The sequence below is a fragment of the Blennius ocellaris genome (assembly GCF_963422515.1).
Source record: "Blennius ocellaris genome assembly, chromosome: 8".
NCBI lineage: Eukaryota > Metazoa > Chordata > Actinopteri > Blenniiformes > Blenniidae > Blennius > Blennius ocellaris.
This window is the reverse complement of record NC_137657.1, coordinates 25,282,700-25,426,878: the sequence shown is the minus strand read 5'-3', so window position 1 is coordinate 25,426,878 and position 144,179 is coordinate 25,282,700. Positions and strand designations below refer to the sequence as shown.

Genomic DNA, 144,179 nt, shown 5'->3' with positions numbered 1-144,179 from the left:
CCTCAAAATAGTGTTGTCCATTTTCAGTGGATGAGTGGAAGTGATTTAAACTGAAGAGTAATCACTTCCTATAAATAAAGAAAATAGTAAAACAAGATTTGTCATTTGATTTGATATAAATCTATTTAATACAAGAATAAAACACGATAGCCAGTGAAATCCTAACCACTTTCACAGCAGTTTGGCTTGTACTCTCTGAACTTTAAACTCTGTTCTTATACTCAAACACCTTAATGTTTGTGTGTATAACAACGGGAGCAAATGTGACATTTCTGCCACTGAGCTCAAATACTAACAAGACGTACTGGAAGACGTGCAAAATAAAACACACTATTGACTTAGTCGAATACGGTGCTTCAGATCATGCAAAATATTGGGAGTACAGGCAAATTTCAATGTAAGACACACAATGTCAGTAGAACTGTAGCAAATCGTTGAACATGTGGTGCAAAGTGGCGAACGACATGATGCTGTTATTATAGTAAGAGACATTTTCTCAGCTGGCTCAACACAATTTCTCTTTGTGGACTTTTTTATGACATAGTTTCTGTGTCGAACCTCAAATTTAGACTGAGACCGATCACTTCACAAATTGTATATTTCTTTTTCTTTTCATGCTTTAGGCTTGTTTGCTGCAACACTCAATGTGGCTGATGCTCTCCAGCTTAATACGGGATCTCAGTGAATCCAATATATTGTCTTTGGTCGTAGGTTGGCAGTAATCATTTTGTAACATTATATTTATCAACATTACTATTAATATGGTGATTAATCTCCAGTATATTTGAAAATGTATTACTCCTTGCTTCACCCTGGCCATAGTTGGAATGTAACTCCCACTTGTGGACTCCTTTCTTAAAATAAACTCTATCATTATCCACTTTCATTGTCATCGTTGCAATGGAAAGTTTCTACCCATTCTTCTCGTCCCCGCTTTCCCAATGCAAAAGATGAGGCGTGCAATCTTAGCAATTACCCTCATTGTCGAACGCGGCATAAAGACCACTTTGTTGTGATGTTGTGGGGTTTAGGGAGGGTGTTGGTGGTGACAGAGGACCGCCTGATGCTTCCCCAGGAGCACCAGTTCCACCTCTGTAAAGCAGGCCCCAACATTTGTCACTGTAGTTTCTGAATCAGACCCCCCTGGGAGCTAAATTGCGAGAGGTAGAGGTTGTCTAAGCGGCACTCGTGCATTTCAGTTGTCATTTCAGAAACAATGGCGCGACTCGCACACCTCCTCAGCCTTGGAGGTAACGGCGCGATTCAAGTACCGCTCGCTAAAATGTGTCCTTTTTGAAAATAAATAATCCAAAAAACAAAAAGAAGAATCAATTCTCATTAAGAATTTGGAAACAAACAGCGAGGCCTCTGATGGCCCCTTTTCAGATTTTCCCTTCCTGAAAGATACTCATAGCGGTGTTGACATTGTAAAGCTCTTCAAGCACAAGTCTGACAAATTTTCACTCCATTTTATTCTCCTCCGGAGCCAAACACACACACACACACACACACACACACACACACACACACACACACACACACACACACACCGCTGAGTGTACTTCCTGAACTGTACCGGATAATTAGAAGCCTCGACATGTTTGTCCGAGGCTCGCAGGGTTGCAATCATCCCCACAAAAATCCCGTGTTCTCATAAACATTTCAATTTTAGAATATATTTGGGTGATTAAAGATGATTAAAGTCAACCCAATTATATGAAATACTTAATTATGTCAAACTAGTAACGTTTTTATTTGGGGAGTGCGGTATGGTTGGTGGATGCCGCTCGGAGCGTGCGAGTCTTGATGCCACATGTTTTGATATTGAACGCGACACGGTACACAAGTCTGGAACATCTGACGCCGTCATTTGGAGCTCATTTGCGTGACGCATGAAGTGAAAATATGACATGAAAAGGGCCTGGGTAAAAACCCTTTTCCATTGTGAATAATCCAAACCTCTGTAACGGTTTGAAGTGTCGACAAATAAGCAAAGGAAATGCATCTAAAGCCGTTGAAGTTCCACCAGGAGAGGCAGTGAGAGAGAAAGCGTGGTGATCTATATTAGGATTGTTTAAAAAAAAAAAAAAAAAAAAAAAAAAAGGCCCTGCACCGACCTACTCCTTGCTGTCCGCAGCAGTCAGACCCCAGTGTATGGTCAGAGGACGCTTGATGCTGGGTTTGATGGAGTATGTCAGTCCAATCAGCCCAGCTTCCAGAGTCTGATTGGGTCTGCCAGCCGGAGAGGCAGCACCGATATTAGCTCTACAGCCAGCTGACAGCAGGCATAGAGGGCAACTTATACGACACACAACAACAAAGCCGGCGCACTGAAGGGCCACACTTTGTCTGGGCCAGTGTGGAGGAAGGCGGGAGAAATGTAAAATACCAGAAAATGGTTTTCAAGAGACCGGAAAGAAACACTCAACTCCCTTTTTTTGCTTGTCTTTCCTCCACTGTGACGTATTGTAATGTATGGGTTTAGCGTGTGCATAATGTGATTTCCCCCACTGACGTATGTTTCCTAAAACACATCAGCGTTGAAGCTTTAATAAATGTGTATAACCAAAATAGTGTTATCCTGTCATTGCCTCTCATTTTGGAGAATTTTCATTCTCTAAACCAAAAAATGTACACATCATGAATTTTTGATACATCACTGATATATCTGAATCCAAACCTTTAAAGTGATCAATTCATCTAAAAAGTACAAACAGTAAGTCCAGTAATGCAAAGTCCAAACAGTGACCCTTATAAGTGACAACTTATAATGTGACAAACATCAGATTAACTTGGCGTGAGAAACGCATAAATGGAATGCTAATATTCTACATTCCTACATCAGTAATGTTCAGTTTTTCCTGAACCTCTTATGAACAAAACCCTTTATTACAAACAACAAAACCCAGTAAACCCAAGTTGTAGTGGATTTATTTGGGAATCTTAAGAGAAAGTGATGCAGGCATTTGTTGCGCGACCGTGAGACCCCGGAGCACAATAACAAAATCCAGTGTACCGGGGCGAGGGAGCGGGATCTGGCATGGCCCGACTGGGTGATGGACTGAAACAAGAAGCTGAGTTTGGTTTGTGCAAAGCATCTCTCACAGGCATGTGGGAGACTTAAAGGCTTTGGAAAAAAAAAAAAAAAAAAAAGTTCTGGGGGAAATTTTCTCTAAGGTTTATGAGCCATAGCAGATGAGTAGATGACCCAAGTTAATTATTATTGAATTTGTTTTCCCTGCTCCACTGATACTTACCTCGAGCCCGATGCAACAATGACAGTGGGTCCTCCCATTAAGGCGAGGAATGTGGCTTCTCGGAGAGGATTGGATCGTTTCTCTGCCGTCTGAACCTGTTAATGCTTCATCTTTTGGTGTGGTTCGCACTCACTTTTTTTTATTTATTTTTTTTAATATGAATTGTCAGTTTACACCAACTGTATTATCATAAATGTTCAGCATGCAAATCGTGCAAAGTGGAGAAAGACATGAAATATTGCTCATGATGCCTCCACGTCTGCTTCAGTCAGATTGTTTTAGAGCTTGTAAATAAACAAGATGATTGTTCTGACATGACAGTGGAACTAAATATGATGAATGGGTGAAAGCCAAGACAATTTACCCCAATCAAAAGCATAATCTTCAAATTAGATGCAAAGACATGCAATATAACATAACATAATTGCTGAAAGCTGCGGAGGCAGACGTGCCCGTCGGCTCTGTCGCACAGAGACCTGGCATAAAACATCTTGTTGTAGAGCTTCTCTCCTCTCCTGTCATGATTTAAACACAAAACCAACTTTAAAACAAACAACTTGTTGCGTGCTCGGATTTATGTTTTATGAATTAACGCAGCAGAAATATCATTTTAACCTTCGTCTGCAAGGAAGAACTGAAGCACAGGTTGATCTCAAACAAACAGTGACAACTATTACGAATCAAAACTGTATAAATAACATCATATCTACATAAACTTAGCTGAAAATAAAACACACAATGTCAATATTATATGAATGTGATTGGCAAAAATAATTTTTTAATTATACAACTAATGTATTGGCGTTTTATAAAGTCAGAGACAGTAATGAGTCACTCTATCATCCAGTCTGCGTCACAGTTGGTTTCAGTTTACTGTCGGGTTTCAGGTTTTATTTAAAAGAAAAAGAACAACACTGCTACCATAACAATTTAACTGTAGCATTAAACATGTCGCGAGGTATCAATATGACTTAATGTCTGTTTCGGTCGAGAAGTCTACTAAATATTCAACATAAAATAACGCTATTACTTCATTAACATTATTTTGGACCGTGTTTGGCTACAGCTTCTGTCCATTATCACGCTTTGAATTGTCAGTTAATCAGGTTTCTATTCCAGTTGGGGAGACGAGGATTTACTGTGTTGTACAACTTGTGCTGCAATGTGTTTTACTATGGAAAATGACATTTTTAAGTCACCATATAACACTTCTGACTTTGGATTGATCACAAAATGTATACACAGTAGCACAACCTTTTGTGTTTTTATCAGGTGCCAGACGAGTTAAATGGGTCCAATGTCATAAAATGAGTTTTAACCCTGTTGGTGGGAGAGGCCACCGACAGAAACAGCCACTGTGTAAGATGATCTTCCTGCTGAGCATGGTAGCGAACACACAGACAGAAAAAAAACAGGTGAGTTATAGTGATATATTATATGAGGGCTTAAAAATCAAAGCATTTTTTTTTCTTCTTCTTCTTTTCCTGTGACAGGAGATCATGCTCCATGTCTAAATGAAAGAAAATGATGCGCCAGACCACCGTGCCAGGAAAGGATGACGGAGCATCATATTCACTGGGCAGCATTAAATCACTGTCACCCTCGGCAGGGTTTAATGTGTAAGAGCACCAACGGGTGCGACTCAGGAGTGACTCCTCTTCAGCCTCGCTGTCATCACTGTGAAGCTGCAGTGAAAAGAGACTTGGACTGAATGTCTTGAAGTTGCACGCTTGCTGTCTGTTGTTGAGGCCCCAAAACCATGGTGATTTGACATGTGAGTGTGTGTTCAGTAGAAACAATGGAAATAAAGTCATTGTGTAAGAAGGAGTTGGACTTTTTAATCTGGCATGGGTTCTTCATTCACCTGTGTGTTAGGATTTCACTTAAATTCATCAAAGACAATATCTTCATACCAGCATCAAAATTTCAAAAAGGGTCATATTATACAACTTTTCAACATTTCCACATGGGTCTCATTGGTCCGAAAACCTCGTATTCAATGTTTATTGCTCCAAATCCAGTTTTTCCTTGATTTTCATCCATTTGAATATTGGATCATAGGAGCTGCTTTCAGAATCTGCTGTGCCTGTGTGAACATTCTTCACTTCTGGGGCTTCATTCCCAGGTATGGGGACGCATATCACTGTTGGAAAACCGCTAGAAAGTGAATCTTGCATAATATGACCCCTTTAAGTTGATCAGCAACAGATATTTTCGTATCCTCAACAGCTCACATCCAAACACCGTTTTTCCTGTACTCTGTCTTTTCTCTGAGACAATACGTAGGAGCGTTTGTCATTGGTTATCAGGGGATGATATATAGTCTCGCCTGCAGAGAAACATGTGTTGTGCTTTAATCTAGAGTGCATAGGCCAGTATTCATGGCCAGCAGCTGGAGAAAATCACAGGAGACGAAGCGTCCGCCGTGGAGAGGGGAGACATACTGCCTGCCTGCCTGGCAGATGCTGGTTCTTGTTATCAGCCCTCTCCGCACCTTATTTATGTGGTGACTTACAACACGACACCCTCTTCCCCTCCTTCACATGCTGCTATTTTTTTCTTTTTTTGCCCACACAGATGTATTCATTTGAATGACTGGAATTCTTTTTTGTGTGTATGTCTTGTAAATGAAGAACTTTGAGGTAGTTCTATAGTCGGGACAATCTCAAGCAGAGATTTCCAGGACCTTTTGAGTAGTCTTTGTAAACTCTTCAAAATGAGGAACTTTGGACTTAAAAACTCAAGAGCTTTGTGGGCTGGTCGATGTAAAAGGCCGTCATTAGTTCTGTTTTCTTATAGCGATAGCATCGATCATCCCCATTCAGGAGACACTCATTACCGACATCATCTCGCTCAAGACCTTCATGGTCATACAACCAATAAACATGTAGACATACATTACTTTCCTTTCATAACAATGCTGTGAAAACCAATGACTCGAATCCATTCATTGTATAGTACAAAGCTGTACTTACAGACTAACACAGTACATTAGCTTTTTGACGCTGCAGTATATCTTTGATGCAAATAAACTTTCGGCACATTCACAATGAAGCAATCGTGAGGTTGACCTTGGAAGACTTCAGCTCAACTTCGCGCGAGGAGAAAGAAGAAGAATGGCCGAAATTGAAAGTGTTGGGACGATGGATGGGATGATGAGTAGATGCTATTTGTTATTTGAGTAAACACAAGACATTTTGTGAATACATTTCAAATTTGACTGATATGCCACTGATATATATATATATTTCTGTTAAATGCTGAAACGACTTGCACCTCATCATCAAATATATTAAAATCAGACAGAAAGAAACATTTCAAGCATTTTTAGCTCACAATAAACATTGCACAATAATTTACTAGATTATACTCATTCAAGTATTTTGTGTGATCTGGTACACATACCCTAACGCTTGTAAAGGATAACATTAAAGATGTTTTTTTGTTTTTTGAGATTTAGACCCTGTTTATATCAAGTTTCAAGGAAAATCACATCGTTTTTGTGCTTTCGCTTCAGTAAAGTTTTGTGTTCACACGGCAATGTTTTGTCAACCATTTATACGAAAATGGCTGAACTGCTAAAGATGATGTCGTGCACATACACAGTGAGAGCATTTCCACAGAGATGCATCATGATGAGTGCAGACAAAAGGCTTTAGGCAGAAAGTACATCCATGATGGGAGCTGAAAGCTAACATGCTCAACTTTTTACCTGCCGATGAGTTAGCAGTTTAGTTACGGTAAGTTAGCACTGAATACACATTGTAGTGTGCCAGTTACACAATCATGCAAACAGATGTCACGTGTCCTCTGGCTGCTTCTGCTTTTATAAGTGCATGGTCGCTTCTAATACCTTTAACAGCTCCGGGTATTGGACATCCGCACGAGCTCCTCATCTCCTTTCTGCCTCATATCCATATATTAGTTTCTTTTTTACGCCCCGGTTTCACACCGCTGCTCCCGTATTGACAAGCCGCTACTGTGATATTTATGTCACATATTTAATATGGACATGGGAATGATTATCAAATCCATAGTTGCCAAGAGAGTCCGATCGAGCCTTAAATAATGGATGAGCAAGGATGCGACTCAATTTGTGAGGGCGCACAGAAAGACAGGGCAAGTGCAGCCATCGACCCCCTCCGCCCACCCCCATCGCCCTCTCCTTCCCCGGAACGTCATTATTCTGGTCGATCTTTTCGCCCCTCGCTTGACATCATTCAATGTAATCATCCTTCAATAAAAAACCTGCTTGTAATAAAAGGAACAACCCGGGTCAATACACAGAATATGGAGAAGGATGACCCAGTGCTGGGAGACGGCGTATAAATGGGCCTCTTTATCAAAGCGGAGAGGCGCCCTGGTGCCTTAACAGGAATTCGACCGTGGCTGGACTTATCATTACTGTTACCTTTTGTATCATCGGTGTTTGTGCTCTGTGAATATGAGGAAGACTGATGGCTACATTAATGAATCAATGAGCTAATGAAGCAGCCATTGTGTTGGCTTATTGAAATACACTGAGGAGAATTGAAGACTTCTGCTGCATCTCTTTGTGGAACGTCTCTGCCGTCATATCACCTGATCGCCACAGTCACCCAGAAAGAAAGTCTATTTTTGTCATGCAAAAAAAAAATTAAAAAAAACACCAAAAAACTGAGGGATAGGCCTTTTTAACGAGCGAAAACCGCCAGAATAAATGTAGGAAAAGAGCAAAAAAGGAAACAAGGGTCACACCACTGTCACGCGCTGTTCTTCAGGAACACATCAGCCGGGCTAACGGACCAGAGAGCCCTGTCTGGACTGACGACGGTTCGAGGGTCAAATTAGCTGACGGGGTAATTTTGTAGTGGCGACATGCAGCGCCGCTGATTATCCCTGAGCTAGCATCATTTTTGTTTATCAAAAAATGTTAATTGCCTGTTTTTACGAGTGGGAAAAGATTAAAAGTTAATAGGAGAGACTAAATAAACACAATGCAATTGCATGAGGCTGTAGAAGATGGTAATTAATTTGTGGCCACCCCTGAGCTAATTAGCTGATATAAAGCAGGAAAAAAGAAGTTAATGAGGCTTAATGTAACTGATACACTGAAAAGTTTAGACTAATGAATTTATGAATGCGTGAGGGGAGCGCTCGCTGCAACTTTCACGTGGCGCGGCGCCTCCCGGTGAGGCGGGAACTTCAGTCGCTGCTCCCCCGACTCGATCACCTTCGGCGTGCAGAGTGAGAGTTTAGCGCGGGAATAAAATTTCATAGCGCCGCCTCGACTCTGAAGTACCCTTCAGCCTCCATGCCGAGAGAGAGATGGTGGACTGTGGGAGGGCTCATACCGGCCCAGCAGTCAGTTTGTTTTGTGACTCCTCGGGGTGCCGCTGGTCTGAGGATACAGAAGCGTCTATATTGGAAGGTCTGAGGAGGTCAGTTAGCCTGGAGAAAGTAAATAATAATGGAGCTTCTTCCTATGGAGCCCACGGTGAGGATGGACCAAGTGGGGGGGTGGGGGGGGGGGGGGGGTGGGCGATGTCACAATATCAGCCACTGAATACCGATCCGGGTGTACGCTGGAATCAACTCTTCCCCGATGTCACTTCAGAGTCCATACCTCTAATATCGGTCTCATCTCCTGACGCTCATTTCCAGAAACAGCTTATTATTATCGCCGACGACTGCGCTGACCGCCGAGGACATTACTTACACTCAGGAGGGTCACAATGGCATTTGCTGTTGACTAAGGTTCATGGGTAATTTGAATGAAATTATAGGGGCCGGGATGAATCCTGCTAGCGAGTGGGAGCCAGAGTGGCGAGGTAATCAGGTAATTGCAGCTTTCATAAATGTAATTTATCGGGATGGCAAAGGCCAGCAGTGGTAGCCGACTAGCTAAGCGCCGTCGCCGTCTCTCCATCGCTGACCCGCCAAGCCCTCACGTGGTGACATATGTCTTTATGAGCTGTGGGGAAGCATAATGGGCGATAAGGCAGAAATACCCCCATCGAAGCCACTCTGTCATATTACATAAATCAGCGCTTCAAATGGACATCTTCCCACACAGTGTGCCTTCTTCTTCTTCTTCTTCTTCTTCTTCTTCTTCACGCTTTACTGCTGGTAATTTGTCAATCACAGGTTGATGGGGCAGCACAGATGCTGTTAATGACATTCATATAACAGATTTACAAGTGTCCAAGACCAAACGCGGTGTCACCGATGGGAATCTGATGGATGAGCCGGTGAGCCTTTATCTGTACAGTACATAACCAGGACTGACAGGAGAGGTTGTACTTTGTTACTCACACAGAAATGTGACAACAGCCCCTAACGTGAGCATGAGCACGAATGGACTAGACAGCATTTATATTGATTTTGATAAACATTGTGACACCAACACCAATAGAATTGCACTTTAAACGAAATGTTGATATTTTGGTCAAACTGATGTAAATACAGTTGTTTTAGAGAAACTAATGGGGATAAAAGAGGTAAAGTTTGTCATTTAAATAAACAAAAACCACATGAGCAGCTTAAAAGGAACAAGTAATCAGGAAAAATGAGTCGTCTAATGTGTGAAGCTGTGGCATATTTTATGAGACACTCAGAGATTTTAAGGTAATTCCTGGTGTGAAAAGTGAGTACAGCTCTCATATAAATGTTGTGGAGTAAACTGCAACAACTCAACACGAACGACTTCTTCGGGAAGTCGACGAACTGAAGGGGGAGAAAAAGGACTGCACTAATTTTTGACATTTATTTTAGTGGCAGGGTTACAATAACATGTGTTTCCGTAAGAGATCTGCCTCTACAAGGAAGTGTCATGACCTATCCTCAAACTTTAACAATGTTGGATTGCTACTACGAGTGATTTTCTGTAAATAAATATGTCTTTAATATTATGAAACTGTTTTAGCGAGCCTACTTTGTTCACGCTTGTGTTACTGATATCTATTTTCTATTTCTAAACATGCCTTTCACAAATAACAATATAAGTAACATTCACAACATAAAGCATGCTAATGCCAATTAAGGCTAATGCATTTTATACACTCATCAACGATAAAAAAAAGACCGCTGACAGGTGACGTGAATAACACCAATAATGTCTTTATTACGACCATGTCAGTTATAAAGGCTTCTGACAGATGAATTGTTTCTACATGGTGCGATAGTCCAGCTAGTGAAATACCCTCACAGTAACAGTAAGAGACTTTTTAAAAATGAGGCCTCTGCAATCATCTCATCTGTCCAAGTATAAGTGTAAACCTGTTTTCCAATAACAGTGTCGTCAAACTTTATGTTTCACACATGAGTTAGGCTCTTAAAAGCATTTGTAAAAACCAAGTGGCTGTTTAAGTGTAATTGTATAAAACAGAAAAACTAAAACAGTATGTAAATACTGAATTTATGGTTCATGATGTACCTAGTCTGTGACTCGACATTAGAAGCAAGAAAAATGGTTTCACCCTACGTGGTCCGATCCAACAGAGTCTACTTGAACTTGAATAATTGAAGCAATAAGGTGCAAACAAAAAAGAACAGGGACAATAATGCAAAGGAAAGCACGTATAGGATGAACAGTAAGGGCTCTAGTTCAGATCCTTGAGGTACACCACAGGTCAGAGTACTCTGACTTTTAATTTAAAAAAAGTAACAGATTTTCCATATTTGATTTTTCTTAAGGATTTACAGTCATAATTATGGGTTTTCACAGTACAAACCATGCATTTGAGTAAGTTATTTCTCTTGACTGTAGCTACCTTGACTTTCTCAGGCAGAATGTTCCGAGAAGAAGAAAGAAAAAAATCTATGAAACACTGATTTCAAACGGTTGAGCAGCAGGTCAAAAAATCACGAAAGGCAGAGTCACGTCATATCTATTGTGACATGCACGCGCACGTCATGGACTGAAGACGGAGGAGAAAATGAACGAGGGTGAATAGCAGCAGGTCGCGTTGGCGTAACGACCCTTGTATCCTGGGTAATAGTGCTTGGTGGACAGTCAGGGCATGGAAAACACAAGAGGGGGAGGGATGGCAAAGGCTTTGTTCGTGGGTCAGATACTCATTTCATAAACACCTCCTGCAGAAAACTGAAACATGATAGGTCAAATACAGGTCTAAATGCCTTTTCCAGTTTCTCTATTTTCCCATTTCAACATATCCGTCTGGTGTCGGCGCTCTCTCGCCTCTGTAAATGGAAAACTATTGCAGAAGCATTTCTCCGTCAGCCGGGGGTCAAGGGGTCATCGCTGATGTCACTCTCAAAGTAACCAGTGGCAAATAGGTCCTGACATGTGCTCTCCAGTGAGAGAATGAGACCGGACAGCTCCTCTGGCTCCTCGACTGATAAGCCATAGAAAAGAATATGTGAGGGCTCGGAGCATCCCGGCTGCTCCCCTCTGCCTTTAGAGAGACTAATACCAGCTGCTAAATTAAGGCACAAATAACAACTGGGCCATCTGAAGGCCGCTTGTGATGTTTCTCTCTTTTTCTCTCTCGCTCTCTTCTTTCTTAACCCTTCATAGTGTGACGATGATCAAAGGCGTATCAGATTGGACTTTGTTGGATTTTCAATAAAAACAGCAAGTATATCTTCAGTTTTAGTTAAGCAAAAGACCAAATGTGATGGTTTTACCCACAGATAAAATCTCTCTAATTACATTCAAAACAAAGATAAAAAAAAAAAAGAGTTCAGTTTCATTATGTATCATATTGGTGGTGTATATTGTCATTATGAAATTTAATAAGTAATAAGTATAAGTAAAATTAATGTTTATCAATTTTTTTATTTTTTTTATTTGAGTAATTAGAAGGTGTTTTACCTATTTCACCTGTCTTGGCCATTTTATTCAATTTGCAATTTTAGCTGTTTTTGTTGTTGTTGTTTTTGTAATAACTTTATAACTATTTTGGCTATTTTAGCCAGTTTGATAAAAAAAAATAGTGTTAGTCTTTTTTGACATCTAATTAGTCTTAATTTTTTAATCTTAACTATAAAGCTTTAAATTATTTGATCTTCTTTGTTGTATTGCTTTTGACTGTTATAGCCATTACTACATCAACTTGATCCAACTTGATTGTTTAAGCAGTGCTTCAAAATAGCCTTTTTGTTGTTCGCTATTTTCCCTTCAATTATCAAACATTCAGATAAATCAGCATTGTTGAAAGTGAAAAACATAGTCTGTGTATTTTGACATAAACTCTTCCTCTTATCTTAGAGGGTAGAAACATAAACATGTATCTACTGGTCAGGTATTATACTTAATTTCCATAGCATTGTTTTATTTAAGCGTCACATTCCGTCACAAGTCCATTTACCAGGATAACCTGCTGTACAACTAAAACAATAACATTTTGGTGGAAGCTCCAGGGAGGCACTCCAGAGGTGCTGAAAGGCCGCGGGACGCAGACCACCACACCGGAGGAATGTCATTTTACCCCTTCAGATGTGTGTAGTACCTCATGTAAGTGACACTCCTCTGTTCTGCTCCTCCTCCCATCTCCTGCCCGTCTGTGTCTCCAGTGCGAGAGCGAGACAAATTCCTCTTGTTCACTGTCAGATGCACGTCGTGCCGCGTGCGATTCGCTCCGCACGTCGCCGACGAGCACAGATTTCTACGCCTGTTTGTCATGAGCAGGCGTGACCGCTCGCTCGCCGCCACTCTCGGAAGCAGACAAATATGCGGATTTCTCATATTTTCCCGCTGTTTTAATCTGAGATGTAAGATTTTTTTTTTTTTTTCCTTTATTACCCACTTTACTCCTTTCCATTTTCTATCTTCTCTCTCTGTCTCTCCCCTCCACTAGCCAGAGAGAAAAGAGGATGAGTGAATGAGCAGGAGAGTGGCGCTTTCTGATAGAGTTACACCCCACAAATGGAGTCAATCAAGGGGCCGGCTGTAAGAAGAAAAAAAAAAAAATTCATTTTCTGACAGAGGTGTCAGCAAGATTGTCAAGCCTCCCACGGTAACAAATCCACAGCACTAAGAAGAGAGAAAGAAAAGAGTGGGGGGGGGGGACTGGGATGAGTATAAAGGGTCGAGTAGAGAGTTGGGGGAGAAAAAGACTTTCGGCACAAGACAGGAAACCTCGGAGTGGATTCCCAGTCAATCAGAGCACTCACGTTTTCCACCGTCTATAATGCTATTTCATCGCAATTATTACCACCACTGAGCAGGTGACAGGCTTGTATCCCCCCCCCCCCCCCCCCCCCCCCCCCCTGCCCCCTCCAAGACGGTAATCCCGAAATGACGGATTGGGAGGGAAGCCTTGCGGTAATTTGTGACAAAGTAAGTGAACATAGACTCCTGTACTTAGAAACGTGAGAGCGGCTTGTCTTCGTGCTTATGGTTAACACTCCAGCACTTCTGGGGTTTTAGTCGCTAATATACCCGCTCGGCTTAAGGGGGTCGAGGCATTGGGGGTGGAGGGGGGGGGGGGGCACTCAAGGTCTAAATTGAAAAAATTACTGTAGGGTGTCCATTTAGTATTCACTGTGTACAAATCGATGAAAGTGATGGGAATGATCCTTCTTTACGAGTTGAATTAAACAAACTGGGGTAAGTTTTTGTTTTCTTTTATTCCCGTGCATCAAACTTCCCCAACGATGCTTTTCCAAGCAGGCATATGCCCCAGACAGGCCATAAAGATGGTCGCTTTGTTTGACTGTTACCCATAAACCCCCCCCCCCCCCCCCCAAACTCCTCTTGCTTGTAATTTTTTTTCCTCCCTCTCCCACCGCCACGTCCTAAAACTCTTAAAGCTTTCCCGCCTGTTATATTTCCCCCTCATCAATATGTCACCTAGTTCCTCCGCGGCAGGATGTCAACTTAATGCAACTCCAGGGTTAAGAAAACACCATCCTCGCCCGCTGACTGATAGCCTGTCACCCGACTCGCACAAAAAAAAGTTTGGAAATTTGAGCCACCTGTCATCTCACCCCGAGATTATGAATCTCTTCCCCCCTCGCAGCTTCCAGCCTCATTCAGGCTCATTCTAGCTTGGCCTCGCTTGGCATTAGTTACACGGATGAGGGAGCGAACTCGGAGCGAGCGAGGGGAGAAAAGAGTCATCTTAATGTAAACAGTTGGGCTCAGTGGTGAGCCCCACCAAAATAGACACCACCGCGGAGAGAAAAGGTATTTCTTCTAATCTGATTTTACTTATAGAAGTCATACGGGGCTAATTAAATCATCCGGATGTTCCTGGAAGGAAATAAAAAAAGAAGAAGAAGAAGACACACCTCGTTTCTTAAAATACATTTAAAAAAAAAGCAGAGATCACAAGCAGAGATTCTGACACCTATTTTTCTTTTAAAGCACCTCCCCACCTTTGTTTTCTGCCCTTTTCATCCGGCGAAGACGAGTCGACAAACACAAAAATGGAACAGGCGTTTCTTTATCTCTAACCTCACGCTGAACTACAGATGACCCTCTGAGTCAACTGCATTAGCTTTGGGGTGGTCAGACTCAAGTGTGTGTGTGTGTGTGTGTGTGTGTGTTTGGAGGGTACTAGTAGAGAGAGAGAGGGAGAGAGAGAGAGAGAGAGGTGGGGTTTTAAGGAGGGGGGAGATTTTTCATGCTCTCCATTACGGTTGTTTGGGTTAGAGGGGTTAACTCAATGAGGCTAAGTGAGTCTGAACTGTAACTCACATCACCACACTGGTGCGTTCACTTACGTGCACTTGCAAATGTACAAACAGCCCCGAGATAATCACACTGAGATCCTCAATACATCACACCTTCATTATCAAGGTCTTCTAAAGAAAGACACTCTTACAGATTTGAACCAGCAACCTTAAGAATTCTCAATCAGACCATTTATAAAGAAAACTCAAATATTTCTTCAACTGTGAGCCCTCCCACCACGCTTTTTTTTTTTTTTTTTTCCCAGATAGAGAGCCTGAGACTGATTTATTATAGATTTTCTGTGTTTTGATTGTTTCACTGAGAAGCAGGATGGGAAGATGGGACTTCCAGCTGCTCGGGATGCTTGGGAGTCCTGGGAGTACTGGCCCTGCTGCCCTCCCGGCTGGCCCGGCCAAGTGGGCATGCGCTGTGGCGGGCCACGGCAGGGGGCTGATGGGGCTGCGGGTGGGGAGGAAGAAGTGGGGGTGTGGAGGGGGGGGGGTGGATTCTGGGCCAGAGAGGCCACAGATGCCTTAAATGACTTGGCATGATGGGCTAGTGAAGGGTTGGGAGCACGACTAGCGAGTAAATCAAAACAGGATTTTTCCTTGACGTGTGAGCTGGTGTATGGGATGTTACCGGGATTTCTGGGAAGAAGAGGGGGAAAAAAAGGAGGAAAAACAAACGCGGAAACATAGATATGTGCAGTATCTACGTTTTAGAGAATGGCACCTGAGAGTCCGGAGTCTGTGTCTGCTTAGAAAAAAAGATATCTTGTCTCTTGAACGCGATACTCTTGGCTCCCTGAACCCGGTTTATCTTGGCTCACCTACCGGCATGACAGCAGACTGACAGAAGGACCTTCATTAGCTGGCAATTCATGTGGAAGCTGAGGGACCCCGATATCATTATCAAGTGAGAGATCTGCCAGTTTGTGCTGCGCAACCGCAATCTGCCATTAAAAGCACTTTCATTGACCCCAAGCTTTTATTTTTAAGCTTTTTCTTTAATTCTGTATGAAGGAAATTTGTGGCCCATCACGTTTTGTCATTTTTAAACCACAATCAATCGCACATGTGGGAATAACGGATTTTCTGCTTTTGACTCAACACTAATAAGATGATTTCCTGCAGTTTTATGCTTTAACATTGAAAGTTAAAAAACAAAAAAAACATATTTGTTTAGTTTCGTATTAAAAAATCGTCAAAATCAGGTGCAGAATGAGGCACGTGCAAAGACCGCTCGTCACTTTTTGCATGCACCTCCAATTACAAACAGTCTCCTGCGACGGCGCTCAAGCACAGAAGCTCACACTGTGAAATGCACACACACAAAAAAAAAAAAAAACTGTAGGTGATCAGGTGGGACCCGGGAGGGTGAGGAGAGGGAGCGGGAGAGGGAGGGAGAGAAAGCTAAACTAGTCCCTTTAACTTTCTAAAGACTTTTCAGCATTTGTTCTGCACACTTACCTACGCAAACTCCAAGGGGCCACAGTGACTGGGGTCCCATTTCAGGCCCAGCGTGGAGCCGGAGAGCTCCTCAGCTGTAAAATGAGAGCGCCGGAGCGCAGTGTGAAAATGGATTAGCCTCGCTGAGATAAGGGGAGCCCTCAGCGAGCCATGCACGCCTTCAATGGGGAAAAAGAACTGCTGTACAAATTGTTTTTGGTACATTAAGTACCTGTTACTTTATTTCACAGATGGAAAACAATAACACAGGCTCTGGGGTTGGAACGTGAGGGGCTCAGCACACCTAGCGCCCTCCGAGGTTTTCTTTTTTTTCCCTTCTTTCTTTCTTTCTTTCTTTCTTTCTTTCCCCTCCCCTTGTATGCAAAGTGATCTTCATAAGGACGAAAGTATTCAGCAGATTGACAAACATGACATATGATGATAAATGACAAAGTGCGCGGCCAGTAGCCAACAGGCTACTGAGGGAAATCATACAGAATATCCATGTTAATAAAAAATAAAATAAAATGGGCTGAACGTTCCCACTCAGCAAACAGGGCAGGGATTTTTCATTAATAGGCCCGCTGCTGCACCAGGGCCCCCCCCAAATTAAATGAGTGTGTCAGATCCTGGATGATTTATACATTTGGACTGATCTAACAGCTCTGTGGAACAGCTATGACACCCTGACAAGCCAACAATGGATATGAAAAATGAGGCAATACCGCGGCACTAAATCTGAGACTTTCAAAGCCAAATGCACACACAGAATCGAAACCTCGAACATACTCGCAAGTATAATGAAAATAAAGTGGGGTGCGTGTGGGTAAAAAAAAAAAAAAAAAAAAATCCCCATAAGATTCCCCCCGTTGCGCAATTTTAGCCAAATCCTTCAGTGTTTATATGAACGGAGTGATGGAGACAAATTGGTCCGAGCGGAGTGGTGGCACTACTTTGCTTTTCTGATGTCTTTCTGCGGCGAGCACATCACTTCACGGCTAAATGACACATCAGGCCGACAGCGCGGCTTTGACTCGGTGGAAACGTGTCAGCTCAGGTTAGCGCCGGGCCGCGTTTGAAAACATTTAAATTCTACGATCCGGTCCGATCACATTTAGAATAATCATCTTTTCGGCGGCTCCACGCAAGAAACGGTGTCGTCTCGGTGGGGAAGCAAAGCCAACTTTTCTACTGCAGGGGGGGCGGGGCCGGGGCTTGTGTTTATAATTACGCCGTGTGGAGAGCTGGTGGCCTTTACTAACTTGTTAGATGAAGTGATAAAAACCAACATGATGGACTAAAGCATTTTTGCTTTTCTCCGTATTGTCCTTTTACCCTCTCATTCTCTGTCTGATGAAAAACTGCACTTGGTGTTCCTCAGAGCTCAGCAGATTTAGAGGAAACAATTACCAGTCCGGTGATCTCTGCTTCTCCAGTCCCGCCGATAAACACCCAGCGCCCTGAGGTATGCTCGGAAAATGATACAGTTTTAAACGGGTTAAATTTCATCGTTGCCCACAACCCTCCTGACCCCCCCACCACCCGCCACCCGCCCACCACCACCACCTCCCCTCCACCTCTTCTCCCTCTGAGCTTTTATTTCACAAAAGTGTGAGCACATTTTTTTGTTGATGGGGGTAGAAAAAAAAAAAAAGAAGAAGAGAGAAACAATAAAGAATATGAAAAGCCCATCTTCACAGAACATTAGACATGGCAAAACAACCCTAAGCTATGATTGGATATATCAAAACTGACAAGTAAAAGTTGATTGCTGAGTGTCTATTGATTGAGCTATATTTCACCGGGGGAGCTCAGCCTCACCAAACCCCGCTGCACACACACACACACACACACACACGGTTATTGGAGGCAGCCAGCATGATGGGAGCTGTGCTACCATTGGCAACTTTGATTATTACGCGCTCCTGGAATATTTTAACATGAATATCCTATCAAATATCAAAGTTCTGGCATATTAGAATGCAGTTATATGTAAACACTTGTCGGTCAGATGGTGGTGTATTGTGTCATTTTACATAAAGCACACAGGTTTAATGATTGTACAATTTTAATATTTAATTTTTTATTTGTCACTATTGTTGTGGTTTTAATTACTAAGGCAGGAAAATATCAGTGAATCAAAGACTTAGATCAGTTGAATTGTTGGGTTTTAACCTGTAGTATTTAAAAAATGTCAATGTTAGTATCACATTCAAAAATCTATGAAATTCACATTGAAAATTTTCACTTTTTTTGTTTTGTTGTATTGAGTATTATGGGATTTGCTACAAGAAAAAGAGGTTGGGTAAAGATTGTGATGAAGTCTATGTAATGCATTTCATAATCTTAATCGCTTCGGATTAAGATTCTTAATCACATTGTTTTAATGTTTTTCCTTCATTTCCTTGTAAAGCACTGGGAATTGCCTTGTTTCTGAATGGCGCTTTCAAAATACACTCACCTTGCCTGAACTAATAGCTTGACAACTTTAGACACAGCATTCATAATTCATAAGTCCTTGAAAAAGTATAAACCAGTCAGTTGCATTTAAACAGCTGACCTGTACTCTGAACCTGCTCGTCCGGATGGTTTCCCACACTTATGACATGTTGAACCTGATCTACGAAAGGTTTGCATGTATAAAAACCAGTATAATGCTGAAAAATAACACGCTATCCATTGAGGATGTTTTTCTTCATAAATATGTGGTTTATGCTGATAGAATGTCTGAAAAAGCTTGATTGTGATTGCATCTGTTTTTAAAGTTGGAAAATTCGATGCAAGTCCATTTTTTCATTCTTCTGTTTGTGTGGCGAGAGGCATTTCCTCAGCTTTTATTGGTGGACTTTGTTATTTGATGTTTTCTGTGTCATACCCCTTCTTAGGTCTTGTCATTGTAGTTTATTTTCTTTCGACTTTTACTACATATCATCTTCCATATCGACATTTTTTCAACTTGCGCCAATGTCAGATTTATTTGCTATTGATGATGTTTGAATATGTTTGCTAACTTCATCCACCAAGACTTGCAGGTCCAAGGGATGGGATTTTATTTTGGGGTTGTGGGAGCCCAGCAATCCATCCAATACCATTTCCATCAGATCACTATTGTGTGAACGGTCTCATACTCACAAAGTCCTGATTCCAGTACTCCTGTTCACAACAAACACACGCAAACACACGCTATTTGCATGAGAATGCAATTCACCCAGGATCTTAGTAATTCAGGCTCGTGTAAGCGAATGAACTCTTCAAGTCAGGCTAGAAATCTCAGTCAAAGTCTACATTTGTATTTTTGAAGGCAGAATGACAGTTTAGGCTGAAGCCATGTCCCATTGTTTTTTTTCCATCCATCGCCTTCACTGAATGAGACACGTCCACCATGAACATATATTCTGTGCTTTCACTACTAAAGATTGAAAGTACCGTAGAAGCTGGTCAAACAGTGATGATTCATGGTCACTGGAGGCCAAGGGAAGTTGCTGGTTCCTGACTTGGAAGGATGAGGAGAGGCGGCGGCGCCTCCTCGGGCGGCTGACGTTTAGTTATGACAAGCACGCAGCGATATGATCGTCTGTAATTTGAGTCTTTATCCCGCACAAGTGTAAGAGGGAAGAGAAGCGGGATGAAAAATTGGACAGATGCTGACAGCGAGTGAAACACTCCAGAAGGCCGAGAGTGCGGAGCGCGGCGCAGCCCACGAGTGATTGAATGATCCCATTCTGGGCTCTTTGTTAGACACCAGGCAGCGATGTATGAAGATTGATACACAAGTGCTCCACTCGGTTTGCTGGATCATCAAACGGATTGATATTACACTCCAGCTGAGGATGAAGACAAAGTAAGTGTTATCATACTCAATACCGGGGCTTGTCAGAGGCGGGAAATCATCCCGTGTCACTGGTTATGGGAGCGTTTCGCCGACTGTCTGGAGAATTTATCTGGAAGATGTGGCGCTCCGTGGCAGACTGCGGCTGACGGCGGGCCCGGCTGTATCATAAAGATCTTAGCTAAAGATTGAATTACAGCGTCGCGCTTTGGAATACATTCATTGTGCCGCTATCATCTTCGTCCCCACAGACACTGTAAATCCCTTATCGAGCAGCCATTTATCGTCACTCAAATAACATTATTCATGCTGATATCATTGCTTAGATACCGTGCGCATTACAGCAAGTGATTTGTTTATCTGTTGTCCAACAATAGATGTCTACATTACTCCTGAGGTTTCCCCCCCTGAGTCACTTCTCATTCCTCAGTCCTGTAAACATCAGGGCACAGTGAGGTGGAATACCACTTCAGTTAGTTTAATCAAGAATGGTATGAGTTGATTTTTTTGATTTTGATTCATGAATTCAAGTGTCCTGCACCAGTCCAACTATAGCTTAATATCAAACGGTTCACCTTGTTTCATTGCAGAGGGTTACGAATTATGTAGTTAGCATGTTGCGGCTCTAGTGGGTGCTGTGGTTTGTTTTCTTGTAATGAAACCACAGACACAAACGCAGAGAACAATACACTATAAACATTAACAATATTGAGTGTACGGTCATTCGTAGGGACTGACTAGCAAGTTGGATTATTATTACGGTGACTCTCAGCTATAAAACTACCATTTTCACTTGAAAACATTGGTTGGTAAACAGAGCCTAAGTCTAAGTTTGTACAAAGACTGGAAAAGTTTCAATATTTTGTATCTTTTTATGCAAAATACTGTGAAATGTAAAAAAAAAACCTCCCCATTCGCTGCTTGTATGTTCTCTTTCTTTGTTGTTCAGGCTATTAATACCATGAGTCAAATATATGATTTCGAAATGAATACAACATGGTTTTGATACAAAACTGGCTGGATTATATGCACCAAGAATGTTATCTGTGTGATTGGAGCAGTGGATCAATCCCATAATGCTTTTCACTTTAGCAGTTTGTGTCATCTAATCCTGCATTCAATTTTACCTGGAAGTATTGAAGTTTTTTTTTTTAGCTCAACTTATTAAGCTGGTTGTGTTTCTGTGTTTCTAAAAACAACAAAGAACTTCATCCCTCTTGTTTAAAATGAAACTTCTTTTCCAGCAGCCGGTATCAGATGTGAATGTTTTCATTGTCATCAGGCTTTAGTTTTTTTTTTTATTCATGTAAGCCCATCGAATGATTCCTCAGGTTCTGTGTGGCGTGTTCACCAGCCTTACTAAAACCTGCATAAATCCTCCTGAATACAATAAAAACAATGTTTTTTTTTAATCAAAAAAAATCTTGTCTTAACATTGTATGAAATCACCCTGAGGGCCAGTATTGGTCCACCGGTATGTTTGACACCATTGGATTTATCATAATTGATATTTTGTGCAGCATCAGTGTTTTGCGGTGCAGCTTCAGTCAAATCTGGGGAATCAATGGCACAGACACTGTGTGTTGGAAGTGAAAGAACTTACTTAAATCAAAGTGAAAGCTTTTATTAAAAAAAAAAAGGCTTTGGGAAGAAAATGTGAGAGAAACAAGGTCACTGGTGTGACAGAGCTGTGAGCGCTTCCATTCGGTGCGGTGCTTTGAATAATAACTATGTACGCAGCATCTTTTAAATGGTGACACCTGTGTTGTGACTAGATAATGGGCTGTGAAATCACCCATTTACAATATTTCTAAATTCATAGTCTACTATTTCTTTTTTTTGTGCAAGTGTAGTGTTTTCATGGCCATTCATAGCAGTATACATTTCAACTGCATATTCCCATGGTCTTTGATGCAATACTTATTAGATTTTGTTTTTTTTAAACATATGACATATTAAAGTATGAGTGGCGACATGGCAATTTGTTGGCAATTACGTAAAAGTACACAGAACTTCGAGATTGAATCTGGTCGAAAGGAAGAAAACATTTTAATCAGAAAATCAATAAATGAATACACTGATATTTGTTATACAGCCATACATTTATTTCTAAATCAATAAATAAAACAATACATAATAAAACGATAGATAGATAGATAGATAGATAGATAGATAGATAGATGTATCAATCTTTATATATAGGCCACAACTGTGATAACTTGTTTCATCCTAAAGGTTTTGATCATGTTAATTCATCTTCACTGGATGTACAATGAATTCAGTTTCCTGAAATTTGCTTTTAATTTGAGAAACCACAATGTTTTTTTAGCTTATTATTATGACTTCCTGTTCGAAGAAGAAGAAGAAGAAGAAGAAGAAGAAACATATGGTTGTAGAATAAAATAATACAACTGAATAACTTAATTGATGTGCATGATATGTTGCATATTATGAAATTGCAGGTGCTACATGCTTTGTGCATCTATATAAATAATAAAAAAGTGTATAAATTGTACACACAAGACAAATTATAGGGTAAAATGTAAGAGGAATGCATGTGATGATGAGAACAGGCACTTGGTAGAGCACATACCTTTGCTAATACCACCTTTTTTAACATGGAAACCAAAGGATTTCCAGGATATTTGATCCACCACACCACTCGTCGTTTGTCACGGTCCTTTGAATTGCTTCATGTTATCACTATTTGACACAGATGTACACACATTTTAAAACTTCTGTCGGCCCCCTCCTGACCTTTGACCCCCAACAGCTAATGAGGGTAATGACATCACTGCATCATATCGGAGAATATAGAAAATTGAAAGCTGAACATTCTGGCTTTGGTTTGACATCAATTGGATAAAAACTGACAAAAAACGTTTTTTGACCTTTTCGTGACCTTGACCTTGACCTTTGACTGGATCACTCTCCAAATGTAATCCTCCCTGAAAATTTCATGCAATTTGGGTGAATATTTTATGTGAAAAGTTGGTCAAATACATAAATACATACATACATATATACATACAAACCGATAAATAAATAAATAAATAAAAATACATACAGACCCAACGTTTGTTGGCGAAGGTACCAAAACACTCATGTCCAGGTCAATAGTTATTGTTTGTTAAGGATGACATTGGTGAAAGATGTGTACATGCTGATGTTATTATTTTGCTGCTGAATGCAAATGTGGTTGTTTTATATGAGAGCCGCTGAATTTCCCTGAATATACGGCTTTTTCTCCTCATCAATTTGAAACACAATGATGTCTGTTTTGTGTGTGTGCTCACATGCATGCAAACCTCTTGACATACGAAATGAATATTGATGGGCAAGTTTACTCAGTTAGCGTTGTATGTATGTTTTTGTACTGTGGGAGGAAAACTGGAGAAAATCTATCACATCAAGAAAAGGCTTGAACCAGGTATGTTCCCTCAGTGAGGTGAGAATGCTAACCACTACACCACCCTGCATCCCCACACATTAACCTTCCCTATAAATTAGCTGCAATGGACCTTCATGTAACTTTATAGACTGTAGTCAAAGGGAAATATGTCAAATTAAAGATCGCACGACTTGAATTCCTCTGGATGTCCTCATTCCGGTGGCTCAAACCTTCAGTCCAGACACTAAGTAATTTGTAATCCAATTAAAAGAAGTACTGGACAATGACCTGGCTTAATGTGATGTGTGAGCTGCCGGCAGACGACACTGATCCCCGTCTGAAGTTACTATCTGCAGTCTGCGGAGTCGCTGCTATTACCAGCAGAAGCTTCCCGGCGCAATGTTTCCTTAAGAGTCACGGAGCAGTGTAAGTGCGCGCCTCCCTCCCTCCGCGGTGAGGTTTTATGCACACTGTAAAGCTGTCATTTATCGCCGTGCAGTCAGTGCCCTCGTCGTGTAAAAATCCATGTATGGGAAACACAGCGGGCCGTTGCACTTATGGATATTTCTCTTTACATTCATCATTTTTCACATGGAGCTGCTGGTAGCCGCGGGCTGTCAAGAGAGACTTACTGCTTTTCATCTTCATATTGAAATTCCAGAGGTGGCGACGACAGTCCCGCTCCTGTATATCACTTCTGTTGTTATGAAGTTGTACCACAGTTCGCTCGCCTGTGCGCTCACGCTGCCGGCTGGAGTGGGAGGCTTGAGCCAAGAGGCGCTTGCTATGATTTGGCCTTGTTAAGCTGTTGACCCTGAAGAGAGAGAATTACCTCTGCTGGAAAGGCGCGTGTGTGTGTGTGTGCATGTGTGTGTGTGTGCGCGATATAGGGATGTCTGGTGGCGATGGCAGGCAGGAGGTGTGGGGCGCACTAGCTTTGAGTTAAAGGCTCTATCAAGGGACAAACTTCTCCAGCAACCACAAAGCCACATGATCCATCTCCCTTTTTAGCTGGTGTCAGGGCCACTTTATGTGATGATGATTTGATGCTCGGGGTACCGGGCCTCCTTCTCACTCGCTCAGATTGAGCTATGATAGTCCGGGCCGGGATCGCAGGGATCGCCCAGCCGCTGCACGCCGGCCATCAGGAAACTGCTCCGGACGTTTCCCCGAGGATTCACACTGACATATATCCTCCCGATTGCACCCACATATTCTTTCACGGCTTTTCTTATCTTTAAAAGCATCGCGAGTCGACGTGGGCATAGAAACACATACTGTGATGTAGTGCTTTTACCAAGTACAGCCAAGAAATTACTATGAGCTGGGAGAGATGGATTAGTGTATTTTGTCTTTTTTTTTTATTGGAGAATATGATTTATGGGAAAGACATTTTTCCACAATCCATGCCATATCCATATATATTTAACATTATGCCCCAAAAATGTCAGAGGAGTTAAAATGAGATATATTCATAAAACTATGCACTCAATGTTAAATTTGTATCTTGAAATTAAAAAATCGATTTCATGCACTACATTCTTAACTTTCCTTGGAAATGAAATGCAAAAAAGAAAATGCAAATGTGCAATTTCAAGGTTTCTCCAAAGATAAACTCTAACTTTCAGTCAAAATGTAGGAAGTAGCCTGGATATAGGCAAGTAGAGTTAGTCAGAAATACCTGATTGTAGTACTGTATGGTAAATACCCAGCATGCATCAGACTCATGTGCACGTGCGAACTAATACCAAAAGTTGATTTCTGAATGACATCCCCTATTGGAGGAACGACTTCTTCAACTTCTTAATAAAAGCAATACTGGGAAAACAAACACAAATGAAACAAAATGCTTGTGATTGATGTAAAGTTTTAAATGACATGAATTCTCTGTGGTCTGCAGTATTCAGTGTTTGTGATGCTTGTTCCCCTGAATAAAGACCTACCAGTCTGCTAACTGCCAAATATCACCATCATGCAACTATTATAATGTATTTATGGTTCATGAGTAAATGGGAGTTCGGGACTTTCCCTCTTCCCACTGGGGAAAGAAATCTGAACTAGACGTGTGCAAATGGCAGCTTAAAAAAAAGGGACAAGTAAAGTTATTTCACCCATATTTGAACTTTGTAACTTTTCAACAAAAGTAACTAACATTTTTATTTGTTGCACTGTTTGAGTATGGCCCCATTTACACCACATGTTGTGAAAACACATAGGTTTTTTTTCCTCTTTAAACTTCTCTGTTTAAATGAAAATGTTTTGAAATTGATTTCTGTTGAAATGGAAATGGCAGAAACACACACAAAAAAAAACCCAATGTAGTTTTCCTTTTTGGCCACTAGTGGCTGCTGTTTGTTTTGTTATGAAACCACACACAACGTTAACAGTGTTGAGTACACGGACATTCATGTAGACAGACAATCTAGTTGGATTGTTATTTCTGGGTGACTCTCAACTATAGAACTATTAGGTTTTATTCATAATTCAAAGAGTTTTGCTGAGCTTGCCAAACCTGCGTCGTCACTGACTCAGCTTGTACATCCCGAGCCGCTGCGCTCACCCCGAAGTGCTGGAGATAAACACAACGCCTTAACACAATGCTATTATGATCATAAAAGCCGTAAATCTACAGTATTGTCCAATTACACGCGGCTTTTAAACAGTGTCACAGTGTTGTGTTTGCGATAGGCTGCGTAATAGCGTAATAACTCTGTCCTCCGTAAGCCGGCCGGGGAGGCTGCGTGTAAATGAGACGGTTCTGCTACATTAGCTTCATAACACCATAATCCCTTCTCCATAAACCATTACATGCGCCGCAACATTTCTGATTTATGGGGGTTAGGGAATCAATGGGAAAAAATTAATGCTGGTGAAACGTCCCAGGGACAATATTGAGCAGATTTTAATTGTGATTTCATTCAAGTGGCTGTTAGCCAGATGATGAATGGGGGCTAACCTTCCACTCTGCCAAGAACTGGGGAGAGTCTTTAATATGACAATTAAGTGTCTGTCTTCCACATTTTATTGTATCGTTCTCTCTCTATCTTCTGGCTCAGCCGACCCTCGCTCCTCCTTTTACTTTTACCCCCCCTTCCTTTTCCTCACTTTCTACCTCTCTCCTCCCCTGACATCGCTCCATCCGTACAGTGCAGCTTTTGCGCAGATTAAATTGAGACTCCAGTTTTCTCCATCTCGGAGCACTTACTTATGTTTTATGACACGCACTAAATCAATTTTATGTTGTTATTGATTCCCCCCCCCCCCCCCCCCCGCTCCTCCTATTACCCTCTTGCTTAAATCGACACAAACCATTTTGCCTTTTGCTCCCGATTCTTCGCACTCTTCTCTCGTGGCGACCCGAACTGTACCGCCAAGAAAACTGAAGAAGTGGAGGAGAGAGAAAAAAAAAACTGAACGCACTGACGGACCCAAAACAAAGACCCTTTCCCTGTCGTCATTAAAAAATTAGCAATAAAACTCGCCAAGATGTTCGACTATAGTGCTACACCTGGCTGGATAATTGTTTATAGAAATTTTTGCTGAAGGTAAATTGCATCACATGGGTTGTTTGTCGACGAGTCGCATCAAGTAAAATAAAGCCGGGTTTGGATGGATTTTTAATTTCACCTTCACCATTATGAATGACAATGCGTCTGGTACAATGCAGCCAGTCTCTTCTCACACGAGTGTCTCTGAAAACCGGGGCAACAATAGCCAAGGCCGACATTTTCAATGACTGTGTACCACACATGTAAGATGTAACTAAAAAGAAATTACCCAAATACGGCCAAAACCAGATGCGAGCGTGATCAAGCAAACAAAAATAATATGAGAGACACTTGAATGGTGAACAAAGAAAGCAAGCGAAAAGCAAACGTTTAACAAAGAGCTTGTTTTACACTCCACTTATTCTATTGAAGCAGACTTAACATTGTCTGAAAATCTCGAAGCTCGATGGGGGCATCGCAACAATGGAGCTGAAGGGAGAAACTCATGCAAAACACTTTAGTCATGCTTAAAAATGAGTTTTAAGCAAATAAAGAGTAGTTATCTCATTGAGTGCAGTGACTGAGCTTCAAGGGGAATTGTGTGAAGCTGCCAAACAAGTAAGAAAGTGGGAAGAAGTAATAACGTTCAGGTGATTTAGGCCCCGTTTACGCAGGTGAAAACGGAAACCGTTTACATGAGAGCGATGGCTGAAGCCACTGAAAATGCAACTTTTTGAAAAATTCTCCGACTCATCTCCGTGAAAATGGAACAAAACACAACTTATCCGAAACGGTGCTACTGCTCATGAACACCACAGCCGTAGGAAATAGTTTCTCTGCTCATGACTCCCAAAAACAACCAACAGGACCAACGCTGCTTCTGTGTAAACGGGCACAGTTTTCAAAATGTCGCAGTGTAAATGCAAAGCCTTTCTGAAACGAAGATGCCAAAACAATGCTTTTTCACACGAATCACTGTGCAAATGGGGCCTTAACACCCTTTCTACCTGACATATGCACAGAAGATGAATTGGATGCCAGTTGGCGTGACTCTCAACTAGAAAACTATGGATATAAACTATAAAACTAGAAAATGGCCTGAGTCCTACCTTCCGAGAGGCCGCCATGTTTGTTGTGGTACATCTACTCGTGCATGTACAGAAGAACTATTTACCATGGCGGATGTGCACATGCGCAGTCGCTGCACTTGAGCATTTTCAGGAAGTTCCACCTTGGGAGCCCTTATCAAAAAGATACGTTTTCATTGGCAACAACCACAGTTGTCGTTTCAATGCAACGGCCATAACGCATCGCAAGTTTTGCATTGTTACTTGTTTTTGCTGTCGTGTAAACGAGGCCTCAGAGCTGCAACAGAGACAGAATAAAGATGTAAACAGACAAACTGGAAAAGTTGAAAAAAAACAAAACAAAAACAAAAACACAGACAACTGGTTATAATAAAGCTCAAACGCATACATACTGTGAAACATGCCTCAAAACTTTGTTGTAAGTAGTTTGCATGTAATTCCTAATTTAATACCTGACAATTTTAATCAGACATGACAGAAACATATGGAGAAAAAAAAAAAAAAGATGTCTGATAGATTACGGTAAACAAATGGATAATCTTGCATGTGATTGCTTTAAGTGATGAAACCATGCTTTGAACATTTTGTCTTACAATCAACTCATTCAGATTGGACGAGTGAGCAGACGGGTTGTTGTGCCAAATGTTCATAATTGTACAAACCTGTAATAAAACACGTGCGTTTTGCAGGAATCGGAGAGAAATTCCATCGTGCCGGACGCTGCCAGAGCCAATGAGAGAAGAGCGTGCCGGCAGATTCTGATTAGGCTTCCCTTCCAGTTGACTTGAGGAGAGCTAACTGGTATGTGCAGAGGGTTAAGTGCAATAAGAACGGGCCTGATCTCGATCAATTAGCCCCTGTCTTTTGGCAGGTGCCCAGGCTTTGCCTGTATCCCCGTCCCCCAGTGTTGGCTCCATCGGCGGCTCCCAGCAAAGAGCTAAGCAGCCGCATCAATGTGACCATTTAGAGTGCGATCCGTGCAGATGCGGTGGGAAGGTCAGGCCGTTGTGCCGCCCTCCTCCCCTCGTGCTTTTCACTCCGCCCTCCACGCCGCCGTCCACATCAAAAGCTGTTATTGAGGCCCCTCAAGCGGAAATGCCGGTTTGGCAGGGAAGCAAGGTCTTTACAGAAAACGAATGGCGGCCTTCACCGAAGATGAGCGAGACAGGAGAGAGATTAATACGCCTGCCTTTAACAAGCATTTCGTATGGGGACTGGCAATAAAGTGAAGAAACACTTCTGAAGGTTCTTTACACATTCGTGAGATTCGTAAATCATTTGTATGATTAAATAAATATTGATACTTGTTGATCTCCTCTTTTCAAAACCAACAATGTGTTTCTAGAAACTGTTAAACACGGACATAAATAAATAGAACCTCATCAAAAAATAATTAATATTACTGGCAGTGCTTCCTCTATTCATGGTTTTTTTATCACAGGGTTATGGATTACAGTTAAAAAGAATCACATCTTATAAATAATGTAATATTATAAAGTATGATGTTTCAATGTTCATGGCTTATGAATCAAAACTGAAGAAGAAATAATAAATAATAAAACAAATATTGCAGTTTTTCTTGTATATATATATATATAGTACATATTGCATTGCTTGTGATATAAAACTAACAAAGAGCTGAGTCAAACTGTGCAAAGAAATTGAAAGTTAATTGTGTGAGTTACACCCCTCCCACCACACCTCTTCTTCCTCCTCCTCCTCCTCTTCCTCCTGCTGGTGAATAATTCAACAGGAGGTGGGATGTCGACCATAGGAAAGGGTTAGGGTTAGCCCCGCCCAGAAAAATGCATCCTGGATATTTGTTTAGAAATAGCTCTTCTTGTTTCCCAGTGTTCAGATCAACATTGATAGCTTATAGTGTAAAATACACACACATTTACTGAAACAATGCTTCCGGGGCTCTTCTGTACTCAGCAGCAATTTTCCCATGGAATTTATGAACCAAGCAAAATGATGGCGTGAGACTGAATGTTACTCTTCCAAAAATAGTGCAGTGCTAATCAAATGTTTGTGTCGCCACCACATATATGCAGGTTTTGTCTCAGCATCAGTTTAGCTAAGTTTTTATTCAGACTTTGGGGAAATTGAGGAACATTGACACTTAACATGTAATTTTACTGTTACACACTTATATTTATGTGGTTGCTTCTATATTAACAGTTTTGTATATTTGTACTTTCTTTAACTTATTTCTATTCTGTGGACCTTAATTGCATCTTTGATAAAGTCATAAGACTATTGTATGACACTACATTACAGTACACCACACTATATTACCATGCAGTACATACTACTATATTAAATTACACCACACAATGATGTTATATATTATGCAAGGCTACACTATAATAAACCACACAATACTTTACTATGCAGTACCATATCATATTACACCATAATATACTATATTATTCTGTACTCCACCGTACCATGCAATATAATTTGATACTATATTACCCCATAATACACAATAATTACCACAATACATTTTACTATATCATGTGATACCACACTATGTTATACTACACTATGTTCCACCATACAATACCATGCCATACCATACCATACCATACCATACCATAGCATACCATACTACGTGATACTATAGTGATTGGCAACAATGCTGAATGCAAATGTAAATATGTGATGGCAAATTGGCAGTGAAAAACTAAATTAGGTTATGAAAATTAAAGTATCGTATCTTTCGTAAGCTTTTTTCGACTGACATTATTCATGATATATATATATATATATATATATATATATATATATATATATATATGGAAGCTATATGGAAGGTTGTTTGCTTGATTAAAATAAGCTTTTTATATTTCTTTGATTTTACATTGATGCCGGCTGAATGATAACTGACATCTAGAAATACCAATTATATATGGTTGATTAAGAGTCTACATGTTCTCCTCCTGTTTTTATGGGTTTTGTGCGAGTACTCTAGTGTGAAAGTGTGTTTCAGAGTATTGAACTGGTGACCTCTCGTCACTCCTCGTCAGCGACGATCACCCCCACTCGACCCTCCGGCAGACAACTTGGTCTGAAGAAAGATTAACGCCTTTGATATATGACTTTTTTTCTCTGTAAGCAAACACACACAGATGCCGACACAAATGACTATTCCAATCTGAACATCTCTCCACGGACTTGAGGAATAAGCCGGATGGGAGAAGGAGCAAGAGGAGGGAGATGGAGGGAAGAGATTTAAGGAGAAAGCACCGGAAAGTGGGTTCCTTCCTCATTCCTCGCCTCTCTTCTGTTTCAGCTCATGTGGAAAAGCTTTTCAAATTATGATGTGGATTGACGCGCAGCAGCTGTCCCCTCTCCTGGGTCCTGTCCGTCACCCCACCGGTCACAGCTGACAGCACTATGATGGATTAGGAATTGTCATCCAGGACGCTTGTCACTTGTTTACAAGTCAGCCATCCCTCATCTCTCACCACAGGCCTTATAATCTGGTCCACACTCCTCCAGCTAACCCCCCCCCCCCCCCACCTCGTCCTCCTCCCCTGCTGCCAGACACGCTATACAAGACAACACCATACATTACAACAGCTTTTTTTTTTTTCTCTCTTCCCCCTAACCTTTCTCTCTCTCACACACACACTCCTACATCCCTGGGCTGAACACAGTCAACACATTTAATGCATTAATATATGTGTTGTGTTCGCCAATCTCCCGGGGACTGGGGCGATGTCTTCTCCTGTCAACCTCTACCCCTGAGAACTGACTGGGTTTTATACAAACATCCCAGTGGGAGAGGGAGGGAGGCTCAGATCTTACCTGCATTCGGCTTTTTCAACAATGGAGCTTTAAAATCTGTGGCCCAAATCTATAGAAGACATATTTACGACCATTAAAAACACTACTCTTGTGGCGAGACGCCGAAGAAGCATTAACCTCGAGATCGGAGTCTTCACACAGGTGCATATCCAGACAAAAACTCTGCTCGTGTAAAGCATGATTTAGATGTGCAATGCAGTATATGAAATATAAAACTCCACTTGCTCTAGAAGTACTGAAAAGTTAGCATTTTTAGCTGCATGGATTTTACAGCTAAAAATAAAGATAATTCTCTGATTTCAGCCCACAGACCAAAAACATGAAAGTGAGGATAATTGTTGACTCTAATAGCTGGCTATCTGGATGGACGGCCAGGAGACCGGACAGACATATCGATAAAGAAATGTATAAAGTTACAATCGATATCTTCTGAATTCATGTTGTTTGTTGGACAAATTAAGTAAATATAATTCATTTAAAACTTGCAGAAATAGTGGCAGTTTCTATCCATCCATCTATTTTCAATAGCAATTTTTCCAATTGAGTGTCGCAGTAGCTCTGGAGGCCATCACAGCGATTTCAAAAAGTCCAAAACCTTTAAGGATAAGGAATTAATCTAAATTGCCCATAGGTATTAATGTGACCACATATGCTTCTTTTACACATGTACATTGCATCCATTTCAAAATGGTGTCACGCGTCCCTTACATTGTTGTGGTAATTAATCAATGCATCCACTAGAGGGCAGTGGACATGTAGGAACTCATTTATAATCCAAACATTCACGTCTCTTGCTGTATTTAAAAATTTGGTCTGGAAGGATTTGTTGCCTTGTGTTTTCGACTTTGCCTGTCAAGTTCTGTTATTTCTGCTTGTATCCCACAACAGCTTCACTGTACAGCACTGCCCCCACAGGTCACCAATGGTATTACTCCATTTGACACAATCTGCAAGCTGCCTGGAGACTTATCAAATTATGCACATGATGAATGCAGAAGACAGATGTAAGGTTAAACAATTTGTGTCTTTAATATTTAGAATAGTTGGTCCTTTAAAGCTGCAAGACCATCTTTAATTTTTCTTTTGATTTATCAAGTGAACTGGGATCTTGTCTGCTTGTGCTTTCAGTGCTTACCACTCTTTTCTTAAAGGCAGTTGTTTTGACCTCACTGATCACAACTTTCCGGTAAGCATTTTAAGATAATAAAATCAAATGAATTGCTTTATAAGTTGTAAATTTGCCATCTTATCATCTGTGGGTGGTGACAACCTAATGCCTCCTCCAACTATGAATTGGATTGCTTTCATTTCAAAAATTATCTCATTATTTTACAACTACAACTACAACTACGACTATTTTAGAGTAGCAGGCCGGATTATGATTGCTTACAATATATCAACTGAAAAAAAAGAACCACTCGTGTCATTTATACTGACCTGATTTGTGAATTCGTTCTGATTTGAACTGGTTTTCAAATAGAATAGAGAGAGAGAAAAAAAAACAAACAGGATAAACAAACTGGGGAATGTTTTCCAAAAGCTTCCAGACTCAATGATGTCATGCCTGTGTTTGAGGGAGGAAGCCCCGCAGCCTCTCAGCCTGCGGTCCGCCATGCGAGTGTGTGTGTGTGTGTGTGAGTTTCTGCTCCCTCTACAGTCCAAACGGGAAGAGGAGTGAACCAGCCTGCCTCTGCTGTCGGGGCTCAGCCCTGCCAGCTGGGATCCTGCAGAGACGATGAGAGGATGCCATCCACCCTGCACTGCCGCCGCCCTCCCCACGCTCCCAGTGTGGCCCTTGAGAGAGGCCATAATCTTCTCCTATCTGCCTTAATGGTTCCCCGTGTGGATCCTGGGATGGCAGGCCTGGGAGTTGAGGGGGGGGGGCGGCGCGGCGGCGGCGGCGGTGGAGCGGCGCGCCCGATCCCACCATGAGCATATTGTCATTAAATTAAAAATTTCCGAACACTCCCTTGCTTGTGGCATAACCGCCGCCGTGAGAGCGATCATAATTGGCTCTGAAAACATGCGTAATTGCCTTCAGCTGGCGTTCTTTTACAGTTGACATTGTTGAAGGCGGCGGCGGGGCGATTGGCGAATTGAATATGCAGCTTGTTTCACAATGGCAGTCGTAATTGAAATATGGTACGTGTGAGTGGAAGATTACATTAAAGCTTCTAGATAATCACCTGACAGGGGAGTCGTTGAATCGACAATCTGCCGCCGTGTTTCGGGGAGAGGGGCCAGACCGAGCAGGCCGAGGGAGGGAGGGAGGGAGGGAGGGAAGGAGGGAGGGAGGAGGAGGAGGGGGTAAAGACATCAGGCAGAAGAAGAACAAGAAGGAAGAAAAAAAAAAAGTCTCTTGGCCTGCTCACTTATTCAGAGCAGTCCTGCATTGCCAGCCTGGCATTCCTGGGCTCTTTCTATCACCACATTTCTTCTGCTCCCTCCCCTCCCTATTCTCTCTCAGACACACACACACACACACACACACACACACACACACACACACACACACACACACACACACACACACACACACACACACACACACACACACACACACCCCTGCACTGCTTTCAGCAGACCACTTCCCCTTTAAGAGCTAACAGATGGCTATCCATTGCAGATGCTTTAAAAAAAAAAAAAATTAAATCAGCATTTTTATTCATATTTTTATTTCTTTTTTATAACATACTGGCAAAACGTTTGTAAGCAGAGAGATTTCACGAACAAAAATGGTCACTATCCGTATACTTTTTAATCTAAAAAAAACTCTGAACTGACTAATTTGAAGAATTAAGATGATTAAAAAAACAAAAAAAGTTTTGAATAACCTACAGTGTAATTTAATAAGTCTCACAGGAAGCAATATGTAGTATTAAAATCTTGTACTTGAGTAAAGAAAGATTTCTACTTGTGTTATTTGTTTGAAATACATTGACATAATTCAAGAAAATCTATGGATTCCTACTTGTGACGTGTTCCCATGGAGCCTCCGTGAGACTCCTGATGTTGACAGAAAGATCTGTTTCTCCATTCAAATTGTATAACCTAATCAGTTTTTTGTTGTCTTCCGGGCATTTAGTTATTTTCAGACCCATATTACTAATATTTCCACTGCCTTGAGCATTTTCAGGAATGATTTTTCAAATGTGTGTTTCAAAGGTGTCCTCTTTCTCTTCCTCTTCACCTGCTTTATGTGCATCCAGTGTGTTTGCAAATGGGTCAATAAATACATTTTAGTCTGGGACTGCCCATGTCAAGTCCTCAAATGTCTAAATTATTTGATGTGGCCAGGAACAATCTAGAACCAATAATTCCGATCCACTGGCATCACAAACAGCAAATCTGTCCTGATCTGCAGCATACTTTAGGTTCACCAACACCCACATGCATGTGTTTGAGCTGTGGGAACACACCAATTCACACAAATGTGGAGAACATGCAAATTCTACACAGAAGGGCTCAGTGGGTATTTGAACCAACAGCATTCTTGCTGTGAAGCAAGATCACTAACCACTGCACCACCATGCAGCTGTATAGTAGTTCAATGGAAACAAGTAAACAAAATAAAACAACAGGGCCAACAATGAATTCAAACTAATATTTAAACTGTCAGCTCTTCCAAAAAAAAAAAACACATTACGGTTATAAAATAAAAAATATAAATAAAAAAAACCCCATCTCTGGGATGATTGGTTGATGATGATGTAAAAAGGGAAATGACAGATGATTAAAACTGCTTTGTTTTGTTGCAGTAATACTTTAAGGCCATATGTTTCCTTATTGAGTGTAACTTTGGAAGGTAAATAAACCCCAAATATGTCAGACTTATAAACACTCTATCGCTCATGATGTCTGCGTGGATGTTGAGCAGAATTTTAGAGCATCAGACTATTATTTCTTTGTTTGTTTTTCTGCAGTCCTTTCACTTCCTCCTCCTAATAGACAGCAGGAAGGGAAGTGTACTTTCACAAATGTTTCAAAACCCTTTGGACTGCCATTGTATGCACATTACTGGTAGAGTGAGGCACAAAGGAAAGGACACATTCATCCTCCTCTGCTCTGCAGACTATCTGTGATGTTGCAAAAGCAGAAGAAAGGGAAAAAAATCTTGCAGGTGCCTCCTCTCTTTAATCTACTTCTCCCTTCACCATTATCTTATATTTGGGTATAAACACACAGACTGTGCAGCCCGATAATATGCAATTAAAAACAAAGATCATTAAAAAGTTATTGGTGTCTGCCTAATTACTATAACTTTACCCCCCTTATAATGAGCGTGCATGGGTATTGATTTGAAGCAAATCTCCCTTTCCTCCTGGAAAAAAGCAGGTAGTTACTTTGTGTTAAATCATTAATATAGTAATGATTTTTCCAGAACACTCTCAATTAAGACTAGAGCAGAAAATGACCCAGGGGAGTTGAAGCTCACGCTCTTAAAAGTCTGATGTTCCAAATATATCCTCGCCTCTCCCTCACCGGAGAATATGGATAAGGCCAAGCCGTGTTTCTGAATAATTTAGCGCGTAGCTCGTTGATTAGAATGTGTGTAAATGTGTTTCTGGTGTTAAAGGTGTGCACCTTTTAATGCGATACAGTATGTGCTAATACACTGCACGGAGTGAGCTTTGTGTGAGGAGAGGGGCTGATGGAGTCGCGGAGCTCGACCTCCAGCAGGTGACAAAGAAAACAGCCTGTTGGGATGGAAATTAAATGAAAACATAGCGGAAAGAGAGACTGGTGAAAACCGCCAATGTGGTGAAAAGAAAGAAGATTGTGTGACTCCGTGCAAAGTTTAAACAAGGTCAATTGTATCTGTACATGCAAGGAAGGACAATAAGCTGAACTCCTACGTTGGACCTTGCTTTAATATGATTTCTGTTGGTTTACATTAACGGTAATCCACACCTGTGGTTCCATAGCGTCTACACACTGGAGCTCCTCGGGATTACTGCTGAGAAAGGCTGCAGGTCACCATACCGAGCTTTGATTTGCCAGTACATAACATTGAAGCCAAATGGCCACAGACACACCCTCTTTCACAAGCATTTCAAAGATGGAAAATAAAACAAACGGGCATCACAATTCATGCTCAAAATTCTTAAGCCCTAGCAGAAAAGTGATCTTCCCATCCTGCAGGTTTTTGGTCAGCAATGTCTCAAGTGCTCTGAAACTACATCATTACATGCATGGTGGACATATTGGATGAGGCCTACTCTTGAACAGCACGTCCATATTTGGCAACTATGGTGAAATTAAAACAACTGTTCCTGGATTTATTACCTTCACCAAGAAAAGTTGGGGGCGAAGATTATGTTTCTGTCTGTGTGCATATATTCATTGGCTTGTATGTGTGTATTTCACTAACTTTTCACCAAAAAAGTATGAACTCAAATTGCATAAAATCTTCAGGGAGGATTTGTCGTCATCCAACGAGCAATGGATTAGATTTTGGGATGTTAACAACTGCTATCTCCGCTCCCCGCCTTCTCCACTCTCAGCCAATCACATGGCAACTTGCTCTAGCAATACGATCAAGTATGACAAAAGAATTGGAACCAACAGAACATCATCATTTAGCATTGCAAGGTGGTGAAGGCATGCACTCTACCAAGTGTGAACGCTGCCATGCTAACATTGATTATCAAGACCCCTTGAAGCAATAGTTAAAACTCCCACATTTACAAATGGCCACCTGACTTAAGCAGTTTCATAGTTGAACAGAAATTCTTCATCGATATTGAGACAAATCATGTAAAGAACCCCATGTGAGAAATGCTCATTTGTTTATGTGTTATGTTTTGCTGTTTCATTTCCGACAGACACATTCACTTCTTCTGCAGCACAGAGAAAGCCACGAACATGATGTGACACATTGCTCAGTCACTAACACGTGATGTACCCTTTCCTGATTTGACTTTGTAGGTCTAGTTTATAGTTTAGTCAAAAAGTAAGAATGTTTAATTCTAACCCACCCTTCAAATATAGAACCAAGTTGGCAAAAACATTTTGGGTACATTTTTGTGCCGTTATGCGACTCAACCCACTCAGCTGTAAGCTTCAAGACATGCCGTCCTCGATTTAGTAATATCTAAAGGTATTGTCCCATCAAATCTGCACGTAATTTCACAAAATACAACAATTTTATATCAGTTAAATGCTAGCATGCTAATAAGCCCAATGAATTATTATTATTAGTATTTTTTTTTTTAAAGATCACATGAATGTTGACTTTTGAAGGCAACGTGTTCAGATCACCCTGCTCCTTAGATCTGCTCTGAACTGTCAGCGAACACATGTTCTGCCAATAAATAATCTGGGATGAAAGAAACTTTGACCTGCTGATTCTGAATTTCATGGCGACCCATTGAAGACACCTCTCGCTAAACATTGCTTAAATGAAAGACTTTCAGCAGTCTGTCATGGTTTTCAGGTTTGCATTTGTCATGTAGTTTGTCTTTGTGATTCAAATCCCATTTCCCTGTGATCTCTGAACCTCCACCCTGAACCATCGGTGGGGGCCCCCCACTCACTTTTCCCTGAAATGCTCCAACAATTAGATCATTTGTTCGCCTATTATCTCAACACCTGCAAGAAAATCTGTCTCAATTTTCCCCTCTGCTTCTGATCTTGTCTCCCTCCCTTCTTCCTTCGTGGCCCCGCCGAGATGCCGGCTCAGCCTCAAGCGGCTTCTGTCTCCCGTCAGGAGGCTCTTGGACACTGCCATCCCACCATGCATTGTGCCCATGCCAACAGCCTGTGCCAGTTCAAGCCCCTATAGGACCGAATACTTGTCGTGACCCTGCCTTTTCTTTTCTTTGCGCTCTTTGGAGGCCCCTGTGCCAAACACACACAGAGCTCAAGTAGGGATAGACAAAAACCATCTCGCTCTCCCTCCCTCCGTCTTGTTCAGACCCATAATATTCACTTAGCGAGGACCGGGAGGGGCCGGAACAAAGAGACCTTTGGGTCTGGGCAATGATTCGTTATAGTCACCATAACCACAGTTTACGGTAGCTTGCTTTTGAAATGCTTGACATTTTACTTTCTATTCCTCCGGTAGAGCCAAGCTGGTACAGTGCGTCATCTTTGTTTGACTTTATCACACGTAAAGAGCCGTTTTGCACTCGGTTTAATGTCATTGCCGTGGTAACCGTCGGCTTTTCGGCAACAACGCAGAAAGGACCAATTTGTCAATGGAATGTGTGAAGTGTCAATATAAATCTATCTGACCCCTCCGGGCTCCATTCAGGAGATAATTTTTCATATGCATATGAGAATTTTTGGTGTATTGCTTTCTCACACTGTTTTTTTTTTGTTTTCTTCAGCCAGTGACAGATGGGAAAGAGGCTCCAGTTCAGAGGTCCAGAGAGGGGATGAGAGTGAGGGCAGCGAGCTGGTATTGTACTAATGAATGGATGAAAAAAAATCCCACTGAGCTCCAGTACTAAAGTAATTATTTGCAGCCATTTGGCATTCAATAAGATATTACTTTACCCACTGCATATCACATGTCATATTATCTTTAAGGGTTTTAAGTGGATGATTTCACAGCAGCTATGACAGCTGGTTACAGTGCAGGCAAACAGACCAGCAGCAGATTGAATGATTCCTCACTAAATTAAACATTCATTCTATCCTCATTCACATAAATCAGTTCATGGAGGACTTTTTTTTTTTTTTTTTTACATATTACTGTGGACAAGAATGTTTTGACCTATTAAGCAATTTTCATTCAAAAAAATGTGCTTTTTTTTTTTTACTTTATACAGTTTTTTCAAGAAGTTTAATTTATAATAAATTATTTTTTTTTAATTGCTTGTTCGTTGCTTGTCAGGTATCAAGAGAAAATCTTTATACCTGCAGATGGCTTGAGGAGCTTAAAAGCACTTTTCCCCCCTCACATTTAATAGAAAAACCTGAATATGAATGAACGGAACTTTTTCTTTCCCATCAGATTGAACTAAACCGTCACTAGGCTGACATTATAGTGACGAAAGACCCTTCGGATGATGTGAAACGGACGTTCGTGACCTCTAATGATTTTTCATTGAGGTGAGAATGTTTGAATCCTCCTGCTTGTACTCCTGACGGCTGAGCAACAGTCTGTCACAGCATGGCATTTAAGCTCATGTGACATTATCAGAATGCTCATATGACAGCACAGCAATTATGAATCCTGAGGAGGCGACACCCGGAAACATGGTGCACTTTCACTCTCGCCGACATGACCTTTAACTGGGATCCTATGTCCTCCCCCCCCCCCCCCCCACACACACACACACACACACACACACACACACACACACTTCTACATTCATCTCCAGGTAAAACCCGTCGGGGTGGATGTTTTCGTTGCGGAAGCTTGTGAATATTTCCCCCACGCTGTTGTTATTTATTAGCCGCTGACAGGCCCATGAATTCAGGGCCAAAGTAAAACTCATATTGTTATCAAAAGCATAAAATTCCTATCACTTTAGATGTCAGAGCAGAGACAAGAAAATGAAACAGGTACTCATAAAGACAGCGGGCGCAGTAAATCAACTGGAGGGCCGCCGTGCAAGGAGACGCTTGATTAAATAAGGGGAATTAGGTATTTTTGCAAAAGCGGGAAATAACATTGATCTATGCCCCTGTCAGTGACGACGCTTGACACCATTGTGCATTGTTTATTCTGTTCTGCGCATTTATAGTGTATCAATCTCAGAGAGAAAACCCTGCCTCCTTTGGCTGCCATGTTTCCCCGCTGAAATCTGAGGAAATCCAGGATATCTCGAGTTTGCCTTCCTTTGCTTTCCTCAGCAATTGGATCACTGATCATATCCTGTAGCTTTGTTTACCAGGACATATGTGAAATGAGCCAATAGGACGCAGTGTTTTTTTTTTTCTTTTTTTCCTGCAGCGCCATAGGCGTCGAGAGGCAATTTAAGGTCAGTCAGGGGTGAGACTCTTCACTAGTTTATACCGGGGTGCAATCACATTTCATTGCATTTTATGGGAAATAACATTGGGCAAATCATTGCGATTTTTTTTTTTTTTTAGTAGTGGTGCTTGGATATCCATTTAATGAGAAGAAGAGCCTCGGTTTAGGGAGAATGCAATAAATTTTCACACTTTAGCAAACATAAACAATCTGTAAGTTGTGAAAGCTGTTTAATTTCCTCTTTATATACTCTAGTGTTGCACACAGTGGAAGCAGGATGCAGGAATATGAGGGTGTCAAGGCCTGATTTCCCAATATCCTGTATAATGAGTGTTAAAATACACTGTTAATGTTCATGAGTAAACAGGAGTATTCAAGTGAGGATGTGGCATGCATTAGGCCTTGTATACATGAGAAAGATCTGCTGGAAATGCTACTGTATCTGTGTATGTTGGCCCACGTTCACCATGGAGAGTATTTGGTTGTCTTCGACATGTGTCTGGAGTCTTTATAGAGGCAAACCTCTGAAGAGCAGGTCCTTAGTCTCAAATTAGCAAGACGTGTAAGAGCACTGAAGTGGTCCTCCAGCAGTAAACAGGAGTTTAGTGAGTCAGTAACAGCTTTACCTAATCCTGAAGTGTTTCCATGTACAACAAAAGTAACAAGCAACTTTGGAAATTATAATAATGTCACTTAGGCTCCGATTACATGACAACTTCAAGTGGAAATGGAACATTTTGGTCAGTTTACACAATGATGCTCAGAACCAATGAAAATGCAACTTTATCAAAATGGCACTTTTTGGAACTTTTGGACTCCATAGGAACGGGGGAAAACTCAACTTTTAGAAAATGCTATGACTCCGTCTCTCTGTAACTACAACTTTTTTTGAAATGCTGCTTCTCTGCACTATTGCCATAGAAAACAGTTCTTCTGCACACAGAAGTGAGTACAAAGTTTTCCTCCAGAGTGTCTTGTCTCCCAGTTCATATTGACAGTAACCCTGAGTAGCAATGCAACTTCATCGTCTGTCCATACAAATATCTGTGTACTTGTGATTGTTAGTATTTATAGTGTATTCTTCTCTGCAGCCATGTGTGCGTTCCTTCGAAAAAACAACCAACAGCACTCATGGGAATGGTAACTACACAGTCTTTCGAGTTTTCACTTGACACATTGTTAAATAAACGTGGCCTTATTTGACAGTAAACCTAGTGGCGATTAGTGGCATTACATTAGCCACATCATATGGAATTGAATAATCGTGTTTGGGCTTGGAAATGCTAAGTTATGTAACATCTAGGCTTACTTATATATAGTTAATATGAAACCAAAAAACAGAAATGTGATAGTTTTCAAACCTGATGCATAGTAGTTAAAAAATTATTTCATTGAGAACTTTAATACATCTATTATGGAAGTACTGTATATGTTATCGTGTATAATTTTCTGTACCTGAATTGATGATACATGTGCCCTATATAATAATAATCATTATAATCACGAGCTTGTTATCTTCACATACTCTTGTTTATCTGATAAAATCCTTGTAAACCTCATGAACAGGCTGTGATGATCTCAATATTGTCTAAAATGATTTACTTTTGAGTGCAGGCTTCTTTGAAGACGTCGGATTAGCTCGTCCTTTAGAATCTTCTCAAAGCGTGCGTGACAACCGTTGAACATACGGAGTGCGATCGTCTCGGCGTTGACGCGTCTCCGTCTGAAGCGCTCGCTGCAGGTCGCCTCCTCTGGAAGTATGATTTCTTGCGAAGTCCCCCCGCCACTATGATTTGGAGGTGTCTGCATGGCTGATGGGATCAGTGAACTCTGCAGAGTGGGGTGACGACCTTCCACCGCATCCATCACCCGCTGATGGACATGGGAAGCCGGTCTCTGACAGGTTGGGGAAGGACAGGCGGGGGTTGGAGGCTACAAATAGGGTTAAGCACGGGGCCGTGGCGGGAGCGCGGTTCCCCCCCCAGCATGGCGGCTGGAGGAACAAGCTGGGAGGCGGTAGTGGTGGGGTGCAGGAGAAGTGACCGGGATCGAGGTCAGGGATGTATGACTGGAGTATCAGATGAGCCTGGTTAAATGTTTGTGCTGGACGATGAATTAAGAATACCCAAACTTGTGGATATTGGTTTCATTCTCGTAGCAGAGGATGGGAGTTGCAGAGCTGCTTCTGGTACAGTTGTGGAGAATGGCGTGAGCGAGAGAGCGACCCAGCCCCGATACAAATGATGAATCGCGTAATCAGGAGCAGTGTCACTCCATTTTCCAAATCTCGCCGAGGTGTAATGAGTCTCCGAGGTGCTACTTGCTCCTTATACCTACTGGAACCAGGAGCGACGTCATCAATCTTCAAAGCTGAAGAAGTGAAGTCGACTTCTGTCTGAAGGTGCCTCGCCTCTGTTGGTTTCTTTAGTGAGTGTGGTGGAGAGTTCCCCGTCACATATATAAGGGGGGGGGGGGGGAGTGCGGGGTGCGGCCTCACGCCGGGCTGACAAACCAGGGGAAAACCTCCAACGTACTCGCACAGAATTGAGTGACACCACGGCGGCACACAGAGAAACGTTAGCGTGGAATGAGTTCAGTGACCTTCGACCCTCCGAGTGCCATATATTTGTGCATGACTCTGCGATCATATGCTTTCCTCCGTCTGACCTCGATGTCTAGACGCCTCGTATATTGTGCATCTCATGTCAAAAGTTGGCTGCTGTGTATTTTGGGGAAGTTGAAGGAGAACTCCTTCCCGTTTGCCGGTCAGACGGCCGATCGGAGCGTGGCATAGTGAAACGAGGAACATGCTCCACCGGTTCACTCTCACTCTCAAATCCTCCAGTTTCACTGTGCGCTGCTGCATTTTAATAAACACATGTGTTGTTGTTTTTCCCCCCCCCCCAGGGCTGATCTCTTTGTGTTCGAAGCAAAACAAGGAACCTATCGTGTCTTAAAGCCCAGATTAGATTAGATCTTATGATGTAAATAACATGAAAAACAGCAGGGATTGACACAGATACTATATAAAATAATCTCGTGAAAGATTTACTCTCATTCTTCTTGTAGTTCATCAACATATTTTTTTCCCCTCACATATGCCTCTGGATTAACGTCACACACGTGTAAGTGTTGTCAAATGTGTGAGTGTGTGTGTGTGTGTGTGTGTGAAACAACACGCTGCCCTTGCTTGTCTTCAGGCCAGCCTCAGTGGGACGGACAGTTTGTGAAAATGACAGGACATGCCAACAAATTGCATCACTTCTGCCTCTGTGGCCGAGGACAATGGGCCACCATATGCCGAAGTGGGGGAAATGAATGGAGCTCATTTGTGCTGGCACCCCGCTCCCCAAGCCCCCCCCCACCCCGACCCTGCTGGGGCCTCCGTGGCACAGAGGCCGACACAGACAGACGAGCCCGCCCTACGCCACGCCGCTACTGCTACTGCTGCTGATCACATGATGCAAGGCCAGGAGAGAGGCTGGGTGTGTTTTCTCTTTAGATGAAGAATCAGTTCAATATGAATCCAGCTAATAGACGTCAGAGTGTTTTAGATTGAATTGCTGTCAGCGGTTAGAAAAGTGAATCTATTGCAAAAAAAAACCCCCATCAGACTATAACCAGAAAGTACATTTTATCCATAACTCAAGCAATTCAATTTCCATTTATTTTTTCTTGTAGTTCATCAACATTCAAAGTGTGATATTTAACAATTATCATTTATAATATATTAAAAATCAATAAAGAACAATATATTAGACTGTCTCACAAAACAAACAAAACTAACAAAAACAATTTACAAAATGTATCAAATCTTACGTTATGAATTTGGAAATAAGTGACAAAAATGTTATATTTTTCAATGATATTTGAATTATTTGAGAGGCACCCATAACTTGGTAAGTTTATATTTATCTGCGTCTTCTTGTGTGTGTGTGTGTGTGTGTGTGTGTGTGTGTGTGTGTGTGTGTGTGTGTGTGTGTGTGTGTGTGTGTGTGTGTGCGTGTGTGTGTGCATAGTCCTGGGATGATACCAGATGATTAAGGAGTGTCTGCTCTGTTGACATGAGATACTAATGAGGATGAAATGAGAAGGTCAGGACTCGTCTCCAGAAGAGGGGGGCACACACACACACACACACACACACACACACACACACACACACACCCTCCTCCCCCGGCAGCCACCAACAACAACAACCCCTCCCTTCCCTCTTCTTTTCTCCCCGTACCCCCAGTTGCCTCCCTCCTCAGGACGGACGAAAATCCTCATCTTAATCGCCACGCACGCACGCACGCACGCACGCACGCACGCACGCACGCACGCACGCACGCACACACACACACACACACACACACACACACACACACACACACACACACACACACACACACACACACACACACACACACACACACACACACACACACACACACGCACAGAAGCCTCTGATCAGGCCCCTGCATCTTCATAATGGAGGTAATTAGCAGCTCAACAAGGCCAGCTCAGCATTATGATTAGCACCTCTTTCTTTTTGAAGGCACTCAAAATGTGACCGTCTGTCAGTCCCACTGTTCTCCACCACACACATCAACAACATCAGGACACAACAGTTTACCGCTGGAGGTACTGCAACATGAGGACACTGAATATTCAAAGCAGGGTTAAATTTTATATATATATATTTTATATATATAGACATTATTATTATTAAATATAATTTTTTTGATAATTGCAATTTGATTTGGGCTCATCTATTCGGAGTTTTAAATGGATGGAAACAATAATCACTTTTTTTCTAAATACATCATAATATTAGTTTTCTCCTCTAAAGTGAAATACAAGCTGTGTAATCTGAAGTGGCCTTTCACAAACAGAAACATTCCTATTCATTATTTTGACAAATTATTATTCAGACATTTTGAAAATATCTAACACTTTTTTTTTTTTGGTTTAAATTTTGCTGAGTGCATACAGGATTGTGTGTATTTCTCAGCTGAATGACGGTTAATTCAGGATGTTTCATTACTGTGTAAAAATGACCGTTGCAAACTTGATTTTCCTTCTATATTCAAACGACACATTAATAAACACTTCAACTTACAGTGCAACGAGCTTAAAGGTTAAATAGTTTACAGAGTTTAATATTTAACAATTTATTCCAAAACTTAGTTTAACCTCAAAGAGGTTACATTGTAAAAGTATAATAATAAGAAGCCATTTGTGATAGTTTCAGGCAAATAGAGGAAAGTAAACTAAATTTTTTCCCCCAAACATTTATGATTAATCTGGTTTTGCAACATGTTTTTTTTTGGGTGTGGCACATTTGAAAGATTCATCTTAAAAGGATGTTTGGATCATCAGAGAAAGACGTTGACGGAAGCACGGACGGAGCGACGGGACATCAGTAAATGCAGGTGAAGTGACGGCTGCAACCTGTGTGAGTGCGGGGACAGTGTGGGGGTCTCTATCAGCACGGCGAACTGTTGACCCCGGCAAGAGGAAGGAAGTGCTCGGCCAGCTGCACGCCATTTTTCATCTCTCCGATAGGCCTCAAAAAAGAGGTAGCGGTGGGGAGGGGGTAGAGGGAAAACAGGGTGAGGGTCCGATAATAAAAGACAACAAAAAAAATAGTTGATCCTGTGAAGTGTGGCGAAGTGTTGGATGGAGGCCTCTTAAGCCGTGACCCCGGTGATTTTTAAAGAGCTTTCAGCGCAACTCGTTAATCAAAGGCTGATGTGTATCACGGTGACCCTTTCCACACACCACTGGTCCAACACTGGCCCACCACTGGCCCACCACCGACCAGGTGTCATTTGTCAATTTTCACAGTGGGCTCCAGATAAGAATCCTCAGGTTGTCTCAGCTTCTGTCACGAATGTGCTTTATCTTTTAAGGCAATTCAGGGAGGACAGAAGGAAGGATTACACTGTATTTAAATATATATATATATATAGTTCTTTTACAGTATCTGTCAACTTAATGGACACTGATGATCCACGTTCAAATCTGAGTGTTACTGAATCATTTCCATCCAGACAAAGTTCGATTTCGTACAGCCACCATTATATGAGGCTTAAAACTAGGTATTATGGTGCAGGAATATGTATAAGTCTGCACCACAAAAATCACACATAAACCTAAAAAAAACACATTGTTGGCTTGGCAGGTGCATTGTGAGTAATGGGTTTTTATGACAAATGAACAAAGAAACAAAACATTGCCTGGTTCCATTGGAGTGATTTCAAACATTCCTTTTTAATGGCAGGGCCCACAAAACAGCATTAATGATACAGATGACTGATTTATATTCATCTGCAGGCCTGATCGACGCAAAGTATGAGCTTATGAAAATGGGAGAGAAGCTGATGTTCAAATGATTAAGTGTGTTTGCCTTCATGAATGTTGTGTGTGTTTCAGAAAATGCAAAATACTGAGAAAAAGCCCAAATATCGAACCTGTTCAAAATTTAAGGTTAAAGTTTTTGTATTTTCGTTGTGGAAGACTCTCGTGTTTACATGGCAACATTTTGAAAATGATGTGCGTTTGCACGGAAATGGGAGACATGCTGAAAACGTCATAGTTTTCATGTGGGGCCACTAGTGGGTGCTGTTGTTTGTTTTTGTGATGAACTCACACGCACACACAGAGAACAATACGCTATAAACATTAACAACGTTAATGGTCTCGTGTAAACGGGGCACGATGTAATTCACCACATTTGAAAATTCTTGATGATTAGTTTTGTTTTTAACACATTTCCGCAGGAGGAGCCTTACTGGTTTCTCACCATGGCTTTTAATTGTGGACTTTATTTACAGGTATTTGCGGTTTTAGCTCTTGCAATCTTTTCTGAATATCTTCTCTTGCTCTTCATTTTCTCGCAGATTATCTCCCAAAGCATTTTATTATTTTGGTTGTCACATTCATATTTATTTGCTGTATCGCTCTCACACATTTGATAATTTTCTCCTGTGAATTTTTTCCAATCACTAACTCCAATGCATGCAAAACTCAATTGAATACTCTTATCATGCAATGCTAGTTATAACGCTATTCTGAGCTGATCTCTGATACAGTGCATGTAAACAAACGGTCTATTTCTTATCTTAGTAAATGAGACTGTCTAGAATAGTCCATGACTATGTAACTAAGATGGCTTTGTGGGGTTTTGGTTGAATATTGGACTGTGTGACTCAGTCCAAATGTAAACTTTCATTTATGGGTAGAACTCACATCAATATTGGACTTCAGAAGTTAAAGATTCAAGCTTTTCGTCTCCGGTTGGGGCCTCCGAATTCTTTTCCCCCTGCAAGAAGAAAAATAAATGGTTGAGAAGAGGGCTTTTTTTTCAGTCTTTAAACATTGTTTGATTTAATCTTGCGATGATAAATTATTTCAGCGACATTCAGAAAAAAACAAACAAAAAAAAAAAAACTTTTTGGGATCCAGCTGCTACACAAAAGGTGTTCAGACCCTATAAACATTAAGTCTTCATTCAGTCCAGTGTGATGTGCTCAGAGAGAGAGAGAGAGAGAGAGAGAGAGAGAGAGAGAGAGAGAGAGAGAGAGAGAGAGAGAGAGAGAGAGAGAGAGAGAGAGGAAAAATGAGCCTGCCAGTGGTTAATTGAGCATACAGATTCCTAATGTGTCAGGCGTTGGCCTCGCAGATGAGGGATGGCACTTTTTCACGATGCATCTTCCTTTGTTTCCTCTTTAAGGCTAATGAAGTCGGCCTCCTCGTCGCCACCTGGGCCGGACGCTCAGCCACCAGAGACACTCTCACATCCCCATTCACAAAGTCGAACAGGCAAGTCATCATCTCCATCCAGCTCCAAGACACACACACACACACACACGACACACTGACACACAAACCATCATACAGTGTACGCCAGCGCGTGCAGATAATAACCGGTGGGGTTATTAGCCGGACGTTTGGGTTCAACTCGCACTCCGGCGTCGACGTTCACAGCAAATTCATTATGGAAGCCACAGACCTGTTTATTTTTACTGTCTCAAAACAGCAAGCATCCATTACCCAATGATTTTGTCCTTTTTTTTGTTTTTGTTTTTTTTTTCCCTACATGCCTTTAGGTCACCCACTAATGAGCTTAACAGTGAGGAAAACGTGGAAGCGATTAGCCGAGGCTTGGCTGTTTGAACAACGCGGCGATGATATTCTACCTTATGATTACGGGCATTTATATCAACAGAAACAGGAGAAATAAAAAGGCTACGTCTTCACACGGATCTCAACGTGTGCGAGCAACTAGTCATCGCTGGCCGCCGCCTTCAACTCCCTCCTTATCCACCCGTTCACCAGGTTGGGCCCGGACCTCCTTTTAGCACAATTTTACTCTTTTGTAACTCGGGCCAAGTAGTTCTGGTCACCCCAACATGTTCAAGGTGCTCTGCCACCATATGTTTGCTCGCTGGGGAGCGGAGCAGGGGAAGGTCTGGACTCTATGACCTTCACCCAGGTCGAGCAATGAATACTCCAGGCTCGCCTGACTTGGGTTCATGCCAGGTGAACACGTCCCAGACAAGCAACCGGCGAGCATCTGACTGCACGAGACGGGGGGTGGGGGTGTCTAAAGAGGGACACTCTTGTTTTTGTTTTTGTGAACCAGGAAGTTGCTTTCTGATCTCTGGAGGACCAAGTAGAACCCATAAAGCAGGTATGACAGAGCGACAGCAGTATTTTGCTGATGACACCTTCTAATTTATTGAAATGTATTAATGTTTTTTGTCAGAGAAAACTCACATTTGACTGTAAATTCAAGAAAAATGACTCAATATGTGCCACAATAGAGCTTTGAATTGGAAACCAGTGTCATTCCTTATTCAAATCAGCTGCTATACTTACAGGGAGGCGCAATCATCACAGAAAGTACCAAACAGATATCAGTAAAATTAGATACACAGTAAACTGGTATGCACCATACATATATTTAATTGTACTGGTTATAAATATGAAACACGGTCAGTAGTGAGAGCATGCTGGCATTTAAAAAAAAAAAAATATTTAGAGAGTAGATCTGCCTTGCTACTCACTACTCTCATTGTTAGATATCGTGGCACACTTTTTATTGGCTGTGTATTTAAAATATTAATTTGACTTTAGCACTCCAAAAAGGCACTTTATACTTGTTCCCCATGTTTCTTTTTCTATAAATGTGACATGGACGAAGTCCTACTGGGACTCTTTTATATCGACTCCCAATAATCTCTCTCACTAATATAACTCACACATTTTAAATTAATATTTTACCAACAGTAGGTGACTTTTGCAAGAGAAGAAATTTGCATTAAATACACAAAACTGGTTGTGATTAGTAACATAATAAACACATTCGATATGCATGTGCTCACCGCTGCACTATAAACAGATGAAAAGCACCCCAGTAGTTTTTAAGTATACCTTTAAACAAAGGTTTGGTTGTTTTAGGCACATTTTCAATCTTTTAGGGTGATAAAGTGTCTTCAACTTAAAAGTTTTTCATGTCAATAACAAGTGAATCACATGCTTCTATATGTGTCGATCCAGAGTTTGAGTATTTTAGAGAATCATGTCGTGCAAAGTACACACTGTCTGCTCTGTTTCCTTTCAATCTGAATCCAACTTCCATTTTTCAGTTGTTACATTATATGACACCAATTCCTTATTTTAAGAAATAATCAACAGAGGCAATTTCCAAAAGCATTGCAGCAGAAATAACAGTTCCCTTTTTGGTTCTGCTGCTTGGAGGCAAAAGTGTTGTGGGTTAATACGCATCACTATAAAATATGAAAAAAAAAAAAGAAAGAGATTTATTTTTAGATTTAGAAGAAAACACAATGGAAAACAAAGTAGATTCACTTGTAGAATGACCAATATTTGGTTCTTTGTGGCTACATTCAATATTTATGTGACAGAATCATATTTAATATAATTGAAATTCAAATTTTGATTCAATTTTTGTCTTTTTATTGAAATGTTGCAGTTGAGTGTTCAGTCAAAGATTCATGAATGAATGACAATTCAGTGAACTTATTTTAGCCACAAGTTCACAAATCAGACACACACACACACACACACACACACACACACACACACACACACACACACACACACACACACACACACACACACACACACACACACACACACACTCCTTAATTTCTGACTTCAAAAATCAAACTATGTGATCATAACTTCAACATGTTTTTTTTTTTTTCTTTCATCACTTGAAACATTTGTGCGTGTGTGTGCGTGTGTGAGAGTGATTTGTACCTCACTATCAGCGTATGATCTCAGTTATGTTACAGAAATATTTAAAGGCACATGATGTAAACGTCCCACCTCCACCTCCGTGTTTACCTCTGTCAACACCTCCGTCCCTCTGAATTACTCCACCTGCCCGCGTGCAGAACAAGCAACAGATCAAACTAAAGATGTCGGCGTGTCCAAGTCAATGCGGGATCTTTACCGGGGGAAGACGAAAAGGCGCTGCGGGTAGAAAAAAATGCCATTACTCTCCAGATATTTCAAACATGTGTTGGCATTTATCTTGGTGGTCCATGTCCGAACGCTATAATGACAAACTCTTGTTATTAGTGGACTGAACCGCAGCCAAAGGCATGCCCACCCAAAACTTTAATCCCTTAATGTTCCCAACTCTTTAATTTAGTGTTATGGGGGGGTGGTGGTGGTCTTTTCATAGGTGCAGTAGTTGATGGAAGACGTGTAAGTAGAGTTAACAAACCAAACACATAGTTCACGCATATATTTTTCTAACTTTCATGTACTCTTTTGTCTTCTTCTCACTTTACTTTCATGGGAAAAATCAAAGAAAACAACCGACGGAGCGACTACTGTCACACCCACATGAAAAGAGATATCTATGTACACACATGCACACACGCACACACACACACACACACACACACACACACACACACACACACACACACACACACACACACACACACACACACACACACACACACACACACACACACACACATCATGGTCCCCTGATTTTGGATGGATAGATGGCTGGAGCGCACGGGGAGGGGGGGGGGGGGGGGGGTGTTGTGGTGCTGGTGGGGAATGAAATATATAATCTCCTCAAAAGAATGAGGCCCTCTGGGATTTTGTCAAAGTGGCCCCTCTGTGCACCGGGGGGGCTCGGGGAGAGTGCTGGAAGGAGGCAGACCCAAAAAAACATGGCCACTCCACTCACTGTAACCTGAGCCAGAAGGAGGAGGGGAGTGTGGGGGGGGGGGAAGCAATCTGTCAAATAATTAGCTGTTGCCCGGCACAAAGGTTTTATTTGCAGGAATTTCATCGAGGCAGGATTGAATAATATGTCGGCGCATTGTGTGGGGGTCATGGGAACATCATCTCTTGCTGGTGGGCCGTAAAAGACGGCTAAATGATAATGAGAAAAGGCTCCGGTAATTCAATTCCTCGAGCGTTGGTTTCCATCTTTCTCCTCCTCCTCCTCCTCCTCCTCCTCCTCCTCCTCCTCCCTCTGTCCTTTCTCTGTGCTCAGCTAATTGCGGAACTTCATGTTGATGTTGAAGTGGCCTCATTCAGCGTGCATGAAAACACACACTGTAGTATTAGCTTCAAACTGCCCAAAAAGAACACATTTATGGACCATTACTTGTTGTTGTTTTTTTTTTAAAACCTATTATTTACCCCAAGAAGCAAGAGAAAACAGATCCTATGACAAATTGGATGTGAACGTGCTTGATATTTCTGCCCGTGTTTAGATTGCCAGAATACAGATGAACAGACAATCAGCAGTTTGAATTTCCGACTCTCAAACCAGCCCTCTTTTTTTTTTTGCACGTTGACCTTTGGCCTTTGAGAGGAGCCAAGCAGGAAGTGGATAGTGTTAAAAGGCATTGATTGGTTTGTGGTCTATAGATGATTGTTTATATCATTCCATACCGGAGGTTTGACCCCCCCCCCCCCCCACCTTTCGCGGACCAATCCGCTGAGAGCCGCGACCTGCGTCCATTTGCGGCGGCGCTAATTAGCTCTGACGGGTCTGGGTTTGCTGTAAAACGAAGCCCCCGCGGTTCCCTGATTGAAGAAAGACGCGGAGCGGCCACTCCGCTCCTCGCCCTGCACCGTGGCCTCCCCCCCTCCACCCCCCTTCCCCCCCGCCGAATGTCAAACACATTAAACTTAATGTACCAGCAAATCTTACTCAATTATTTGTATGTTGTTGAGGTGTGCGCACGTGTGTGTTTATGGCGGGCCTAAATGGCGTTCATATGTCAGTGTATGTTCAGCTGTCTGGGCACACTCAAGCATGCTGGTGTTTACATGTAGTCAAAGGAAGGTGGGAGAGGCGGGCGGCGAGGCTCGCCTCGCTCTTTTTTTTCCGACGAGGCCCGCACTTCCCGCCGCACGGCGTTGCGGAGGGACGGGGGAACTTGCTTTTAAGTAAAATAATTGGATTATTGCATCCTGTGATCTCGCTAATTATAATGAAAGCAAGCTTACAATTTTCCAATTATTATTCTATGCCGATTCTGTTCCTCTCTAATAAAGAGGAGCACTGATGCAAAACAAAATGCCAGGACTCCATTTCCTGCTCGTGCCTTAGAGCTATTCAGAGATGAGGGACGTACACACCCTCCAAATATCAAGCCCCAATATCCCACATAAAGCATCTGACTGCAGCGCTCCAGAGCTCTCACTTCTGTGTCGACATCATTACCATGTACAGATAGCATGTGCGGGAGCAGGAACGAAAGATAAATATGTTTTAACGGAGTTTTAAATAGTACAATAGTGCACATTTGATCAGTTTGTGGCAACGATAGATGGAAACTAATGTCTGGTAAGGGTTGAAAACCTTGTGCATGTGTCCCACAACGGTCCCTGAACCTGAGCTGTCTGTTAGCAGTTAGCATATCTGTTAGCACTGCCCTCACCCTGAAGGCCGAATGTGTTTGAATCTCTTTTTGATAGTGGATTTAATTAAGTCAAATATTGGCACAATCTGTGGAGGTTCCTCAGAGATTTAATAACTGTAAATACCAATATGAGTGACGTGTCTTTGAATTCGCATGAGATGAGCCCGCCTTTGCAAGGAGAAACAGTAAATGCCTTCTTAAAAATGCAAAAACATAGATATGAAAGTATCAGAATATGAACAATTGTACTGTTTTTTAAATGCATGCACTGCATTGATAAAGACACATAATCCAGTTTACCTTAAATATGCCCCAATCTGCTTTTTTAACCTTTTGTTTATGTCTGCACTTTTGCGTCATACTTTTTCTAACTTTTATTCACCATTTATTAGTATTTTACTGCTCAGGCAAAAATGATAGATGTTATATGTTATATGAGAGGATGTTAGCAGTTAGTCTATGTATGCAACCTTCAAATATTTAACAACTTTTGTTAGTTACACTTGTGAAACAAGAAAGTATTATTCACTTTTGTTTGTTCATCACATATGTTGATCTATGGAGTAATGCATATTCTGGTGTTGTGATCGAAATGGAATCATTATAGATATTGGAAAGTTAAACAGGGTTTTGATCACTTTAGAAATGGCCAATGTGATAACGTCCTCACTGCAGCTTTCCATCAGATCTCAGTAGTGTCTGGAAAGTAGCTGCTTTCCATGCTATGCATCAGATAACATATCAGTTATAATATAAGACCATACCAATTTTGGGGAAATTAGTCAGATCATCTAATACAGCACATTTTATTTCAGGGGCCACATCCAGCCCAATTTCTTCTTGAGTGGACCAGATACGTAAAATAGTTTAATAACAATAATCAAATTTAAACTTTTTTTTTCTTTTTTGTTGTGGCGCAAAGTATAACTTCAAAACAAAAAAGTATACAAAATAGTCCACGCCAAAATAGTCGATAGGTAGATGGAAAGTTTTAGTTCCTGTAAGATGAATAAAAGCACAGCAGTGTACTTCATGTGTTTGGAATCACCTCAATGTTAAAAATCTAGCTTTTATTCCTACTGTGTTATTTACATAACAGCCTGAAGAGCAGAGGGCAGCACAGTCTGGCACTTACATAGGATCCAATAGAAAACACCCCCTGTTTCCCTGTTTTGAGCCACCAGGCTTTAAACTGATTTGTATTTATTAATTTATTCTCTCTATTAACCTCTTTTCCATATATCATATACCTAGTCATCTGACTTCCTCTTAGTACTTTTTCCAGTTTTTGCATAGTTACTGTTTTTTTGTCATTATTCTTTCATGCATGTTAAACCTTCAATTTAGATTTTTAACTGTAGGATTTTCCTTGTGTGTGTGTGTGTGTGTGTGTGTGTGTGAGTGTGCAGAAGGGACTGTGTTTGTTTTCAGTGTAAAGCTGCATTATTTATGTATGTACAGTGTCATAGAAATAAAGAAGGATAGAACACACAATAAAAAACATCTGAATGAAAAAGAAAAACAGGATTTTTTTCCCCAGGTGTAACTCTAATTAAGTCTATATACTGAATTGATTTCTCCATAAACAAAAATCAGCTTAAAGTGAAAAATTTTGCTAATTAATAATCCCTGGACTACAACTATATAAATGCTACTGGAAACAAAACATTCCTTCAAACTGTAAGAAAAATAAGTTACAAAAACAGAGGAAAGATCACTATTATCGTAACCATGATTAGAATAATTTAAAACACCTCACTATGGATAAACCGCTCAGCGTTTGATTGTCTGGTACTATGGATTTATTAATATTAGCGATTGATTCAACAAATATTCACTTCAACTTTGTTTTTAACTGTTTGTGCAAAATGACTAATCATTTAAAAAAAATGGGGATGTATTTATATTCAAAATGCTTTGCTAAATGAAAAAGACAGTTGAGTCCAGTTCGCCGCTGTTGTTTCCTCTGTGTCCTTGGCTGCAGGGCATCAAACTGACATCTGAGTCACTCACTCTTCCTCTGACAAATCATTGTATAAAACCTCTTCCTCCTCCTCCTCCCCTCACAGTCTCCTCCTCCTCTTCCTCCTCCTCCTCACACACTTATCCGCACACGCTTGTGCCTCTCACCATCAGTCACTCATACGTCTCTCCGCTCGGCCCGTCACTCTCTCACCAGATTCCCCGGATCACACTACATCTGACAGTATTTCATCTTGGATTTGAGGATAAGTGAGAGGATTTCAGTTCAAGCTCGGAGCTTAGCATGAAAATGTCGCCCCGGTGTGAGAAAAAGCCCCCCCCTATCCCCTCCTCTCCTCTTCCTCTCCTCCTCCCTTCTTTACAGGGTGGTTGTTGATTTAGCTGTGAGCTGCTGCCTGACACAACATTGGCTAACTCCTCAAGGAGCTAAATACAGCTAACCCCGTTGCATAGTTATTCTATCACTGGACTCCGAGGGGAACACAAAAAGGATGTATTTTAATTAAGCGAAACCCACGGGCTTCAGTATTACTGCGGCCACATGGAGGGGAGGGGGGTGGGGGGGTGCAGTGAGATGAGGAAAAGAAAGGCCGGGGATTAGTGTGAAAAGAGAGAAAGTGCTGCGTGTGTGCTCGGTAATCACGGAAGGAAAATGTATGCGGTAATAATATCAGCTCTGATTTGACACATTCGGGACTCCTCGTTGTCGTTGGATAGTTTTTAGTATGCCTAAACCTTTTCTTTTCATTCCTTATCCACCATTATGTCCATATCACTCCTGTCAAACATGTATTAACTCAAAATGTGTTGTTTAATTGTGTTTTCTTTCCATTAAAAAGAAGCACAATTCTGACAAAACTAAACATTGCCACCTTGCAATGGAAAATTTTGTTTATGTGGGACAACAGCTTTAACTCTGTGGTTTTTCTGCTTTTAAGGCTGTGAATCAGACTTTCTTTAACCAAACCCTCAGTTCAGTTTAGATTTTACTGGCTGCGGAATGTCAGTTTTCCATTGTACAATTTGGCTTGTTAAGCGTCCCCCTGCACACTTTCAGCAGCGTATTAGCATTTAGGCTTGTATTCCTGGTCGACGTACAACCTGTAATGTAAAACATCCCCGCCAAAATACACCAGACAACTCTCAATTAAATAAAAAAAAAACAACAAAAACAAAAAAAACCAACAGTTTCAAAGCTTATGTACACTGCCAGTCGTCTTGGTTATAATCTCATTTACATATAATTACGGTAATTATACTAATGCCTTCAAATTTCTCTGGAATGATTTAGTTAGTATGTTAGGACTGATGGTGAATTGACGTGTGTGTGTGTGTGTGTGTGTGTGTGGGGGGGGGGGGGGGGGGGGTGCACTTTGCAGCAGCATACATGTCTAAAGGACTCTAATAACAGGTGAAGGAACAGCACGGAGGCCCCCACCCCACACACACACACACACACACACACACACACACACACACACACACACACACACACACACACACACACACACACACACACACACACACACACACACACACACACACACACACACACACACACACACTCACACACACACACACACACACACACCTGCAGCCTAGGTTAACTCTGAAAATAAAGAAATAAAGGCAATACATGGAGAACCTGAGGAGAATCTCGAATGCCAGTTGCTGGTAGGGAAAGATGGATTGCCTGAATTCTCCACCAATCACCAAACAACACATTGGCTGCAGCATTGATTGATGAAGTATTTAAGTCGTCAATCTCACATCACCTGCTTTTCTTTGCTCTCTTTTGCCCAAACGCCGGCAGAAAAGCTATGCTGCGTCTGCAGATCGGACAAACCCTGACCAGTGGGGAAACTTTGCAGATTTTCAGGTTCAGAATTTAGAAAAAGACCATTCATGAAGCTGAAGTTCAGGCCCGATTTACTGAAATCCTGAGATTTTGGTTTGCATGTGTTTTGTAGGGGGTGAGTGGTATCAAACAGAAATAACTAAATGGAGGTTTTGTGTGCGTTAGACTGCTTACACAAGAACAATAGAAGAAAAACAAGAAAAGAAGTGATTCCCGGAGAGACTCGCGAAGAGATATGACTTATAAAATAGATAATAAGTCTGCAGATAAAAAAGAAAAAATCATGGTGGGCCAGCTGAGGAAACTTTGATGAACAATACATCTTTGTTCAAGAGCATTTTTCAATGTACAATGTACAAAACTGGACATTAGTCCATTAGCTAGCATTGTAGTACTCAAGCCCACACTTTGGCCTTGACTTGGTCTTGCTCCCATAAGGTCTTGGTCATGTCTTGATCTTGGGATGCTCTGGTTAGATTAGGTGGTCTTGACTAAAACATTACCATAAGCATGAACTCTTCCTTGTATTTTGCACTGCCTCCAAAGCTCTCACCTCAAAATCTAATCTACTTGACATCCCATACCAATGGATGCAATTCGGACGCAATCATGAGTTTTACCCTGTCGGTACATCAGCTTTAGTGTGTGCAACATCGTGATTCTCCCCACAAATATAAGCACAAGACCTTTTATAAGGTTCTTCGCAACCTATGAGATCTTGCGCACTCCACCGCGCTCTCGTCATTGGGTAATAGGCGGCCGTGTGCATAACTCAGTCCAATATTATTGATTACAAATCATGATTAACAATAATAATATTGATAAAAATGGAACATTAGTCCTCACCTCTGACCCTATTTGCAGACCTCTTTGTACTCTATGATGTATTCAATATCATAATCATGCTTGAGTACACTTGGTTTTAAGAGGAGAGCAGAGCGGGGGGGGGGGGGGGATCGATAGGACTGCGTTTGAAAGCCGAGGGGAAACATCGCACCTGCAGATATTGTGTTGACAGTGCGCCGCAGTGAGCAAACATTGTGCCCGCGATTTCTTTGAGTTCTCCTGAAGGGGACATTGATCCGCCGGTTAACCTATTCTCCTGCATCGGCTCAGCTGCAAACCCTCGGAGGACAGCGACCCCACCACCACCACCACCAACACCCCCCCACCTCCAAACACCCGCCAGCCCCACCACCCTCACCCCCCACCCAGGCCATTGTTTCCCTCCACTAATATGATACCCCCTGAAGGTTCTCCACAGACCTCATTTCTAATCAATGCCTGTGGTTGGTGGGATCATCCTGTCTCTGCAAATTAATGACTTCACTTTTTTCTGTGGTTTCATTCTATCGATTTGTTTTATTAGCCCATTGATCTCCAGCCCCCCCCCCCCACCCCCCACTGCCACCTCACCTAGGCCCCCACCACCACCACCACCACCGCTTTCTCTTTCCTTATCAATATGAGAGCTGATGGCATCAATTCTGAAATGGAAGAAAAAAAAAAAAACATCTGCTATCTTCATCAACTGATGGCCTTGCAGAAAAAGAGTATGACAAAGATTTATATAGTTCCCCGACTGTAAAATATGCCAGATTTACTATGTTTTTATAAGCCCGGAAGAAGGTGCAAAAAAAAAAAAAAAAAAATGAATATCCAGGTTAAAGCAAGGCATTTTCATTAGTTTAATACAACTGTCATGGTCTAAATCACTTCGACGTTCATCAGGTCAGGGCTCGCTGCTCTTATTAACAGCCATATCTGACTCTCTCCTCTATAATTCCCTTTGAGATCTGAACAAAAGGATAGGAAGTGCTTTACTCCGACAAGTCAGACTTCACTTCACAGGAGGAATTACAGCTTTTCATTTTCTGTCACTGGAGCGTTTTAGTGAGGTGCCCCACCAGCATAACGATGTTCTTTCTCTTCTGTTTTATGACTTGAGCCATGCACAAAGAGTTGATTCACAGTAATCACATATGAGGGCGCGGATGCCGACGTGTACACGTGAAATTTAAGGCGCCCTCGCTGCGAGACAGAAGCAGAATATTGCAGTGCTGAAAGAATTAGAAAACTGGGGTGTGTTTGAAGCGCCCCCCCCAAGGAATCTACATTCCAATGTGTGGTCAGTCCATCAGTTCTTGTGTCTGAGTCCATTAGGATGAACAGAGTTTGCATTTTCTGGTCAACCGCAGACTGGTAATATTTCTGTCATTCTTGAGCAATCACAGTGACACATGCCATCTAAGAAAACAAGCTGAGGTAACGCTGAAGGCAGTGAAATGTCCCGGCTCCACCCATCCTTGCATATCACTCATCAGCCTTTACTGGGAAATATACATGGAGATCAAAATATACAGTTGAAACCCCAACAGTCAGCCTGAGGAACGAGTTGGATAATCCTTTCTCCCACCGGCCGGGTTGGACGATTGTGCAAGATATAAGAAAATCTGGAGAATGTCCACGATCAAAGACGAGAGAGAGAAACTCGTCAGACACCCCACTCCCCTCCTACCAGACTGCATGTTTATCCAGCTTGTGGGAATTCCTGTTCCTCAGGATGGATCTGAAGTCGTCACCATTGGTGATGTTCCCGCCCCGCCCTGTTCAGGGACATCACATCCCACGCAGATAGACACTTTTCCTCTACTTAGACACTGACCAGACAGAAGCAGAGATGGCGAGTGCATCTACACTTCTAAAATTCTCAATGCAAAGATGCACACATGCAGTCTTTTAAAGGATCCAAGAAGGCAACCTTCATGGATCTTTTCAGCTCACATGCATGATTAGATTAACTCTGTTTTTGCTTTCTCCTTGCATCAACTTCCCAAATGCAACGTACCAACAAACTTGATATTTCAAATTCTTTGGTCTGTTAAAACAAAGGCTTGGTGGTGTAAGTTGTTGACTCCGATCAGTGGCTAAGATAGACAACACAGCTGCAATAAAATCAAGAAAATGTGTCCCAGCTAACTAACTCAGATTAGAATTAAAACTGTCACAACAAGCTAATTGAGAACAATTGAGCCATTTAAGCTTGTTTCCATGAGCTTTAGCATCGGCTAGGTAATCATCAAGTTAATGTTTAGCTAGCATCACTTCGCTTACCACTTTTTCGTAGCTTTAACTCAATGATGTCGCGCGTTCTGGCAGTTTTTTGTATTTGAGAGCATAAAAACAGACTGGGTTGAACTCATTAGACAACCCCATTGGTTGGTCTCTTTCAGATCAGCAGGAGCTTACTAAGGTTGTGTTTACATGAAACATTAGTAGATGGGTTTCACGGATGTAGAGCTTTTCCATCACAAAGCGATTTGCATTGTTAATCACAGTTAGCCATTCACACACCAATGGAAGCAGCTGCCATGCAAAGCACTCAATACATCTATTGGGAGCGATTTGGGGTTAATTGTCTTGCTCAAGGACCTTTCGACATGTGAACAGCTCGAGAGTCGAACCTGCAACGTTTTGATTGAGAGACACGCGCTCTACCAACTGAACCACAGCATTTTCAAGTGGAAACGGAAAACTTTTGTCGTCTGTTTCCATGACACAGGTGCTTTGAGTGTCTGAAAACGTAGCTTTTGAAAAGCGACTCCCAAGGTTCAAAGATGCCCAGAATCCATCCCCATGGAAACAGGGAAAGTGCAACTTTTCTGAAATATTTCTTCTGCACAAAAGGGGCAAAAACAATGATGGCGGCCTCCCTAATGTCACGACTCCCAGTCCATTTTCTCCTTGGACTTGGTAGTTTTATAGTTGATAGTCACCTGTTATAGTAATCCAACTTCATAATATATCCATACGTATGTCCGTGTAGGAACGTCACCACAGTTAATCTTTATACCAAATAGTTCTCTGTGTATGTGGTATCACTACAAAAACAACCAAAAGCACAATTCCATGGCTTGACACATAAACTACATTATTTTGAAGGGGACATATCGTTTCCACACGTTCACATGGTCTCCTTGGTCCAAAAACCTTGTAATCAAAATGTATTGACCAAAATACAGCTTTTTTTTTGATTTTCCTCCATTAGAATATTGGATCATAGGAGCTGCATTCAGAATCTGCTGTGTCTCTTTGAACTGGACTGGCTCCGCCCACACATGCCCATCTTGGGAAGAGGAGGACATACTTCCACTCATGGTGCCATGTGCCAGAGCAGAGCTGTCTAACAGTGGCAAAGTCAAAGAGAGGGCTGACCTTGATTGTGATTGGATAAACCCACGATGACACTATATAGGGTTTGAGTTCTGATTCTCTCGTTTGATCAACACACTTTTTAAAAAAAGCAACAAGCCAGGGGGAGAGAGGACAGAGTTTCTTAATTTGTAAGGCATCATTCCCATGTATGGGGACACGTTATTGTTGGAAAACCACGAGAAAGTGAATTCTGCATAATATGACCGATTCAAATGTTTATGCCATTTCCATGTGAATGGACATTCGTTTTCAAAATGTTGCTGTGTAAATGCAAAACAATGTCTTTTCACTCGAAAAGTGTAACGGGGGCCTCAATTAGCTTATTTGATTTAATTCCAACCAAGTAATTTTACTTGTCTAGTAAAACACATAGACAGAGAGCTTCCATGGTTGTATGCTTATTTCATTTCTAGCCCTATAGATGTCCCACCCACCTCCATACAATTTTTTAAAGTTTTTACATGAACATTTTACTGTCAGAAATGTTTTACTAATTACTCCAGCATCATTGTTTTGCACATACTGCATTCATTATTAACTATGTAGACAGGTGATAGTTTAGTTTCTAACTACATGATAGTATCTACCAAGTGGGGCTGCATGATATTAATTCACCATGTGATATGACTTGTGATAAAAATGTAAGTCTTATAGTGTTGTCTTTGTGGTTTAGGGTTTATACTTGTAAATAACAGTCTTTTTTCTCCACCTGGACTCAATTTTAACAAAGGTTCTACTTCCTTTTCCCTTGATTTTTATGCTTTTGTGCGCCAGACATGCTGTACTGTTGAAGTTATGGACATGGAATTATATTACTTATCAGCACAATCCAGTGCAGTGGGGCTTTTGTCCAAACATGATAGAATCAACACCAATTGCAATATTTATATTGCGAATGTTGATATTGCGATTTGCAATACATTGTGCAGCCCGACCAACCAACGTACACAAAGTACAGCAGTGGGAATAAGTTAGATTATGAGGCGTTTATATTTCACACTGGCCCGGTTGGAATGTTCTTGTATGAGAACAGGTAGATAAGTTGAGGCGGGGTTAGCCTCTCTCACATGACCGGATCTCTCTTCTGTCTTTACATAAATCCTTTCAGGGCTTCTGGCAGCAGTTTCCTGCTCTTTCATCTGGCTCCCTTGTGGTAGGACTATTAGGCCGGCCTGTATACCTGCAAGTGTTTGGGAGGCAGCTGGCTCTGGACGCTCAGTGCCTGCACTGGCCCAGGGGCTGCTGGGACCTGGGAACGCTGGCACCAAATACCGATGCGTAATTAGACCTTCATTCAAGAGCGAATGTGGCAAGCATTAGACACAAGGCTCTTTCCGGTTCAATTCATATCTCCATCCTGCCTTCCTTCCCCTTTCTAACAACTGCGCTCCATCCTCACTGCTTTTTGCTTTCTTTTTCCCCAATACCCTCTTTTCCTCTGATTTTGTTTGTGCAACCTTGGAAAAACATTAATGTCTGGTCATAGTTACCTCAGTTTTTTTTTTTTTTTTTTCCATTTATCAAAGAAACGTACATAGAACATGTATGTTATTTACATTTTGAAATAAAAAGGACATTTTGGACTCATGGCAGCAGTTTTAATACACTTGCTTTCTGAGTTTTTAATTTGTTAACTATCCAATTAATATAGATAATGAGAGCCTCTCCACAAAAATGCTCATTATAACGTGCTTGAAAATGAGCCACTGTGTCATTCAATGTGTGTATTTAATATAAGCTGAAGTACAGCTGAAGTGCAGCTGAAGCCCCGACCAACTTAAAACATTCATGATAATGTGATAAAATGCAATTTTCACCACAGACGCCACTCACGACGATATCAGCGTCATATATCTGCTGCGTGGCGGTCGGTCCCTCGCCTGTGAGAAAAGCGGCAGCAGCCGTTTCTCATGTACGAGGAAAACTGTGGAGAGGCCCCGTCTCGTTTTGTGGTGAAAGGTGACATAACCCATAATTCCACTCAGACCACAATGTTCTTTTATCAGATGTTCGTCTCTGATTCTGCGAGGGCCGTTCACATGACACAGTGCATCAGAGAGGAATCAGAGCGAGCACAGCCAATCAGAGAGCAGCATCGAATCGTTAAAAATAACTTACTCTAACTTGTTTTCAACTTGTTGTTGATGACTTTCAATTTAATAATTGTGCCTGGTATAAATGTATTTGTAAGAAAATACATTTGGAAAAATGAGAATAATGTCAACCAGTCAAGAAGATGCTGCACTATACCTATTCACTTAAAGCAAACTGTATGTAAGATGTAAAAACATATTTATTTTCCAAATAAATGCATTTATGTATTTTTTACAATATGGGCTGCAGTTATTACATTTTAATACACTACTTTTAATTATGTACTGACCAGTCAGCCAGTAATGTGATAACCTATTAAAGTATTGGCAAAATGTCATTCTGATATTGACTCGAACATTTTATTACACTCTTGGCAAGTTATGATGTAAATGCTTTTTTATTCATGGTATTACGCTCAGATGATCACCCATGAAGCGTACACAATCGATTTGCAGGAGAATACAATTTAGTATGCTTTAACAAGGTCGGAGTAAATCAGGCTCTTTATTCTATTAATAGTTTTAGCTGTTTCAGACATTAAAGCTCATTACTGCCTGGTGAAAGTTAGCATATGTAGATATGTTGACAAGGAATATATGATGCATTACATATTTGTGAAGAAATGACGGGAAAAAAAATATGTGAAATCGACATGGAGCCACTGAAAATGCAACTTTTTGAAAACGTCTCCCGAGTAGGAAGTTGTGGAGAATGTTTGACTCAGTCTTCATAGAAACACAACTTTTCTGCTTCTACACATGTGCGAGCAGATGGACAATAATAACAATGGCCAGCTTCAGGGTATCATGAATCCCAGTTCATATTCCCCTCTAACTTTGTTGTTTTATAATTGAGTCACCCATAATAGCAATCTAACTTTGTCGTCTGTCCATATGAATTTCCATGTACTGCCATTGTTAATGTTTATAGGATACATGTCACTTGGCATAACCAACAGCACCCACTAATGGACCAACATAAAAATAATATATTGGCTTTAACGTTTCTCACCGCAGCAGTTAGTGTCAATAAGGGTGATAATATGAAATGAACAGTAATAAGTTATGAAAATCCAACTTTACTTATTTATTTAAGTTGCTTAATGTAGCTGAACTGGTTTAATACCAACATAGAGGAAACAGTTGTTGGTTAGGAGAAATTGAGCATTCAGCTTAACATCTGACAGGAAGTGTCAAGATCGAAAAACACTCAAAATTAGGAGTTTTTTATATAGTTACAAAGCTTGCTTGATGAAATAGAACGAGACATTTACAAAAAAGGTCAATCTAAAATTGATACAGAAGAAAGTTGAATTACTTTAAAATTAAAATTAGAATCCGTGACAGTATATATAAATATTGTGAATACAGACTAGTTATTCATTGCTACAGATTTCATTCAAACTTTTTTTTTATACTACTTGGGGCCTATATAGATAGGAAAAACACATACAAATTAAAAAAAAAAAAAAAAAAAAAGCCAGCCCATAAGAAAAGGTGGGTGAATTTCCTCATGAAATCACAGGTAGCAGTTGGCTGATGGGCTCATTCACCCACTCCGCTGTGAATCCACTCACAGGGGCTGAGGAGGAAGCTGCTTTTAGCGGTCAGGGAGGGAAAAAAAAAAAAAGAGAGACAAAAAAACAAAACACTGGGTCCAAATTAGCATAAACAGGAACACAAAGGAAAAAAGTGGGGGGAGAGGAAAGTGAACAGAAAATAACGTTGTCAACAGGACCCCCTAGTGAGGAATTTCAATTTCATATATCTAATTATCCCTGTCAGATGGAAAAAAGTGACAGAAAGCCGCCTTTGTTCTCTGTCTTTATCTCCCGCATCTCTCTCAATTAATTTCAGCATACGAATATGACTAATTGTCTCTCAGCGGCTCCGCGGCCACATAAATAATAATTTCCGCTCCCGTTTGAAGGGAGGGCCAGGACGTCCGCGCATCAATTTTATGATATTTGGACACAATGGTCTTGTGCATAATTTCAGGTAAGCGCGTTAGCGGGATGAGGACACCTCTCCGTAGGCATCGCCCTCTGCCCCTCTGTCTTGCAGCCCGCATAATACCTCGCTGCTTTCCCTCTTTTGTAACACGAGAGCGTTATGTCTCTCGTTTCTGTCACTGGGATTGTTTCTTTGTTTAGAGTGGCGATATTAGCATCATAATCAGACAGAAAGAGAGCGAGAGGCGGCAGCGGCGGCTGATTTATGCATGTTTGCGTGCAGAGACCGGCACAACCAGCCGCTCTCATCAAGTTCAGCTCAGACGATCCAGCCAAGTTGGGAGAAATCAAGATTCCCCAAACATACAGTGGCTCAGCAATAAAGCTTCTGTCTCCTGTTGGGCGCATTTATTAAAAGGCTCTTTCTATTTCTATTTTCTATTGGAACCAAAGTGGTGAGAAGCACTCAAACTACTTTTAATCACAACTAAGTGTTTTTTATTCACCCTCCTAATAAATCGCTATACCCCGAAAGTATTGCACTCCGCTTTACATTTAACTCACATCGCAAGGTTTGTGACTCTGGCAACGACTGCATAATTAATTGATGTCCTATTCACTCCAGGAGACCTTGTCATCTCTCCAGTCTCCAAACAAAAAATATCAAGTGAGGGAGAAGGACAAAAATATACACTTGTGAAAAGATGTTTTATCACTTATTGACACCGGCATAAAAAGCCCTTGGAGGATCGCTCTAAAGTGATGACATTTGCTTGTTCAATCAAATCTGTCTTTCTTTGTCCAAAAAAAAAAAAAAAAAAAAAGCAGAACCTTAACATAATGAGCCAAACATCTGAAACCCGACTGAACAAAGCGAGCAAGTTGAGCCTTGGCACTCCAGCCATAAAACTCACTCACAGAAGGTGTGTGTGTGTGTGTGTGTGTGTCTAGTATTGTTACATTTCATTAGACGCATTCCTTCCCCGTGGACTCTTGACCAGTTACCATGGCGTCTCAGCTGACCACATTTCATATCAAAACTCCGTCGATTCACTTCTGTCACTTTCCCACTTTGTTCGCTGCGACAAACAAACTTTCACCAAGGCATCGACATCCATTTCACACTGTTTATGCCCTTTAATTGTTATGGCATCCTAAGGCATGGTTGAGATTAAGTAACTGAAACACTTGGTTAAGCTTCAGGAAAGACTGCGGTTTCTCTTAATATGAAGGAAGACGTTAATTGCAGGCCTGTGAGAATTCAAACTCACGCACGCTGCCAAGTGGTGCGGAACAAATACTACCTCGCGTCACCTTAAAGTCTACATCCTTACGCTCAGACAACGTTAAAGGCCACGCTTGGTTTCTGACACTGAGGGCTCACGTCGAGTCACACTGGGACAACAGGCTCATTTTAGATCAGAGGTCTGCAATGGGGTACTTTGACCTTTTTCCACCAAATAAGAGCCACGTGGAGCCACAAAACATATTTAAAGGTGGTCGACAGTCAGTTTTAGGAGGAACATTTGGGCAAAAGAATGCAATACATACTTTGTATGTACATGTCTCACCTGATCTACTGAAGAGTTTCTAAAAACTGGACAGTAGTTGTCTAACAAGCTTGTAGAGATACATAACGTTAGCTCGGTCGACCTTATGCTAATAGACAATGTTTTAATACTGGAGAGTGGTCGTTGAACCACATTTTCAAAGTCTTGGTCTTGACTTGGTCTTGTGCCCTTTGGGAACTTGGTTTTATCTTGGTCTCTGGCTGCTCTTGTCCTGGTCTTGACTCGGCCTCAGCCACTTAAAGTCATGCTCTGGCCTTGGTCTTGACTCAGTGTTGTTCCTTAAAGTTTTGGTCTTGACTCAGTATTGGTCCCTTAAAGTTCGATCTTGTCTTGTCTTAGTCTTCATCTTGTCTTGGCCGTGGGATGGTCTAGTCTTGGTATTGGCTTGGTCTCTGCCATTTAAAGTCTAGGTCTTGCCTAGGTCTCTGCCATTTAAAGTCTAGGTCTTGCCTAGGTCTCTGCCATTTAAAGTCTTGGTCTTGTATTGGGTTTGGGATGCTTGGTCTTGGGTAGAAGACAAAACTACGAGCATACACATTAAAAAACAAAACAAAAACAAACCAACAAATAAAACAAGCTTATCTGTTTTGTGTCACCACACACAAGACAAATTAATATTGTAATAGATTTGAATATTTCCATGACATTATTAGTTCATGTTGTGAGCAAAAAGATGAATCGATTAACGAGCTCAGCTAACTTTTGAAAGCTTTGATTCTCAATGGTGGCTCAACACCGTGGATTACCTGGCCACGTAGGAGAGTCCACGTTGTCCTGACAAACCTGCAATAATATACAAACATACCAACAGAAAACACTTTTCCCGAGAAAAAGGAGAAAAGAAAACTGCAGGGTAAATTCATTAACCGACACCTGTTGTAACCATAGTGAAACTCAAAAATCATTTCAACAAAATGTCAGCGTAATCCTGCCGGCAAACTTTCCACGCACACAATAATTAGCATTTTTCCATCAACAGTCAAGTGTCTGAAAGAAGCCATAACAAAGGGAGAAGAAATTGATTTGCATTCAGTGTATAAATAGTTCCAGGACAAGGGCTGTTAAGTTTAAAATTAACATGTAAACAGTTGGAAAGTCTGCCCCCGCAACCCCCCCCCCCACCAACCCACTATCCCCTTCTCCTCAACCCCCACCCCTGGATCCCTTTTAGCGCCTTGATAAATATACATAAAGCCTCACACAAAGGCTGCCTTGTTCCTTTTAAATGGGCTACTTTTTAATGGAGACATATATTTCCAGGATTATATCAGCATTCAGTTGCAAATTGTGAGTTTTAATACTCCGGCCGGGGCAGTCTATGAATAAGAGTATCATTTGAATGCAGGGGGAACACCTGGTGCTGAGGGCTGGGCTGTGAGGGGGCTTCAAGCTGACCTGGTGACAGTGCCAAGGCTTCACTTGTTCCCAGAATTCCCTTTCGGATTCTCCCAGCCTTCATCCCGACACTGTAGACCGAGAGGCTCATGTGTAGACTGCCAGAAGTCGCGCGAGGACTCTTTTCTTTGAAATCAAATACGATTTACTGAAAATGTTTACTTCGATCAGCCAGGTAGAAAGCGAAAAACACAATTTTATTGTGAAATCTGGAAACAGTTTCGAAAATGGGTAGAAGCGACAATCTGATTTGCATGTGTTCTCAACGACACGCTGAAACCAAGACGACCAGAGCCTAAACTCACCAGAAAACTTTTTCTTTTTTTTTTTAAAGTACATTACTTGGCCCTGCATGAGAAGAGAGAGAGGAGGAGGAGGAGGAAGAGGAGGGAATGAGTGCTACTATTTGGAGGGGGATGAGGAGGAGGAGCGAGAGAGAGGAAGGGGTCTATTCGTATGCGCCCCACATCCACTCAACACACAATCAGGCCTGTATTGCGTTTTGCAAATTTATACCCAGGATGTTGGTTTAGAGTGTTTCCCTCAAAAAAAAAAAAAAAGAGGGGGGAGAGAGAGAGAGAGCGAGAGAGAGAGAGAAGGATTTTTTTTTTTCAAGTAAGTGTCTGCTTTCATGAGCAAGAGTGATTGAGGCACACAAACAAACCTTTGTTTCCTTAGCGCACAGATGCAAGGCCTGAGCTCTAATACAAGCCCCACCCCGGGACACATTTCAGCTTTTTTTTTTTTTTTTAATACTCAGAGATTTAAAAAAAAAAAAAAACAATTAAAAGGAAATGTTATTTACAATTCATTGTACTCTATACAGGCCTGGGGTTTGCAGTAACTCCGGAGATAAAAACTGCAGAGAAATCAAAGATGAAGTCCTGTAAGCAGGTGAGACATGTGACAAAACCAGCGAGGATCTATATCGTGGTGAAACAGAAATTAATTAAGTATCTATTTGCAACAACAAACAAATCGGAACTGATTGAGCAGAAGAGTTGAAAGGCTTCGTATGAACACATCAACTTTTTTTTAAAGATATTTCAATTCTACGTGGCACATTTTAAAGTCTCAAAGTAACTAATTAACAGCATTATCTACCATTTCTATTTTTAATGTGAATATGGTCAGTTTTCATATTTAATCACATTTTTTAAAATGAAAGCATCACTAAGCAGCATTAACCAGAGGTAAGAGGTGATTTTGTTCCGAAAAATGATCACTCTTGATATAAATAGATATTTCTTAAGCAGAAAAGTTGTGTTTTGTCTATTATTTACACAAATCTTACAAACCTTACATGATTTGCACCCTTTTTAAAGTGTTGCGCTTGTTTTTCTTGTCTTCTGCCATCATTCCGATCACAGTTTGAGTCTAAGTTATAATCTAAGTACAACACACACCACAGGACCGCCCCTCTTTATTGGCAGATCATTCTGTTGGTATGGCCTTATGTTGTGACATCTTCATTTGATCAACAATGATGTACGTGTGATAAACATATTCCCTGCCATAGATCGTTCCAGGATGGACACCTGTGCAGGTGGGGAGGCTTTCTGCAGCAGCAAAGAAAGAGAAAAGCACCAAACAAAGAAAATTGGAGTCTGACTCAGGACTGTAATGTTAAAAATAAAAACCCTGCTTCCTTCAGCCTGTTTAAGCTGCTGAAGTATCTGTCAAGAAAGCGACTGTTGAAATGACATAGTCTTGGTGATATTCTAACAACGTCTGATTAATTGAATCCATACATCTTCTTTGCACTGATTTCTCCAACTTCTGCTCCAAATTTAGGATCCCAGCCAAAAGTTACTTCACCAACTAACTAATTATGTTTCATCATATAAAAGATGTTGTTGGGCAAGGAAGCGTCAACATTTATTTCCACTTCAGACCTGAGGTCTAATCAGTGCAGGGATGGGCCAACAAATGATAGAAAAAAGTGGAAAAAATAAAAATAAAAACCGCAGGCGGATTAATATTGTGAGCGTGCGCTAATGTGACCACTTTCTATTGAATTTTAGCTGCTACTGTGTGAAGAGAACTGTGCTGTTTAAAAGTATATTGTTTATTATAATTATTGTTAGGAGAAACAAATTCGATTGCATTTTCACATATTTTGTAATGCATTTAAAATAAAAATGGACGAGACAGAACGATTAATCACAGAAAACGTAGAATTGAAATAAAGCATTAAAATCATGGCTTGGCACTAATGTAGACATCAATAGACTTTCTATTGCAGGTCCAAGCAGCTGGTAACTATCTTTCATTGAGGAAAAAAAAAACCTGGAAGTTCAGAATTCAAAGTTTTTAAAAATCTAATGATTTTGTCTTTGTCATTTGTTATGCTGGTGATGTAGGTTTATGGGATTTTATGCTACAAATATCCACCCCATCCCTCCATAGCAAATTATTTATAAAGAAATGTATGATCTGAAAATCATTTTAAACTGTATATGCCACCATCATCAGCAAAACTGTATTTTTTTTATTCATGGGTTTTTATTCCACGCTTGCAACTTTTAATCTGAATATGTGAGCAATCCTTGCAATGGATTTGCATCAGAGGAAAAGTGCACGTTTTGATGTCCGAGCCTCAGATCAATGCGTTATATTTGCTGAGCTGAGAACACAGTGGAGGCCGGCAGGCTGCTGACAACTTGTTTACGTCAGTCCCAATTAATAATTAGTTTAATGATTTGAGCGCCTGACATGTGCCCCGGACAAATGCGGGCAGGAAAATGCACACTCAGTGCTGTTTGCATAAATCTACCATTTGAGCTCAGGGTTGATGGGGAACAGAGAGAGAGAGAGAGAGAGAGAGAGAGAGGTGGGGGAATTATGGGACTCAGATGTGTGTGATTGGCGGTTCCCTTGGCTCCCAGGGTTAGAGAGTTCAGAGAAAAGCCGATTATTGCTCTCCCTCAGGTCAAGCCTTCATAAATAAACACGGGGAGAGCCCCGGGCTCCGTGTTTTAGTATGATTAGCATATCATACAGCCTATCGACATGGTACTTATCATATTACAGCGCCGGCGTCCTCCGAGCACACGGAGGTTACATGTACGGGGCTGCTGAGCATACATCTCTGTTCATTAGGGGCCTCCTCGGGGAGAGAATAAATCATATCAGCACGTGGTTATGGCAGCCCGGGCCGTTTGACTCCTGTCATACAGCCAGTGTTAAGCAGGCCTTCAATAAGCCTGAGAGGAGCTGACAGTTAGCTGAGAGCCGAGCAGCAGGGAGAAGAAATGATGGGCAGGATTGATAGCGGGAGGGGAGTATATTAGGCGGCAGAGCGGTGGCACTTGAAACTAATCTCTGGACCACTTTTCTGACACCTTAGATTTGTCTTGGTCTCTCGTCCATCTGGATCCCAGTTTGTCTCGGCCACTTCTGGATCCTGAAAAAAAATGAGCTGCTTGAACACACTGGCTTCATTGTGTCGTGGCTCTTTGAAATCCTGCAATTCGATCACATGCTGATGTGAGCACGTGCACAAACAAATCAATGAATAAAGACAATGTTTTACAGGTATCCCTTTAAAGTTTAAACTCAGAGTTTATGTCGTAAAATTGAATCTAAAGTGGAACTAGTAGCTGTTGTGACGCTACCATAAAGCATGGTTTCAGTTTGACCGCCATTGTGTGTCAGTGATAGCTTGATTAGAATCAATCCTGGTCTTAATATGTATGGTTTTAATGTCTTGAGCCCAAAGACTTCTTTCAAATGAAGTTTGGATTATTTCAGTGAAAAGTGCAAGTAAAAAAAAAAAAAAAAAACTGCTATAAAAGCTGCGTCGTCACAGGTTAACAAGATTTATGGGAAAAACAGGAACATGAGGATAGCAGTATGAAAATATCTAAAGCCTCACTATCCGTCCATCCATCCATCCATCCATCCATTTATACTTTGAGCCATGAATGTATCAGTTGAGGGAAAACTGCTTTACATCATTTTCAAGTCCATGAATGACAGCCTGACGATTCGGTGACCTAAGAAGTAATTATTAAACTAAAAACTCAATAGGCAGCAACAATTCAACCTGTCCGCTCTGAATTTCCAGCTGTTCGTCCACAGCAGGCCGACAGCGGTCAGAACATTAACAATGACATATACGGCACACTTCATACACTCAGCGATCACCATCATCATCTTCTGTGTTCTGTCAGACATTACTAAAGTGAAGTCAAACCCAATATTTGAACTGCAGGCTCAGTCCAGTTCATCGTCACTAGAAGTTAGACTCATGGATTCCAACTTGATGACAGAGGCTTCCTGCGAGGATGATGCAACCACTGGACAAATGCAATAAAACAGAAGACATGGCGGGAAGAATACTAGATATTAGTGCAGCCAAGAGAAGAAGAAAAAAAAATGTTTCTCTGGATGATAAAATTAACCCTGAAAGATTTAAGAGCGTGTCTTAAGACCACACGGAGTGGAAGCAACTCTCAGACACGCTGCTCAGATTTCAATTTGGGCAAGCCTTTTCTCCTCGGCGACACAAGCTCAACTCACAGACCGGGGGGCCACAATTAGCAGCTAGCCATTCTGACCAGGGAGAAAGAGTAAATGACATCCGCACCTAAGCCCCCCTAAGCCTGGAGAGCCGGGGCACGGAGCAGCCTCAGTGCCTCTCCCCCTTCTCGTCAAGCGTGGCGTCTTTCACTGGTCCCAGACGCCCCCGCGATTCAAATATCCGCCAGGAGGGCCGGGGAGTAACAGTTAGGTGGATTTACAGTGCGCTAGAGGCTAAGAGGCTGCAATGGGAAAACTACAATATTGGATAGGTAGGTTTTTTTTTTTTGTTTGTTTGTTTCCCCCCCCCCCCCCCACTCCTGTCTTGGCTTCATGGCGGTGGCACAAAGCTGGGATCAGTGTGGATGCCATGTCCCCTGGATAATCACATCCACCACTGGCATGGATCTTATGGCCAGAGAGGGGAACAGCAGCGCACTTTCAGTCTCAAACATTCCCAAACTGATTTCAAAGTCCTTAAAAAAAAAAAAAAGTGGAGGAACACCTTTCACATTGACCACAATTTCTAAAAACCATCCCCTCCACATGTCTGAGCACCTTACTTCATGCCGTGTGTGCTCCTAAGTGATGCCATCCACTCCGTGTCCCCCCCCCCCCCCCCCCCACACACACACACACACTCTATCCTCCCTCCACCCCACCTCCTCGACACACACCCATGCAAATTAGAACTTCACACACGTCGCGGCAAGCTGCCGGGTGCTCTGTGATTTCACACGACCAATTAAGGGCCCTCTTGGCAGTTGTGTGAACAGTTTCATTAGAGGAGATAATATTGCAAAGTGAAATGATAAGCAATCATTATGATTAATGCCCAGACATTACATTGCTCGTTAATGAGGTGTAAATGATCTCATTATTTTTTGAAAGAGTACAGATTAGATTAAAGTGGAGTGGACAGCGCTCCTCGGTGTTCAGACAAGTTAGTGTTAATTAGGCCCAATCTCCAGGAGCAAATGAGCCGCAACCCTTTGGTAAACAATTAGGCTTCCATAGCCCCGGGCTAGATGGACAGGGATAGGCAACTGAATGGATAGATCACTGGAGAGATGGATGTTGAGGGAGTGTTCAAATCAGACTCGTTGTTATGTATCCGTGCAAAAATGCGACAAATTATGACTCTCATTGTACTCGCAGGCAGAGCATGTATTAGGCGTTGATATTAGGATTTTGGTTTTATTTATAGGAGATCAGGTTGATAATCACGCTTGATAATATGAACATATATAAACATAGATTTTTTTTGTTTTTCTTTTTACAGATGCCATATAACAACAGGAAGTCTGTTATCCGTGTGTTTTTCCTTTGAAAAACTATCTATCTATCTATCTATCTATCTATCTATCTATCTATCTATCTATCTATCTATCCATCTATTTCATCCATCCATCCATCCATCCATCCATCCATCCATCCATCCATAAGAAAGTATAAACTGCAGTCGTTTGTGTTTTAGAGTTGAATACATGTCTTTCGTTCATGTCTTCGATCTGGTCTTTTATTAAATACCTCTCACACACACACACACACACACACACACACACACACACACACACACACACACACACACACACACACACACACACACACACACACACACACACACACACACACACACACACACACACACACACACACACACACACACAACACCACTTGTAAGCATGTTTTAAGTTATTTCTGTTTTGGGAATATTTGTCAAATCCAATGTTCTTCATTTACATCATTACAATCTGTTTGGTCTTCTTATTCCACAGACTATTCAGTCTATTCACAACAAAACACTGAAAAAATACATTTGTTCATAGCAGCTTTTATAGGAGAATAACTCAAAGTCTACTCAAGTCATGTCAGAAGTGTTTTTTGTATCATGATGTGGCTGTGCTGCATTTTTGAGGGGCTGTTATTTTGTTACGTGCAACCTGCAGGATTTAAGGAACCGTTTAAACAACGTTTCAAGTGAAAACACTTAATTTTTGTGTCTACATATCAGAAAAGTTTCACATTTAGACGGCAACTCTTTGAAACGCTGAAAAAGACGTAGTTACCATGCCAGGCGGTGTTCATTGGTTTTTGAAAACACACACACGTATGCAAAATAACGCTATAAACAGTAACAATGGCGAGTTCACAGGTATTCATATGGACAGATGAGCAAGTTGGCTTGTTAATATGGGTGACTCATGCAAAAGAACTATTCACTATGGTTGGGTTTGTGTTTCAAGTGGCTCTGAGCATCGTCGTTGTCATGTAAACACACCTCTAAAACGCATCAAACGTTTTCCATTTTCACTTGAAAGTGTGTAAATGGGACCTTTCTGCACTAACACATGCCTAAAATAATGTTCCTCTACGCGTTTTTTTGCGTAGGGTATCACCAAAATGTCACATTATCTGTTCAAACGGTTAGAAAACTGTCAAACGTAAGCTTGTGTCATAAGAAATAAGGAAAAATGAACTAAATCAACACCGTTCTTTCATTGGTTAGAAATAAAGTCAAATAATTGTCTCTATGTTTATCAAATCATCATACGTTATGTGTTTCTTTGCCACTTCTCTTTATTTAGTAAAAGTTTTCCTGATATGGACAATTAAGTCAAATAAAAAAAAGAAATAAAACACATCCCTTCAAGAAGCAACGTATTATTCTGGTTTACCCAAACACATTTGCTGTTGCATCACTGTTGAGGTATTGTAATAATCAGTAAAACAAAGAAGTAAATTCACTCTCAAGTTAATTGGCGGGAATTTTTTGGGGGGAAATAAAAACAAAGAAGCACGTTTTTAAATGTCATTAATTCAAGTCGTTTTCCTTGAAACGGTAACTGTGGGGCTTTTTTTTTTTTCTTTCTTTCTTTTTTTTTCATTGGGACCGATCTCCACGGTCTAAAAGGTTGGAAGAGCGAGTTCCTGTATCTCATCTAAAGACCGACTGGCCCGGCCGCAGTGGGAAATGTCTGCCTCTGACAACATTGATTTTCCCATCCGCTGCCTTTGTCTGCACAGATATGCTTAGATTATGACAAGAAAAGCGATGCTGTAATCCCTCCGCCATAGGAGTTATGTTTTAGAGACATCAGGCCCTTATCGGTGATTGATAACGCTTAACTCAAAAACATATAGAAGCATTAGGAAAGTCAATATTTTGCCAGCGACTGAAGGTGACCCCTGGTTTCCGTGTTTGTAGTGCGTGTGCGCTCGCGCCGGAGCTTTGATGGCAAATTTGTAAGGGTGGTTATGTGGGGAGGCTATTATGGATTTGCTATCTTGGCCTGAAGTGTTTGCGGCTGATTATGTGATTAAATCAATAATAATTTCTGTTTGGGCTCCTTTGCTCCTCTGCTTCATCTTCTTTTTCCTGTGTAGTTGAGTAGAACGGGGGGGGGGGGGGGGTATGAGTACGAACGCAAGCGCAACACACACACACACACACACACACACACACACACACACACACACACACACACACACACACACACACACACACACACACACACACACACACAAGCAACCATGTCGTACACGCTGGAGAACAACTGCATGGCAGATGGCATGATGGGCACATTCCAAGGCCCAAAACAAGTTTCCATGAAGGAATTAATCAATAAAGAGAGATTATGTCACCCCCCCCCCCCCCCCCCCCCCAAAAAAAAAAAAAAAACTGCATAAAAGTCAAGTTGTTTTTCCATAAAGTGAAAACACACATGCATCTTTAGTGCAACAAGGTAATTAAAAGCACCCAGGAGGAGTTGTCTTGCAGAAGCTTCCCGGTAACCGGTATTTGAACTGACCTGACAGACGCCCGTCACCTCGTTCTCCGGCCCCGATTTCGGTGACTTGCACCAGCCACTCCCTCACAACCACAGTCGCTCCCCTCGCAGGTTCTGCCAGGTTTGTTGTTATGTCTAGACTGCAGGAAATGCAACATTACATTTGTTTACAACCAACAGGAACTAGAACCAGAAGCTGTTACGTGATTAAAGAGTGCTTCCCAGAGCGAGAGTGTGTGTGTGGCTCAACCCCCTGGGTTTGGCAACAATCGACTCGATACCGGCGAACCAAAATGGAGTAAAAGGGAGAACTACTGTCCGTATCAGTTAGATGAACAGATTGCATTCAACAGAGCACTCGCTTTACCATCCCCAGCCCCGAGAGTGAGTTAGCGCCTGCTAAAGTTGTGAGTTTTTTTTTGGTTTCTTTTCTCCTGTATCCTTACTGTATCCGTGCTGTTGTTTGTTGGCTCGTGCGACTCTTTACAATATGCATTTAGTGTGTCTGTGGCCGCGTGCGTGCGTGCGATCGTGTGCGGCTGAGTTAACTCACAATCCCTCAGCACCCTCTTAAATCTATACCCAATAAAAATCAGCGCCGTCTCGAAAAACAAAACCCAGGGAAACATCTGTAAAACATCGATTTTGCAGATTGCGAACCAACTGCATGGCTAATGAGAAAAGAAATCATTTTTGATTAATTAACCTAAAAATTGGAGAATCTAAGCTGCCACCAGGGAGATGACAAGCGCTGCGAGGCCCCGATCACACAGGACGGGAGGACATACAGTGGAGCTGCCTCCAGCTCGGGGGGGGGGGAGAGGGGGGGGGGGGGGGGGGCCTGGGGAGTGCCAGGAGTTGAGGTATGGCTCCCATTATTGAGCTAAAATCACCAAGCAAAGAGTCTGTGGTGATCACACGGAGGAGTGAAAATATTTTCCACTCAATGATTGTGCCCATTTTATTCATGAGGGGAAAAGTGCTGGTTCACTATCAGCATAGGTGGCATGTACTGCTTTTACTATGTCTCAGTGTTGTTTGATGGGGCTGCGCTGAACACACACACACACACACACACACGCGCATTATTATTAAGTTTACTTGTAAAATCGACAATTAAAGGAGACCAGTTTAATTATTTGAACACTTCTAAAGTGTCATAACTTCACTACAATGTCAATTGTTACATCGCATGAAACAAACTTTTAGTAAAGCCGTCAGTTTTGGTACAATCACGATTAAATCGACAGTTTCTCGACAGACGACGACAGTTTCTCTTAAAACTCGTAAAAAGTTGAAAAGGACGGATGTATGACACTTGTACAATTCTTGGTGCAACATAAAATAATCAGAATTAGAATGTAAATACTTTCAAAAAAACTTATCAGAGGTGGAGAGATAACTGGAAATGATGCTGTGCTTCTTATTTTTCTGTGTTGATTCATTATTTGTAGAGGTAAAGTTCTGAACTGTGCTACAAATACAGCCTTGTCTAAACTGTGCTCAATTACAAGCAAAAGTAACATTGGTAAATAATCCTGGCAAAGATCCTTATTCTTACCCATATTTCCAATAGCGGGTATTTAATTCAGTGTGTTCACTTACATGAAACGTGGCACATTTCTCAAATAAAGTAATTGAAATTACACTATAGCATCTTGTTTTGGAGATACATGTGGATATAAATCAGTAATTTTCTCAGTTAAAAGGAAAAATGTATTAAATACAAAAATGCAGATCAAATATTTCAATATTTTTCAAATATAGGAGCACCAACTTATGACCCATGGTTTTAAAAGAAGGAAAGGTAGATTGATTTGTTCAAATTATGAACTCCAATACTAATCCTGAAAGCAGATCTACGCACATATATGACTTAATAACACTTTTATAAGTATTTGTCACTTCAACCATGTATAAAAATAGGTAATGTGGGAATATTTAGTAATGAAAGCAGTACTCTGTGTATTGCACAGTTCTTATAAATGTACCTTTAATGTGATGTATTATTGCTTTATAGCACTACATCTTATAAGGTTTATATGAATAAAATTGTGTGTGTGTGTGTGTGTGTGTGTGTGTGTGTGTGTGTGTGTGTGTGTGTGTGTGTGTGTGTGTGTGTGTGTGTGAGACATCTGTAGCTCCTCGCACACCTTGACATTTGAAGATTTACACAAATTTCAAATTCGAAATAATGAACATTGGATGCCGAAGGCAGAGCGAGAACAAACCGCAAGTAGCTTTTTAGCTTGTTTTCATCAAACCAATTGCCAAAAGTGGTCGCCACTCATCGTCCGCTGCAGTTTGCACAAAGACCCGCACTCGAGGGCTCCTTCTCTGCTCGTACACGCCACAGACAGACGCACACACCGGCTGCACAATGGAGGGGAGGCAGCGGAGGAGAGCCGAGTGGAGCTGCACTCACAACACAGCTGGTTTTCCAAGGTCAACAAGGAAACTTGGACTGTTTATTTGTCCGTGCATTTTTTTTTTTTTTCTTTTTCTATTTGCTTCATAATGCAGCAGAGGCTCTGATGTGACAGATCTACTTGAAAAGAATCATAGCGTCTGAAGAGTGTGGGAAACTTTTTTTTTCCCTCCACCCCACCACTTTTCTTCTCTTTTTTTATTATTCTATTAGTTTTTCATAATTCATTAACCATCCTGGCTTTTTTTTTTTTTTTTTTTTCCCTTGGTGTCTTCATTTCACCTCTCCTTTTGCCCCTCAGGGGAGCATAATGGCCGTACCCTAGCAGCTCACTAGGGTGTTGCAGTAACAACCTCCTACCCCTCTCATGGCTCAGACAGTAGGCCATTGTAAAGCTGAATCGCCATGGATTTATAGCCATAGTACCCGGTTCCCAGAATGCAATGTCACTCTGTCACGCCGTCATCAATCTGCTGTCTGCGACCGGAGACAAAGACGGGAGAAAAATCACCGTTCAAAAAAGTAGCACAACAAGCGAGAGCGCCGCTCCGCCGCGCAAATGATCTCGTTTTTATCTGCCGCCTGTCCGTCATAGGTGCAAACGCGTCCGCACAAAGAGCCCCATTCACTCCGCACAAGTCCGGGTGTAGCCACATCAGGCATCATCTACTACTTCCAGATTGCACAATTAAGAAGGGGCTGGTCGGGTGCCAAATGCGGCCATTGTAGCAAATGAATACACCTTTTTGACGCCAAAGCCTTTCCAAGACATTTAATCTTCATTAAGCTCTAAAAAAACCTGCGGCGCTGCGAGCCGTTTTCACACGTTAACATCCTCCCGTGACAAAGCATTAGCCTCAAATGGACAGTAACTCCCAAAACATGTTCTCCTCATAGTTTCCTGATTGCAGATAAAAAATCATTTCCAGTCTGAAAACCTTCCTGAACTCTGCCCACTAATCCGCCTTCATTGCTTATGTACTGTCACCCCCTCCGAGTGATTCCCCATGATCTACACACGGAGGTATTAAACATCATAAATCAGCTTCATAAAGGAAGTCTATGAGATTCTGTGGCTTTTTTTTTTTTTTTTTAGGAATAAAAGAAGAAAAAAAAACAACCTAAATCCTCATGATTAATGTGCTCTCAAACCCCTCTCATAGCCATGGTAACTGGGGCAGTTTGCCACGCCATTTAGAGGATCCAGGCACTGACATAAAAGTAACATTCCCCCCCCCCCCCCCTCCTTCCTCTCTCACAAGCCCAACTGCCCCCCCCCCCCCCCCCGAACAGTCCCTCACCACTATCTCCTCAGCTTCAAACGCTTGAAGAGTTTTCCGACTTGTATTAATTCAAACGCCGTTACGTAACACTACAACAAGGTTTTTTTTTTTACAGTAAGGCCACGTTTCGCGTTCGGTCGAGAGACTTTCTTCTTTGTGAGAAGATCTGGACGAGGAGAAACCCGCGTTTCACATAAATCAGAATCTTTTATAGGAGACAGGACATGGCGATTGGATTAAACACAGGTAATTACTCCTAATAATCACAGAGAGAAACAGACGGGGCTGAAACAGATGTCTTCACGTGGCATTCCTGAGCTCGTGTTTTAACGGGATTTTTAAAGACTAACGGGGTTTTTTTTTTCACAGCAGGACAAAAAAAAGATCTGCAAAATCTTACAATATTTTTGTCGGCTTGTAACATGAATACAAACTGAAATGTCTTGAGAACCCCCCCCACCACCCCCCCCAAAAAAAGTCACTTTCTGTACATACCCACTAAAAGTGAATAGTTACACCTAACAAATGCACGCTTTCAGGGAAATAGGACGGCGTTTTATACGCCGCCAATAAAGCAGAGCATACTTTTTTAGGTGTACATAAAACAAAATGCTGAGGGGACCTACGGAGTGCAGAGGCAAGAGTAAACGAGAAGTATGGACATTAAAAAAACGAGGAGAGGAAGAGGAGTGTGACAGAGCTGAGATTATAAGTTGGCTGTCGACGCCTTGAATCCGCCAGCCGTCTGATGTGAGCCTCCTTTAATTTACTGTGTCAATAACGCGGCTGTGGAGACGCAGTCGGCATGATGGATGGACACGTTTTGCATGGACTTCCCTCCAAAGTGCCAATTGTTGAACGTAAAAGGAAAGACAGAGGGGCGGTGGGTGGGGGGGGGGTGTAAATAAATAAAAAGTGCCATTATCTAAATCAACCTATATGCCTTTGATGCTACGTGTTGCGTTTCCTTCTCTCTGTCTTTCTCTCTCGGGAGCTGGAGTTCTCTTAGAGCCCTTTTCCATTTATGAAGCATCAATATCCTCTTCAGACGATTAGCCTCCGACGGTTAGCGCTGGATGTTAATGCTGTTTGTCTTCTGCCGTTCCGACTTAGACGCTACGAGTTGGAGGCGGATCGGGAGGGGGAAGCGACGCAGGAAAAGTCCAATTTTGCCGGGGAAACATAACAATAGACAAAGTAATCTTGAAAGAAAAAAAAAAGGTTTGATTTACCTTCATTACAGCTAAGGACTTGACTGCTTCCTCAGACAAAAGTTCTGAGCAGGAGGCCGCAAAGTTCAATTAAAGGAAGAGTGGAGAGGTGAGCATTGATTTTAAAGACAGTATTTCAAACTGCACCCCAGAGTCCAGGGAAGGGCTCTCACACTGATGACACTAATACTTGAGGGAAATTCATGTTAGTTGGTGTCTAGACGTTTTATTACTTGGAGTAAAGCACCAAAGAATGACTCTCTCTCTCTCTCTCTCTCTCTCTCTCTCTCTCTCTCTCTCTCTCTCTCTCTCTCTCTCTCTCTCTCTCTGTCTGTCCCTCTCTTTCCATTTACAAGACTTACAAGACTCCGCTAAAAACTTGAAGACCTAAAAGTTCTGCTTGGTTGACATCTCTCAATCACACTCTCAGACGATTTGGTAAAAGTTAGCTTCTCAGTTCAAAACCTCGGACTGAAATATCGATAGATCCGATGCCACATATATTTGATATTTACATTGTAGTTAATATTTACTTAATATTTAATGTTGTCTGCGTACAAGCACTTCTTGTGTTCTGTCCCATTTATGTTCACTCCTTCAACTCATTGGAGAGATAACAATTTACCTTTATCGTAACAGTTGGGGATGTGTACAGCTTTTAATCATCTTGAGTTTGACGTAGTTTTATCAAAGGTATGAAAAGTCCTATTTCTTAGGAGTTGGTAAAACAACTCCTTGAATGTGTGATTAGTTACACTGCGGCTGTATAACCCCCATAACCACTAACACGGCCATGCAGGCCTGTGTGGAGCTCAGAACAAGTTTTAATAGCTATAATGCGAAACAAAATACTTTTTTTTACTCTTTATTTTACTGCTTTCTCTCACCACATAAAGTTAGGATTACTCTCACACTTCAGGCTTTTTGTACAAAGTATCAGTATTGGTTTTTACCTGGTATTTAGATCAGGGGGAAAAAAGAAAACAGTAGTAATAATACACATACTGTAACTGGTTTACATTTCTGAACCGTGAAAAACGACTACAAACTTTAAGCTTTTGATTATTCTGTCAGTGTGGTGAAGCACCCTCAGTTGAGCCAGTTAAGAGTTTTATTGAGGCTATTTTTTTTGACTGTGGTGTGATCCCAACAGCATTGTTTGATTAAAAGCCATTGAATCAATCTCTTCATGACATGATCTGCACAATATAAACACTTCAGATCCCATACATGTCTGATTTTAGATCGATTCTCACATTGTGTTATCAATATTTACACAAACGATACTATTTTCAGTTTGGTTCTTATTTTAGTATTATTTGTCTGGTTGGTTAAACTACTTCTGCTTCCACAAGTGTTGAGATAATTGCTGATGGCTTACACACGCCAGAACTGGAACTGAGCTCAACCATAGGAATCTATGTTTGTTTGCTGTCATTTCAATAGCTACAGTTCAAACTAAAACACCTTTAAATACTTTCTTTGATCACATATCCCTACTATTCTGCAAAGTATTGCTGATAGCAGCTACGGTTTTACACGATAATGGGTCGGAAATTATATGGGCGGAGTCACACATCACCATTTCTGTCCCTCCTGATTTGACCCATAAAGTAACAGTAAAAGTTCAAAAGTACCCTTTTCAGCTAAATCCCAAATCCACACTGTATGGGACATTTTTCACAGTTTTTTGTGATTTTTCTTTTCCCAAAACAGTTTGCTGAACAGTGTGCTTTTTGTGTACGCGCTCCCAAAGGCGTGTCAGATAGTAATCTTTACGTCTGGCCTCTTTCAGAGCCAAGAACTCAGAATGATGTTTCTTCTCACAACATGACAGTTGGCGATGAAAAAGACTGATGGTGCTAGTGTGCAGAGAGACAGTTCAGTTATATACAGTATTTAAAGATTCCCTTTTTGACAATGAAAAGCTTCCGCAATAAATAACAATGTGTATTTCCTGTGGTGGTTCTGCGAATCAAATCAAGACAATGTAAGAGTGTGGGACCACAGATTTCTCAACTCATAATTAAAACTTGAAATATACTATTCGATATACCAAACAACTGGTGGGCGAAACTTTATCATGTATCATATATAACTTTTAAAATTCCCAGCAGGACACAGCCTGGCAAATACTCTATATTATTTCTGGAATTAAATATGTCTTCACAATGAAAAATCAAGTAAAATCTGATCAATAATATGGATTTATTAAACTTTAAGCAGAGCTTGGATGTTTTTCTCCCCAATAGAAGCAGCAAGCTTAGCTTAGGTTCACCAGATGATCCAATCCAACCAAGGAAATGAAAAAAGAATTGCAAAAAAGCATTATCATAAAGGTTTCAATCACCATAAGAAATGAACACTTGACCTTGTTCGTGTGTTGCTGTGATGGATGTAAGTGTCTTACTGTGTTCAAACTAAAGAAACGTCAATACCTCTAAACATCTCAACGTACACCAGAAGAAATTGTTCAAATAACATTTTGTTAATATCAAGCTTAATTTTCATTCAAAAGCTTCAGACTGTTAGATATTTTCTATGCGACATTGAGTAAATATAGATTTTCCTCATTGATTCATACTAATGCTATAGTTACTTAGCATACTATGTCAGTATTATACTCGTTGGAGAATCTGTGGTCAAACTGTATGTAACCCCTGAAATAAAAATAAATCGATACCACTGCCTTGGCTATTTTAATCAAAAACAATAATCAATTTGATGCAATATACAACAATGTGGATTTTAAATTAAAATGATGACAAATGGCTACGTCATAGTTTCAGGATCTACGTGCTGTACATCACAAAGACGGCCAACAGATAAATACGCCAACCACCATTGTCCATCTTAACCATTAGAAATGAGTCCGTTTGACATGAAAAATCAAGATAATTTTAAGAATTTCTACAGACACGTGTCACACATAAAACAGCTTCAAAGACTTTTTTACGGGTAGTTTCTTTGTTGCATTTTTAGGTCACTGCATAAAACGAAAAAGTTTTACGATGGCGAGAAAAATAGTCAAAGTTACAGCTAAAAAGTCTAAAATATTCCTTTAAACTTTAAAATATGTAGCCTATATCACTAAACCCATTTTCTTTAATTTGTATATAAAGTGCAAAGATTCAGACTTTAAAGGAGACACACAGACACTGACACACACACACACACACACACACCCACACACACACAAACTGAAGTTGATTAGCAGGGCTCCTGTGAGTGTGTGTCACGTTTTAGTGGAAAATTACAGCTCTTTCAACAATTCCTCAGTCGGGATCCCATTCTAAAGTGGATTTTATCTGCAAATCACAATTATTTTGTTCATGCTCTGTTTTAATGGGCACACCCGCTGGGCTGAAGAAGACACTTCTCTATTCATAAATGTATTACTGCTGGGGAATCATTAACTTATTGTTAGCGGCGCGACTGATGGCTTATTGACATGACAACATTCAGCCGACACTTTTGTCTTTAAGCCGTACATCCATATCACTGAAAACAATGTCATCTACCCCATTTTCACCACTCCCCCTCGTGTGTTTGAGCTTAGTGGAAGGCTTTTCAGTGGCCGGGGGGGGGGGAAGAGAAGAAGGAGGAGGAGGAGGAGGAGGGGGAGGAGAGAGTAGCAGAGAGATAAGTGTCGGCTGGGTTTGTGAAGAGGTTTTTTTTTTTCCTTTATGATGAGGAATAAGAAAGACAAAAGCAGCAGTGAATAGGACAGGAGGGGTGTGAGATGATGTTCAAATCACAGTTGGCTGGAAATGATATACTGCCTGCTGAAGAAAAGCGCCGATTAAAAAAAAAAAAAATCCTAAATAGTGGCAAAACAGAGCGCGGAGGCCATAAATTGCCATGTGTAGATCATCCGAGGAGCGTCTGGAAGACGCGGCCGGGCCGTCGGGACAGTTTGCACAGATGGTGGCCATCCTCGGTCAACACTCAAATAAAAAAAGAAAAAAAAAAAACTCCTCTCCTTCTCTGTGTCCAGCTATCCTACTCTCCATGAATGCAGATAAAAGGACCGGGGGGGTGTAAAAGTGTTTAAGCAGGCAGAAGTTGTAAAGGAGGAGGAAGAGGGGAAAAGAAGGGGGGGTGGGGGTGAAGAAAGGGAAAAAAAAAGCAGAATCTCTATTCACTGCTTGTGCAATCCTTTCTGCCTTGTTGAACTTTATTAAATTCTGTCGTTCTCTCCTTCCTGTCTGGCTCCCTTTGTCAGCTCCTCCTCATGCGTAACTCTCGAGGTGTTGGGGGGGTGGGGGGGGGGGGGGTCCAGGCTGGAGGAATGTGTTGGTGATAATCATACCACAATGTACCAATAAGAATCCCATTGAGATGAATCAACAATCTGGAGCACTGACAGTGTGTTGGCAGCTTTCTTCTTTTTTTTTGTTTCCTCCTGAGCTGTAATAGATGTCATTGATTTGGTCGTATGATGGAAGCCCAAAAAAGAACCGAAATTTTTTTTTTTTTAACACATCTTAATATGCTATTAAATTTTGACTAAATTGGGACATTATGTACAACATTTTTCCAACAGTTCTGAAGCAACAGCTGCTTCTAAAGCCTCATCACCATCCAGGCAAAGTGACTGTTTTACTCATCGGATCATTAAAATAGAATCAATTTGAAGAAATTAGTGGGAAAAACTATTTCTTCCCCCCCCCCCAGACTTTGCAGGTGACCCTCGCTACGACGTTAAAAAAAAACTTAAAAACAAAAAAACAAAACAACAACAACAACAAAGCTGTTGAAAAAAACCTGCACAGACGAGCTTCCTGCAGCCACGTTTTACCTGTTATCTCCGCGTGAGCGCCTCTCTGCAGCACACGGCTCAGAGCACCGCTGGGTCTTTGTGGCGCTCGCGCACAGGAGCTGTTAGCATGCGACAGGTGGGCTGATGCTCTGCTCAAAACCGAGCACACGGGAGGATTTGTGCAAGAATTTAGCGCGTCTGGGAGCAAATGTGTTCACTTGGACGTTATATCCAAGACAGTAATGAAGAGATTTAAGACAACCATGAACAAAACTCCATTAACTTAATTTCTTTTTTAGGAAACATTAACTGTTGCAAAATACAGTGAACTGCTACAAAAACCAAAGTGTCCCAGCAGGTCAATCCACCCTCACTGTGTCTTTTTGGTGTAAACGTATATTGTTTTCAATATGTCGCCGCGTAAACGTGGAACCTCTGAAATGAGACGCAAAAACGATGCATTCTCGCTTGACACGTCGCCGTGTTAACGAGGACGAATACAACAAAAGTCATTTTTACACATTTTAAAAGTCTGGATTGGACTCTCTCATCAGCCTGTATTAAACCACGAGCCATAACCAAAACTTTCAGTGATCAACATATTTCTTTTTTAATGATTCTGATTCAAAAATGGGGAATTTGTTGACACAAAGATCATTTCAGCAGCTTTACCAATACACCCTTAAAGAGACTTCTATTTCTATTTGCGTAAATGTTTTCTGTTTATTTATTATCTCAGCTGTATTTCAAAGAACCATACTGTCCATTCTGCAGTGTGAAACATTATACATGGAAACAAACTCATTAACATTAACATTTTTTTTTTTAAATATTACTGTCAACAACGTATAAAGGAGTTTGATATAAGATGAAAATGTTTAATATTGCAAACACACTTAGACGTTTTAATCTTTTAAAATGTAAAAATATAAGTGTTAAACACTTCCACGGATCCACGGGCAGTGACATGGACCAAAGCATTCAGAGGTAGTTATTAGGGGGATTTTGTGTTTGTGCATCCACTAATTGAACATTGAACTAACATGACTATGGGGGGGCAAATATTTAATTTGTTTTTAATAAGAAAGTGGGGATAAAATCCTTTCTCCCCTTGTATATAATTTCATCCTCAACAGTTTGAGAGTGTTACATGACATTATTACTTCATGGAACATGTTTTTTTTTATATATTATACACTAGAAGTTCCAAACAATAGAAAACACAAACAAACAAAAACGCATACTACAAAATTTATTTTATATTTCACTGTATTTTGTCCTGGATTGAGTCAGAAGTGTGATCTCTATGTTAAAGTTGCTACATATTTGCACAAAAAAATTTATAAATCAAGCGAAAAGCATCATGCATGTTGACTTTACATCAATAAGTGACACGTTTTCTTACGTCTGATGCAATCTGCAGGCCGGGGATGGAATATTTAGTCAGTTCTTCTTGGATTAGCAGAAGTACCTGTTGACAGGAGAAGTTTTTTTCTTCCCCTTCCTCTGTCTGCCTGAGAGACGAGTTTGGTCTTGAAGTATGTCTGCGGCGCAGCCATTCATTACGGCAGCTATGAAAGCCGGGCTAATGGATATGAAAGTCAGATCAATTGTCCAGGAAAGAGAGATTAGAGACGGATGAGTCACCATATTCCTCCTTCTTGACAACCATGTCGTGCCCCGCAGCCTCTCCGGAGACGTCGCAGATTGATGCCTATCTTTCATCAAGCGCCCGCTTTAATCTGACATGTGCTTCATAATCATATAAGAAAAGAAAATATCATTCAAAAAAATCCCATTCTCTCTCCCTCCCGCGGAGGGGAATATATACATTTAAGAAAGCTTGACAGTAGCGAGTGTCTTTATCCATCGATCGCGTTGTGGTGAAGACAAAGCGAGAGAGAAGGGGGGGAAAAAAAAGGTGGATAGGAGATGAAGAGAGAAGAATAAAAGGGGGCCGCTTGCGTAAAACAAACAGTGATTGTGAAGTGACATTCTGGGAAGAAGTGGCAGACTCTCTCCTGGTGCCGGCCAAACAAACAAACACAGGGGCGAGACAAAGTGCAATCACTGACCTTTGTTCAAAGAAGCCATCTAATCTGTTTCCACTTTACTTAATTAGAAAAAGCAGAGGGATTTTTAATGTGCGCAGTGTTAATGGGAAACAGCTCACAGGTGCTAATTAAAAAGAGGGAGGAGAAAGAAAAGAAGAGGGGGGAAAAAAAACAAAAAACTGATCTCTTTGGTAACTTTGAGTCCATCAATCTATATATTCATCCATTAGAAACTTGGAGAACTTATCTCTGATTAGACGCTCGCTGGGTTTTTTTAAAAGTCGAATAATGAGGCGAGTATTAGGAAGTCTTAGTATTTATACTGGAAATGAATCCTCAGACATGAATTACAGGCTGGTGGAAGCTTAGTAATTTAACTTCATTTGGCTTCACCCCCCCCCTCCCCACCTTCCTTCCCATTACCCAGAATGCACGGGTGTCCTTGAGGTTGCGACTCCATTCATTTTAAATGAAGACAGCTCTCAGCTGCTCTGACAAAACATCTCACATGAAGGTAATGGAGGTGGACAAGTTAGTTGTCCACACAAAAAAGGAAGATATTTACAGGTAATGTGAGATTATTCGTCAACTTCTACAGAAATGAGCCTTATTTAACCAAATTTTGAAACCCAAATAGTTATGTATAACCAATTCTCCCTATTAGAAACAATGTTAATGTTTACACAGCTATGTCACAAAAGGTCTTTTTTGTCAAATATGAACCTTTTTTTTTTGGGGGGGGGGATCATAGTTGTACCATTTTTCTTCTCTGTGTGTGACTGGAAGTTTTGTCTCTTATGAATCAAAAACACTAACAATGGAAAATCTAAACATTTTGGATTTTGGAAGTATATGGTATTTCTCAATGACATTGCACTGATCTGTCTTGACCCTCTTTGATGTATTCCAGGTATTTTAACCGTTTATGGTGGTACATTTCAGAGATTGAGTGACTTTGATCATCATGAGGCTTGAATTCATCTTCACTATCTGAGGGACACATTTTGATCTCCAACAAGTATTTATGAGAATTATGGCAGCAAATTCAATCACAAAATAAACCAGTATATGGTCATTTTAAAATATGTTCTATGAATGATAATAACAATACATCAAAGTTATGTTGCACTTTTTTATAAACTCAAAGATGCTCTTCATAGCAAAAAAAAAACAAAACAACAACATTAGATTGAATTACTGATTGCAGAACACGGTCTTAGGCTGAAATTGATGTTGTGGGTGTCCGTCCAAATAATCTGTGTTCTCAAAATGTATTTGGTCAGCTGGTGGGGTCGGGGGACTTTTTTTGTTGTTGTAATGCATTCTGGATGACTAAATACATTGTTGTAGATCATCCTGCATCCTATATCCCTTCTTGTTTTGTTAAAAAGTTGTCTATTTTTCTTTTAAGGTGATGGTTTAATTTCAATGGAGATCAGTTGCGAATTTCGTACTTGAGCCAATAATTCACTATATTTCGGTGAAGAAAGGATGGATTTAAATGTAAACAATGACCAGAAGAAAAACTATTGTTGCAATTAAAGCAGAAAAACACAGATTTCAAAGAGCTGAAGGGGTTTTTTTTTGGACTCACTCAAACATGTATTCATATTTTAAGGCAACACTTGATCAAACAGGAGGCATTTTTACGGCTGGGAAAATTAAAGCAAACTTTCTTTATGTTCATAAAAACTACTGATTCGTCACTGATCTCTATGTAAATCACAACTATTAGCATAATGTATTCACTGTTTGTAAGAAATGTATTGCCTCATGAAGAGTCAAAGTCTCTTTGCAAACTGGGGTCCTCCTCATACATCCCACCCAGCGACAGAGAAAAGCCCAGATTCCTCCAGTAGCACATGAGCTCAGCCTCATGTTATGTGGCTGTTGCCACATTAAAGCCCCCCGTGCTCGGGCAGTGTGTGGTCTGCCTCTCAGGGACGGCAGGGGACGCAGGAAACAAATTAGCTTTCTTGACCTTGGCCCAAGTTTCCCTTCCTCCTCCTCCTCCTCCTCCTCCCCTCTGCCCTTCATCTGGCCACTTCAAGGGTCAGCTGGATGACAACGCGCCTCTGTTGTCCTCCACAGTGGGGATATATTCAGATGAGAGGCTCACGTCAGTGACGCGCATCGTGGGAAACGAGGTCTATGAGTTGAGTTTTTATACGTGAGGTCAGCTGGATGTGGTCGGGATGATTGCCGGGCAGAAATGTCATATTTATGGGTGCAAGGATGAGTCAGTAAGTTTGAGTTGACAATGTGCAAAGAGAGGGGGAAAAAGTCTTTGTAGCTTCAAACAAGGTCAAAGGGGAGCATGAAAGGGTTAACATGAGGATGCATGGAGGCAGATTAGTCTCAGTTTGGGATTAAATTGGAACAACTTGAAGATTTCCAGACACCAACAACGTTAAATGTTACAGTAATGCATTTTTATAGGATTTTTTAACATTAGTGTTTGCTGCTATTTTTCACAGCGTTCAAACTTTACAGTATGTTTTACAGTAGCAACTTCACTTTTTTAGTTGCCACAGTCGGGAGAGTAGCGTCATTGAGATTGTTATTTTTGCAATACGAAAACAAATCAACAGAATACAAGAGATTTCTGCAGTGATTTAATCCAAACTGTAAAAATACCATCACGATTTATTCCATTATCATTTTCTAAAATATAATTTAAACTAATAATTAAAAAAATAAACGAGTAAATATACATATATTTTTTTTTTTTTAACAAAATCTAGTATTTCACAAGATTACGCTTTTTTTTAATGTAAAATAAAAAAATAAATTGATGGAAGCATTTTAGTTGACATAGTACGAGCATCTAAAAAAATATTCAAATTCAAAACCTTTCAATTGAATGGATTTTTTTTTATAGATGCACAATATGGTTGTTTACCAATGTAGTGTGACGTCTACTGTCTAATCTCAATTCTGTGCATGAAAAAAAAATTGCAGTACACATACACTTTTAAATGCAATACTGTGGAAAATCACAATAAAGAACAGTAAAGACTGGATAATATCACAATCATGTTTTTTTTCACTGCAAAACAAAAAAATCTAATGTATTGTCATCTATTGTGATTTTCTGCAGCACTAAACACTTTACTTTAACTTTCTTTGTGAGTTATAAACACCTAAAATTGTGATTATTCACAGTATTAAACTTTTCTAAAGTCATATTATCTATAAAATTATAATCCCACAAAGTCAAGTGCTGTTAACTGTTATTTCTTGTACATAATTTCGTACATAATTGAAATAGTTTTGTGAGTATTTCCAATAGTAGGCATCCATAGATCACACTGCAGTTGAAAATCACACTGATAGCTATATTTTACTAGTACTAAAACATTATGGATACTGCAACGTTATTGCATTGTTGTGAGATTTCCACAGGATTGTCATCTATTGTGATTTTCTGCAGTATTCAAAATTGTGTTTTTCAGGGGGTTAATAACGAACACATATCGTTGTGATTTTCCACTGAACTGCAGTGTAGTTATTTCAACCAGTTCAATACAGTATAAAAAACTTAACCTGATTATTGACAGTATTGTATCCAACGTTTCCAGTTTGTAATTGTTGGTCATTTGCTTGTTTTCTTTGGGGTTTTTTTTAATGTATTTTGTGAATACTGGCTTTTTTAAATTCTTATCGTAAATTGTTATCATTCTAAAAAAAATATTATTTAAATATTTGTAATATTTAATTATGTATTCTTATTTAATGTTCTTAATTTCACACATTTTTGTGCCATGTGGAGTTTGGACATAGCGATACCGACGACTTCTTATATTTCCTTTTTACCTGTTGCTTAGTTGTGTATAGTTTACTGTGCTTTCAGTGTAGAACTTTTAGAATTGCAAACTTTCATTAAGGTGATTTTAAACCATTTTTACTGTAAAACACTATTGAAAAAACAATAATTAGCTGCACAGAAACACAGTAAATGACTGCGAACATGTTTATTCTCTCCAGATCTTGTGAAGAAGTTTGGATTCTCTTGTAATGAGCGGCCTTTGGCTGCAGCGCTGAACAGAAACCTTTCAAATGACAGTTATCGGACTGTAACGCCAACCAGCAAAAAAAAAAAAAAAAAATGTAATTCTCCCAGTTGGTGCAGAGGCACGTCTGTGTGCACGAGTGTTTGTCCTCAGAGCAAGAATAACCCGGGGAGTCCGGGGGAGGCGAGCGGCAGCAGCACTATATTAATGCTCATACTCGCCATTGATCTACCAGGACGCCTTAATCTGGCGGGCAGCTTCCTCCCTACGTATATTTCATAATGTGATACGCGGTGCATCGATAACAGCGGTAAGGGCCTGTACTCCCTCACGCTGGCTCACAGCGCTTATTGATCCCGCCGTGAAGTAAACATGTCTTTAACACATGGGACTGTCACTCCTGGCAGAAATAACCCCCCCCAAAAAAATCCCAGAGAGGCGAGGCCTTCGTTAGCGGACGCTCTTAACGACGGCGGGAATCGATGGTTAACATGACAAGATATCATCTGGGGGGGGGAAAGTTAATAACCGTCTGGATGGAAAATGAGGAGGTTAAGAAAGAGAAGAAAAAGCGGCGGGTCTGTGTGGTTCAGGAGAGAAAAACACATGTTTATTGCTCACCACTTTTAAACTCCACTGCAGCGGGGATTATTTATTCGCTGTATGATTCAACTAGTGTTCTGGGAATGGATCAGGGGGAAAAAAAAAAAAAATGACATACAGTAAAGTGAGTCAGGGGCTTTGGCTGTGCACCAAATTGACCATATCCTTATGACTAAACGGTAGCTTAAGCCGGAGCAATTTCCTCAACATTTCCGGCAGGCAGCCAAGTAAAAATGATTATAGGTGTGAGCGTTGAGTAACGCCTTTTTTTTCTTCTTCTTTTTAATGCAATGCTCATGAATAGTTTTTTTTACACCGGCGCTGCCAACTGCTGCTTTGTTGTATATATTTTTCCATAGAAAATACATGAAAAGTGATTAAATCTGTGTTTATAAAGCACTCATTGAAATACGTATCAACTGAATGTTTTTTTGGCTGAAAGGTTTTCTTTGGTTTTACAACATTTTAATGAATAAAAACTCATGAATGCCATTGCTATTTTTTTTTTTTTTTTTAAGTCTTATGGAAAGTACAAAACTGACCAAAATGAGGACGTGTATCACAACTTACAGTTAGAAAATCTTCACTGGATGTTCTTAAGAAAATGTCCACAATCTGGTCATGACATCCTGTACAGTCCAAAGCACTAATATCCTGGAAAAACAAAAACAAACAAAAAAAACCATAGACATTAGTCACTCTCAGGATTCTGGTGTTTCGTAATAGTTATTGACAATTAACTGACAAGAACAGGAACTTTTAACTAAACAGGAAAAAAACAAACATCTGAAATGACTTTATATGGTCACTTGAATGATAAAGAGTTAATGTATTTTAAATCAATCAGGTTTTACTGAATACATTTACCATTTTCAAGCTTGGCTTTACTGTTGCTGCACAAAAATGTGCAAATTTATCATTAAAGCAACATCAACATGCACGTCATACAGGTTGCAAAGGACTGACTAAACCGCAATAAATGTTTACACGAACTGCACATTCATGCGCCAGAAAAAAAAAAAGGTAACAACTTAGAATACTAAAGAAAAAAGCATTTAATTGTGATTTAATCACAAACATATTGACATTAATTCATTGAAGAATGAAACTGACTAACAAAGAAGAATCGCTGTAATTCGTTAAGAACAAAACTCAAGGCACAGGAACGTTAATATTAACTGTTTAAGAGATGGCATTTATATTAAATCATATGGAATCTGGATCGAAAACTCATTTTTAGAGTGATATGCTATGCAGGGATCGAGCTGAACACCACAAAAACTAAATGAGTAATATTCCCATTGCAAATCAGACTTAAATCAAATAAAAACAGAAAAGCATTGGGAAATGAGGACGATCAGACATCCCATGTATTACTTTACTTTATATAGTCTAAAACTGAGATCAACCAAAACCTACACAGGGGAAACAGGTTTGATGGTATTTCTCCTCTTCATTTGCCACAAAATGCTGTAAAAACAAAAAATATGACTAACTTTTTTTAAACATAAAAATGTCTTAAAACGTCTTGTGTCTTCTGAGTGGTTCATTCCACATATGTTGACTAAAAATGCAGAGAAATGATTGCGTTGATTCAAGATTAAAAGTGAAGGAACTTTCATTCAACAGTTTAAATAGTTTGTCAACACGAATCTCACATTTAGAGTGCGATGTTATGCAATGAACTGAAGTCCATGTAGGTACATAATATATACATATACATATGTATAGGGAATATCATTATTATTCCTTCTCTTTGTCATTTAAAGTTAAAAAGTAACTTGTTGGCATATATATTTCTTGAGTGTTGAACTCTAACCAAAACTAAACATTCCTTCATTCATTCTTTCTCGTATGAACACATATATTTACAGATGAATTCAACCAAGTCAGTTAAATTGCTTTCGTATTACGTTAAATAATATACATTAAAAAAAAAAAAAAAAAAAAAGGTTGCATTTTACAGCCTGGAAAGGAGACAAGTGAATGTACAAAATGTCATTAAAAATAATAAATTAAAAAATTAAAAAATTACAGAAAAATATGGAAAAAAAGATTGAAAGAGAAAAAGTCTGACTTTTTAACCCAGAATACTATCTGGTATCATATAGTTACAATAACACGAACTGATTCATGTGACCTGTGTGTGTGTGTGTGTGTGTGTGTGTGTGTGTGTGTGTGTGTGTGTGTGTGTGTGTGTGTGTGTGTGTGTGTGTGCGTGCGTGCGTGTGTGTTTCTCTGAAGTGAGCTCACATGGCGGGCAGTCAGAGTCCAGACAGTAGGAAGTGAAAGTGCTTCAGCAGCCACAACACAGGTCAAATCTCAAACAGGCTTTTTTTCCGCTGTACAAGTGCAGTCGCTCTTCTCGTTTTACTGCGGGAGATGTTCAAAGAGCGAGCAGACGGGCTCGGCCTCAGGTTCGAGTGATGTAACGAGAGGACGACAGCAGGATTTAGAAACTGCAAACGCAGCAGCAGCAGCAGCAGCGACAGTGAATTGACTCAGTTTCTGCATCTAAATGAATCATGCGAGCTTCATAAAATGGCAATAATAAGACGCTTATTGCATGTCGCCAGGGTCAAGATTTAAAAAAAAAAAAAAAAAAAAGCATGAAGCTCAGCTCATTCATGAGCTAACTTTCTTTATCAAAAGACACAAAAAACTTCATGTTGAGGTTGCACAGTTTCCATTAAAAGCATTTTCCCCCCCCCCCACTCCCTTTTAATGGGCTGAACCTTGAAAAAGTGACACACTACGAGTCCTTCAGTTTGATTTTTATTTTGTCATTCTACTTGACATCAAGGGAGGTAGAGGAGGGCAAACTTGTGAGGTTTGACAAAGGCAGCGGCAGATGTGAAACGTGTGAAAAAATAAAACGAACGGGTGGGACGGCTATTTGTGTGCAATGAAGAAAGACATTAAAAAAAAAGAAACACAGCCTCGCGCTGAGATAGTTGCTCTAAATGAAATACCTGCAGATTGCATGTTGCTTTGCATTTGCGGGGGTATTCAATTTTAATTAGGGTTTTAGAGACATCTTTTATCAGACTGTCACTAATCTCTCTCTGTCTCCCTCCCTCTCTCTCTCACACACCCCTTCCTCTCTCTCTCTCTCTCTCTCTCTCTCACACGCACACCTTCCTCCCTCACACACACACACTTCACACCCCAACATTTAAAAAAATGCAAAAACAGCCATGAGAAAGGAACGACGGGGGTAAAAATACAAGATTTCATGCATCATGATTGTCTGACATTATCACAAAAATAAAGACGAAGAGCAATAAATTGGGGACGGAACTATTGTCCCATTTCATTTTGGAGACAAAAAAACCATTACCTCTACTTTTTAATTGCATTTTCTTTGGGGCAAAGGTGATAATTAATTTTGCTCAGGGAGGCTCGCATGAACCAAGAGAAGGAATATACAAAAAAAAAAAAAAAAAAAAGTTAAATAGTATTCTTGCCTTCAGTCCTGGAATTTTAATTCAAACATGGTTACTCTATGAAAACAGTGCGGGGTGGAGACAAAACACAACAGAAACTGAGGGGAAAATCACCTTTTTTTTTGGTTAAAAGTACAAATCTGTGATGGAAATCATAGAATTAAAATACACAAGGCCTGATTTATAAAGATTCTACATCAAAATCTGCATGAAGTGTCGAGTTAAAAAAAGATTTTGCGTGCACTTTGCACAAAGAATAACAGTCTGAGTGACATCATGCACAAACAGGATTATTCACCTACATTCTCTCCTCTTTAAACAAGAATAATCCGGTGCAGACTGGATCGTTTCTGTCTCTGTTCACTTGCATTCACCATGGAATGTCGTTTTGCACGAACATTGAGGTACAGCAAATCTGAAATTGTCAATAAGGGGGTAAAAGAAAAACCACAATATAGGAAATGATCTTTCAGAAAACCAAAGGAAAGATAACAAATACAAGTCATAGAGAGCCAGTTGAGGGAAAGCCTGTCATCACAACAACTGAAGGCGAAGATAAACAAGTGGTCATAGATAAATCAGAGTAAGTATGCAAGTAGTACTCCTCCCAGTATGTGATATTCCATATTCATGAAGCAAACACGCCAAACGCCTATTGTGTAATATCATATCTGCCCCCATTTTTATAGGCAGAAAGCTTGAGTAGATCAGGTTTACTACTTCATATCTAAGCAAATGCAATAATCAGGGCTGATAGTTTAGATTTTTGACATTTTGATTACTTACTTAGAGAAAAAAATCATTAAAAAAATATTAGGTATATTTCTGGGAAAGTTTCTTTTAGTTGATACCGATCATACTGGAGCGACCCTGTAATGTTAAGGCAATCCTATTATAATCTGAAACTAAAAATTAAACGTTGAATGTTGCTGATTTGGCTGGGGGGGGGTGGGGCGGGGGATTGGAGTGTGGCGGCGAGACGTAAGTGGACTGATGCCCCATTAACACAACAATGTTTCAAGCAAAAACGCATCATTTTTGCATTTTCACTTTAAAAAAGTTTTGGGTTTATGCGACCATGTTTTTGGAAACGATGTCCTGAAGCACTGAAAACGATGGAGTGAGAAAGTTGGGCCACTAGCGGATGCTGTTGTTTGTTTTTGTAATGAACACACACACACACGCACGCAGAGAATAGTGCGCTACAAATATTAACAATGGGAGTACGTGAACATCCATATAGACAGACGACCAAGTTGGATTGTTATAATGGTTGAAAAGCTATCAGTCCCAGAAGAACATGGACTGGGAGCCATGACACTCTTGTTGTTATTGTCCATCAACTCACACATGTGCAGAATAACTATTTACAAACAGTCACAGTGTGTATATGCAGCATCAGCATTTTAGAAATGATGCGTTTTTCCCTGTTTCCACAGAAACCAAGTCAGGTGAATGGAAAAATGTTATTCAAAACCAGAGACATGGAAGCGTGGTAGATTACGGCAACAACAAAAAAAAAGTCTTTGGTTTGACTTTAATGCTAAACATGCAGCTTATTGCACATATGTCCCAGCTAACATTGAGGTTATTCATACTTTTATATCTAATAAACCCTTCTATTTTCAAACAATATAATTGATTGGGTTGAAAATGTGCTTCTTGTATCATTGAGATGAGATTTAATGTATAAGGTCACCCCGTGACCAATAACAGTGGATACTGTGAGCTACTGTATATGAGTCTGGGACAAATTCAAGGATTTCTTGGACAATCTCAAGCACACACTTGGTTTTAATGTAATGTAACATTTGTTTTAATGTAACGTAAGATCATAAAAAATGTTTCAGGTGGAGCAAGTATTAACCCTTCTAGCTTTTAAATTGAATGGAAAAGCCTTCAACAAATATCCTTAATTCATTATAAGTATTGAAAAGTCAAACATTCAACCGAAACATAGTACTTGTTTTGTGCACCTTATGAAGTTGACAACAACTGTGTCAAATCACTTTAAATTACTGTGCCTTGAAATGTGTTTTGTGTTTTGTTTATAGTGATATACGTCAAGGTTTTTTTTATATGTACTAACCTTTAATATTAATGTTAATGTGTTTACTGACATGCCCGTTTTATCTTTTCGCTGCTGTATTTACCCTGGTATATACTTGGATTTCACTCGGGATTAGTATATATATATATATATATATAAGCGACATAAATGCATAAAACAATGAGTGGAGTTAGACTTTCACCGGTTCCCTGAATGTCAAAGGACTTCACATAATGATAAACTGAAAATAAATCCCCAAACATAAACATAAAACGAGGTTTAGTGGAGTTTGTCCCTTACAACTGTTTTAAAAATGGCAAAAAGCCCCAAAACAAAACACAATTATTTAGTTCAAACATGTAAAAAAAAAAAAAAAAGCTATAGCTTTAAAACAAAGGTGAATTCTGGCTATAAAATGTCCTCTTGCGCCCTTGTATTCTATCTGTGTGCGTCGTGGCGGTTTCGCCTGTCTCCCTCTCTTCATTCCTGGCCCTCTTCCATTGTTAGTCACCTTGTTTATTGGCTGGAGCAGCCGTGGCGTACTGGACATCATCTGAAACTACAAACGACAGGATGCAATAAGCTGGAGAATAGCAGCAATCTGAGGAAAGTTCTCCATTCACCAGAGCTCCCTAACTCTCTGTCTTCTTATCCTGGGCAGAAAATAAAAAAATCAATACGGGCTCACAGGGCTTGATAAAAGTGCCGGACAGGGGGAGAAGCAATGCTGGATATAGTAAATTAAAGTGATCAAAATTTTCCAGTCGACTCTGCCCGCAGCCTACATAAACTAACAACCCTGTCTCCACAACTGTCCATCATCCTCCTCCACCCACCATCTTCATCCTGTGCTTCGGCGTGATTTCAATCTCTCCATTTCACCGCTTTTTATTGGTTTTCTCGTTGCTTTTAATCTTGATTTTTTATTTTTTTTTCAACTGGGCCTGACGCATAAGTAAAATAACAGAAATCAACATAACAGAATGGTTGTTGCATTGTGGTCTGATAAAGAGGTATGACGCGGCAAAACAAATTGCATATGGAAACACAATCATTAGCCAGACGTTCCTCTCGTTTGACCATAATCCACCAGCTATTTCCATTACTCTTCATTTTTTTTTTTTCTTTTTTATCTCAGGTGACTCAAATCAATACAAAGTCTGTGCATTTGTGTGTAAACCTGTGGCTAATGTTAGCAAGTCAGTGTCCTTTTAAGAACATAGGAAGCAAAACAGGATCGATTATTCTTTGATTCTTTAATAGACTGAAAAATGTGATTATTAGCCAGACAAGGTGGGAGCAGAGTTTTAAATATATAATTCACGTTATCTCTGCTGCTCAATACAGCTGAAGTTTTTGCATAGCTCGTCAAATTGTGGCTACCATTAGCATAGCGCATAACGACGTTTTCGACTAATAAAAACAGGAAACTTTTGGTGAAACGTTCCTGTTTCCTGTCCATCTATAAAGCAACGGTGCTCGGAGCCATTGAAAATGCAACTTTTTGAAAATGGCTGCTTAGTTGGAACTTTTTGAAAATGTTCCGACGCTTCGAATATTTGTGTACTCACCAGTGTTTATGTTTATACTGTATAGTTCTAAGGGTGCATGTGTGTGGTGTCAGAACCAAAACAAACCTCAGCTTTGTTTCACTTGTGGTCTGGCATAATAACTACAATGTTTTCAGCATTCCTGCCATTTCTGCAAAAAAAAAATGGACATTGTTTTTAAATTGTTGTTGAATGAATACAAAACTTTTGTGAAAACAAAAACACAAATGGTCTGTTTTGATTTAAAACGTTGTAAATGGGGCTTTAAAGATATAAGCCCAGAGAAACTCAAAAAGAATGACTTCAGAAGAGATGAGCCCTAATGACATTATAAATCGTGCTGATTCAACCAGAAACAAAACACGAGTAGACCTCGTAATCTTGCAGTAAACAGCTTCCTTCAACGTATTTCTCTTATCACATGACGTATGACATCACAGTTCTTCTTAAAGTAGATCCCTTAATGTATCTGGGGCAAAGGTCTCATTTCTACGGCTGCAATGCATTTCGATTTTGCCCCTTCCCCACAGAGTCACAGCATTTTCAAAAAGTTCCACCTTGAGAGCTGTTTTCAAAATATTTAGCATTTTCAGTGGCTTCGTCGAGTAAAGGGATACCCGGAATGCTACCAAAAAAAAGTAGCTAGGATATGTACGGAAACCAAGCATGGCTTAGCGTAGTCAGGATAACTTTTAAAAACAACAACACTGAGATCAGTTTTTTTATTTCTCTATTAACAAGTAGGAATACTCTTCTGTCAAAGGACGGGGATGTAAATTGTCATTATGATCGAATCTAAGTCAGAGTACAACTACAGTAACAAAACAAAGGAGGATGTTTCAGCTGAATCAGCCCACTGCCAATTCTTACTCTTAAAAATAGTATTCTTTTGTTAGTTGTGCAAAAGGTATAATCCAAGGCCATGCATTTCAGACCTCGGCCTTCAGTAGTGCTGGTCTGAATCAATCCACCCCTCAATAACTTGATCATGGCCATAAAAACCATGTTATGATGCAGAGATGCAGCAGAAAGAGCCGTTGCATCACAGACGGACACTCGTGTAGCCAGGATAGAAGTGGACGGACCATTTGAAATGATCTAATAAGTATTCATGGACAAAACACAATGAACATCAGTCTGTAATTCAGATATTTTTTCTTAGGCTTGCAGAGAAGGCAGAGTAGGCCTCTTTACCACCACAACCGATTCCTCCGCTGTTTGAACCAGAAGAGAGCAGCGAGATTTAGCTTGAATCTGTAAATCCACTGACTGCAAAATGCAACACAGAAATGAAGTAACCTGCACTGTTGGTGATCATTCTTTGTGGCTTCATGACTGCAAGTGACACATCTCCCTTATTACAGTGTTAATATAAAATTATTCATTGGCACAGCTTTAATTAGACTATATTTAATCAAGGTAAATTGCAGCCCGGTAGCCAAGACAAGTAGTAGCCTCACGCCTCTTACAACCAGAGGTATTGCTAATGCTGGTGTTTCTCAAAATTAAGGCCATAAATTCTCAGGGAAATCAGTTTGCTGCTGCCTTTCCACCCTCATCTCACTTGTTTAGCAGCTGCCACTGCCTGGTCATGTGAAGCACACCATCTCTCAAGTGTGCCACGGGCATACAGTGAACACACCATAGTACACAAGCTGTCAAAATCATCATGTGAATGTTTACAATGCTTGCTGGGATTTAATAATACCACGCCAATTGTGAGTGACGGACGCCGCCACCTACACTGCCACAAATGTGTACGGCCACACGGACTAATTCAATTACGGTAATTCCGGCAGCAGCTGACTCACCGCGCTCGCGTACCCAACCCCATGCCAGCCCTCACACAGGGCCCCTTTGGCACCTTGTCCACCCAACTAGTAAGCGGGGATTAATAGGGGATTGGCCAATCCAGGCCGGTCTCATGGTGTGTGAGCTTTATCACAGAGCTAAGCTGATATTTGTGTAGGAAACTGGTGAACAGATTTCTGTGTGTCAGTGGAAGATGGGCTCAGTTTCTGATATGGCTCAGCAAAGCCGTTTGTACGTCAAAGGGATCGGCTTCAAAAAGAAACACCAGTGGCCTCCCCGGTCCGTCACTTTGGCCGCGGCCAGATATCCTGTTGACCCGGGTGAGACAGCAGACAGCCTTGAGACACTTAAATCCAGCCCTAACCCAGAGCAACACGCACATGCCCCCGGATGGTTCACACCAGGGCTCCACTTTCCATGCACCCACGGCGGCCTTCAGCCAAAACAGCCTGTCGCAGCCCTTCAGTCTGCTCTTCAAGTGCAACATAATACTAATGTAGGAACCACATGAGAAAAGCTGCGGGCTCCGTACTTCCTGACAGCACCCCCCCCCCCAAAAAAAACCCACTGTAAAGCTTCACTTCATGTCATACAATTACTCGCCGATTCAAGACAATGCTAAATCGAAGTAACGTTTGTGATCTGAAAGTGTAGAAACAAGCAGGTCAACGGATTACAAGTCAAATGTTCAAAGAGGGATTAAAGGCTGAATCCTATTTATCAATGTGTCTTATTAATCTTGTATTAGCCATGCAGCTCCTGACGGTCAGTCTCTGCCCTTCTGTTGCTGTATTTATCGATTTTAATCTCTCGATCAAGCATTCCAATTAGAAATGGCACAAGAGTCAATCCAATTGAAAAAAAAAAAAAAAACAGTTGGCAGTCCTGTGTTTAACACTTACAACCTGGAGGGGAGATTACAGGCAGGCCATCGCGTGCACAGTCGAGACGCAGTGACTTGAATGCATCAATCTGAAACTATTTGCCTAAGTGTTCCTGTAAGAGGCGCACAACAGCCAATTAATTGCTGGGCTTGGACTGTACTCTGCAGAGGGGTTCACGGAAGCGGCTAATCAAGTGATTTGAGTCGACGCATGAAGGAAATCTGATGCAGTGAGCACACAGATTAGGATTACAGCTTGGGCTGCACGAATTTAGGTGTTACGAATATGTGATAATATAGATCAGCTGTCGTCTCTGCTTTAGGATTCGTCTTTCACTTTTGCCACTAATTTGACTGGGGAGTTTGTTTACTTTCCTGTTTTTGATCATTTTTCATAATTTTTGTGTTGATGGGACTTCTCTATCAAATCTAAACTCAACAGTGACTTACTAAGGTTCTACATTGCACGCGGCAATCTGCACGCTCATGAAAAAAAAGACTGCACTTCCTCTTTGCATGAGTTCTGAAGGTGATTCAATGAGTGACAACTCGCAGTAGTATTCTCAAATTAGGCTTTGCCGTGATTAAACTGTTGATAGGAGGCAGATCTGCTGGTAATCGTATCCCTTCTGTGTTCAATTGCAGACTCAAACAAACTGATTAAATATGGAATTGGACAAGTTGGTGAAGACAAGTCAGCCACAAAGTCAAAGTTTCAAGTAAAACACAGGAAATCTTGGAATAAGAAATATCTCAAAATAAAGCCGACAAATAAAATTGACCTCAAAGGAGCCGGACCAGTAAATAATATCAATATAATCTATACATAATTAGAAATCTAAATGTCAGTCTTTGTTTTAGTGCAGCAAAGTGTCACTGAGATGTTCACATTTAATGACACACGAGACACCTACTCTGAATAGAAGAGCTGTGATTTCAACAACAGCATCCAACACTTTACCATGTACTCTACGCCTTACAAATCAAAGTAGATTTTTTTTTAACAACACTATTTACATCTTCAAAGGCATAAAACATTTGGCCACATGTCACTGGAACTAAAAAACATATGATGACTACAATAACTTGCAAGAATTATCTTAAACGTACGCGATGTCCTGTCCAATAATCCTGCTTCACCGCACAATGCAAACTAAAGTGCACCCCTGGTGGTTGAATAAATACATTGCAGTTCATAATTCTTTCTAACTTTCTATCACAGCTGGCAAATTTCCTCTTGCTGACCGGATTAGACTCTCTGGCGTCCCGACCTCCGTATGTTTGACATCCCTGCAGTACACGACCGTGATGTCTCAGTTTTCCTTTGAAGTATTCGTACAGATTTCGTCAATTCTCTGTGTATGTTTATGCATTTATATATTCTTCAGCTCAGTTTTGACACCCTTTGTTTGTTTGCATGCTAAATTCTATTCTGTGCTTTTGAGATTTTATTCTCTACATTTTGATAACTGTGCCCCTTTCTCCTGGCCCTGATTTACACCAGCTGTGACTGTCACTTTCTTGTTTTTTTGTAAAAATGTCATTGATTTTTCTGCTTCTGACTTAACCACCAGGTGCAGTTTAAGCAGGGTTGTCCATCAATTCAAATGTTTTTGTGAGTCAATCATGAAATGTCTGTGAATTAATCACAAACAAATGCTCCTTCTCTTATTTTGTCAACGTCCTGTCATTTTGGTTTTGCATTACATGGAGGCACAGTTCAGTCAGTCTCACGTTTAGGGTTGATGTACATGAGAGCCTGGAAACATACTGTCTCAGTCTTTTGAGACACCTGAATTCTGCATGTTGGTATTGCAATGATGATAAATGATGATACATTCTGAATCACCTTCAGAACTCATGCACATGTATATTATGTCGCACGAATTAGGACATTTGGAGCTGGCGCGCAGTCAAACGAAGTAAAAAAAAAAAAAAAAAAACAATACAAGCAGCTCCTTCAAATGTAGAAGTTGAGATCAATGCGAGCTTCCTTTGTGATGTGTGACACAGTCTTACTTGTAATCCAACACATGATGTGTGATCTTCTGTATGCACAGTTTGCAGCAGGTGCTTCTGAAGCTGAGCTCAGCCCTGCAGAGCATGATCGATGAGTATGTTGCCATGTAAACACACATCCATACCTCCCCTATGCAACACACACACACACGAGAAGCTTGATTTTGAAGGCTCCTTAATCACCACTAAGCAATTGACTGATCAATGACAGATATGAGGAACAACTGTGGAATGCTAACAAGAGGGCATTTTTTTTTTTTTTATCAGTTTCTTTATTTTGCTCCATTTTTTTATTTATTTTTTATTGGTTTTATCACAGATTATATTTCTCTGAGCGTGAACAGGGCTCCGAGCCTCACAGAGGTATTAATTAAAATCTAAATACTAAATATTGATTGATACGTTATCAGGGCACAGCAGTTGGTCTGCAGGCTATTGATCCAGCCGGTGATTTATTATCATATTTAGGAAAAATCATTTTGCGTGATTATACGAGGTAATGGATTTTTAGCAAAGGTGTAATTCTCTCTCTCTCTCTCTTTTTTGTTATGTGGAAGGTGGAGCAGATTTCTCAATTGCATTCGGAGATCACTGATATCCTTCCTCTTCACTTCCAAGCCCTTCCTGGTCTGTGAGGGACGAAAGCTTGTGTAAGAGAGCGAACCCCCCCCCCCCCTCCCCCCCCTTTTTGTCATTGGGAATAATGGGGCATTGGGATTACCTCTTTAATCACAACAAAGATTAACAGATGGTATGAGAACAGTTATTAGCAAACATCTTGCACTCATCAAATCAATAAGATGATTTGTAATCATGCTGTCGGTGCGAGCGGGAAAAAGAAGAAGGGGGGGGGGGGGGAAATAAATAAATAAAAGAGAGGGGGTGGCGGCGGGGGTTGGGGGAGCCGTGGCCGCTCCCAGTGAAAGATCCTGGCAATCAGAGGCTACTGTGTAGCAATTACCTCTCCACAAAATAGGTGCTCTTCCTCCACTTGGCTGGCGGTGCTCCAAAACACACGGCAGACTGATAGCAACACGGGGCATTAACACGGCAAAACACAAAACACTGCATGGGTAACCTTGTATTTGATCAGGTGTTGGGTTGCTCCGTGATTTCATTTCACTTGGTGCCTTTTAATTTGGCTGATCTCGCCTTGTACTTGGGAGGAAGAGGGGGAGAGGGAGAGAGAGAGAGAGAGAGAGAGAGAGGGAAAAAAAAAATCTAAATGTTTACACATGCTGTCTCCCTCTACAAAAGACCGTATAGCTCATTAGCGGGTTACCATAAATAAGTCAGTGCAGGGACAAAGACGGAGGACTATAGGAACTGCACAGAGGAAGGGTTCCCTGTGAAAATATTTCTCCCTGGAGACGCCGACAGAAAGGCTGAAGGTCTGTTGACATACCGCCGCATCCACTACTGTAAATTGAGGGACGTTTAGGTTTTTTTTTCCCGCCCCCGTCTCAGAAGCTTTGTGTCCCGTGTTTGAAGAGTAACTTCTCTTTTTCACACACACGCAATGAGAGAACCTATGAATTTGTCGCCAAGAAAATTCATACTTTTATACTTTTTTTCCCACTCTATTTATGATGCGACATTATAAACGTTATAGACACTACAAGTTGGAGAAGAGAGGTGTGTTTTATTTTTATCTATTCGTAGCGTGACCCTGATGCTACGTATTTTTACATGAAATGTCCCACAACAATGGAGTCATGTGTTTCTGTTTTATCCTCATATTTTAATCTAAAATGGAATTTATTGTACATTTGAAGCCAAAAACCGGCCTTCCCATTGATGCCATTCACCTCGGGGTGTGGTGGGATATGCAGCCTTCATCTGGTCGACATATGAAGGCTTGTGCTGAATTATCTTAATTTCCAATGGCAAAAACATGGATTATTTTCAGAAGCTGAACCATGGGTAATACATGGCATTCGTGCCAATTAAAGGCTTTTACTTAAGCTATCTGGTGATTATGGCTTTGTATAATAACACTTTTTTTTAAATCACGTATATCACATTAATTACAGAAAAACAAAAGGTAACAATATGTTTTTTAACATGTTTCAACAATACAAACTGCAAAAAAAAATAAGTATAAAAATGCTAATTTCTTGCTTAAATGACCCAATGTAAAATATCTTTTCACATTCGTTTTGCTTGAATTGAGATCCGCAAATAAGTCGGCGAATTAAGCGGTCTGGGTTGTTCCTTCACATTCTGGGTCAACTCACTACCAATGTTTTTCACGCCACCTCTGCTTTGCACGCCGGCTCCGTGAGGCAGGTACCACTTTGGCTCTAATTGCCGCTTTTAAAGCTCACAGGCCTTTTGCAATCGACCTCACCTTGTTGGTATTGTATGCATCCTTGTGTTGGGAACGGCTCCATCAAACCGATGCCAAAGCAGATAGTGCCGGGTGAATGGAGGCCAAATGCAGAAACACACTCGGCTCCTGAACTTAGCGAGATGTTTGCATTTGTTAAAAAAAAACAACAACAACAAAAAAAAAAAAGATCAGGCGCCTCGCATGAATACCGAATGTTAGTATCTTTCGCCTTTGTTTTCTCACTTTACGCCTCTTTTTTTTTTTTCTTTTTACAAACGCCTGCGCACACACACGCTCGCACTGCTAATGGCGAGCTAATCGCTGCGCAGTGGTCGCAGCTCTGTGCCGCTAATTTCTCCCAGGTTTGAACTGTGATGACGAATCCCCTCTCTCTCTCTCTCCCTCCCTCTCTCTCTCAATGGGTTTTTGCACGCGCACCATCATGCACACACCTCCACACTGTACGACAGTGTAGATCTGCACTTAGCAGGATTAAGCAAGGCAAATGGTGCCAAAACAATGACAGTGTGAAGTAACTGATGCTGTTTAAAAATTCAAAGGCCTCTATTGAACAGACACGGTGGCACACATATCGCTGGGCCGCAGAGCCATGCAGCCCACTGGTGTGGCTGCTCTCGTGCACGTCCATTCCTCTCTCTCTATCTCTCTTTCTCTGGCTCTCTCCATCTGCAGACCCTTCCTACGAGGAACATCAGGGCTGCTACGCCTCCGTGCCCAATATATCCAGAGCAACAGTCGTGGTCCTGAAATGTATCTACAGCTCTTTTAATCGCTAAGACATATAACACACAAAACAGCAACTTACAAGCACTAAAAGACACCTCTCCCCTCACACACGCACGCGCACACACACACACGCACACACACACACACACACACACACAGAGTCACTTGTCGGGTGGCTAATATCTTTCCAAGGTCAAACCTGACAAGGAATTCCAATGAGATTAAGTGTCATCAGCGAGGCTTTAGCCCTTTTCTGCTCATTGTTCTTGGAAATGGCATTAGAGCCACAGATGACCAAGGCCTCGGAGCAGTAAAAGCTCTGCCCCTCAACTTCCGAATTGATACCACCGATAATTAATAACGAGCTCTGCAATTCAGACCTTAAAGCGTAACGATGATGTGTTCACTGTAATCTTTACATAGACTTATATTAGAAACAGCATTCTTGTCGTCATTGCTGAGAATGCAACTCGACTCACTTCAAAACTGTCATATCTGGGGTTTCTTAGTCAATAAGGGAGGGGCTCATGGTTTGTTTCAAACCATATAAGAAATGTCAAAGCTATAGCATAATGTCTGTTAATTTAAGAATTTCAATTCCGGGCTATAAAAGTCTCAATTTTGACATCTCCATTCAGCAAATATGCTTATTTTCACACTTCATTTACATGCTTTGCAAATCTCATATTTTCCCTTGGCATCGGGCAGCGTGTCTCCGCCTGCCAGATAATCTGAGAGGGTTTTGTTTGTGGACACTCGCAGTGAAGCGGCAGCCCTTGTCAGTGTGTCAGACAGCGTTTGGTGCGCTGCCTTTCACACTGAATTTGACACGTGGTCCTTTGGTGGCAGCAATGAGCATTTTGTCATCTCCTCTCAAGTGCCAACTCGATGTCCAATTACGCCGCGGCTACTAATTTAATTACAGTAGCAGAAGAAATGGCTTAATTCAATTCATTTCAATTAGGGCCCCCCGATTGGAGCAGTCAGATCAAATTTTACTCATCTCAGGTACGAGCTGTGTGTCACATTTTATCTGGCGCTCGCCTCCACTGAGGCGAGATGAGCAGGTCCCGATATGATGGCGGCAGGTTTGAGGCTGGCTTCCACTCAAGATGGATTCAAATGCCTCCTAATCTCAGAGTCTGTGAGCAATGTGTGGGAAAAACATTTTTTTTTTCCCCCTTTCAGCGCAGGATCACAGCCAGTTACCACTTAGTAGAGTCCCAGCTACAATGGTCATTACTTATGCATGATGTCCACAATTATGTATCAAATTGTGTTTGTGTGTGTGTGTGTGTGTGTGTGTGTGTGTGTGTGTGTGTGTGTGTGTTGTAACAGTTTAACTAATGTATGTGTGATAGGGAAGCAAAAGAACAATGTTTACAAAATTTTAAAAAGCATTAATAAATCTGCACTGCTGATGCATGTAGTGTCAAATAAGCCTGCAAACACTTAAAGGAGGCTTTATACGATCCTCTTTTACCAGCTTTTACAAAATAAAAACAATCCAGCGCTTCAGGAAACTGTCTGTGTCACAACCTTACTTCAAAAACATCCTGTTTTCATATTTTATTGGGGTAAACAATTGAATGAATACCACTGAAGACAGGTAGACGTGGTAATAATATCACAAGCCCTTCAAACTTTCAAATTACTTGTAAATATGTTTATACTTGAATCTAACACAAATCCTAAGCAGTGATATTCACTACGAATTGTGGCAACTCTGAATGAAATATTAATTTATTATAATTTATCTTTAGTTATTAATTCTGTGAAAAAATGTGGCATTTATTCAGTAACAGTCACAATATTGCAGCAAATGTTTCAAATGAACGGATCAGACTGTTAAAAAAGTATATTACATCACGACAGTCCGCATGGATTAATACAAATGTGCATATTAAAAAAAACATAATTGTTAGCAGACGTGTTGTTGTGATCAGCGTTATCGACACACTCTGACATGCGCATCGTTCAGTGGCAGGGAGGAAAAGTTGCACTTGGCCTGTGATTGGTGTAGAATGAAGCCTCGGGTGTGTGCCATAGGTTGCCGTAGTCTGCGGTGTGTGTGTGTGTGTGTGTGTGTGTGTGTGTGTGTGTGTGTGTGTCTGTGTGTGTAGACTCGTCTTGGCACCAGTTGCGGCGGCGCAAAGTCGTCTGATTGGACGCTGACACGAGTTACGCCGGCATTTTTTTTTTTTTCCTCCCCCCCCCCTATTCAGTCTGCGCCACTTCGGCACGTTTTCTGATCCAAGCCACATTAAATGTGTCAAAACGGAGAGGTTTGCGCGTCTTCTTATTGCGCAATGACGCACGGCGACAAGAGTGGGTTAAAAAAAACAAAAAAAAAACAAGTGAGAAATCTAAACTCCGGCCGTCATTTATTTACCTCTCGGTGTCTTCCAAGTCGGTGCGGGCCTCCCGTCACGGTATCCGCAGTGAGAGACAGATAGCCGGGCGGCAGCCTGCAGGCTGTGGAGAGCAGAGAGGAAGAGAGGAAGAGAGGAGTTGTTACAGAAGTCTTCCGATGCACTTTATGATGCAGAAGAGGGCCGGTAGGCTCGAGAAGCCGAGTAGCCCTTTTTTTTTTCTCCCCTTACCTTGCGACACAGATCCAGAGGGGGTGAAATGGGTAAAAAAAAAAAAAAAAAGCGTTGTTTGGGTGATTACACGTTACTCACTCCCTCCCTCCCCTCCTCCTCCTCTTCCTCCTCCCTCCTCCTCCTCCTCTCTCTAACAGCAGCAGCAGCAGCGCTCCCCTTCGCTCGGTGAATGGAGAGAGTGGCCCCGTTGTAATAGCCTCTATGGGGCTCCAGCTATGCAGCAAAAACAGCCCGTGCTATAAGGTTAAAGGATACCTCTGAGGCGCATCCGGCATCCGCAGGATCGTAAAACAAACGCTCCTTTTTTTTTCCTCCCCTCTTCCTCTCTCTTTTTTCCCTTACTTTTTTCCACTGCAGTCAATTAAAGTGCGATTTATTTGGCGTTATATGGCATTTAGCGCTTCCAAATTCATAGCCCTTTAATAGCTCCTTTAGGGGCAGAATACACCCCCCCCCCCACCCTTTTTTTTTTCTTCTTCCATCCACTGTCCGGTGGAGATGTACAAAATTCAAAGATCAGTATTCATGCACAATTTATCCAGGAATGTTACAGAAATCGCCTTTAAAAAATAAAATAAAAAAAAATCAAATCAAATGAATCACTTCCCCAGAAGTCCAAGCTGTTTGGCCACCCCTGTGTGAATCCCCCTCCCCTCTTTCCCTCTGAGCACGTGTAAGTGTTTGTGTGTGTGCGCGCGCGCGCGCGCGTGTGTAGTGTATACCGGATTAAATGGCACCTCGTCTTAAATGGCACCTTGCCTGGTTTCCCCTCTCCTTTCATCATCAGCAAAATAAAGATTAGGCCTACAGAGGAGATTGTAAAGGCTCGCCTTCAGAGGCGCGGGGATCTTCATTCCTCTGCCTTTGTGATGATATTGATGATGATGATGGCCAAGTGGACAGTTTGATTTTTGTGTGGCGAGCTAGTTATAAAGAATCAATATTATATCAAGGGGGTAACTTTGGTGATAAAGGACTTCAGCCACTCTGGCTATTCATCATAAGTCTGTACCAAGCAGATAGGTCAAAAGAAATTATATTGCTCTAAAGAGTGTGTCTCCTTATCTCTCGGTACCAGGGGAGTGGAGGACACGCCGATCGATACAGTAGCTGCCGTATACTCCTTGCAATTATCAATAGCTGATTTTGTCTTCCTGGGGCTGCATCTATTAATACCAGATAATAACAGGCCTTTTGGACATAACTTCAAAGAGGGGATGATGGAAAGAGAAGGAAGGAGGGGGGGGAAAAAAAGGAAAAGTTTGCGCACAGGACGACCTTGTTGTCAACAGATTTGTCTCTCATATGAGGTGGACACAGGGGAATAGACAAGTCAAACAGACGGGAGGGAAGGAAGGAGGGGGAAGCTGCAACTGAACCCCCCCCCCCCACACACACACACACACACATACACACACACACACACACACACACCCACCCCCACCCTTCACTGGAGAAGCAGAGAATCCCTCATCCAAGTGAAAAGACATTTAGTCTAACAAATCCGCAAACACTGGAAGGTTCACATTAAAAAACAAAACAGAGTGATTTTTTTTTTATATTTTAAAACGGATCTGAATAAATCATCAAATATGAAAATATATTAATTATATCAGTAATTAATATTAATGTCCTTTACACCGACATTCGCTTTGTAATCCAAGGCCGTGAGTGAAATGTATGTCTTCCCTCTATTTACATGCCACTCTCCTCTTTGTCGCACAGCCTAATCCTCTGAATCCTTTACCCACCATACCATGCGGCCGCACATTTGAATGCAAATAACAATTAGCAAAGGGTTAATGTGTTTATTCAGTGGCACAGTGTGCGCCTACCAATGCGCACAAGGTGTTCTTTCACCTCTAGTCTGAACGCATGAGAAGGTTGAGATAACTATTTGAATATCATTTGTTACTATTGTGTTTAAATAGGATATCCTTGTTTTTATATTCCTAAGTATTGTGATATTCAATCACGAAAGCATTGCATCCGTGCGTAAAAAACAACAACAACAAAAAACACCCTAAACTTGAAATGAAGTTGAAGAAAGGTGTTTTTTTTGTGTGTGACTGAGGCCCTATTGAAGAAGCACGAACAACGTATTGTTTTCTCTTTAAAATAAAAAAAAAACCCCAACGAGATGAATATGGCAGCCTATCTGTTTACAGGTGAGATATTCTATGATGGGAGGTCAAAAATCTGGCAGTCGACACTGGAGTGTGTGAGGACGATCCACTGAACAGTAACGTGGTGGTACATCCTAGTGGTGGCTGAAAGCAATGGGCTGAACCCCCTGCTTGGGGGTTGACTCTCTCACACACGCAGCGCAGTTTCTCCCCACACACACAGAGCCATGCCCAACCGCGAAACACCGACACTGCCTGGCGGGGCTGCCAGAAGATAACTTCAAAGTTGGTTCGTCGATACGATCCCGCGAGCTTGAGCGCGGAGGAGAAAACACAGGGAGAAGCTTTGATTCGCGGAAACAAACTGTGTTGTGTTTGGTCACCGTATATCAGTAAAGAAGCCACTTTTTTTCTTTTCTTTTTTCTTTTTCTTTCTTTTTTTTTTGAGAGCGCACTGAAGCGAGAGCGCAACCGGGAGCTAAAACACGGCGAGAGGAGGAGGAGGAGGGAGGAGTATGAGAGGAACTTCACTGCGATCACAAACACCGAGGCGACTTCTCCGTGCCGGACTTTTTTTTTTTTTTTCGTCTCGTCCCTCATCACACTTACTGGCAATCGTACCAAGAGGAGGACTTGCTGCTTAAACGCAGCGCCGCTCACCCAGACGACGCGCGTCAAAGTTTGGAGAGCGCAGCTGCGCCATTAGAAACTAAAAAAAAAAAAAAAAAAACCCGGTAACCATTTATTGCCATTGTCAGTAACTTAACTCGTCCTGCCTGCTTCCCTGCTGCCGCGTATCAAATCAAACAACACCTACTTTTTACCCGGGAAGATGTCCATCAATTGAAAACTTTAAAGCGCCTGAAACATCCCAGAGACTGTAAAGCGTCGCTTCTTTTTTTCAGTCCACTTCACAAGAGGAGGTACGTGTTCAGCTTCGTAAGAAAGAAGTTACCAAGAGAGAGAGAGAGAGAGAGGGAGAGAAATAGAGAGAGAGGGAGAGAGAGAGAGAGAACTGAGCCCAGACCTGGAACAAGACTCTGGTGAGAGGACGCTCTCCGAAGCCCAGAAGCAGAGGTGGGAACGTAAAAAGGTCAAGATGATGAAGATGAGAGACATTTGGTGAAGAAAGCGCGCCGGTGAAGCTTCGCACTTGCGAGTCAGTGCGCTTAGAGAAAGGAGGAGGAGGAGGAGGAGGAGGAGGAAGAAGAGGGGGACAGGAGCCTGGCGTTCTCCGCTGGAGACCCCCCCTGTGAACCGGCCATAACAAGAGATTTGGCGTGTTGTGTTGTGTTGTTGGGGGGGAAAGAGAGGCTGGATGGCAAAGAGAAAAAGAGACGGATAAAGTCTGAGAGTGAAGCGGCTAATTGCTTAGTCCGTCCCTCATTACCATATCCAATGCTCGTCCGCTGGACTCCAGCCAATCCTCCCCACCTTCACACGGTGCCATTAATCGCGGGGCATTATTCACTATCATAATTATTATACCGACATGCGCAATCCGACGCACGGCAACAGCATCGGCAACACTGGCTAATTTCACATTTCACCCCCTGCCGTCTCGCCGCCACCAGACTGTTTGCGAACTTTTTGCGCGTCGAGCCGGTCGCCGTCCGCTGATGTATCCGCACAACGCGGAGACATCTCGGAGCGCAAACGCAGCAGCCGCAGCAGCAGCAGCATCGCCCGCACTGACGCCAGCAGCATGTCCCGACGCAAGCAAGCCAAGCCGCAGCACCTGAAGTCGGACGAGGATCCCGCGTTGACCGGGGTGATCTCCGAGCACGGTGAGTGGATCCGACCGGCCGTCGAGCCTCATCCAACGTCTCTCTCTCTCTCTCTTTTTTTTTATTAACTAAAGTTCCCACCTCGCAGCGGTGCGCACGGTTTGCGCCTTTCACCCTGTCTTCCGGCGTTGAGTTAAAATCAAAAGAGTTTAAAAAAAAAAGTGTCAAATTCAAGTGTCGCTTGCAGATTTATTATTGATAGAATAATCCCAAAATACAATAATACATTTATCATTTTTAATCAAGTCACTTCTTAAGGAACTATGTCGGTTTTATTCCCAAAAGTGTGTTTAACCTGCATCATATGACCGGCTGTTGGCTGACAGATGACTTTTAGGATTAATGTAACAAATGCAGATTAAAGCCTCCAACACTTTACTCTTGTTGCATTTGTACCAGAAGCTGGAGGCCTTTAAAAAAATAATAATAATAAAGGCCTCTTTGGAAGCAAAACCCCTTTGATACGTTTTCTTCAAATAAGATAAAAATGTGTTTCTATACACCGATTTTTGTTAAGTTTGTGTCCATGCGCGCGCACCAAAATACGTGACACGCGCAAATTGGTAAATTGGGATGTCGTTAACGTTTTTTTGTTGTTGTTTTACGCAAAACTGAATTAATGCCGAATCGAGTAAAGTGCGCCGAGGTGCTATTTTTAAATACAAAAAAATGGAAATAATTTATTTTAATTGTCATTTTGTTTTTACATGCTTTGTGGCTCAGAGCCAGTGTGACACAGAGGGGAGAGAAAATGCGGAATCGGTTGTAGGTCGAAGGCTTGTTTTGTTATGGAAATGTTTTTTGTTTACCCCCCCCCTCACATAAATTTAGCACACTTGATTTGTTCCCTTTTTGCTCACAATGCCGACAGGACCGGCTGACAGTGCGTCCGGCCACGTGGAATAAAAAAAAGGATCATTTTCACTTCAGCCTGGATTCGGAAATTTACGCACTAAAAACGTAATTTCGGGACTAAAATTACACTTGAATTGCAGGACGAATTATAGAAAAAGGGTGTGTGGATATAAGTGAATAAAGATATTGTATTCACTTATATCTTATAAGCTTAGTGCTTACAGATCAAATTGCGAAATGGTTAAATGATCTATTGTAAAAAAAAAAAAAAATATATATATATATAAAATGAGCAGAAAAGACTGATTAATATCTTAAATTTTAAATATAACTTTTAAAATAAGTTTTTATGTCGTTTTCTCTTTTTTTTTGCACATTCGGTGTTTTTATGTTCCCATCAAGCTCAATAAATCACTGCTATTACTTTTACTTATACCTTTCTGTCGTAGCCAATGTTGGCAAACACACACACACACACACACACACACACACACACACACACACACACACACACACACACACACACACACACACACACACACACACACACACACACACACACACACACACACACACACACACACACACACACACACACTTTCCAGGGTTTCTTGAGAATAGAAGTGCCTGATGTAATCTCAGGGGAGCAGCTCTCTTTGCATGGGGAAATGTTGGTTTGAGGTGGTGAGGAAGAGGAGGAGGAGGAGGAGGAGGAAGGCTGGGATGACTTCTTTCCATTTGTGCAATTTGATCATTGGAATTTTTTTTTTGAGTCATCCATGGAGGAGAGTTCACAAATTCAAGACACTGGCATTGTTTTGGGCGTTGATTGGCCAGATTTTGGTTGGAAGGATCCATCAGGTGTCTGTCCTGTGGGATTGTGGAATGACGAGCGAAGCTGCTTTTCCTCTCTGAAAATCTCACATTTGGGTGATTTGCTTGGAGCGTGGACTTTGTTTTCGATCAGAATCATTTGAAGATACATTTTTAAAAATCTGTATAAGACACACACACTCCTCCTTGTGAGGCTGTTTTGCTTTAAAGGCAGAAAATGAGCCCACAGACGAGTGACATACTGTATATATTGTCACTGTGCTTTAAGGCTGGACGGTGGAATGTTGGACTTGCTGGGATCGCCATACTGGCTCGCTTGTTTTCGGCAGCGAAACAATCCGAAGCCTCCGGCCCGAGCACAAGCGAGCCCATACACACGTAAACAGACGCGACAACGCGGCGTCTCATCCGAGGCTACCTCGCGACGGCAAGCCCCGAACGTCAGACTGCCAGTGTATCACTGCAGCCTGATCAGATTCTCCGTTGGCCGCTGCTGCGGTGCAGCTCGTGACGAACGCCTTATTGATCGCCGGCCCTGGCAAATCATTGCATGTATAACGTCCAAGGAATTCAGAAGTTCCAGTCTGCGGCCGCTGCTCGATTTCGACTGAAAATCCATATGTGAGGAGAAAGCTTTTTGGGGTGGGGGGGGGGGCTGTTTTTTAAGGGGGGGGGGGGGGGGTGTGATCAAGGACACAGATTCAGCATTCAAGCTGGATGTCATGAAAGCCGCCAACGGCGGTTCACCTTGAGTGTTTTTGTTTTTTCTCCACATGGCCAATTTGTTCAGGCCTTTCTTTTTTCAATTTGTTTTTTTTTTTCTGTGTTGCTTCATATTGTTGCAACCCCCCCACACACACACACAGACACACACACACACACACACACACAAACAAACACGAAAAATCAAGTGCCAACAAGCCTGTCTGGCATATCATCTCCTCTTCAGGCCTACCGGACACTTACCCCCCTGAGGGCATTGGCGGGTGTGTGTGTTTGGACGGGGAGAGGAGGAGGAGGAGGTGAAGGTGTACAGAAGGAGGGAGGAGTGCAGAAGTGGGGGGGGGGGGGGGGGGGCGTCTGCTTCACAGTGCTTTCATAAAGCTAGCTGACTTAACCTTTGTCTACGCCCCCGGCCAGCCAGATCCCGCCGTTAGATGTCGACCTCCTTGTACAATGAGAACATGTGTGCCGTTGACCTTGGTGGCGCAGCTCACTCGTGTCCGAGGAAGTGCGAGTGGCGGCAGGCTTTCACACAGCATCGTCACCGCCTCTGCACGCAGGGTGCCATTGGGTGTGCTCACGTTGGGGTTCGGGAGAGATGCACAACTTGTTTGTCCCCCTCCCCCCTCCAGATTGTCACTCTCTTGATTCTGAATCCCAAAAAATGGCAACACATCTTAAAAAGAAAAAAGAAAAGAAATCTCCTCCAGACACCATTTCCCCTCCTAACATCCAAGGTGTGGACACACACACAGTTATGAGTTGCAAACAATCCATAATACAGTGGAAAAAGACAAGTCAGTGCTGACAATGACAACATTTGTTGCCCACTTCCCCCCCTGCAGCAGGGGGCTTTGTTTGCCTTTTGTTTTAATCCCCTCTCACCACTGGGTGCAGGCCCGGTGGACCACCCACATAGCTGTGCCCAGGACGTGTTGGGCGAAGGCACTCAAATATGGCCGTGTCTTAATTACCACTCAGCACTGAAAACACACACAGGAACCAGTGAGATAGAGAAAGTGAGGAAGGACTGTAGACAGAGACAGAGAGAGAGAGAGAGAGAGAGAGAGTGGAGGGGACTGGTGAACGTCAAATATTGGGGACGTTTTCAGCTTCGCAGTTTGGATTTTAGCACACTTTTCCACAAAAAGTCCAGTCGTGGATAGGATTATGACGATCGCAGTGGCAAAAGTAGGATTATAAATGTAGCAGCGGCAAAGATAAAGCGGAACTTCTACCAGAGCCCGACGCCTGCTCCCGCTCACCGATCCCGACCTCGTCCTGAACGCGTGACACGCTCATCTGGACCCGGAGCCGTCACCGAATACTGTACGGCATAATGCTCGCACAAACAAATCGTTAATGTTTTGGCTGCTCCGCATCTGCAGGCGGTGACAAAGGCCTCGCTGTTAAAGGCAGATATGACTGTACCACTCTGCAGCCAGGCGCTGACCAGGCCGATGACACGCACACGCACACACACACACACACACACACACACACACACACACACACACACACACACACACACACACACACACACACACACACACACACACACACACACACACACACACACACACACACAGAGGATCATTCCAGGAGATCCTCAGAGATGTTACTATCCGGTTTTAAAAACATGCAAATTGTAATCGCATAAAATGAATGCAGAATTGAAATATATATATATATAATTTTTTTTTTTAAACCTAAATAAATGAATCAAAAGGAAATGTACACTTTAAAAATGTGTACAGTTAATTTTTTTTAATACCCAGTTTTCGTCAATACAAATTACAAACGTTTAAGGATAAAATAGTGTTTAAACCAAAGAAAATACTGTCAATAATTACATTTGTGCAGAATTTTCAAGTTGTATATGTGCAATTGAAAAGAAAACTAATGTCTCCTTTAACACTGGAGGCCTCCTTTTTTGTACTTTGTTGTATTGAAAGTGATATATCCTTCTTTCAAGTGTCGAAGTTGTGCTTCAGTTCTTTAGAAAATTGCATTTTAAAGAGTTTTCTGTAGGAATGCTGAAACTGATCATCAAGCTCCCTGTATAGTCTCATGTCACATGTAACTTTTCATGAACGAAAGGTTTTCAACAAGCCACAAGATTATATTACCCCCTTAAAAAAAAATACCAATACCTTAATGTAATCATTGTCTCTGCTGGTGTCATTGTCTGTGTGTGTTCATGACGTGAATCTGGAAATTGTTAAGAATGGGAGAATTTGTCATTTGCCCGGCTCTGTGGCTTTTCACAGAATCGGTGGAAAAGCATGAATACCCTCGTCTGATATAATATGTCAGATTAGCGGTTTCAGTTAGCATGCCAAAGATTGCTGGACGAGATAGCGGACACACACAGATTTCCACGTCCACAATCCCCCCATTGACTCAGCCCGGCTTCATATTTGCATCTGAGTAAATGAAGACTCTTAAAGGAATGAAAAAAGGATTGGATTTTCCTTTTTTTTTTCTCCCTCCATCCTTTCCGATGCTATAGAAGAATCAATAACAACCCTACACACACACACACACACACACACACACACACACACACACACACACACACACACACACACACACACACACACACACACACACACACACACACACACACACACACACACACACACACACACACACACACACACACACACACACACTTTTTAACAGGCTTGCAAACATGGAACAATCACATGTCACCTTGACAGTTGCATAACACAGCAGGATCACACTGTGCAGCTCAATGCAAACACACTCGTGTTAAAAAATCACGAGTGTGAGCAGCGTTTTTAACATTGTGGAGTTTTCCCTATTATTGCTTCCATAGAGCCACCCACAAACTCACAGAAACGACAACTAATTCTCCACGATGCTAGTTTTCTTCAATACATTTAGTTTTTATTGGGCCATTACTGAATTACTTGTGTACATTTGGAAATATCTTTTCAAATATGTAATTACGCTTTTTTTTTATAAATGCACAAAAGAAATTGAAAATGTAAAAGTTGGTATTCAAAACAGTTATTTGGGGAAATGTAGGGTGATTTTCACGAGGCACATCTGTCCACACATGCAGACACACACACACACACACACACACACACACACACACACACACACACACACACACACACACACGCACACACACACAGCAACAGAAAAAAGCTTGTTTTTGTTTGTGTACTTTTTTAAGTGTTTCATTTCACACATGCACACACTATGTGAATGTTCTTTGTCTATTTGAGAAAATGCTTAAATATGTGCATGCGTGTGTGTGTGTGAGTGTGTGTGCATGTGTGAGGTCAGAGGCATACAAAGGCCCCCACTTGTAATTGTATGAATGAATAAAAGAGATTGACAGTAATACCATTCTAATAACTAATCAGCTCAACACAATGCCGGCTCATTTGTGTTGACCTTTCAACCCTCAATTATGGAAATGAGTTGTGCTGTCCGCTGCCGGCCTAAGGAGCTTTTTAACCCGCTGTCATGTGTCCCTGACGCTCACAGTCACTCACTTTTTCCCCCCTCCCATTGTAGTGCAGCTTAAAGGGCTTATTATTTTGCAAATATTGTTTTTTTTTCTCAGTTTTCCCACAGATTATATTATAAGTAGCTATCTCGAAACATAACTGGCTCATGATTTCTCATGAGACATAAAAAAAAGAATAAAAATGTGTCCCATTTTTTTTTTTTTTAAGTAAATTTAAAACAAGAATACGATGCTGCTTGTCGAAATCCGTTCTATAGAGATTTAATTAAGTCACAGACACCAGACCTTAATAGTGCAAGCCACCCCTCTTCTTCCCTTTCCCCCTTTTGGCCACAAATTATAGGAGTGATGAATTTCTTTGCTAATGAGTCACTGTAATTGGCACAAATGCTTCATGTCTGCTCCGCCATGCCTCACACTACTTTAACCTTTGAAAATCACCGCTGCAGCACCGTATGAATCCCTCGATCACTCACTTACAGGGGAGTCGTTTTAATGTTGAGCAAACACGTGCGGAATGTGATGAGCGGTCTTGTTATCAGTATTTGTATTTTGTTCAATTGGTTTAATTCGTGTCCTGCGTCGGGTGAGGTAGAACTATTATTGTTTCAATTGCCAATATGTACAAATAAGCAGTATTGCTACATTCAGATAGGTTTTTGTGTGTATGTTCCTTCAATTTCCGAGATGAACAAAAACGCAACTTGTTTATTAGCTATTAAGCAATATTTATACATTTTTCAACAACATCAACATTGTTTTAAGGTGGCCTTTTAAAATTACCATCATTTCAGGACATAAAATACTTCAGCTTGTTGCCCATTAAATTTATAAATTGTAAATTTGCTGTTAAAAACCAGCGTTATCAGATATGTTCTCGGTCCTTGAGAAAAAACCTGAAAGGGAGAATGTGTCATAAAGTACATTCTGGTTGCCTTGGCGGTGATTGAGTATGTTTTCCTACTTGTAATGAAACACACACACACACACACACACACACACACACACACACACACACACACACACACACACACACACACACACACACACACACACACGCACACACACTTAAAAGAGAAAAATAAACACACAAGGGAGGCCGTTCTTACATGATTTTGATCAGGTGTGAACTACCTCCGTGCTCGGAGCTCGCGCCCCGTTTGTTTGACTCCTGATGGCTGCATGTGGAAGAGGAAGTGGCTCCCTACAACTGTGATTAAACATGTGTAACTAATCAGAGACTTTGCTGCCATGGCACTAGCATGTAATTTGTTGAGTCTTATGTCAGAGAGCATGGCGAGAGAGAGAGAGAGAGAGAGAGAGGGAGAGAGAGAGTTTCTGTCCTGAGTGTTTTTCATTGTGAGTTAAAAAAAAGAATAATTTTTGCCTTTGCTGAACTTATCAAGCTATGAATATTGGATTGACTTGGGAGTTTATTAGTTCCAAATTCATCAAAGCTTTGCTCCCACCTCAGACGATACATGTTGGGTCATAAAGGTTCCCTATGGGGTCCATGTGTTGATTCAGGGACAGAATATTACCTTTGCAATGCTAAATGAAAGGGGCCTGAGCATTTAGAATTCAGGTGGAAATGACTGGGCTTGATAGCAGAGGGGAATCCTAATGGGGCCATCAAAGTCCTGATTTGTACCCAACAGATGAGGCAGCTGTGAATTGTATGAAATATTGGAAATCAATAGGCTCTATGGAATTTCATTAAGCGGCAGTATCCACAATTGATAGGCCCTCATAATTTGATGGATTGCACAAAGAAAATTATTAGCTGGCTCTATGGAGAGGGTGTGAATGCACAAATCTGGGTCTTGAGACTTGGTGAACTAGGGCAATTTGTTCAGTGAAAAAAAAAAAAGAATATTGATTCTGGTTATGTTAAAAGAGAGGGAAAAAAATCAAAGGTTAAATCTTTGCAGCAGTGCACCGCAAAATATGTGTGGATTCTTTATTGATTATTTATTCATTAATTCTTCTCTCTCTCTCTCTCTCTCTCTCCCCCCTCCCTTCTCCTCCACACCCCTGACCCCCCTCTCCTCCCCTCAGCTCGAGGTGATGTGCTGGAAGATGCAGACAGTGGAAACGAGAGCCGCAGCGGCAGCGAGGAGACCCACATCTGTGAGAAGTGTTGCGCCGAGTTCTTCAAGTGGTCCGACTTCTGTGAACATTTAAAAAGCTGCACCAAGAACCCCCTGGTGCTCATAGTGAATGACAATGAGGACACACCCCACCCTCCCCAGGAGTACACCTCCGAGCCCTCCCCTGTGCCCAGCTGCGCTAGTGACCAGGCTGACAGCGAGGACCCCCGGGAGGGCGGCCACAGTCCTGCTGGAGAGGGGGATGACATCTCAGAGATGGCAGCCTTAAATGGGGTCAGTGTCCTGGAAAAGGAGGACGAGCAGATGGAGCTGGAGCTCTCTCCGGAAAAAATTATGGATCCTGAAGAGATAGATGTGACATCCCCTGAGCCAGATGGCTCCCTACCTCAGCTCAACGATGTCTTACCTTCTGCTGTTACAAGCTATGCCATGCCAAGTACCAATGTTACCTTGGAGACCCTGCATGGCACCCGGGTTGCCGTCGCCCAGTTTTCACAGAGTGTCAGGGCGGCGGCGGCGGCGGGCAGTGGGGTTTCCACCATGGCTATCCCCATGATCCTGGACCAGCTGATGGCGCTCCAGCAGCAGCAGATTCATCAGCTGCAGCTAATAGAACAAATACGCAGTCAAGTAGCTCTCATGAACAGACAGTCTGCCCCACAGCCTGCGCTCAACCACCATCACAGTAACGCTGCTGGAAGCCAGGGCCCCGTATCCTCCTGTGTCCCCCCTGTGGCAAGTCAGCTTCAGCTACACAACTTCATCACTCCTCCTGTCCATCAGCTGCCCATTAGGTTGCCGGCCACTCTCAACGGTCAAGGCCCCTCACCTCTGACCTCAGCAATAGAAGGCCCTCTGACTCAAACACAGCAGAGTGGCAGTCAGCAGTCCAGCACCTCGATTCCAAACACACCGTCCAACAATCCAGCGTTTCCACCGCCGAATGCAACGGGCATGTCGTCCCTGCTCCCCTCCTGTTCGCCCTCGGTCACAAACAACAACATCAGCACTAGCAGTAGTGTAACAGGAGGTGGTGGCATTAGCAGTAGCTCAGCTCTTCCAAGGAATTCCACCTCTCCGTCCTCACTCAATCACAGCAGCCTCCTGAGCTCCGCCTCAAGTCTACCGCTGATACCTCACAGTTCTTCGAGCAGCGTTATCTTCCCTAATCCGCTGGCTAGCATAGCAGCCACAGCCAATGCGCTCGACCCCCTGTCTGCTCTCATGAAGCACCGCAAGGGGAAGCCCCCGAATGTGTCTGTGTTCGACACCAAGCCCAGCTCGGAGGACCCCTTCTTCAAGCATAAGTGTCGGTTCTGTGCCAAGGTGTTTGGCAGCGACAGCGCCCTGCAGATCCACCTGCGTTCCCACACTGGAGAAAGGCCCTACAAATGTAACATATGTGGCAATCGATTCTCCACCAAGGGAAATCTGAAAGTTCACTTCCAGAGACACAAAGAGAAATATCCACACATTCAGATGAACCCTTACCCGGTGCCAGAGTACCTGGACAATGTGCCCACTAGCTCAGGCATCCCTTATGGCATGTCATTGCCACCGGAAAAACCTGTAACCACGTGGTTGGACAGCAAACCAGTCCTTTCCACCGTCCCCACCTCTGTCGGGCTCCAGCTGCCTCCCACACTCCCCAGTATGATGGGAGGTTTTGGTGAGTCTCCAAGTCTCACGCCGCTCAACAGGTCTCCGCAGAGGCCGTCCCCGCCTTCAAGCGAGTGTGCGTCTTTGTCCCCAAATATTGTCACTGACTCGGGCATGACCACTACTTCACCATCCCCAAAACCCAGCCTAGGGAGTGATGCACCTCCTCTATTGAAACCCGAAGGCATTCTGTTGCCACCGAGCTGCTCTACTAGGCCGGGAGATAACACAACCACCACGTCCACAGTAACTCAAGTGCTTCTTTCTACTACAGTCCCCTCCACAATATCGTCCAGCAGTGGCCAGGCCACTGAGCCTATTGGCAGCCCCAATTCAGCTTCTAACCCCGTCTCTCATCCTGTTCTTCCCATGCTTTCAGACCAGTTTAAGGCCAAGTTTCCCTTTGGAGGCCTCCTAGACTCTATGCAAACCTCAGAAACATCAAAACTGCAGCAGCTTGTTGAGAATATTGACAAGAAGATGACCGATCCCAACCAGTGTGTCATTTGCCACCGCGTTCTGAGCTGCCAGAGTGCTCTAAAGATGCACTACCGTATCCACACTGGTGAGAGACCTTTCAAATGCAAGATATGTGGGCGAGCGTTCACCACAAAGGGAAATCTGAAGACACACTTTGGTGTCCATAGGTCTAAACCTCCACTTCGAGTCCAGCATTCCTGTCCCATTTGTCAGAAGAAATTCACTAATGCTGTCGTGCTGCAGCAGCACATCCGCATGCACATGGGCGGCCAGATCCCGAATACACCGGTCCCCGAAACCCTGCAAGAGATGGAAACAGACCTCTCCTTTGATGAGAAGAGCTTAGATGCGATGAGTAATTACGACGATGACCTCCTGGATGAAATGGAGCAGGCCATGGATGATGAAGTTGACATAAAAGACGGTGAATTGGACCCATGTAAGCCTTATTCGCCTGGAAGTTCCCCACCAAATTCCATCATGTCCAGTATCGCTGCAATGGAGAACCAGATGAAGATGATTGACGCTACTGCCAACATGACTCGCTCGTTTGGTCAGAAGCCCACTCTGAATGGCAGCAGCTTCGGAGGGGAGACCGATTGCTTTGCCACCGATTCCCTATCTGTGGTGGGAGATGCTGAAGGTCAGAGCTTGGGGAGCCCCGCTTTGTCCGAGTCCTCCGGCTCCATGCAGCATTTGTCCCCAGCTCACAGCCATTCTGAAAGCCAGCGGTCCAAGTCCCCAGCTACGCTCACCCATAATAACAGCGGCAATGCCATGACAGCAGAAGAGGGCCAGGAGAACAATATTGCTGGCTTGGCAACGGTGAAGTCGGAAAAATCAGACACCCCATCTCCGCTTCCTGCGAATGAAGGCACCGGGGCCCTTGACCTGACTGCCACTCAACCTGGCAGACACTTTATCAAGGAGGAAAGCCACTTCAACATGCTGTTTCTTAGCAGAGAACGAGGTGTGTATTATAAAGCAGGTCAAACTTTAACCTGTTGCACATTGTGAATTCACACGTTTCAATAATGTGTATTGCACTCGTATAAAATTACTTAATTATTGCAATGCACTGTGACAATTTATGCTGATGAATAAATAAAAAAAAAACAATAAAAAAATGAAAAGTATCAAACAATCAAAATATAAACACGATGTGATTTTAGGGGTAATCTGTGTATATAAAATGTTAAAATTTTTAGATTACATTGTTGAAAAAAACCTATTAACAACATGTTGCAAAAGTGCTGCAATTTTAATCTAATTACCATTCTAATAGTGATTACGTGTGTGTTCTTTTCCAGGGCTGAACACTCCTAATTTGGCCAGCACTGCTTCAAACATGATCAAAATGGAGATGAACGGCCACGGCAAGTCGATGTCTCTGAGCGACAACTCTCACCTGCCAGTGGGCATCCAGGTTCCAGCGGCGGCGCCCCCGACCACCATGAGCCCCAGCATCAACCCCATGTTGGCTCCACCACCTCCGCGACGCACTCCCAAGCAGCACAACTGCCACTCGTGTGGGAAGAATTTTTCTTCGGCCAGTGCTCTGCAAATCCACGAGCGCACGCACACCGGGGAAAAACCGTTCGCCTGCTCGATTTGTGGAAGGGCTTTCACCACGAAGGGCAACCTGAAGGTACGAGCCAGATGATGACAGTTTGAGTTTTACACAGATGGTGGTCACACTCATGGCCGACATGTATTTCAAGATCGATCCCAATAAAAACCTGTCTGATATCAGAGGATATATCACTGCGCATTTAAAGCGCTTGTTTTGGTAAAAAAATACTAAAAGAGATACGCATTTTAGTTTGGAGATATGAGCCATTTTTTATCTACTGTGTGCCGCAAACTAATTCCTAAACAGGCCTGCTGTTTGCGTTTCACATTCAGTTTTGGCCTTTACCCTTCTGTCCTAACCCCTTTAAAAGTTTGGTAGTATTTTTGACTTACGACAACAAGCTCACAATGTTTAAAATCTCCGTCTCTTTTTTGTTGCTAATTTTAGGTCCACATGGGAACCCACATGTGGAACAATGCTCCGGCCCGACGAGGTCGACGGCTGTCGGTGGAGAATCCCATGGCCCTGCTGGGCGGGGACGCCATGAAGTTCAGCGAGATGTTCCAAAAGGATCTGGCCGCTCGGGCCATGAACGTTGACCCGGGCTTCTGGAACCAGTACGCGGCCGCCATCACCAATGGCCTGGCCATGAAGAACAACGAGATCTCCGTCATCCAGAACGGAGGCATCACCCAGCTGCCCGTCAGCCTGGGCGGGGCGGGAATCACTTCGCTGGGAGCCATGCCCGGAGGAATGGACCGTGTTCACACCGGCGGCAGCCCTCCCATGACGGGCATGGAGAAGGCGGGTCTGGAGGTCACGGGAAGCCGTCCCTTCTCTAGATTTATGGAGGAGAACAAAGAAATCGGGATCAATTAAAGAGACTTTTCCGTGTTATTCCAAGGTAGGCATTCGGCAAAGACTTAAGAGTCTTGACAGTGAGGAAGAAACTGCTGATCCAGTCTGAACTCATGCGTACTATATTATGTACAGATTGAATATTTTTTTGTTTGGTTTTGGAAATATGGTATTTAGTATTGATTAGAAGTCTTTGCCTTTCACCCATTCCCTCCTCACTTGATATTTCGCTTATACGAAGATACTTTGTCTCTTGTTTGAGAATATGTCGTCTTGCAAGATTTGCATGGTACTTATTGGTTTTTATCAGTATGTTTGACTGCTTTTTGCCAGTTTTTTTGAAAGCCACGGTCCCGCCTCGGTTACAGTGGGCAAACATCTTATCTGGAAAAGACTAAAACAAACAAACAAAAAAAAAAAGGACAGTTGTGATCAAAGACAGTTGGACTTTTTGCTCTGCAATCTTGTTTCTGGTTGCTCTTTTAAGTACAAAAGGGCCGTGGATAGACTGAAGAAAAGACTGAAGTATAGTGTTTCTGTGCTCGCCTGATTTTTTTTTTTTTTTTTTCTCATGAACTAGAAAACTTGAAAAAAATGTTTGAACTATTTTAATCTTTACATTTAGTCTCCCAGCATTGTCTTATAATATTGTCCTGTGTCTTTAGTATTTATGATATTGACAAAAAAAGCGGGTATACAAAAATATATTTAATGGCCCAAGCATTTTATTGATCCATTTTTTTCTAAACTGCAGGCTTCACTGATGAATATCTCTTTCAATAAAATCAACATGTCATTTGAGTTGAACAACAGGAGAAAAACGGTAGGTTTTATTTGGATATCTGTTGAGACTATGTGTATCTCGTTACATGGTAAAGAGGCTAGAGATATCCGAAGCTGCTATGACCACGACCCTGCTTTTAACCTTTGTAAAAAGAGAAAAAGAAAAAAAAACAAAAACAAATAGAAAAGAAGTGATCCTTTTGAAGAAATATCTATGTATAGAAATACAGACAAATCTAAAACAGGTATGCATATTTTGTATCACATAAAAATAGACATCATGAGTTGAGAGTATTTGTCATGTTTGTGAATGCACTTTTTAAACAAGACGTTTTGTCTGTGAGTTACCGTTAACCTTTTGACTGAGCTATCTATCACGTGCTGTTTTCATTGTTTTCAGCATACCACTCCTACAATTGGCAGAGGCAGTTCTCTGCTATTTTCTGCATCCGTGCAACTCGTCAGAGTGCAATCCCACCACTCAATCAAAACCTTCTTAAATAAAAGGAAATAAAAGAGAAAAAAAAAATCAGCATGTCTGAATGGTTTCTGCATTACATCTGCTTGTTCTCTCACCCAATTATTTGCATAAATTCAAATTCTGATACAAGGAACGAATACACACATCAAGAAACAGCTTTCATTTAATCGTATCTTTTCAATACAGTATTTTCTTTCATTTATTTATTTTTTAATGATATTATTTTAGACCACATTATTTATTGGAAGTTGTAATTTGCCATTAATAAAATAAAAAAGTTGAATGTACATATTTCCCATAACAAATACATGTAAACAGTAATTAACATTTCACTCTACAATCAAAATGACTTAATTATTAACAACCAGCACATATTTCATGTTTTTGAATTGTGATTAGAAAACAAGTTTCATTGTAGGTTTAAAAATGTTTCCCCACAGATACTCATTGAATTATTTAATCTTTTAAAAAAAAGTTACATACAAGAAAATATTTAGTTAAACATTCACTTAGTAATAATTTTTACCCTCTCATTTATTTATTTATTTATTTTTTATTAGTTAAGAAAAGAGCACATGGCGTGTGTGTTTGTGTGTGTGTGTGTGTGTGTGTGTGTGTGCGTGCGTGCGTTGCATATTTGAAACATCACCTTGCACATTTCCACACAAACATACAATTGGAATTGAATACTTCTTGGTATTCCCGCAACAATCCTGCATATCCATGTGTTATTTTATATGCATTGCAGTTGTGAGCATATCGAATCACCTTGTGCAACAATATTTATTGCGTAAATTCATATTTTCCAACAATAATATTTTGTGTCTTCAAATAAAAGAAGTTCCCTATGGCTTATCATTATTGGTTTATTATCAATTATATTAGAGTTGTTAATGCTAACATTGATTTCTTAATGTATGTAATGTGAACATTCTACTCAATTTGGATTCTACTCAAACATAAAATGACTGGTAAGTGAGAATTTGACTGATGTTAAATACACCATGAAACACGACATATTCCTCATAAACAATGTGTGTGTGTGTGTGTGTGTGTGTGTGTGTGTGCGTGCGCAACTGGCAGCCTCCTTCCACCTCTCCTAGTGCAAGACTATTGACACATGGCCCACACGTGTGCAAACACACACACACACACACACACACACACACACACACACACACACACACACACACACACACACACACACACACACACCATGTTTTCACTTTCCCCAACATTAAAAAAACAAAATTGCACCAAATATTCCTGAAGATTTAAGAAAAGAAAACGACCTGCTGTGAACAACATGCCGCCCCATCAGGTGCAAGATGAAAGTTAAGACAAACTTTAATCACGGAGAACAAAAGACTTTCTAATACTTATCTGTGCCAACTGGACTGGCAGATGTGAGAACAACCTTGATCTTGAATTCCTCACCAAATAAAGTTAGATTAGCGCAGCATTAAGCTCATTCTTGTGTCAACGTGTAGAACGAGACCATAAATCATTGTTGGGGGGGGGGGGGGGGGACCAGGAAAATAAGAAAAAGCAATTTCATCTATCTTGATAATGCACATTTAGAATCTGAACAATCACATGTAGAATGTTACAAAGCATTTATAACGCACGCTCATTATCCACTGCAGCCCAGATTCAGCCTTTTTTTTTTTCTTTCTTCTCTCTTCCAAGCGTGCGGTTTACATCAGCCTTCACCGCAGAGCCATAAGCGTTTATTTTTCTGTTATTCTTCTCCGCCACATTTTACCCGCATCTTCCTTCTCGCGTTGATGGATACGAGTTAAGCTCGCCCCGGGGAGCTCCTCCGGGCTGATTCGGTAATGCCGCGGCTGCTACTTGTAAGCTCATTGTCTGACACTGCACCGTCAGCTGATCGCACGCGGGCTTAGTCACTGCAATTGTCAAATAATGAAGACATTTTCATACGCACTGTTCTGGCTCTATGAAGGCCCTCATTTTGCTGACATCTGAATGGAGAACAACATACATTCCACTCATGCTTTCCACTCATGCGCTTGCAGTTAAGAGAGTGATTTTGCAGAGACGTGCATGTTTGTATACTCTGTTGTTCCGGCCTGTGAATTGGTGATTCTCCTCAAATTAAAAAAAAAAAAAAAAAAAAGATAGAAAGAAAGAAATTATAATTCAATAGTGTCGTCTGGAGGAGGCCGGTTTTACGCCAGTCTCAATGCACTATCTGCTCAACATGGGGTGAAACGAGTTTAGAAACTACAGGAATGTTTCCGTTGTTTTTTGGGGGGTTTTTTTCCCACTGCAGTTTATGCAATTTTTTATTTTTTTTTCCATGAATCAACACAATGCAGTGGAATGCCCGACATCTGAGGCGCAATTTCATTTTACTGTTTAAAACAAAACGTTTATGAGAAACCGGGGGAATGCAGACGAGGCATTATTTGAGGTGTGTCCATTTAAGAGGATTTTTAACAAGTATAATTTCGGAGCGGGTTACAGGGCTAATTATCTAAGTAAACATGACATGCGTTTGCATTTTCGCTCTGATTATTTATATATTTTGGGGGGTTTTTCTTTTTCAATAAAGTGTCGCAGCTTTTCTTTTGTGTCCAGCAAATTGCATGCCCACCCCCCCCCCCCTTTTTTTTTTTTTTTACCCGTTTGTTTCGTTTTATCAGCACTTGATTCGTGTTTGTGTGCTACCTGTTTGAAGTGAATATGTGTGACACTCGGGCATGGCACAGTGTGAACAGACAGGCCATCATTGGGACGGGGCTGTCGGCTGTTTGTTTAATGCCCTGCCTACTGTGAAAGTCTCCCTGAAACAGGCGCAGTAAATATCCCCATTGATCCAGAGGCAGGGGGCCCTACGATGATGTAGTGGCGAAGAGCCATGGGAGTAAATCTAACCGACAGTAATCCAATCCCATTCTCAAGGCTCTGGGATCTGAGATAGGTGCTTTAAATCCAAAAGTGTGCCTTTTTTGCACAATTTCTCCGCCTTTGTTGAAGCAGCTTCTTTTCACTCCCGTGTCTCAGCACCGCGGTCGATCCATAGCTTGCCGAGGCGCTTCGCTAGCCATCCTTTATATTTGTTTAAATTCCAAGTTGCGATAATGACGCTTGAAATGGGGCCTCGTGCTCATTCCTCTGTCAAGTTCACTCCCACTTCTTTTTTTTTTTTGCATTTCTGAAGTAAGAGCATCCACCTGAAGTAGCAACTCCAATGTCGAGGCCGTTTGCAAGGTTTCTGAGTGCATGATAACGACTCCTCAGGTAATCAGTGTTTTCTGCGGATCGCAGAGGGACACGCTGGAAATTCTAAAACCCCCATTAGGCTGGAATTTCCCTTTGATGGCCAAGAGCTGCCCACCTAGCGCTTGACTGGCTGCTTGGCCGCTCGAGCTAAGTGTTAGTTTTCATGCAGGCTCTCAAGACGACAAAGTTACGCACTCCAGATCCCCTGGAATAGGACTGTGTGGTTGCAAATCCAAATTCTTTCCTGTATGGATTGTTGAGAGCCGCTGAAGCGAGGTGCACTTTAGCCTGGTGAGCATTAGCAATAATATTGGGGGGGGGTAACAGTTCACTGGTGCTCACCAGAGGAAGTGCTTGTGGTTAGCAGTTTACACTGAAATTCTGAATGCAGTGGATGGTAGGCGGTGGGGGGGGGGGGGTTAGTAGCCCACATTTACCACCGAGTCACCACAGAGTGCAGTAGGGCACAAGGATGCAGAAAATTAGGGAAAACATCACAACGGGATTTGAATCAGAATTACAGTTTTGACCCTCATGCGTGCGCAGGATAAATACTGTCTTCTATGAGTAGCATGAGCAGAGACAATCACCTTTGCGGACTTCTCATAATCCGTTCAAGTTGACACACTCACTAGGCCTCCGCACTAACAAAACAGGCAGTGTGTGTGGAGTTCGACAAGCTGGTGAGGCTGCAGGTTGACGGGCGCTCCTCTTGCCAGGTTGCTGAGGGCTGGTGGAAGCAGAGGGGTGAGGTTTGTAATGTGGCGCCTGGAGAAAGCCAGAAGAAGTGCGACTAAAAGCCAGGCGGAAGGCAGGGGGGGGGGGGGGGGGGGGTGGAGCTTCTGTTTTGGAAAATCAATGACCGCGTGGAACGTAGTGGTGGTCCACCTGAAAGGGAACGCGTCATCAATTAAACAAACTTGGCGAACAGGGCCAATTCATCAGAGCGCGTTGTGGATCAGCTATTGGGTTCAGCTCCGACGTGACAAATGCCGGACCTCCTCTGTGTGCCCAAGGTTGCAGATCGATAGAGATCATCATTGTGATGTGGCCTTTTATCTCGCAACCTGCTCCCTCAAGCCTTATATTATTCCCAACACAGAGATCTCAGAGGAGGAGGAGGAGGAGGAGGAGGGCGAGGAGGAGGAGGGGTGAGAAGGGCACCAGCCTGATTGTATCTTTTATTCTCAGGACGTATGAGCATTATTGTTCCGAGTGGTTTTCGAGCCTTTTGACGAGCAGCTTTGTCCTACAAAGGGGAAAGTTCTGATGGCTTTCGTCTGGGTTTAACTGGTGTCAAGGTCTGATGCGTTTGCGAGAGCGTTCCTGGGGAAGACGATCGTACCTCTGGTTAACATGTCGCTGCTCTGCCGAGCCACTGAATCCACTCAGACGCGAGCCCCCGCTCCCCCTCGGCGGCAGTTATTCAAATGTGTCAAATCCGGCTGAGAGGAAAACCTCCTGGGTTGCTATTGATCCGCACCATTATGGAATTCCATGCCAATAAACTGTCATGACTTACTGTAACAATCCAATGATTCGGCTCCACTCGGGTCACATGACCGAGAAGAGCTTCCTCATTATCAGAGGCCATTATGAGAAAATGGAGTTTTGCAATTGAGTTATGCAATGATAAATATTGACTTATTTCAGCTTTAATCGTCTGCTTTGACTGTGTTATTGGTGCATGGGGCCTATAGAGTTGCCAGTAATCGTAGTGTTGTTATGCACATCATGATGCACTCTTCTTTTGTTTCATTCTCAGCTCTTTTGTAAAGCCACATGAGACACCGACCAACTCTGATATAGTATACAACAGGAATAATCCACACCTTTTCAGGTGGCAAGTTACTTGTTAAAAAAAATAAAACTGGTAAAAAACATATTTACCTATTTAAACTAAATGAAAATGAATAAATATATTCTATACAACTTAAAAAGAACAGCTCATTTCGAGTTAGAACGGCAAAATGAACACAAGTCAGCTGATTTCTTGTTCGAAACTGATCTTTCCTCCAGCTTGCTCCCCACGGGTGAATCTCAGCTTTAAACCTATCAAGTCCTTGGAGAATCCACACCGGGAGTCATGACACTCTGGAGGCCGCCATTGTTGTTATTGTCCATCTACACGCCCATGTGTAGAAGAACTATTTGCTACGGCAGTGGCGTGCATCCACAGTAGCAGCGTTTCAGAAAAAGTTGCGTTTTCCACTGATTTGACAGTCCCCCATGGCACTTTCCAAAGTCCGTCACATTCACCCATTCACACACACACACATTAGCACACCAGTGGAAACAGCTGCCACGTAAGGTAGTCAGTCCATCCATTGAGTGGTGGATCAAACCTGCGACGTTCTGGCTGAGAGACAACCGATCCACCGACGGAGCCATGTTGGATTCCAGGCCCATCCACTCAATCCAAAACACCCAAATCCGGCAAACATTTACCAACCTCCTTTACTGTTCTGATGTGTTGTTTCTTGCTTCAATACAAAACAAAAACATATCGAAAATGTTGAGGAAGAGAACCCAACATGCTCTACTGCTTCATGTGCACTGTCGTAGTCGGGTTGAGGTCATGAACGGTAAGCGTGACGAAGAAGAAGAAGAAAAAAACGGGAGACAAAACTGTCAACACAGGATTAGCATCCATTAGCATATAGCAACAAGTTGATTTCGTAACCGAACCTTGTTGCAGTTTCGGTCTGTTTAGGCTGATTCCTCATGCATCTTACAGTCCAGCTTTGTCAAATCTGTTCAGTCCTTCGTGAGCGCTGCAACATTACACCTGGGCCGCGGTGTAAAATATGCATGCGGGCACTATCAGTTACATGCTCCCGGCCTGCTCCAGCTGGGAGAAAATGAGGATATTACAACTCACTCTGTGTTTCACCAGCCAGCACCAGTTTCCCCAACACTGATTTGAACCAGTCCCCTCTATCTGCTGTCCATTAGATGAGATTTCAGCCGCCGTAGTAGCTGCAGGAATGAATAAAGACTCGGCGTACCCAACGAGTTCCAGCAGTAGCTCGTGACAAATATGGCAGGTAAGGATCTGGTTGTGTTCCCAATAAAGCACATCGCAGATTTTAGTTTATTAACTCGTCATTGCAAAAATGCCCTTTGGAACGAAGTCGTACAGGAGAGTGCCGGAAATCATCCCGGTCCTTGAAGTCGATTACGCCAGTTTTGTCTATATGAAATCCCGCCTCAGCAAATCCTGAGACGTTCTCGACTCGCTCGGTTTTCTGATGCAGTCTGACGGCAAGCAGCTCTTGCTGATGTACGGATTTTGAAGAGTTCAGAGTTGTCGCTGTCAGTGATTGACATGATGAGGAGATCAATGTAAAAGCTTTCCTGCCAAGCAATAATCCATCCAAACTGATCACGCTTAAAATTGCTTCGGGGTATTGATTACATGTGCAGGCCCAGAAAACACCGTAAGCACTGCAATAATAATCAAGTTGGCTAAGGAGGCAGATTTTTCTTTTTTTGGCTCCCTACTTCCTCTTTCTTTCATTTCATATACTGCAGCAACATATTGTCCCATTGTAATGCAATCTGACAAAAACATGCATCATTGATACTTCCACAGCAAAGTTTCATGTCTTTTTTAGAGCAAAGATCATCATAAATTGATCCTATATAGGGCGCTCATTACAATACAAGAATGTATGAGATTCTTTTTTAAACATGTGAATAATATAAAACAGTCAACATGAACAGATATATATAAAAAAAATTATTTTGCAATTTTTTAACGAGGTCATTTGCATTGGATTTCTTTAAAACCTAAACTTATTGGAGTAGAACTTATAATGTGGTATTATTTATTTAAAAAGTGTCATTCTCGATGGATTGAGAATAAAAGTGAATACAGAGTCACGTGGACTCAGTCAGTGTTTGGAAGGCTCTATTCCTATTGGATGCTCCTGTCAGGTGCACTGACTGCAGGTAAGTAACTAAACTTTGGCTGTTTACACGACTACATTTTAAAACAAATGGCTCCCAATGCTGAGACTCTGTCTCCATGGAACCGTGGGAAAAAACCACACCATAGTATGTATTCAGCTGTGGCAACTAGTCTTTCAGCACATGCATCTTGTTCTCTGTGCACATGAGCGTGTTGTTTCATTACACAACAGCGCCAACTCATGGCCTGGCATGCTAACTACATTGTTTGCAGCGTTCATGCCATTTCTGTGTAAACAGAAATCTTGATCAGCAAAACGTTGCTGTGTACACATGAAACTTTTCTGAAAAGAAAATGCAAAAAAAACCCATTTATTTTCACTTGAAACATCGTGCAAACGAAGCCTCTGGGATATTGCAGCAGCATTTGTGGTATTTTGAGACATTTAAGAGAAACCTATGAATTTCCACAATTGTCTCAACGTTCCGTGTTGTCATGACTGTGTGTCGTCAGTTTATTACAATTTGGTTGGAAAAAAAAAAGAAAGAAAGCAATGCTCAAGTTACCAAAAGACTCCACTGCACGGTTAAATAAAAGGCTGGTCACTTTTATTGAATTCATTTATAAATCCAACACCTAAGACACTGTTAGGAAGCGCATAGTGACCTGTGTATTGACCGCCCTTCTCTTTGGTATACATACGTCCGTTGCAGGTAGTACAAACTGATATGCTACGGCTGCGGGCCGCTACCTTAGCAGCCTGCAATACAGTATGTAGGACAAAGCTGTCCGTGATCACAGTAGACCATTGCATTACATCTTATCATTTCCTCTGGAGCTGAAACTCAAACTGAGACTCATCAATAATGCACCTATGATCTCCCATTCAGAAGATCTCAATGGCAGATCAAGCTACTGTAGTATCTCTTCTCCGCTTCTCCCACTTTCTTTAAGGTCCGTACATGGAAACGTCCCCCCCCCCCCACCGCTGCAGCATTCACGCTAATGGCTTCCAATGTCCCGCACCCTCATTTGAGAGTTTAGTTTTCTGCATAGATTTTCCCATTAGTCCCCATGCTAAACATTCATTCTGTCTTTTTTATTAAAACCCGCACAAATGGATATGTCTCCATAATGATTTTTTTTTTTTCTTCTTCTTCTTCTTGTTGGCCGAAGCAATAAAACGTCAAGCTCTCTGTCTCTGGACAAAATGATATTCTTGACCATATTGGGTGAGAGATGCTCTTTATTCAGCTCTCTTTCTCTCTAACTGAATTATTAAATACTTAGAATCTGGTTAAGCAGTGTACATTTTCCGAAAGGTCAGAAAGTTCATTAACTATGGACTGCCATTGATTGCCTCCTTGTGAATTTCTCTCGCTGGCTTTCGCGACTCTTTCTACCACAATGTCCAAAGTGCTTTAATTGAAATATATAAACTACACGCCGCTATCTGATTTCAGAGATTATTTCACGCGAGTATTTAAGGTAACAGTTCGACAACCTCGGCTCAGTTTGAGCCAACTTTTCTGATTCCATCTCACTTCAGCCGAGAGGCCACATGTACCCCCCCCCCCCCCCCGACTGTGTCTTTCCACCGAAAAATCCATAACGACTATGACAGCCGCGGTATCTGTTTCACAACAGTCCGCTCGTGTCAATCAGCATGATGCCGATAGAGATCTGTATTTTGATTGAACGTGTGCAAAACTACTCATACCTTACACGAGCGGCTTTGATGTCGACCCCATTTGAAATCATATCAGATGCTGCCCCGCCGACGACAGAACGCCCCAATCAGCCCGGATGATTTCATAAAGGGGGGGGGGGCTCTCAGGTTTCAGTGTCATAAATAACTCATGGTAATCCCATATTTCTCTTGACTTCTCTCATTTGAGGTGGAGATGGAATGAGGGCAGTTGTGACAAACATTGTTAGCGAGGCTGTATGTGTCTCGGCCGCTCTGGTTTCTCTGTATACAGACCTATGAGGTGATGTCCCCACTTACTCACATCCTCTCACACAAACACACCCCACCCCCCTTTATTTAGTTCTTTTAACCCATTACACGAAACAGCTTCAGTTTTAAGGACAATTTAAAAACAATTACTAGAATTTGTTTTGCCTTTTCAAAGAAATGAGGCAACATTTTATCCAAAGGAGAAATCACAAATGCAATATCATCCCTTTTTTGGTAATTTTACTGTTTTTGGCTGCCGATTTTATGATGATAATGATGATAATAACATGTGAGGGCACACATACCCCTCCTGTAAGGAGTTTTTTTTATTTTTTTATTTATTTATTTTTTAACCGGCTTGATTCAGAAGTTACGGGTCCCCCCCCACTGAGGCCTCGTCCTACACGTGCAATTTTCCAAAGGCAGCCACTCGCCAAGCAATAATTATGCTGAAGTTTTCAATTACACTCCTTCCATTTCATTAACAAAAAAATGTTTGGCTATTGTATAATTAGATATATGAGCTTACCACCTACACTTAACAAAGCCGCTACACAGCAGCTTGATGGAAAACAGAGAGGGACTTCAGCAACTCGAAGGGGTCGGCAACCTGCCGCTCTGCAGCAACATCTGGCTCCTCTGCAGTGGCTCCTTTAAGCTTTCACTAAATAATGTGGAAATGCACATTTGTATAGTACTTTGGTTTCATCTGCGTGTTAAATTATCTTTCAAAATGAATCTTATCCACAAGTTTAAGCTCACAAATGGGACAATTATGGTTCAACACAACCAAAATACACAATTCCCGCTTGAAAAAAGGTAAAACAGGTGAAATGGCCCAGACATATTATATGACTGAAAAAGCGTGAACAGCTAAAATTGATGAAAAACACAATTGTAACACCTAAAATGGTTTATACTACTAAATTCAGTCAAAAATAATAATAATAAAAAAATACTTGCATATCCAAGAGGGCTAAAACCACTAAATAATGTAAAAAGAAAAACAGCAACCAGTGGCTAAAACTGCTAATAGATAGTCAAAATGGTTAAAATGCGAAAACGATTAAAATGACTAAATGATGATTAAATGTCTTTTGCTAATTTAATTTGGCATTCAGTAGTTACAAATGTATCTTTTGGTGCGAACAGTTAAAATCCTCTGAGGTTAACTATACACAGCAGCCTCCCGTCCCCTCCCTCAATTTTTTTATATTTTTTTCCCAGTGTCAGATGGGGGTCCTTTAATATGCGAGACAAGTACAGACCTATAATTGAGCTCCATGCAAATCTTTGATGGAGGTTCTGTTAACATGCAAAGCCCACATGTACTCTCTCACATGCTATCAGCTGCTGGTGTCTATAATTAACAATGTGTTTCGGGGAGAAACATTTATACCGAGCACGCTGGTGAGCGATTATTAGTTACATCAGTGTGTGGCGATAAAATAAATTAATTTCGAATGTAAAACTGGTCCCAGTTTAGCCATTTTGTGAGCTGTGCGGCACTCCAAGCGTTTCAACTCTCAAACCTCCCCGTACCTGCAACGTATGACCCGATGATGATATTATATAAAAAATTAAACCGTCCATCATCGCGGTTATCTCTCCATCTTAAGTGGCTGTACCCTGTTACCACACGGGCTTGAGTTTCAGGGCAATGCAATCCAATCCAAGCCGCAGAAACTCTCCTCAGCGCTGTCATTTCGTCTGTTCCCCTTTCACATCCCTCGCAACAGGTTTCCACTGGAGGCCCGCACTGCTCTCGGGGAGGAGGTATGTGCCGCTGCTGTTCTACCGACGCTTGCCGAAAACCGCAGCTCGCATTGTAACGGGGAGAAACTTAGAAGCTAAACTGGAAGAGGGGATTTAAAAAAAGGCTCACCGAGGCCTTTTGGGCAGTGTGCAATTTATCATTACACGAGAAAGGGGACGACCCAGTTGGGGGAAATCCGGTTCAAAGACAATGCATGTGTAAAAGTAAAATATATTTGATTAAAGCACAGATTTTTAGCCTCACGTTAACTTTATGTTTCAATAAATGTGATGTAATGATATAGAGCGGACCACAGGAGTTCCACTCAGTGTGAGAGGATCTCGTTCTGTTTTCTTGAGATTTCAATCTAATAACATTGATCTGATGTGTTTTAGGAGATTCAGGTTTATATGATGACATTTTCAAGTGAAAATAGAAAAGTTTCGTGGGTGCATTTTGAGGGTTCATTTATGCGACAACAGTGTCCAGGGCCACTGAAAACCCAACATTTAAAATATGGAATTTGGAAAATGCGCCAACTCCGTCTCTGTGGAACGGGGAAATTCCAGCTGTTGAATATGCGTCGAGTCCATCTCCATTGAGACGTGGAAAACACCATTTTTCTATAACGCTGCTACTGCGCATGCGCACCACGGCCAAAGTAAATACAGTAGTTATTCTACACATACGTAAGTAGATGGACAACAACAACAATGTTTTCCTCCAGGGTGTCATGACTCCCAGTCAATACTCTCCTGGGACTTGGTAGTTTGATAGTTCACCTGAAATAGCAATCCAATTTAATCGTCTGTCCTGAAAATGTCTGTGTACTCACCGTGTTTAATGTTCACAGCATATTGTTCTACAAAAACAAAAATCGGCAACTTGCAGTCTGGCATGTTAACTACATAATTTTCAGTTTTTCTGCGGTTTCTGTGTAAACGGACATCATTTTCAAAACGTTGAAAAGCGAAACCTTTCTGAAACGAAAATGCAAAAAAACGACGTGTTTGCACTTGAAACGTCATCATATAAACTGGGCCTTCGTCACTGCGACGCTGACGGAGACTGGGAAAGAAAAGAAGAAAAGAAGGACGACTCTTATCGAGCAAAACCCAAGTCAACTTAAGTTTAATGAGATAGTGGTACGAGTGGTACATGAAAATCTTGTTTTGAGATCACAGGACTTTCTCTTTGTGGACTCAAGTTCAATCAAATGCACCGTTTAAGTTTTTCAAACATATTTGACCACATGTGCAGTTTGCAGTTCAATTTAGGACTGTTGTCGACTTTGTGGTTTCTCATTATTTATTTATTTATTTAGTTAGTTAAGTTATTTTTGTGATTTTGTGCTTTTGATGTGTGACTCGTTGCCACCGGGCATAATACAATGTTGAAAACAAATGAAGTGCATGGAAACATATCACTTATTGCACATATTGCAAATATGGAGTAAATTGCCTCCTAGACAATTCATGACGCCTCTTGGTTGCGTGCTTAATGTCAAAAATCTGAGTGAAACCATGCTGAAAACAAAAAATGAGCGAGAGCGATGTGATGATGCAGAGATAGAGTCAGCAGGTGACAGTTTTTTTTTTTTTTTTAACGAGGCTTCCCTCTGCATACCGCCCGGCTGTAAAGCGATCCTGCACCGACATGCTCCTGCCCTGTGACATGATTATTAAACGCTCGTCCTCTTAATGCAGCATCCACAGTGTCACTTTCCACAGGTCCTCAGAGACACTCAATAGAGGCAAATGCCTCCCCCCCCCCCACAGGTATATTGGCGTAGAAGAGAAGAGCGGCCAGTTGCTGATGGTAAACTGAACCGCTCTCGGGAACACAACTTGCTCCCACCCTCGCTGAACGCTCTCCCCTATCTGTCAAAGTCAGGCCGCCGTATTATGCATATGCACCCTAATTCCCCGTCATTAGAGATACTAATTACATCACGGTGGTCATCAGTTGCAGAAATGATCTGGGAGTGGTGTCCACTTTTAAGGCAATTTTGATACTAAACTGATTTCCCCTCTTTGTGCAGTAGGGGCGAGCCCCCTCGAGCCGCCACTAATTACATCCATAATCAAATGCGTTCTGTGCCTCCCTGTTAATGACATTGATCTTTTGGAATATCCGAGCCTATATTCTGTGAGATTATTGGATAAAGTGCAGGGCGAAGTCTGCGTGACCCCAGGAGGAGGACGTCGTTGCAGACATAAGTGGGTATTAAATGGATATAATTGACAGTGACCCTTCCTGGCACTCTGCGCTGCCGAGGCCCACGCGCCATGGATCATACAGCAGAGGGGATGAATTAGCATGGCTTAGGAATGGGAAAATTAAAATGACGAGAAGCGAGGTGGGCTGAGAGATGGATTGCCGTTGAGCCAGTGGGCTTATCAGATATACAAGGGGGCCACACAGGCCGTAATCAGGGCTGATGATGCAAAAGCCACCATCCGAAGGCCTCGTTTACGCGACGGCGTTTTTTTTTCAAGTGGCAGTGGAAAACTTTTGTTGAGTTCTGGGAGTCCGTTTACATGACAACGGTGGCCGGAGCCACGGAAACTTTTTAAAAACGCTCTGACTCTGTGTCAGTGGATTTGGCAAAAAAAAACAAAACAATGACGCAGCTAATTTATTGATTTTTCCAGGTTAACGAGCTTCATGCTATAGAGACATAGGTGATGCGTTCATGTGCATTACGTAACTTTTTTTTTTCCTTTTCAAATTTGGTGGGTGTGGCTTATATTCAGGTGCACTCAACAGTCCGGAAATTACGGTAGTTCTTCTGCACAAAACATTGTTTTCCATACACCATAAAGGTCTTTTTATATACTATCCTGCCAGTCCATGGAAATCTTATGTTGTGCGCCAATGGCGTATTCTTATCCACATGCATGTGTGTATGATTTTATTACAAAAGTAACCAACAGCACCAATTTGTGGCCTGGCATGCTGACTATATTGTTTTTAGCCATTCTGATTTATTTTCAAAAAGCTGCCGATGTAAATACCAAACCTCTCTGAAACAAAAACGATGCATTTTCATTTGAAACACCGTCGTGTCAACGGGGCCTTAATAACTAGGAACGTGATTTACTAATCTACTAATCTGCTCACATTAATAGATTATGTTTTTAGTTTGCATGTTTTTTTTTCTGGGCGACCAACTCAGAATAACAACATTAGCAACCAAGAGTATTTAGATTATGGGTTTTTTTGTTCGTTATGTCTTGATTACTTTACATTTCCACTTGTTCTCATGTAGACAGAGCCTAAAACACCAATATCCTGACTGCACGCTAAAATCTTCTGCAGCTACTCGTGCGTGTATGAATTAATGTTTCATGTTTGCATCAGCGACCTCTTTACGCCTCCTGCGTGGGCGTTGACCATGTTTGATCATTCAAAGGTCGAGACCTTACAGCCCTAATCCATTGTAATGACGTGGACAGATGACAGATTTTTTTTTTGGGGGGGGGGGGGGGGGGGGGTCAATCCCCACAGCGTACAGTATAATCCATGTGTTTTACCATCACAATACAAAGGCCTTGTGCTGTGTTGGTACACGCATCTAATTGTAGAGCCGCGCTCAGTTTCTGTGACACTGACCTCTCTTTACAAGTCTGTCTGGCAACTGCTCCACCCATGCACAGGTGGGTCCCATTGTGGTGGTGGTGCTGTGTGTGTGTATGTGTGTGTGTGTGTGTGAGAGTGTGTTTGGTTTTCTGCTGTACTGTTGGCATGATGAGGGTAATTGGAGTGTTGGTCTGGTGAATCAGTGCCAGCCTGGGTGGGCAGATTGCATATGATGATCATGTTCTGGCCAGATGGCTAGCTGGCACCAGGACTCAGGCTGGCAGGAAGTGCATATGTATGTTCATTTCTGTGTGTGTGTGTGTGTGTGTGTGTGTGTGTGTGTGTGGAGGGTTAAATGGGAGGGAATTGCAATTTGTCGTGACTGCTCTCTCAGCTACGCATAGTGGAATTTTACATATATACACTGAAACAGAATAGCACCACAGGAATGAACATTTGAACCCTGAAACTAGCTAGTATTTAAGCACTTGCAACTCTTTTTTTTAGTTGACACCACGTCTGACATAAAGTGAGCATTTATCACAAGTTGAAGAGATGATAAAGATTATTTTCTTTCATTAAAATGTAAAAATTACCCAGTCTTGACCCTGAATGTTTTTTGGAACGTTAAAAACAAGGTATCTAACCAACAGCTAATTGTAATTGTGACGGTATAACGGGCGTTCAATGAATAGAATAGAATAGAATAGAATAGAATAGAATAGAATAGAACCTTATCGTCACTCTGCAGCAATGTTAAAACACAGTGTTAGCAGCAGTGAGATGTCGAGCAGACACCTCACTTACAGCAACAAACACACAAGAATAAAAATACAAAATTGAGAAGACTACAATACATTAAGTATTAAATATTGAAAAAACAGGACTGGGAAATATAAACAAAGTATTTACAATAGTAGTGTAATATAATGGTCACTAGCATATATAAAGGTTTAATCAAGAGGTTTTTTTTTTTT

At 41.6% G+C, this 144,179-nt stretch overlaps 1 protein-coding gene and 1 long non-coding RNA gene across 2 annotated transcripts; one reads left to right on the top strand and one right to left on the bottom strand.

Annotated features, from left to right (window-relative positions):
* Positions 1 to 47,140: 47,140 nt before the first annotated feature.
* Positions 47,141 to 110,843, bottom strand: LOC308132976. Its single transcript, XR_013936712.1, has 4 exons — positions 110,751 to 110,843; positions 94,090 to 94,173; positions 51,226 to 51,354; positions 47,141 to 48,172 (listed from the first exon to the last, which is right to left on the bottom strand). It is a non-coding gene; the product is annotated as an uncharacterized lncRNA (long non-coding RNA).
* Positions 110,844 to 114,551: 3,708 nt separating this feature from the next.
* sall3a (spalt-like transcription factor 3a) lies at positions 114,552 to 128,733 on the top strand. The gene is made up of 4 exons (XM_080501130.1): positions 114,552 to 114,877; positions 122,856 to 126,017; positions 126,358 to 126,695; positions 127,068 to 128,733. The coding sequence occupies exons 1-4, from the start codon at positions 114,796 to 114,798 to the stop codon at positions 127,497 to 127,499; spliced, it is 4,014 nt and encodes a 1,337-aa protein (XP_080357256.1). The 5' UTR covers positions 114,552 to 114,795; the 3' UTR covers positions 127,500 to 128,733.
* The last annotated feature ends 15,446 nt before the right edge of the window (positions 128,734 to 144,179 follow it).

What these genes read in the sequence shown, in the direction of transcription:
- sall3a (XM_080501130.1), top strand. Translation starts at nt 114,796, where the DNA reads ATGTCCCGACGCAAGCAAGCCAAGCCGCAGCACCTGAAGTCGGACGAG. An exon ending in GTTTCTTAGCAGAGAACGAG is followed by an intron (nt 126,018 to 126,357) that starts GTGTGTATTATA and finishes GTTCTTTTCCAG; the next exon opens with GGCTGAACACTCCTAATTTG. An exon ending in CCACGAAGGGCAACCTGAAG is followed by an intron (nt 126,696 to 127,067) that starts GTACGAGCCAGA and finishes TGCTAATTTTAG; the next exon opens with GTCCACATGGGAACCCACAT.